The 144179-nt window shown below is 37.5% G+C and overlaps 3 protein-coding genes across 6 annotated transcripts; 1 reads left to right on the top strand and 2 right to left on the bottom strand.

Moving 5' to 3' along the window:
• Nucleotides 1–53064: 53064 nt before the first annotated feature.
• LOC149947864 (fibroblast growth factor receptor-like 1) lies at nucleotides 53065–140290 on the top strand. 4 transcript variants are annotated; one of them, XM_090171874.1, is made up of 11 exons: nucleotides 53065–53268; nucleotides 77440–77549; nucleotides 129759–130046; nucleotides 130858–130977; nucleotides 131039–131362; nucleotides 131427–131539; nucleotides 131613–131844; nucleotides 131915–132187; nucleotides 132285–132610; nucleotides 132683–133137; nucleotides 140088–140290. In XM_090171874.1, the coding sequence occupies exons 2-10, from the start codon at nucleotides 77462–77464 to the stop codon at nucleotides 132686–132688; spliced, it is 1770 nt and encodes a 589-aa protein (XP_090028000.1). In that variant the 5' UTR covers nucleotides 53065–53268; nucleotides 77440–77461; the 3' UTR covers nucleotides 132689–133137; nucleotides 140088–140290. The 4 variants fall into 4 exon arrangements, with proteins under 4 accessions (XP_090028000.1, XP_090028001.1, XP_090028003.1 ...); XM_090171875.1 differs by having other exon boundaries at nucleotides 132683–133147; XM_090171877.1 differs by lacking the exon at nucleotides 140088–140290 and adding an exon at nucleotides 133660–133732.
• Nucleotides 71611–75528, bottom strand: LOC149947866 (uncharacterized). The gene has a single exon (XM_090170977.1). It carries the CDS (start codon nucleotides 75526–75528, stop codon nucleotides 71611–71613), a length of 3918 nt encoding a protein of 1305 aa, XP_090027103.1.
• Nucleotides 75719–76596, bottom strand: LOC149947865 (uncharacterized). The gene is made up of 2 exons (XM_090170976.1): nucleotides 75903–76596; nucleotides 75719–75855 (listed from the first exon to the last, which is right to left on the bottom strand). The coding sequence occupies exons 1-2, from the start codon at nucleotides 76594–76596 to the stop codon at nucleotides 75719–75721; spliced, it is 831 nt and encodes a 276-aa protein (XP_090027102.1).
• Nucleotides 140291–144179: the final 3889 nt, after the last annotated feature.

The raw sequence follows: 144179 nt of genomic DNA, 5'->3' as shown, positions 1-144179 counted from the left end.
GTATACTTCCCCAACGACCGAGAATGCTTTCTATAACGAAATGAATGAAAATGTATTGACCATTTGAAATACATATCCCTTTCACATCAAGGAAGAAACCAGTGTCTAGTTTCGCGGATACGAACGAAAATTACAACAGCAGTTTAAGGAACCTTTGTAAAATAATATACATCCATAGAACAACGGAAAAAATCCTTTAACAGGGGTAACGTCATTAAAGTCGATTTTTAAATAATCGAAGTAAATTACCAGATGGCGCCTGCAGTCTGAACCGTAGAAATATTAAATTATCTAAAAGCCGAAATCTTATTTAGTTTTCCTTTTTTTTAAAGAGGATTTAATAGTAATTAAATTTTGGTTTTTCGTTTTTATGTAAAACACTTATCACAAAATAGAACACAATTCCAAAGGGATTTGTGTGTACTGGGCCCACGTACAGTGTAGCCGATGCTGTCGTATTCAAAATAACTCTCCAAGAATTAGGCTTAGGAAATACCATGCCTTCGATAGCTCGCTATGAATTTTGGAGCACGATGGCCACAAGTTGGTCATTAGATCATTTTATGCTATATTTAGCGATATTCAACTTTAAATCTACATATTTTTTTAAATTAAGACCGACTTGGTTGAAAATTACATTTTGAGTTAGTACTGATCATTTCTGAACTACGTTTTCGGTTAAATGAGGAAATTTTAAATTTAAGTGAGATTTCTGGCCAATTCGCGTACGCGCTATTGTGATATTTGAATTTCGTACCAATTGATATTTGTTGACGTTCCAAAACCAGGTAACTCTAAAAATTTGGTTTGTCTAAAGCTTAATTTAAATTAACGTATTCGCGTTTCGCTACCTTATTTCCAAAACCAGGTAACTCTAAAAATTTGGTTTGTCTAAAAGTTAAATTAAATTTAAGTGTTCGCGCAACTCAAAATATTCATTTTCGATAAAATTCCTTTTGGGTTTATTAAGTTAATGTTCAAGATGAATGAAATTTTTTTCAAATATAAATTAAAAATTAAAAATTAAGTTAATACATCGGGGAATTGTTTGTATTTAAATGTCCGTGACACCTTGTTTTCCACGTAAGCAATTTGTGAATTTGTCTATCGCGTCATTTGAAACGCCTGTGTATGCCTTTGAAATCTTTGTCATTTAAAATTCTACGTTTCACTTTTAAAACAAATTTAAACTAAAAAACGTTACAAAAGATTTCCTTTTTCTCCACTTGGAAACCATTTAGTGGCACTATAAACTAAGATTGAAGTCGTATCGCTCCAGAACACTCACGGCCTTCCCCCCAACCACCCGCCCATAAAAGGTCAGCTTGCAATTTGGGACGCTAGTGGTGTGTAATTCCGGGATCTGGAAATCCTTTCTTTTACGAAATATATTTTGGGAGAAGAAGGGAGAAACCCTTTATTTTAGCGCTTTATTTTTATGGGTTAAAATTGCTTTCTAGGAGAGCCAGCGGCAAAAGGGCCCACCGTGGCCCGAGGCCCGCCAGAGATCTCGATTAAAGAAGCCCCGATGGCTCTCTGTAAAGGGAGCGCCGGCCGAAAAGAGAGCTTTTAGAAACCAATGATAACTCTGTCCAGGGATTATTTTAGTGGCCGGACCAAAAGAGCCCTTCTTTCTCTTCTGTCATCCCAGATTTAAACCCAGCTGAAACCCAAACGGAAGGACTCACTCGATCGCTATTGCTGTCCGTCAATAAAACTGCTGTGGAACAGGGGTGGGCTCGGCTCAGCACTTTCTGTCATTTTGAGTGGGATTAAGGGGATAAAATATATTTTTAAAAATTAGCTTGAAAAGAGAGTAGCGCCGATTTCGTCCCCCAAATGAAAACGAAAAAAGAGAAGCGCCGATTTCGTCTCCCAAATGAAGACTAAAAGAGAGTAGCGCCGATTTCGTCCCCCAAATGAAGACGAAAAGAGAGAAGCGCCGATTTCGTCTCCCAAATGAAGACGAAAAGAGAGAAGCGCCGATTTCGTCTCCCAAATGAAGGTGAAAAGTGAGAAGCACCCATTTCGTCTCCCAAATGAAGGCGAAAAGTGAGAAGCACCGATTTCGTCTCCCAAATGAAAGCGAGAAGAGAGAAGCGCCGATTTCGTCTCCCAAATGAAGGCGAAAAGTGAGAAGCACCGATTTCGTCTCCCAAATGAAAGCGAGAAGAGAGAAGCGCCGATTTCGTCTCCCAAATGAAGGTGAAAAGTGAGAAGCACCCATTTCGTCTCCCAAATGAAGGCGAAAAGTGAGAAGCACCGATTTCGTCTCCCAAATGAAAGCGAGAAGAGAGAAGCGCCGATTTCGTCTCCCAAATGAAGGTGAAAAGTGAGAAGCACCCATTTCGTCTCCCAAATGAAGGCGAAAAGTGAGTAGCGCCAATTTCGTCTCCCAAATGAAAGCGAGAAGAGAGAAGCGCCGATTTCGTCTCCCAAATGAAGGCGAAAAGTGAGAAGCACCGATTTCGTCTCCCAAATGAAGGCGAAAAGTGAGAAGCGCCGATTTCGTCTCCCAAATGAAGACGAAAAGTGAGTAGCGCGAATTTCGTCTCCCAAATGAAAGCGAGAGGTGAGAAGCGCTGATTTCATCTCCCAAATGAATGCGAAAAGTGAGAAGCGCTGATTTCGTCTCCCAAATGACGACGAAAAGTGAGAAGCGCTGATTTCATATCCTAAATGAAGACGTAAAGTGAGAACCGCTGATTTCATCTCCCAAATGAAGGCGAAAAGTGAGAAGCGCTGATTTCGTCTCCCAAATGACGACGAAAAGTGAGAAGCGCTGATTTCATATCCCAAATGAAGACGTAAAGTGAGAACCGCTGATTTCGTCTCCCAAATGAAGACGAAAAGTGAGAAGCGCCTATTTCGTCTCCCAAATGACGACCAAAATTGAGAAGCGCCTATTTCATCTCCCAAATGAAGGCGAAAAGTGAGAAGCACCGATTTCGTCTCCCAAATGAAAGCGAAAAGTGAGAAGCACCGATTTCGTCTCCCAAATGAAAGCGAGAAGAGAGAAGCGCCGATTTCGTCTCCCAAATGAAGGCGAAAAGTGAGAAGCACCGATTTCGTCTCCCAAATGAAAGCGAGAAGAGAGAAGCGCCGATTTCGTCTCCCAAATGAAGGTGAAAAGTGAGAAGCACCCATTTCGTCTCCCAAATGAAGGCGAAAAGTGAGTAGCGCCAATTTCGTCTCCCAAATGAAAGCGAGAAGAGAGAAGCGCCGATTTCGTCTCCCAAATGAAGGCGAAAAGTGAGAAGCACCGATTTCGTCTCCCAAATGAAGGCGAAAAGTGAGAAGCGCCGATTTCGTCTCCCAAATGAAGACGAAAAGTGAGTAGCGCGAATTTCGTCTCCCAAATGAAAGCGAGAGGTGAGAAGCGCTGATTTCATCTCCCAAATGAAGGCGAAAAGTGAGAAGCGCTGATTTCGTCTCCCAAATGACGACGAAAAGTGAGAAGCGCTGATTTCATATCCTAAATGAAGACGTAAAGTGAGAACCGCTGATTTCATCTCCCAAATGAAGGCGAAAAGTGAGAAGCGCTGATTTCGTCTCCCAAATGACGACGAAAAGTGAGAAGCGCTGATTTCATATCCCAAATGAAGACGTAAAGTGAGAACCGCTGATTTCGTCTCCCAAATGAAGACGAAAAGTGAGAAGCGCCTATTTCGTCTCCCAAATGACGACCAAAATTGAGAAGCGCCTATTTCATCTCCCAAATGAAGGCGAAAAGTGAGAAGCGCCGATTTCGTCTCCCAAATGAAGGCGAAAAGTGAGAAGCACCGATTTCGTCTCCCAAATGAAGATGAAAAGTGAGAACCGCCGATTTCATATCCCAAATGACGACGAAAAGTGAGAAGCGCTGATTTCATATCCCAAATGAAGACGTAAAGTGAGAACCGCTGATTTCGTCTCCCAAATGAAGACGAAAAGTGAGAAGCGCCTATTTCGTCTCCCAAATGACGACCAAAATTGAGAAGCGCCTATTTCATCTCCCAAATGAAGGCGAAAAGTGAGAAGCGCCGATTTCGTCTCCCAAATGAACGCAAAAAGTGAGAAGTGCCGATTCCGTCTCTCAAATGAAGGAGACAAGAGAGTACCGCCAATTTTGCCTTTCAAGTAAACGAGAAAAGAGAGGAGTGGTGAATACTAACAGCAAATGAACGCGAAAAGAGAGTACCGCCGAATTTGCATTTCAAGTGAGCGAGAAAAGAGAGGAGGAGTGAATACTAACCACAAATGAACGCGAAAAGAGAGTATGGCCGATTTTGCTTTCCAGTGATTGAGAAAAGATAGGAGCGTTGATTACTAACAGCAAATGAAAGCAAAAAGAGCCGTGGGTACTAATCACAAGTAAGCGCGAAACTTTTAAATGAGCGAGAAACGAGAGGAGCGATTAATACTTAAATCGCAAATGATCGCGAAAAGAGTGTATCGCTGATTTCTTCTCCCAAATGAACGCGAAAGGATTAGCGCCGATTTCGCCTTTAAAATGAGCTAGTGAGTGCCAGCCGAGTGGAAAAGGTTGAGTTTGCATAACTTGAAAATGAATCATATATGCATCAGGCTATTTTTTTATAGTTTTTTGTAGTTATGTTTTAAATTTTTACTTGTCCCTGTTGTATTAGATGCAATAAAGAACTATGATTTATCTCGTTAAAAGATTTATTGTCTTATTCTAAACTTCGTCACATAATTTACAAATGCACACCCAGTCAGAATGACCGGGGTTATTTATACGGTCGTAAATAGCTTTTTTATCATAATACGCGATAAGGTCAATTTAGACCTTACGTCACTAACACAACAGTCCCCATTTGTTTAAGAACATATAGCCTAAGCTCGCTGAAACTTGGAAATATTAATTATTTATTTAACTCGACAAACTTTGTAAAATTAATCAAATACGAGAATGTATTTTCTTTTAATGTCTTGCTATTAATATATTACTATTTAGTTTTAGTTTTAAGTCCCGCCTTTTCAGTATATATAGTGGTGTAATGTTTAATATATAAACGCTATTCAGATATTATGTCAACTTTTGCAGATATTCCTTTCGTTAGATGACGCTGTGAAATTACATCGTTAACACATTTTTAGATTTTACTGGAGATAAATGTCGTTGGTTATTTATTTGTTTGACTACATTAATTTCTGCTTGGTCTGTAGGTAGTAGTGCTTTTAACACCGATAGGTTTTTTCGTTTTTTTTTCTGTATCCGAATTAGATGAACCCTTTTCCTAATCATCTGCAGATAATAGCTAGCTTGTTCACAATGATCTGAATAAACAGATAAAAATAAAAATGAATCATTTTTATTTAACCGAATCTATAATCTGTTATTATATGAAATCAGAAAGTAAACGTTACAATTACTTTACTTGAGGTAAAGGTCGCTTTATTTTAAAATAAAAATTACTTTTTTAATTATTTTTAAAACCTAATTTATTGATTTTAATTTCAAAAGCAGATCAGTTAAGTAATGCAGATCAGATTTAATGTGATCAGAAAGTGGAGTTAATGTGTTCTATCTGCATTATAAACACGAGTATGATTAAATATTCCTTAAGTGGAGATCAGCATTAAAAATCCAATTTTTCAAGAAAGTTTAACGGAATTTTTATCTTTTTCCTCTTTCAAAAATGAGATACTTTGGGGAGTGGTAGGAAGCGAAACTTGAACGCGAAGTCTTTTGGCCATCAAAGTGGAAAAAAAGTGTGGCAAATCTCCGCGCTCGCTAAAAGAAAACTCCAATTCATCAAAACCGTTATTTTTTTTAAGCTACAGTAGCTAGTTCATAGAAGGCGCTCGCGTTGAGAACTTTTTTCACGCCTTAAGCTACTTGGCTTTCACTCACTTTTTCAGATGGAAGGGCGAAAGATGCCATATTATAAATAGATTAATTTATTCACCTTTATCAATCCTCCGAGGCGGCTTGGAGAATTGTATACCAGGCAATGTCTTTCATCAAATTAAACTTCTATTAATATCGAGGTAAATATAAATGTTTTAACTAGATTAAAATTCATATGAACTTCACGCGGACTAGACTACAGCTTTTGAAATAATATTTGAATGCATTGTAGGATTGGACGTTTAAATGTGTTATAATATTTTCCTTGGTTTAATTAAAGAATTGTGGATTTTTTGTACACATTAAAGTTTGGTTTAATTAACAACTTAGTAATGTAATGCTTAAAATAGTTTTGACAATTATAAATCTAATTAGTTAATGAGTTCAAGCCCCGGCAGCCCCCTTCGGATACGCGCAAAACTATCCATGAGTCATGACAATATACAGTATATCATTAACTATATCCAGTTTTAATCATAGAAAGAGAAATATTCTAATACAATTTGGGCAAAAAAATCAATTCTTATTAATGGAATTTCAAATTGGAATGGTTCAAGTTTCTTTATTTAGGAGCGATTTCTCTTTCTAAGGTTGCAACTGAGTGTAATCAATTAAAAACCAAACCAAGCTGTTAGGTAATAGTTTTGTTTTGTTAATAATAATAATCAGCTAGGCTAATACCCAAGGCACCACCTTAGGCCTAAGTCATCAAGCGACTTTTAAAGCCATTAATTCAGGTGACCGGGTTACAATGCAAGCCACGCGAGCCAACAGCTCCCTACACTTACTATTATCATTAACCTCAACAAGTTTAATGGAAGGGGAAACCGAAGAGCTCGGGCAAAAACCCTTTAAACCAGTGGGGGGAGAACTTGCAAAATCAACGCGGAAGGAGTTGTTCCGAGTTTTTACCCAGTGTCACAACGTGGGATCGAACACGGCTCCTCTTGTTGCCAGGCGAAAGTGCTTTTTTTTTTTTTTGAGATACACACACATCGGTGGCGACCCGAGGCCTTAGACACCAGCACACACACACAATAACTGATTAATCAGGGCGAGATATGTGTAACGGCCACGCCAACGGGGGGATACGTGGGGACAGGGGTGGGGACACCCTTGGCGGAAGTATTCCGACCACCCGTTAGGGGATTGGTGGTCGTCCTCACACGGCCATCCACAAACTCTGCCTCCCGGACGCCTGGGATTACAGGAGTGAGCCACTACTCCCGGCCAGGCGAAAGTGCTAACCACTACGCCACCCCACCTACATACGTAAGAAAAAATATATATTTAGCTGCAAAGTCCTTTTTTAAAGCATTCCCAAATACCAAAAAAAATCATAACAAAAAAATTATAAACCCGGGGCCAAATTCAACATCCAGTTCATCAAAAAAATATATAAATCCAGGGCAAAATTTAATATCAAGGAAAAATATTTTGAAGTTCATAAAAAAAAAATATAAATGAATGTCCAAATTTAATATCAAGAAAAATATTTTGAAGTTCATAAAAAAAATATGAATGAATGGCCAAATTTAATATCAAGGAAAAATATTTTGAAGTTCATAAAAATATATAAATCCATGGTAAAATTTAATATCAACGAAAAACATTAAGAAGTCCCCCGAAAAATCCAGAAATCTAGGGCCAAGTTTAAAAATCAAGGACACATTTTTCCGTTTAAAATTTCGAACCTGAATTGCCACGAGTTAAGAAAGCAAGAGGGTAATTGAAATTCGTGGAATATTTCTCCGAAGGAATTCCAAGTACAGGGTGATTGGGGGTAAGTGTTGGCCACCGGGGCCATATGTTCCCCGAAATAAAAGATGTCGATAGCTATTCTTTCTTAGCCCTGTCGCTGTTGGGGAGCCCCCGGGGCGGTCTAATTTTACGGGCAATTTGGCGGAGACCGTGATGGACGCGTAATTTGTAATTATAGTCTGGGCGGTCTATTTGTAGTCATTTGTAGGATACGGCGTACTGGCGATCGCGGCCCCTAATGGGGCCCGAAGGATCCGACGCGGGGAAGCGCCACTTTCGTTCGCTCTATAAATAGGCCTGGACTTCGCTCTAGTCGCGAGAAATTCGAACATACGCTTCGTCGACCATTGAACAAACATTTATTTCCCAAAATCAATACACCTTCAGCACGGCGCGGGTTACGACTTTAAAAACTTAAATTTGTTTAATCAATGACTTCCCCCAGAACAGATTTGTACGACGTGGTCTCTTGGATGTTTTGGAAAGAGTCCATGGTCGTTGAGGAATTAAGTTAGTTTATAAACAGTGTAGTAGTAGTAGTTTTGATTTTTTAGCTTTTCTCATTTTAGGCTCTTTTCTTTTGCGGTGCTGTCAGAAAACTAAAAAAATTCTGTTCGCGTGAGCAAAGAGTATAAAAACTACGTAACCTAGAGATATAATGACGGTCGAAAGCAGTAAAGGAAGTTGTAGCAACCGGGGGGGAAGTCACTCAGTGAATTTGCACTTCAAATTTCGGTACCGCAGCGCCACTACGGCAGTTTTAAGTGGCAATCATTTTGATTTAGTTCATCATTCTTGAAATTTCCTTAAGGAATTGGTTACCTTTAGGACTTGGCAACGTTAGAGAACAAACGCCTTATTCTTCACTTTTTGAAAATAAACACCGAAACAACGAATCCACAAATTCTAACTAAAAAAATAAAGAAACAGTAACCAATTACTGTCACTTTTTTGAATTGACATATATTAGACAATTAAATATCCAAAATGCCAAATTTAGCACCTCCGCAACACCGTAACTGCCATTTTTCTCCGGTTTTATTATTTATTGTACTAAATACTGCCGTAGTGGCGCTGCGGTACCGAAATTTGAAGTGCAAATTCACTGAGTGCCTTCCCCCCCGGTTGCTACAACTTCCTTTACTGCTTTCGACCGTCATTATATCTCTAGGTTACGTAGTTTTTATACTCTTTGGCGTGAGCATAGCGTATGAAAGAAGTAATGTTGTTGATTTTCCGGAAAAATAAAATGCGGAAAAATTTCCAGAAAATTTTCCGGAAATCGGAAAAATAAAAAATTGAAACATAAATTACTTTTTAACTTTTTATCGATTAAAAAATGTCTAATATCAGTAAACATTCTACAAAACATTAATAGTGTTACATTGTTAATCAGTTTAAACTAGTCTAGAGGTTTAGTTTTACTTTCAGATTCGAAAAAATTAGTCGAAAATGTCGCTTTATTTAAATTTGCAAACAAAATATTAGACTAATCATTGAATGAAAACTTTTTTATATTTTTTTCGGAAAAATACGGAAAACTTTCCGGAAAAAAGGCCTCGGTTATTTGCCGGAAAATTTTCCGAGCGGGAAATTTTCCGACTTACAACACTAGAAAGAAGTAAAAAAAATTATGATTTTTTTTTAAATATTGATTAAGTTTTTATTACACTTAGCAGATTAAAATCAACTAACTTCAGACGCTGGTTATTAAGTGGCTTTCTGCTAACCGAAAAAGCGAATCAAGCCTAACAACGCGTATGAAAATAAAATATAATTTAATATATTTAACACGGAATCATATGTGACACTATCACTCATAAGTATACAAATTTCTTGTTCACGGGATAAATGACATCAACCTTTTAATAGCACAAGCAATAGAATAATTTTTCATTTTAAGTTTAGCGTGAAGCAAGGCCTTATGGCAATTTCTATGTAATTTTTATACAGAGGCATACTTATGAGTCATTATGTTACATAACCAATATAAAGTTCATATGTGTTTCCGAATAGCTAAATTTACAGCATTTAAGAAATTATTCGTTCTAGGGTACGTTTTTAGGAAGACGAATTACATTACATTAGGGTGGATTTGATCAGTAAATTTCGCCCTCCTATTATCGCATGAAGTTGTTTAAAAAATCAAGGCTTTGTATTTAAAATCATACTTTCCAATAGGGAACTAACACTCCGTAGCTTTGACTGTGGCCGCCATGTTGGTTAGAATTTTTTTTCAATAGGAAAAAGCGTGGGTGACGTCGTGAGACTTAGAACTGTTAGCTCCCTATTTGACTTTGGAGCAGAATCCTAAGGCAAAACCCAAATTGCATCGCCCGCTCCTACTGAGAGAAATACGAAATCTTTCCACACTAATCCATGAAGTTTCGACTAATGTTGTTACCATAGTTTGGCACACACCATTCTGTATCTACAACGAGTTATATCTCGCTTTAAAAGAAAAAATTATTTATCAAGTTATTCCATTCCTTAAAATTCGATAATTATTTGCCTTACGAATACAAGGTAATTAAATTCGAGTTCCTAAAGTAATTTGGGATACGAAATACAATAATTGCCAACAATAATCTCTACCTCCAGGTGATGCTAATATGAAAAGGCTTAAATTAACTTTATTTTACATTTTGAAAGGTAGTCTTTGGGCACTCGTAAATGTCTGTTTAATTTTTTCAAATGGCTTTTTAATGTTACTTGTTTTTTACCGTCTATACTACAATAAATATAAATCACCTGTTGTAGATACAGACTGGTGTGTAAAAATCGGTTGATCTATGGTAACATCATTGATTGAAACTTCATAAACGGACCCTAAGAGCGTTTACGGAAAGTAAAAGATTTTTGCGTCAACAACGCAAACCCCCCTATGGCTCCGTTACATATCGCAGCCCTCCAACAACACGATCCGACATTATTCCCAAAATAGCGCGTTTAGTCAGTCATCTACATCGGCGAAGCTAATGGCGTTTCCCTAAAATACGTACAAACGGCACGAGGTTGTATACACCCCAATGTTATAGCGCCGAGTAAACAGTATGTCTCAATTTAGGCAGCCTCACGCTTTCAATGTGCCAACTGCTCCGAGTGAAAGAAACGCGCTGAGCAAGAAAAAATACTTGTTGAAGTGGCCCTGAAATGGAGCCGAGAAGAATCCCCTTTAATCTCCCTTTTCCCCGAAAGCTTTCCATCACTGCTCGCCCGCAAAGCCCCTGTTTGAAAGTTGCCTTTTTTACACTCGTTTTCTCTCCTTTTCCCTCCATTTACTATTCGCCGTGATGCGTATACCTGCAGGAGTGAAACTGACGTGTCTCGCTACAGCTCGTACATCTTCCGGCCACTTCTTTCAAACGATATAGTGCTCAAAAAAAGATAAACTTTGCTGCAAAAATTGTTACAATTTTACCCCAAAAATGTTCCAAACTTAATAAAATTTACCTAAATGTGGTCCAAATTACCCATTTCGTGATTTAAAAAAAATTACAATTTGAAATTTTTTAAACAGAGAAAATCCCATGCTTTTTTAAATGGAGATTTTTTTGGTTTTAAGTGGTCAAAAATATTTTCGGTTGCCATGGCAAATTGAATGGGTAGTGCAACGTCTCCTTTCGGGACATTTTATATATCATATAGGTCTACATAACGCCCGACTTTGAACAAAATCGGCAATAAACACCTCGGGTACCCTCCTTGTTAGTGGGGGATCGCCAGTACTATAGGAAAATATAGTCACCTGTCTTAACGACGAATTAAATGTTTCTAAGCGGAAACTTTCAGATGTTTTACAAAGATAATTTTCAACGAGCTGAGTTTCAAACTAGGTCGCTAGATACATGTGATGAAAATTTAAAGTTTTGAAACTATACGTACGATGACTATATGTCTTGTAAAGATTTAATTTTGGGTCGAGCATGCCATTAGGCAAGCCGTAATTCTTGATTCGTCTTCGTTGAGAATAAGGGGAAGTAGCCTTAACCTCCGTTTTCATGATTTCCCAAAGATATTCTCGTCCTACACGGAGAGAGAGAGAGAGAGCCGGTAAAAACACCATTATCTTATACCCTTACCTTGAGAAAGTGGGAAAGGTTACGCGAGGAAAGGCGAAGGGTCATGGCTTTTCTTCGTGAAATAACGAGGACGAACCGGGTGCTGCCCCTATATTATCGGTTTACTCGAGTACATTTTGATCAGACTGAATGAAATAGAAAATATAAAATTGGTTTGAATATTTAATGTCTACTTCTGTTTCGATAAATAAAATAGCCGATAGGGGATATGCTGTAGAAAGGTTGAAACTTTTCCCTTTATCTGGATTAATATTCAATTAATTTTATCTCTAAGGAAAAAGTTTAAATAAAATTATTCACGGATACATTTTGAATTTTAATTTCGGTTACAATGATTAAAGTAACTCGACTATTCAAATATTATCTAATATCAAATATTAATTTATTTCTACTTAGGTAGAATGAATATCTCATATCGATCTGCACAGAAGACGTCATTTTTAGGGAACCTGGCTGATTTAATTTTTTAGGTGGGCAGAGCTTACTCTTCGAGCGTGAGAGGGATTAGGAGCAACGCTCAAAATCATCTCAACATTGTAATTATCCTTAACTATAAATAAATAATTTTTTGTTATTACAGATAAAAAATATGGTTAATACGAGATAAATAAGTTTTTTTTACATTCTTATAATCAATTTAATTTTTTAGGAAGCTTTTTCTAAGAAACATTTCGGTCCCTTACGAAAATGACTTGATCCAATTTTGGAAATTGGATCCAATTTGTATCAAGCTATATCCTGAAGGGATCAAATAAGGATCAACTATTTCTTGATCAAATAATCTTTATCAAATTTGGATCCAAAAAAATCTTTTAACTAAGAACTGGATCCAAATTTAATCAAAATTGGTTTGATCCAATAGCATTGGATCCAAATTAATGTGATCAAATAAAATTGTATAAAATTTGGATAAAAAATTTTTAAGTAAGAATTGGATCCAAGTTTCATCCAAATATATTTGATCAAATAAAACTATATCAAATTTGGATCAAAAAATCTTTTAACTAAGAATTGGATCCAAGTTTGATCTATATTGTTTTGATCAAATAGCATTGGATAAAATTTGGATCCAAATTAATTTGATTAAATTAATTTATTCAAATAAAATTGTATCAATTTTAGATCCAAAAAATCTTAACTAAGAATTGGATCCAAGTAGGATCCGAATATATTTGATCAAATAAAACTATATCAAATTTGGATAAAAAAAATCTTTTAACTAAGAATTGGATCCAAGTTTGATCTATATTGTTTTGATCAAATAGCATTGGATAAAATTTGGATCCAAATTAATTTGATTAAATTAATTTATTCAAATAAAATTGTATCAATTTTAGATCCAAAAAATCTTAACTAAGAATTGGATCCAAGTAGGATCCGAATATATTTGATCAAATAAAACTATATCAAATTTGGATCAAAAAAATCTTTTAACTAAGAATTGGATCCAAGTTTGATCTATATTGTTTTGATCAAATAGCATTGGATAAAATTTGGATCCAAATTAATTTGATTAAATTAATTTATTCAAATAAAATTGTATCAATTTTAGATCCAAAAAATCTTAACTAAGAATTGGATCCAAGTAGGATCCGAATATATTTGATCAAATAAAACTATATCAAATTTGGATCAAAAAAATCTTTTAACTAAGAATTGGATCCAAGTTTGATCTATATTGTTTTGATCAAATAGCATTGGATAAAATTTGGATCCAAATTAATTTGATTAAATTAATTTGTTCAAATAAAATTGTATCAATTTTAGATCCAAAAAATCTTAACTAAGAATTGGATCCAAGTAGGATCCGAATTAATTTGATCAAATAAAATTGTATCAAATTTGGATCCAATTGATATTTCGCCGGGACACTTTCTTCGAATCGTGTATGGAATCTTGTACGGTGTCGTCATGTACCCGCAGCGGTTAGAAACACTGAGAATAACTTAAGCCGGTGGCTTAAATATATTATTTCTAAAATAGATGACGGCACCGTATAATGATAAATGACAGCCGCCGTAAGTGTTTCTAGAAATTGGTCCCAACCGAGACACCATAGCGGATATCAATTGAGTGTTCAAGAATCTAGACATAAGTATATGTATTTGTACCCCGCTGCTCCGCCTTAAGCACTACAGCGGCCACCAAAACAACCAGCCCCGGACAAAAGTGCGCTTTGCGAAACAACGTTCGGCCAGTGAGACAGCCATTTTGACCGCCTCACATATAGCAAACAAACGCCCTCATCACGGCCCAACAAAAGGCGACACCATGGGCTGCCCGAGACCCACCCTCGCACAGCTGAGGACTAGAGTGGCTTCCTCTTCCACTGCAAACTACCCTCCTTAGTAGGTCACAGAATGACGAGTGTGGAACACCCATGAGGTTCCAGTGACCCAGCGCCCCGATCACATGACCTTGAGAGCCGGGTATGGAGCCCCCCACAGGCTCCAGTGACCCCATCACACCACTAGATAGGGACAGTGGGAAAGATAGGGACAGTCAAGAATCTAGAGTAAATATTCCTAACTCAATGGTATAAACATAATTATAGAAGGCGATAGGAGATTAGATGACTACTTTTTATGTTTGGCGAGACCGCCAGAACAATATAGATCTCAGTAAATATTTTTTCAATAGTTAAATTTATCGAACAACTGGCAACATTTGGATAAAACTCTATGGCATAGAAATCAGAATGCAACAAGAACCATTTTTGCAATGGACCCCGCGCCGATTTGAAACTGGCGGATTAGTCAGTAACGCCCAAGGTTAGTAAGAAATGCTATAAAAGGTAGCCTCGTTTGGGTGGTTTTGGTTTCGCGTCGTCTTATTCTAAGTCTGTTCCCTGCCTTCTACACTCTTGTCGGTTCTCTAATAGTTAGCCTTCCCAAAGTTACAGTGACGTCACTAGGTTCTGGCCAATTACATTTGTTTGTTTTATTTAATCTACCATCTAAGCGGAACCAGGGGTAAAAACAAGGGATTTGGGTGGGGATATAATTCATTGATTTTGTTAATTTTTGTTATATTTACCTCAATTATTTTCGTTTACCGCGTTTTGAGCACTTAGAGCACGTGATGCACGTGCCAATTTTTGGTCAGTTTCTTCATTTTCGGCCAAAGTACACGTCTTTTGGCAGGTTTTGTAGGTTTCCTAGCTTTTTGGCCTAAAGATTAGCTTTTCTTTATAGTTTCTTATCGTTTCTTGGCATGATTTGTTATGTATGTAAAAAAAAATTCCACAAAGTTAGACAGTTCTCTTCCGTTTGGTTATGGTTAATTGTCACATGTGCTATACTGTGAGTGACTCTCACGGCTAAGTAAAAAGTGTAGTATCTGCTGATAAGGTTATTTAATTATAATTCATGCCACCAAAAGTACCTTTCTTTTCAAAGTATGGCTTACCGCCCAGAGTCCGTACTTTTAATGCTGGTCCCAGTCGGAATCCAAAATTCATTGGATATCGACCGGATCCAATTATGATTAGATCCAGTCGGGTTCGAAATCTCATTGGATCCCGATTTGATCCAATTTCATGGGATCCCACTTTGATCCAATCTCATTAGATTCCAATATGTATAAAATTGTGATATATATTGGATCCCAATTTACGAAATTGGATCCAATTGGCATTCAAATTTCATAATATCCATCCTTACTTGATCCAATTTGGATCCCAATTTGATATAAATTGTATCCTAAATTTTATCGAGAGGTCTTAAAGTAAAAACAAAATTGGATCCAACTGTAATTGGATCCCCGTTTGATCTGTCCAATTTTTAATCACATTTGGATCCAATAAATTAAATCAAATTTGGATCAAATTATGATCCTCCATTTTCGTAAGGGGTAACATTAGGATAAAGTTGTAACATTCTTATAATCAATTTAATTTTTTAGTAAGCTTTTTCTAAGAAACATTTCGGTAACATTAGGAGAAAGTTGTAACATTCTTATAATCAATTTAATTTTTTAGGAAGCTTTTTCTATGAAACATTTCGGTAACATTAGGAGAAAGTTGTAACATTCTTATAAGGCTTTGCTTCGTAACCGAGACAATGCCTTGTGGAAGGCAGGACGGATACGAAACGGAGAGCCAGTGGGCGCCTAGCCTAATGAGGACCTGCCTACGTCATCACGTCTTCTGCTCCGTCATCTACTCACATACTCTCCCACATTTAAGGGAAGACCATCGAGCAGACGACATAATGACGTAGGGAAAGTTAGTCTTCACAAGACTAGGGACATGTAATCGTCACCCACTGACTTTCGGAAACAATTTATACTGGAGCTTACCATTATTAGTAATTTGGTTGCTTTTGGGTGTTAGTTTGGAACGATACACGGTTTAGTATAAAAATAATGAAACATTTCCATCCAATGCGGTTCTTTGCGCGGGAAGGTGTCATTTGTAGGAGGAGTCTAATGGAGTAGACTGGGAACAAATTACCTGTCCCGTGGATAAAAGTCATTCATTTTTATACCACGCGTACGCCTGTCCTGATTTGCAAAAGAGAAGTCGACGCGACATGGCGTCGGGGGAACGGCGCGTTGAACCCCGAAGGGAATACGACACAAGCATCTTTCCACCCCAAAAGACGCTCCATCTGACGTATGACACGTTTCTCTGGAAAATTCATATTCCGCTAGTTGCATCGCCAGGACACCAGGGGGAAATCGAGCGAGACGTATCTCTTTCCAAAAATAGAAAGTTTTCAAATATTGGGCGATTGCTTCGAATAGCGGTGTCACACGCTTTAAAGCGTCAAACAATTATTAAAATCGAGCTTGAGTCCGCAATTAATTCGCCAGAGAGCAAATAAGTCCCGATCGGCCGAAGAAGCGGTTGTTTGACGACGGAATAGACTCGTCCAGAAACCGATACAGGCGTTCTTTCCATTTTCACTTCATTTTGACTGTAAGCTAATTTCACCGATAGATGACGTTGATATTTATTACGAGGGACTTCAAACACTCGGCGACGTAAAATTAATTAATACGGCCGAAGTCGAGCTCGCTATTTTCCCAGATATTTTTATCTTTTAGGTTACGAATAATATTGATAATAAGTAGACGAATAAAATAGACAAGATAATATATAGACGGATAATATACAAGTATTTATATAGACGGATAATATACAAGATAATATGTAGACGGATAATATGTAGATGGATAATATACAAGAATTTATATAGACGGATAATATACAAGTATTTATATAGACGGATAATATACAAGTATTTATATAGACGGATAATATACAAGTATTTATATAGACGGATAATATACAAGTATTTATATAGACGGATAATATACAAGTATTTATATAGACGGATAATATACAAGTATTTATATAGACGGATAATATACAAGTATTTATATAGACGGATAATATGTAGACGGATAATATGTAGACAGATAATATGTAGACGGATAATATGTAGACGGATAATATGTAGACGGATAATATGTAGACGGATAATATGTAGACGGAATATAAGTAGACGGATAATATGTAGACGGATAATATGTAGACGGAATATAAGTAGACGGATAATATGTAGACGGAATATAAGTAGACGGATAATATGTAGACGGATAATATGAAGACGGATAATATGTATGAGTTTAGTAATCTTCAAAGTTTAGTAATCTTCAAAATGGTTATATTTCTCCTAGTATTTCTCCTAGATGGACGAACAACACGAGGAATACGTTAAGCCTCCAGTTTCGGCGTACATATTTAGCTGATACGCTCTGTCTGTACAGAATATAAGTCAAGGAAAAGCTAAAGACGCTTGGGTAAACGTCCATTGGCATCAATCAACTGAAAGTGAAGTTGACGCGCTGGCGACATCAACTCGGTGGAGTATCCCGCTGTAAGTGAGACAAACATGGAAAATTTATTTATACTCCGCAGTCTAGTGATTCAATGGGGCCCACACACGCTCCAGATAGGCGTTATTTTACGCAGTTTTTAGTCAGAGGGGACACCCAGCCACGCCAATGTAAAAAGAGAAAAAAAATACTTTCAAAAATCGTTTCGAAGCGATAGCGCGGCGCCGCGGCTTAGATCAGCGAAATATCAAGTCTACCTTTCTGCACGCCCGCCCTTTGGTTGACGGGACACAAAGTTCCCCCAGAGATACTTGTCAAAATACGGGCCGGCCGAAACCGAGACAGCTTTACGTGTTATCGGCTGGAAAGCCAAGATATATTTTTTACGATACGCGACGAATCGGGACCGGTTCGCCCTGGCGGCCTTCCGTGGGCGCTGCGTGGTTAGATTGTCTTCGATTTTGTCGCGGTTAGCGTTTTTCGAATGGCGAAGGTTCTATAAGGTCTCGCTCGAACGTGGGCTTGTGACGCTTGTAGATAACCAGTCACATCTTTCGTCGAAGATACCGACTTACGCCCTTCGTTGATCTCGGACGCTAAACCTTTAAAAAAAATCACGATATCAGATTTCCCAGTTTTATAACGGGCCATTGTACCGTCCCCGCTAAGAATGCCGAGGAAAAAGGGAATTTTGATGCGGTAAAAGCATTTGGTATGTTTATTAACTTTTAATTGATTGTACATCTAGGTCTACTGGAGCTACTAAATCCACAAATGTTGGACGATAAACACTTGTAGGCTTTTAGCGAGGGGCTGGTCACTTAAGAGTTTGCCCATATACTGAGTACCAAGGAGTCAGGCCCGGACTGGCTCGGTCGGTGATTGCCGAGGGCCCCCGGCTCAAGGGAGCCCCAAATTGCTCATAATACACTTTTACTAAAGGTCCCTTAGACGCGTTTGACGTTTCAAATGAATGTGTACGTAGAGTCTAGTACATTTTAAACTTTATTTGTTGTCCTATAAATAAGCATTTAGATTTTTATTCCATACCCCCACACCGCCCGGTAAGGGGGCCGTCTTCAGTCTCTAGCCGAGGGCCCCCAAAGGAACCAGTCCGGACCTGCAGGGAGTACTCATAGATTATGCAAAGACATGCCGAGATTACGTGACGAGTACGCAGCGTACTCAAATATTATGCGAAGAGTACGCAGCGTACTCAAATATTACGCGAAGAGTAAGAAGCGTACTCAAATATTACGCGAAGAGTAAGAAGCGTACTCAAATATTACGCGAAGAGTAAGAAGCATACTCAAATATTACGCGAAGAGTAAGAAGCATACTCAAATATTACGCGAAGAGTAAGAAGCGTACTCAAATATTACGCGAAGAGTAAGAAGCGTACTCAAATATTACGCGAAGAGTAAAAAGCGTACTCAAATATTACGCGAAGAGTAAGAAGTATACTCAAATATTACGCGAAGAGTAAGAAGCGTACTCAAATATTACGCGAAGAGTAAGAAGTATACTCAAATATTACGCGAAGAGTAAGAAGCGTACTCAAATATTACGCGAAGAGTAAGAAGCGTACTCAAATATTACGCGAAGAGTAAGTAGCATACTCAAATATTACGCGAAGAGTAAGAAGCATACTCAAATATTACGCGAAGAGTAAGAAGCATACTCAAATATTACGCGAAGAGTAAGAAGCATACTCAAATATTACGCGAAGAGTAAGAAGCGTACTCAAATATTACGCGAAGAGTAAGAAGCGTACTCAAATATTACGCGAAGAGTAAGAAGCGTACTCAAATATTACGCGAAGAGTAAGAAGCGTACTCAAATATTACGCGAAGAGTAAGAAGCGTACTCAAATATTACGCGAAGAGTAAGAAGCGTACTCAAATATTACGCGAAGAGTAAGAAGCGTACTCAAATATTACGCGAAGAGTAAGAAGCGTACTCAAATATTACGCGAAGAGTAAGAAGCGTACTCAAATATTACGCGAAGAGTAAGAAGCGTACTCAAATATTACGCGAAGAGTAAGAAGCGTACTCAAATATTACGCGAAGAGTATGAAGCGTACTCAAATATTACGCGAAGAGTAAGAAGCATACTCAAATATTACGCGAAGAGTAAGAAGCATACTCAAATATTACGCGAAGAGTAAGAAGCATACTCAAATATTACGCGAAGAGTAAGAAGCATACTCAAATATTACGCGAAGAGTAAGAAGCATACTCAAATTTTACGCGAAGAGTAAGAAGCATACTCAAATATTACGCGAAGAGTAAGAAGCATACTCAAATATTACGCGAAGAGTAAGAAGCGTACTCAAATATTACGCGAAGAGTAAGAAGCGTACTCAAATATTACGCGAAGAGTAAGAAGCGTACTCAAATATTACGCGAAGAGTAAGAAGCGTACTCAAATATTACGCGAAGAGTAAGAAGCGTACTCAAATATTACGCGAAGAGTAAGAAGCGTACTCAAATATTACGCGAAGAGTAAGAAGCGTACTCAAATATTACGCGAAGAGTAAGAAGCGTACTCAAATATTACGCGAAGAGTAAGAAGCGTACTCAAATATTACGCGAAGAGTAAGAAGCATACTCAAATATTACGCGAAGAGTAAGAAGCGTACTCAAATATTACGCGAAGAGTAAGAAGCGTACTCAAATATTACGCGAAGAGTAAGAAGCGTACTCAAATATTACGCGAAGAGTAAGAAGCGTACTCAAATATTACGCGAAGAGTAAGAAGCGTACTCAAATATTACGCGAAGAGTAAGAAGCGTACTCAAATATTACGCGAAGAGTAAGAAGCGTTCTCAAATATTACGCGAAGAGTAAGAAGCGTACTCAAATATTACGCGAAGAGTAACAAGCATACTCAAATATTACGCGAAGAGTAAGAAGCATACTCAAATTTTACGCGAAGAGTAAGAAGCATACTCAAATATTACGCGAAGAGTAAGAAGCATACTCAAATATTACGCGAAGAGTAAGAAGCGTACTCAAATATTACGCGAAGAGTAAGAAGCGTACTCAAATATTACGCGAAGAGTAAGAAGCGTACTCAAATATTACGCGAAGAGTAAGAAGCGTACTCAAATATTACGCGAAGAGTAAGAAGCGTACTCAAATATTACGCGAAGAGTAAGAAGCGTACTCAAATATTACGCGAAGAGTAAGAAGCGTACTCAAATATTACGCGAAGAGTAAGAAGCGTACTCAAATATTACGCGAAGAGTAAGAAGCGTACTCAAATATTACGCGAAGAGTAAGAAGCGTACTCAAATATTACGCGAAGAGTAAGAAGCGTACTCAAATATTACGCGAAGAGTAAGAAGCGTACTCAAATATTACGCGAAGAGTAAGAAGCGTACTCAAATATTACGCGAAGAGTAAGAAGCGTACTCAAATATTACGCGAAGAGTAAGAAGCGTACTCAAATATTACGCGAAGAGTAACAAGCATACTCAAATATTACGCGAAGAGTAACAAGCGTACTCAAATATTACGCGAAGAGTAAGAAGCGTACTCAAATATTACGCGAAGAGTAAGAAGCGTACTCAAATATTACGCGAAGAGTAAGAAGCGTACTCAAATATTACGCGAAGAGTAAGAAGCGTACTCAAATATTACGCGAAGAGTAAGAAGCATACTCAAATATTACGCGAAGAGTAAGAAGCGTACTCAAATATTACGCGAAGAGTAAGAAGCGTACTCAAATATTACGCGAAGAGTAAGAAGCGTACTCAAATATTACGCGAAGAGTAAGAAGCGTACTCAAATATTACGCGAAGAGTAAGAAGCGTACTCAAATATTACGCGAAGAGTAACAAGCATACTCAAATATTACGCGAAGAGTAACAAGCGTACTCAAATATTACGCGAAGAGTAAGAAGCGTACTCAAATATTACGCGAAGAGTAAGAAGCGTTCTCAAATATTACGCGAAGAGTAAGAAGCGTACTCAAATATTACGCGAAGAGTAACAAGCATACTCAAATATTACGCGAAGAGTAAGAAGCATACTCAAATTTTACGCGAAGAGTAAGAAGCATACTCAAATATTACGCGAAGAGTAAGAAGCATACTCAAATATTACGCGAAGAGTAAGAAGCGTACTCAAATATTACGCGAAGAGTAAGAAGCGTACTCAAATATTACGCGAAGAGTAAGAAGCGTACTCAAATATTACGCGAAGAGTAAGAAGCGTACTCAAATATTACGCGAAGAGTAAGAAGCGTACTCAAATATTACGCGAAGAGTAAGAAGCGTACTCAAATATTACGCGAAGAGTAAGAAGCGTACTCAAATATTACGCGAAGAGTAAGAAGCGTACTCAAATATTACGCGAAGAGTAAGAAGCGTACTCAAATATTACGCGAAGAGTAAGAAGCGTACTCAAATATTACGCGAAGAGTAAGAAGCGTACTCAAATATTACGCGAAGAGTAAGAAGCGTACTCAAATATTACGCGAAGAGTAAGAAGCGTACTCAAATATTACGCGAAGAGTAAGAAGCGTACTCAAATATTACGCGAAGAGTAACAAGCATACTCAAATATTACGCGAAGAGTAACAAGCGTACTCAAATATTACGCGAAGAGTAAGAAGCGTACTCAAATATTACGCGAAGAGTAAGAAGCGTACTCAAATATTACGCGAAGAGTAAGAAGCGTACTCAAATATTACGCGAAGAGTAAGAAGCGTACTCAAATATTACGCGAAGAGTAAGAAGCATACTTAAATATTACGCGAAGAGTAAGAAGCATACTCAAATATTACGCGAAGAGTAAGAAGCATACTCAAATATTACGCGAAGAGTAAGAAGCATACTCAAATATTACGCGAAGAGTAAGAAGCATACTCAAATATTACGCGAAGAGTAACAAGCGTACTCAAATATTACGCGAAGAGTAAGAAGCATACTCAAATATTACGCGAAGAGTAACAAGCGTACTCAAATATTACGCGAAGAGTAAGAAGCGTACTCAAATATTACGCGAAGAGTAAGAAGCGTACTCAAATATTACGCGAAGAGTAAGAAGCGTACTCAAATATTACGCGAAGAGTAAGAAGCGTACTCAAATATTACGCGAAGAGTAAGAAGCGTTCTCAAATATTACGCGAAGAGTAAGAAGCGTACTCAAATATTACGCGAAGAGTAACAAGCATACTCAAATATTACGCGAAGAGTAACAAGCGTACTCAAATATTACGCGAAGAGTAAGAAGCGTACTCAAATATTACGCGAAGAGTAAGAAGCGTACTCAAATATTACGCGAAGAGTAACAAGCGTACTCAAATATTACGCGAAGAGTAAGAAGCGTACTCAAATATTACGCGAAGAGTAAGAAGCGTACTCAAATATTACGCGAAGAGTAAGAAGCGTACTCAAATATTACGCGAAAAGTAAGAAGCATACTCAAATATTACGCGAAGAGTAAGAAGCGTACTTAAATATTACGCGAAGAGTAAGAAGCATACTCAAATATTACGCGAAGAGTAAGAAGCATACTCAAATATTACGCGAAGAGTAAGAAGCGTACTCAAATATTACGCGAAGAGTAAGAAGCGTACTCAAATATTACGCGAAGAGTAAGAAGCATACTCAAATATTACGCGAAGAGTAACAAGCGTACTCAAATATTACGCGAAGAGTAAGAAGCATACTCAAATATTACGCGAAGAGTAACAAGCGTACTCAAATATTACGCGAAGAGTAAGAAGCGTACTCAAATATTACGCGAAGAGTAAGAAGCGTACTCAAATATTACGCGAAGAGTAAGAAGCGTACTCAAATATTACGCGAAGAGTAAGAAGCATACTCAAATATTACGCGAAGAGTAAGAAGCGTACTCAAATATTACGCGAAGAGTAAGAAGCGTACTCAAATATTACGCGAAGAGTAAGAAGCATACTCAAATATTACGCGAAGAGTAACAAGCGTACTCAAATATTACGCGAAGAGTAAGAAGCGTACTCAAATATTACGCGAAGAGTAAGAAGCGTACTCAAATATTACGCGAAGAGTAAGAAGCGTACTCAAATATTACGCGAAGAGTAAGAAGCGTACTCAAATATTACGCGAAGAGTAACAAGCGTACTCAAATATTACGCGAAGAGTAAGAAGCGTACTCAAATATTACGCGAAGAGTAAGAAGCGTACTCAAATATTACGCGAAGAGTAAGAAGCGTACTCAAATATTACGCGAAGAGTAAGAAGCGTACTCAAATATTACGCGAAGAGTAAGAAGCGTTCTCAAATATTACGCGAAGAGTAAGAAGCGTACTCAAATATTACGCGAAGAGTAACAAGCATACTCAAATATTACGCGAAGAGTAACAAGCGTACTCAAATATTACGCGAAGAGTAAGAAGCGTACTCAAATATTACGCGAAGAGTAAGAAGCGTACTCAAATATTACGCGAAGAGTAACAAGCGTACTCAAATATTACGCGAAGAGTAAGAAGCGTACTCAAATATTACGCGAAGAGTAAGAAGCGTACTCAAATATTACGCGAAGAGTAAGAAGCGTACTCAAATATTACGCGAAAAGTAAGAAGCATACTCAAATATTACGCGAAGAGTAAGAAGCGTACTTAAATATTACGCGAAGAGTAAGAAGCATACTCAAATATTACGCGAAGAGTAAGAAGCATACTCAAATATTACGCGAAGAGTAAGAAGCGTACTCAAATATTACGCGAAGAGTAAGAAGCGTACTCAAATATTACGCGAAGAGTAAGAAGCATACTCAAATATTACGCGAAGAGTAACAAGCGTACTCAAATATTACGCGAAGAGTAAGAAGCATACTCAAATATTACGCGAAGAGTAACAAGCGTACTCAAATATTACGCGAAGAGTAAGAAGCGTACTCAAATATTACGCGAAGAGTAAGAAGCGTACTCAAATATTACGCGAAGAGTAAGAAGCGTACTCAAATATTACGCGAAGAGTAAGAAGCATACTCAAATATTACGCGAAGAGTAAGAAGCGTACTCAAATATTACGCGAAGAGTAAGAAGCGTACTCAAATATTACGCGAAGAGTAAGAAGCATACTCAAATATTACGCGAAGAGTAACAAGCGTACTCAAATATTACGCGAAGAGTAAGAAGCGTACTCAAATATTACGCGAAGAGTAAGAAGCGTACTCAAATATTACGCGAAGAGTAAGAAGCGTACTCAAATATTACGCGAAGAGTAAGAAGCGTACTCAAATATTACGCGAAGAGTAACAAGCATACTCAAATATTACGCGAAGAGTAACAAGCGTACTCAAATATTACGCGAAGAGTAAGAAGCGTACTCAAATATTACGCGAAGAGTAAGAAGCGTTCTCAAATATTACGCGAAGAGTAAGAAGCGTACTCAAATATTACGCGAAGAGTAACAAGCATACTCAAATATTACGCGAAGAGTAAGAAGCATACTCAAATTTTACGCGAAGAGTAAGAAGCATACTCAAATATTACGCGAAGAGTAAGAAGCATACTCAAATATTACGCGAAGAGTAAGAAGCGTACTCAAATATTACGCGAAGAGTAAGAAGCGTACTCAAATATTACGCGAAGAGTAAGAAGCGTACTCAAATATTACGCGAAGAGTAAGAAGCGTACTCAAATATTACGCGAAGAGTAAGAAGCGTACTCAAATATTACGCGAAGAGTAAGAAGCGTACTCAAATATTACGCGAAGAGTAAGAAGCGTACTCAAATATTACGCGAAGAGTAAGAAGCGTACTCAAATATTACGCGAAGAGTAAGAAGCGTACTCAAATATTACGCGAAGAGTAAGAAGCGTACTCAAATATTACGCGAAGAGTAAGAAGCGTACTCAAATATTACGCGAAGAGTAAGAAGCGTACTCAAATATTACGCGAAGAGTAAGAAGCGTACTCAAATATTACGCGAAGAGTAAGAAGCGTACTCAAATATTACGCGAAGAGTAAGAAGCGTACTCAAATATTACGCGAAGAGTAACAAGCATACTCAAATATTACGCGAAGAGTAACAAGCGTACTCAAATATTACGCGAAGAGTAAGAAGCGTACTCAAATATTACGCGAAGAGTAAGAAGCGTACTCAAATATTACGCGAAGAGTAAGAAGCGTACTCAAATATTACGCGAAGAGTAAGAAGCGTACTCAAATATTACGCGAAGAGTAAGAAGCATACTTAAATATTACGCGAAGAGTAAGAAGCATACTCAAATATTACGCGAAGAGTAAGAAGCATACTCAAATATTACGCGAAGAGTAAGAAGCATACTCAAATATTACGCGAAGAGTAACAAGCGTACTCAAATATTACGCGAAGAGTAAGAAGCATACTCAAATATTACGCGAAGAGTAACAAGCGTACTCAAATATTACGCGAAGAGTAAGAAGCGTACTCAAATATTACGCGAAGAGTAAGAAGCGTACTCAAATATTACGCGAAGAGTAAGAAGCGTACTCAAATATTACGCGAAGAGTAAGAAGCGTACTCAAATATTACGCGAAGAGTAAGAAGCGTTCTCAAATATTACGCGAAGAGTAAGAAGCGTACTCAAATATTACGCGAAGAGTAACAAGCATACTCAAATATTACGCGAAGAGTAACAAGCGTACTCAAATATTACGCGAAGAGTAAGAAGCGTACTCAAATATTACGCGAAGAGTAAGAAGCGTACTCAAATATTACGCGAAGAGTAAGAAGCGTACTCAAATATTACGCGAAAAGTAAGAAGCATACTCAAATATTACGCGAAGAGTAAGAAGCGTACTTAAATATTACGCGAAGAGTAAGAAGCATACTCAAATATTACGCGAAGAGTAAGAAGCATACTCAAATATTACGCGAAGAGTAAGAAGCGTACTCAAATATTACGCGAAGAGTAAGAAGCGTACTCAAATATTACGCGAAGAGTAAGAAGCATACTCAAATATTACGCGAAGAGTAACAAGCGTACTCAAATATTACGCGAAGAGTAAGAAGCATACTCAAATATTACGCGAAGAGTAACAAGCGTACTCAAATATTACGCGAAGAGTAAGAAGCGTACTCAAATATTACGCGAAGAGTAAGAAGCGTACTCAAATATTACGCGAAGAGTAAGAAGCGTACTCAAATATTACGCGAAGAGTAAGAAGCATACTCAAATATTACGCGAAGAGTAAGAAGCGTACTCAAATATTACGCGAAGAGTAAGAAGCGTACTCAAATATTACGCGAAGAGTAAGAAGCGTACTCAAATATTACGCGAAGAGTAAGAAGCGTACTCAAATATTACGCGAAGAGTAAGAAGCGTACTCAAATATTACGCGAAGAGTAAGAAGCATACTCAAATATTACGCGAAGAGTAAGAAGCATACTCAAATATTACGCGAAGAGTATGAAGCGTACTCAAATATTACGCGAAGAGTAAGAAGCATACTCAAATATTACGCGAAGAGTAAGAAGCGTACTCAAATATTACGCGAAGAGTAAGAAGCGTACTCAAATATTACGCGAAGAGTAAGAAGCATACTCAAATATTACGCGAAGAGTAAGAAGCATACTCAAATATTACGCGAAGAGTAAGAAGCATACTCAAATATTACGCGAAGAGTAAGAAGCATACTCAAATATTACGCGAAGAGTAAGAAGCGTACTCAAATATTACGCGAAGAGTAAGAAGCATACTCAAATATTACGCGAAGAGTAAGAAGCGTACTCAAATATTACGCGAAGAGTAAGAAGCGTACTCAAATATTACGCGAAGAGTAAGAAGCATACTCAAATATTACGCGAAGAGTAAGAAGCATACTCAAATATTACGCGAAGAGTAAGAAGCGTACTCAAATATTACGCGAAGAGTAAGAAGCGTACTCAAATATTACGCGAAGAGTAAGAAGCGTACTCAAATATTACGCGAAGAGTAAGTAGCGTACTCAAATATTACGCGAAGAGTAAGAAGCGTACTCAAATATTACGCGAAGAGTAAGTAGCGTACTCAAATATTACGCGAAGAGTAAGTAGCGTACTCAAATATTACGCGAAGAGTAAGAAGCGTACTCAAATATTACGCGAAGAGTAAGAAGCGTGCTCAAATATTACGCGAAGAGTAAGAAGCGTACTCAAATATTACGCGAAGAGTAAGAAGCGTACTCAAATATTACGCGAAGAGTAAGAAGCATACTCAAATATTACGCGAAGAGTAAGAAGCATACTCAAATATTACGCGAAGAGTAAGAAGCGTACTCAAATATTACGCGAAGAGTAAGAAGCATACTCAAATATTACGCGAAGAGTAAGAAGCATACTCAAATATTACGCGAAGAGTAAGAAGCATACTCAAATATTACGCGAAGAGTAAGAAGCGTACTCAAATATTACCAACCCTCTGCTTTTAGGTTTTCAATTCGCTATTAGAATATGAGTGAGCGTTGTAAAATTGTAAAAACCGTGAGATTAATTGCAAAACATTCCCTGTCGCGTTGAAATGGACTTTATACTTATTAGCAAACATACGAGTTCCCATTCCGTGGGTGCTCCTTATACCTTGAAAATATCTGATAAGATTCCAAGCGAACAAACACCAAATATATTCTCTGCGCACCGAACCAAAAATTTAATATCCGTTGAATATTTCCTCCCCAAACAGATATTTAATGTGGTAGAATGTAGATTTATATTTTGGTTAGACATACAGAGTGTAGAAATAATAAAAATACCCGTAGAATTTCCATAATAATAATGAAGTTACGCGCGTATACAATACTCTATACCGCGCATAGAAATCTTATACTCCTACCTAGAATGCTCCAGTCTACGGGAGAACCTGACGCCAAGACATTTTGTAGCAACGACTAGTGATTATATAGTCTTTGCTTAAGCTTCAGCCAATCGTTGACTACGGCAAGCCGCTAGCGCCTTAACATCGCGTTAAAAAAAAGAAGCTCAGACGATTCTTACAGGATAAATCCGATCGAAGCTCGCAGAATTCCCATAGGTTTTTGCTGGAATTTTTTCACATGAACCACAACCACTTCAACGTTTTTGGATTTTTATTTAATAATAGTGGTAAGATTTTTTGAACTTTTAGTTTTGTTTTCATATTTACTTATTATAAAGAATATTTAAATGCCATTGTGAGGAAGATAAATAAGATTTCGTTTAGGTTCGCTTTGAAAATATTTAAGCCTAGGCCTAACATAGGCCCAACTTTTAAAATAGCAGGCAATGTCAATGGCTATTTTAGGAAAAGCAGTGAATGAAGGTCCTTAGCATTATTAAAGATTATTTCACATTTAAAGTAAGTAATATTATATTTATTATTATGTTTGTAGAAACGTAGATAAACAAAAACCTTATGAAAGAGTAATTATATCCCAGAAAAAATACATTACACTAAAGAATTACACTTATACCGAATTGACGACAGTCATTGAATTAAACAGCAACAATCATACTGATAATTAGCTTGTCTTATTTTTCAAAACTTTACCTTCCATTTAATAGTTGCTTTTTCTCTTAGAAGCTTAGCCAAGATAAATGTCTCGCACTCTGCTTAAATTCAACATTCCACTGTTAAACAAGAGATAGTTCTCAACGAAGACCGATATTTACAATGTTAAATAAAGGGTTTTTAAAAAAACGGATATTGCAGTAATTATAGTCCGGAGTTGTTGTTCCACTAGGCTCACTGAACTTCCTGAAGTAACTTTTACCAAATCACCAATTTGAAAGCCCGCCGTTTGTTAACATTTCAAATTACCCCGAGGCTTAAGGAAACCCAAACTTTTACCTGTACAACGACACATTACCGTCCACCGCAAATCGTTTTCTACATGTGAAAATTAAACATCGAGGAGCCATAACAACAAACAACGCAATAGTTATCCAAAACGTTTGCATATAAGAGAAAAATCTTTACGAGTAAAGAAACAGTCTACCATGTTTAAAAACTACATTAAACTCGATTGACGTGGGCCAATCAAATGCTGGTTCTTAAGGTGACGTAATCTAAAATCGAATTATTATTTTCAGTAACTTAAACTAGATGGCAATGAGTCGTTGCCGTAGTCACTCTTTGAATCGTGATTGGCTGATAATGACGAAACCTCCGAAAATGTAATTGCCCATTTTGTATTTATACGGAATCATTCTATGTTATAAGATTTCTGTGATACCGCGCTACAAACAGGACTGCCAGATACCAATAAAACTGGCCAAAATGTACTTTTCAAGTCAGATACAAAACAGGACTGCCAGTTACCAATAAAATTGCCCAAATGTCTCAAGTCAGATACAAAACAGGACTGCCAGTTACCCATAAAACTGCCCAAATTTCTTTCAAGTCGGATACAAAACAGGACTGCCAGTTACCAATAAAATTGCCCAAATGTCTTTTTCAAGTCGGGTACAAAACAGGACTGCCAGTTACCAATAAAATTGCCCAAATGTCTTTTTCAAGTCGGATACAAAACAGGACAGCCAGTTAGAAATTAAATTACCTAAATCCCTTCTTTCCAAACCATTGTTTTGTCGTAGGAATGATATAGGGGATATTTCCCCACGAAATTTCCGAGCAAAAGACGATATCGAAAGACGCAAAAAAAAACCCAGAATAAATTGTAAATTTGTGTAGGCGAGACTCGTGTAGGGCAACCCTGGAATGGAAAACAACAATATGGGCTATATTTCCCGTTTGAAATATTCCAATCACAAAGCCGGCTGTAGAAGCCCTCCAAAAATGGAAAGTTGAATTTCTCCCTACTCGATGGTAGTCGGGGAAATAACGGCACCAAGCCACGTGTTTCGCTACCCTGTAAGCGATCAGACCTTTTCCCCGCGATTACGTATTCATTGAACACTTCCCGGAATAGTTTTCCATTATCGCTTATTTCAAAGCTTTGCCAACAACATTTTTACAACGCGTCCCTACGCCGCTAAGGTTTTAAAAATGTATAAAGCCAATAACGCCCTCTTGGCCATTTTGAATAAAATTTGCGCTGGCATCCGGGGTTGTTTATTTCCGAATAATGTCCCGAGAAAGATGTTAAGAAAAAAAAAAGTCGAAATTGGGTTCGAGACTGCCGCTAGGGCTATATACGAATCCCTGGGTTTCTTTTTCTCTAAATGTCAACTCGGTTATCGGTTCAAATGACTGGTCGCCATGGTGATGGAAGCGAATCTAGGATCACTCCCGCGTTCGTCAACATTTCAAAAGAGCTCGTTGCAATCGCTCAGATCTAATAAATGCCAAATGATAAATTCGTAGTTACCAAATCGCCGTATTTTCCAGAGACTGGAGGCATTTTTTCTTACGCGACTACGGTTCAAAGCTTTAATACAGCACGTAGTGGCTTGTTACCGAATGTAAAACGCGACGAGCCATGTTAGCAGGAGACATGACTCCTGATGTTAGCTATATCTTTTCAAGAACCAAGGGTTTTTGTGACCAAGGCTTAGTTCCAAATATTTAAATCTAATAATTTCCGTACACATCTTTGTTATTATACAAAACTAACAAGGAGACTACCCGAGGTGGTTATCACCGATTTTGTTGAAACTCGGGGTTAGGTAGACCTTATGGTAGTATGAAAATTGCCAAAGGGAAAAGTTGCAATGGGCTTTAGTTTTGCCATGGCAACCGAAAATGTTTTTGATCTCTCAAAACAAAAAATTCTAATTTAAAAAAGCATGGGATTTTCTCGGTTTCACAGGGAAAACTTGAAAAAATTTTAAAAATTAAATTTTCAAAACTTACCCAAAAAGATAAATTTGACCTATTTTGGGTAAAATTGATCAAGGATTTTGGGTAAAATTTATCAATTTCGATTAAATATTAGCAAAATTTGGGTAACCGAGAAAATCCCATGCTTTTTTAAATGGAGAGGTCAAAACATTTTCGGTTGCCATGGGAAAACCACGGTTTATATGTAAATATATAAACCGTGGGAAAACTACAACTTTTCCCTTAGGCAATTTTCATACTACCATAAGGTCTACATAATCCCGGAGTTTCAACAAAATCGGTGATAACCACCTCGGGTAGTCTCCTTGTAAGATATAATATTAATATGAAATATCTTTATTAATATTTTCTTTGTCAGCTAATGAGAAAAACTTAGCGACCTTTTCTTTGGAGTGTGTCAACGAAAACACCGCGTGGTTTACGAACTCAACTCGAAAACTGTCAAAAAGGTTGTAGGAAAATTTTTAACGCGGCTTAAGGGGGAAGACTACTGTGGACATTGTCTACTTTTGCGCTATTTCAAACTGAACTCTTTTAATTTTGTATTTTAACTTATAAAATGATTATTTAAGTGTATAACAGCCTCTTGTTTAGTGCCTAAAATAATTTTGACAATTTTAAATTTAAAAGTAATTAAGTTATTACGTTTTAATTCGGACCCCCGGAGCTAAACAAGTTGGGCAAGTGCCCAAACTACCCTTCAGTTAGAACCTTATATATCGTTAACTATTAATATTAGAATTATCAAAATTATTTTAAGCACTAGAGGAAGGTTCAGCCTAATAAGGAAAATATAATTCAATTATGTAATTTTTAAAACAGAAACGTTCAGCTTGAACGAAAAAGAGACTTTTACTGTATTCTTCCCCCTTAAATGCTTTTACGTGTATTGCAGCTAACTGGGAAATGCCAGGATCGCATTCTGAAGTGGACGTTTTAATTTCTACTGGACTACAGCAACTTTCTATTTTCACTAGTTTCTCGACTCATCTATCACCTGTTACGAAAGGGTAGGAACGACTCGATTTTCTCCAAGATAATTCAATGACCTTTTAACCTTGGTGTTCCTGTGAAACAAACTATAAAGTTTAATTCAAACCAACAATTTTAGCCCAACTCATTAGCATGGAAAACTTACTGCTCTGTTTCGGAACCTTAACTAATTAGGATATATTTTACCCTCCGATAATTTGTCTAATTAGTATATTTCCAAACGCTCTTAATTGCCGCGAGGCGGAGTCGAAAAAGTCGGCTCAAAAACAACCGGTACCGATTCTACGCGTAAACCACCGCTCCGAACTTAGTCTGACGTTACGCTATTACCGGTCCAGTAAATCGGAATTTACAAAAGACAAGCTAACCAGACAGTGAACGCGATTCTCCCAAAACTTTCATCATCACGGTTAAATCAAAATTAAAATTTCCGCAATTTTGTTTTTGGTCGCCAACGGAACTAAGATCATTTAAGATGAGAAAGTTTCGACAACCGCGGTTACAAATGTTAGTGCAAAGTAAAGTTGTCCTGGCGGGGGTCAACTTTCTAGGTAACGCTGGTGAGTCCTTTCGACGAAAAGCGCGGTGGCCCCCCCTGGAGGCGAATCGAGGCATCAGGTGGCTCTGACAGATCGCAGCGTGTCTCCTAATTGAGGCGCCGGGTAAAGAGTGCCGCCAGCGACGCCTACCGTTCTTTCCACGCACCAATACTGCTTAGCTTCACAAATTGCGTCCGACTGACTACGAAATAAATGAAAAAAAAAATTCGCAAAGTACCGTACGAATTTTCCAGATACGGAATTAAATTTAATTCCCCCTTTTCAGTGGTTCTACGACTTTACTCGGATTTCTCAGTTTTTTTTCTTTCAATTCGCTGTTTAGAACTTCCACATTTTTATCCACATTCTTTTTTTAAGTTCCACTTTCTAATACGACTTTTTTTAGGAGACCGACAAATTTTCAATTATGTTTCTTCGAGCTGCATAACGTACTAACAAATATAAAGTGTATACAGGGTGTTTCAAAAGGTTATGCAAAATTTTAAGGAGTTGTAGGGGGTGAGTTGAATTAAAAGAGCGCCAGATAGCTTCAAAGTGTGGCCTATACTAGCCCCTGCAATTAGGCATTGGTAAAAGTCCGTGAGACGGGAATGCGGCAGTTCGGTACCTTTCCTGGTAGAGACGTTGAGCAGCCAAGGGGCTGTTCACAAATTACGTAACGTGGTAGGGGGGGAGGGGGAGTTTTCGTAAGCGTTACGGAATTGTTACGTGGGGGGAGGAAGGGTTCACTAAAATGTTACGTAACACATCTTATTTTTAATATCGTAGAATAAAATTTTCATCACTTTCAGAAACAGTCGCAATTATTAAAAACATAAGCATCTTCATTGGTTTACTCACGATTAAAAGGATTTCATATCCATGGGTATGAAGTGTTGCACAGTGGCGTAGCGTGGGAGGGGCAAAGGGGGCCATGGCCCCGGGCGGCTTAAATGTAGGGGGCGGCCAGTGGCCTGGGAAATTGAAACGAATGCGGCTGGCTGAGATCGTGGACCGAAAAAGTGATAAGAAATTATTTAAGGTCTACAATGTGCACGTCGAGATTAACAAATCTGGGTATCTTGGCAATCGAAATTTAATATTCACCATTACATTAAAGAGTTCGCGTTGCAAAAAACACGCAGAGTAAAATTTAAATTTTTAAACGACTTGAATCAACAGAGCAACAGAGTACCACAGAATTTTCACTGATTTTATGCTTAGTTGCGAAAATAGGGGGCGGCAAATTTAGGGTCTGCCCCGGGCGGAAGAAATACACGCTACGCCACTGGTGTTGCATAAAAATACAGTTGTAATTTCAAATGTAAAGTACAAACAATAAAATTTAGTACCTGCTCTTATTGTACTTTATTACCAGCATATTAGTTGTTACGTACTATAATAATTTAAGGGGGGGGGGTCGATATTTGTTACGTAATTTGAGAAGAGGGGTCTTTCCATTTGTTACTCTTTGTTACGAGGGGGAGGGGGGTAGTCCAAAAAGTGGTTTTTCTGCGTTACGTAATTTGTGAACAGCCCCCAATGCATTGCTATCCGCTAGTCCATACACGAAATGAATATCCGGCAGTTCTTCCGAAGTTAACTCCATTTTTGCAGTTTGAAAGTGATGAGAAATCGCGGTCCCTCACGACTTTCAATACTGTTTAAGTTTACTTTTTTACGCCATGGTTACCTCGGTTTGTTTACAAAGTTCTTTTCACCTATCACACTAACCCAAACCTTAATGTTTGCATTTCCCTGCTGCTTGGTTTTGCGCTCGTTGCAGCCTACTTCCAGGGGCTAGTAGGCCACACTTAGAAGCTCTCTGGCGCTCTTTTAACTCATCGTAGGAAAATGGGTAAAAACAGGCATACTTCTCAACTCACCCCCTACAACTAATTCAAATTTTTGCATAACCTTTTGAAACATCCTGTATATATATATGAAAGAGGGGAATATCTGTAAAATATAATATTATTTCCGAATAGCAAATAAGTTCGCGAAGAAAAAGGTGTTGAAATTGGAACTCTGCAGTAAGAGGACTCTTATTAAAATTTCGAATTTAGGTTTTTTTTTTAAGTTTTTTGGTCGTCGCGGAGATGAGTTGGGAACGTTTGTTTTTTTCTATAGAAGCATTGGCCGCGAATCAATCCTTTGATTTTGATAATCGGTGTAACGCGAACCTTTCGTCCTCTTTGCTTTAGATTAGAAAGCGGATTATTTAACTGCGGGCTCGGGTTCACCTTATTTCGTGTTGTTTGAGGCTCTCGCAACCCCGCAGCTTGGAAATACTCGTAATAATCTAACGAGAGGAACTTTAATTAAGATTTTCATGGTAAACTCCATTTTTTGAATAAATTTGAGTTAGTATCTTATTACCGGTTAAGGGCCGACTACATGAATTTTCGGATTACTCAAACTTTAACTGGGAGTAGGCTGACTGCATAGCACATGTGTCTTGCAGTCAGCCTACTTCCTGTCAAAGACAGAGTTAACCTAAAATTCACGTAGTTGGCCTTTAAAGGGGATTTTCCCCAAGTTCTTCTGTTTCGCCTTTTCACAGGCCCGTAACCAGCCGCCAAAACTCGGGGGTGCTCAAATTTTTATGGGTGGCGCCAATGCCTTGATACTAAAAATCTTAATTTTTAACTCCCACTCGTGAAATTAGTAAATATACCGAAATTGGCTTTATTTTGTTATTTTTAAAGTTATGAACTATGATTTCGTTGAAAACATAATATTTTATTAAAAATACAGCTAACCGATGTGAAATGATATTAGTTGGTAGTTGAGCAATTTAATTTTTTTGGCATGCTCAAGTATTCATTTGGGGGCGCTGAGCATCCCCTTGCGCCCCCCCCCCCATATACTGGCCTGAATTTTCATAAACCGTGAGTTGAACCTACCTGTAATAGCATTTTTTACGAACCTTGCGGTATTTGTAAGAGTAAAGCCCAGTTCACACTATACAATTAATTGGGCCACTTAATTGAAACCAACTAATTGTAAGCAAGAAAATTGTACAGTGTGAACAGAAAAAGTTGGAACAATGGTTACAATTTTTCTGTTCACACTATTCAATTTTCTTGCTTACAATTAGTTGGTTTCAATTAAGTGGCCCAATTAATTGTATAGTGTGAACGGGGCTTAAGTGTTGGCTCGCGTGGCGTAAAAGGCTGGCCACCACCCTCTTTACGAAATTTAACCCGCCCACCTGAATTAAAAACGTTAAAAGGTGCTAGTTGTCTTGTGCCTAAGGTGGTGCCTTGGGTATTACGAACATAATTATAGCACAACTGGTTACACTATATATGGGAACATTGAATTTTTTGGTTTAGCTACTGCACTATTGAATGTTTCGTTTTGGCAAAACACTATAATTCCCAAGGAATAAGTTTTACCAGAAAAATATATGATTTAATTTGTATTTCCCACATCCTGAAGAGCTTTAATTACTTAATTAACATATAAAATTTTTATCAGTGTGATTTTTTTCCGTTTATCAGATAATGGTTTGAAAATACGACAAATTATTTCAAGAAATAAACTAATGAATAAAAACCAAACCTCAAATATCCAAAACTTTAATATTTGGCGTTTGTAAAATCAGCCCGAAAAAAAATTAACAACAAATTAGACCTTCCTGTTGTGTTTCGGACTTTCGGTGATCCTGTTGAAATTCCCCACAGACGAAACTCGGCGAATGGCGCGAGAGCCTATAGATCGATTTACAATTTTTAAGGGGCAGATACAACTTTAAAGGGGTAAAATTCATCCAAGGTAACGTGGTGATGGCGTTATTTGTTAGTAGATGGCGCTCTGATAGCAACATGACGTCATAATTTTGATTTTCAACGATTGGTTGAAAGTTTTCAGTTTTTAGTGGAGAACGGTTTTGTCGAGATTTAAAATACAAAATTATCTTCCCTGATTGAATAGTTTAAAATTGTATTATAGTGCCATCTATGGCGGAGAGTGTTAACTACTGTTAAAATTAGTTGTTAATTTAAATTACAAAAATTATATATTTTTAATAAGAATTTAAAGTATTATAATTTAGTAATTAATAAATAACTTTAAAAAAAAGTGTATTTTTAATAAACTTTATAGTGTCGCCATCTACCTCAAACATTATTAAATAGGAAGGTACCTCGGGTGGATTTCGCCCCTTTTTGCATATTTCCCTGTAGCCAATATGTGAATGCGTCTATTTCAAGGCCGAAACCTCATTTCCAGTCTAATAACACGGAATAAAAGGAGCTTTGATTACTATTTTCTAGACTCCAACCTCTCGTTGTTTCGGGGTTACTTTCAAGGAGAAGACGGATCAAACTCAGCAGACATCGCTCTAAATTACGAAAGTCAAATAAGCTTGATGGCAGCGAATTAATATTAAAAGTCATTAAATTTTGCGGTTACGAATAGAGTGTGTTATTGGCAGCGATACGTATGTACCTAAGGCTAAACCACGTCATTCATTTTGAAAATATACCTCCTCCAAAATCCGCATCAACCAGAATCGAGTTGCCATAGCGACGGTACGTGCCTCAGCGTCCATGTTGTTATCAAGTTGTTGCACCTAAAAAAACATGTATCTTTAATATACTTTAAATATTGACATTCCTTTATCAATGTCAAAGCAGCCGGTTTAAACTATGTCGACCGGTGTTTAAGTATTAAAACAATATTAGCCAGTGGAAACTCAATTTCACTCGTTCTACGAATAAACAGGAAATTCTCATGAATTTCGCATGACTCGAAACTTCTTGAAAAGATAGCGAACCATTAGGGAAAACAACGTCGAGATATTGCATTTTTTTACGCTTTAGGAACGATACTAAATGATTTTTTTAAATATATTTTTTTCAATTCATTCAAATACGCTGAATATTCAGAAGAAAACGCGATGAGGATTCCCGGATTGAAATAAATTATTTATATCTTGGGACCATAGATTCTTTTAAATTTGATAGACGTTGAACGGAAAGGAATTAAAATTATACAAAATCTTCGGTGGCTCCGAAGAAGATTGTACAGAAATAAAAAACACTTTGCATAAGTTAATCAAAGGAGTTTCGTTTTTTGCTTAAGAAATAAAATACTTTCTTAACTCGGATAGAGACTAGAATCAATATTTTAATTTGAAGTTGCTGAACGATACACCCAAATGTTTCTGAGTCTCCATATATGTTGCGCTCTTATTTGAAGGATCAGCCAAGACTGATTGAAAATTGAAACGCTTTCAACAGAAGAAATAACCTTTATATTGATAAAGAAGAATTATTGAATCAGAACGTACAAATTCCATATTTTTTCAGGGCTATTTTGGCTGATAAGAAATGTCGTATACAGGGTGTTTCAAATGGTTGTGCAAAAATTTGAAGGATTTGTAGGGGGTGAGTTGAGAAGTATGCCTGTTTTTTCCCCATTTTCCTACGATGAGTTAAAAGAGAGCCAGAGAGCTTCAAAGTGTGGCCTACTAGCCCCTGGAAGTAGGCTGCAACAAGCGCAAAACCAAGCAGCAGGGAAACGCGAACATAAAGGTTTGGGTTCGTGGGATAAGTAAAAAAGGACTTTGAAACAAATCGAGGTAACTAGCGCAAAAAAGCAAACTTAAACAGTATTTAAAGTCCCTGCTGCTTGGTTTTGCGCTTGTTGCAGCCTACTTCCAGGGGCTAGTAGGCCACACTTTGAAGCTCTCTGGCGCCCTTTTAACTCATCGTAGGAAAATGGGATAAAAACAGTCATACTTCACAACTCACCCCCTACAACCCCTTAAAATTGTTGAATAACCTTTTGAAACGCCCTGTATACCTCGTCTTTTGGCGTTATTAAATGACGTCACGTTGTAATTTATTCCAAACTTTTGGCAGAGAGGGCGCTTTTTAATATCCCGCCAGAGAGGGCACTTCGCGAAAGAGGGCCGCGAAATATTAAAGGTTTTTTTATTCGAGAACGAAAGAATGGAAGGGAAAAAAATCAAATTCAACCAATCCGAAAATAAAACAAGCCCCATTAGGTTTCCGGCGAGGTCTCGAGCAACAATTGAAGGCCCCCCGAAACGGCCGAAAACAAAATTGCAAATGAAGCTCCCACCGCGCCTTCAAACATCCAAAATAAACCTCAACATCGTGTACCCACAATGCACGAAAAAATGTTTTTTTAGGACCCCCAGGGCTTCCAAAGAAATTGACGTATACTCGAATGCGCCATGAAGGATAATATTTACTGACAAAATTTGTATTTCATTTGATTTATAATACACGTATATTCAGTTATTAATATCAGTTTTTATTATATATATATATAGCTCAGCCTTAAAATGTCATACGATATATTTATTTTATATAGGACACTGTCAAGAGAAAATTCATATTATTTTTCGCGTAACAAATCTTAGAAAATTAATTCTTAAATTAAATCTGATTTTTAGGTTTTTCTTAGTTTTAAATTTTTAATGATTTATGCCTCTTTTCTCTCATAATTGATACTTGGCTGTGTTTACCTGAAAGGAACTAAAATTTTAATTTATTCTTAATTTATATTTCTACTTATTATTTAGTTAGCTTGAATTTCCACGAAATTGTTATAGAAACTATTACTAAAAATCAGCGAATTAACCGATGATCGGTTGGTGGTAGAGGTCGGCGGAATGAATAAATTAACCGGCAAAATTTCGATTAACCATAAAAAGTTGGGTTCACTGTTTTTATGAACATTTTATACGAATAAACAACGATTTAACATGTAAAAATAATCAGTTTTTTCGTATATTTTTGGATAATTTGCGGTTATGAATAAAAATAAATAATTGGATAATTTCTTATTCAAACGCCGATCTCTAGTTGGGGGGTTGAAAATTGTTTAAATCTAAGTGTCCGCTATTTCGACTAGTTCACAGTACTCCGAATAAAAATATGAAAATTAAAATTAATCCGTTTTGTAATCGAATTAGCAATGTTTTTAATCAAAGATATCAGATCAGAGTTTTACTTTTACTTTACGTGAGGTAATTCATTTTAAAAGTGGCTTAGACAAAAATATAAAAAACTTTTCTTTAAATATTTATAATATTTTGTAATAGGTCAACATAATATTGTTTTACTATCTCTAATAAATAGACGTTTGATTAACGGATTTTTATATTTAGTTAATATATTCAATATCTTGAGAGATTTCATCTGATCAGATAATATTGAGCGAACGTATTTTCTTTGAGCACTATGGTTATATCTGAGGAGTAGGTCATAGTAAAATGATTAAATCAGGGTAATCGTGATTAAATCAGGGTAATCGTGATTAAATCAGGGTAATCGTGATTAAATCAGGGTAATCGTGATTAAATCAGGGTAATTAAGATTAAAAAATCTAATCACGATTTAAACGAGATTTAATCATTCGAATCATGATCTAATCTTTTTAATCAGGATTTAATCATTCTAATCATGATCTAATCATTCTCATCATGATCTAATATTTCTAATCATGATCTAATCATTCTAATCATGATCTAATCTTTTTAATTAGATTTAATAATTTTAATTAGATTTAATAATTTTAATTAGATTTAATAATTTTAATTAGATTTAATCATTTTAATTAGATTTAATCATTTTAATTAGATTTAATCATTTTAATTAGATTTAATCATTTTAATTAGATTTAATCATTTTAATTAGATTTAAACATTTTAATCAGATTTAATCATTTTAATTAGATTTAATCATTTTAATTAGATTTAATCATTTTAATTAGATTTAAACATTTTAATTAGATTTAATTATTTTATTCACGATTTAATCAATATAATCGGTCGAATGGAGAGTTGATCATTAAAATCAAATCTAAAGTTTGATTTAATCATACTAATCACGATATAATTTTTTAATCAGCATTTAATCATTTTAAACAGAATTAATCATTTTAATCAGATTTAATCATTTAATCATGATTAAATCAGATTTAAACATTCTAATCATGATTAAACGTGATTTAATCAATTTAATCGTGATTAAATGGAATTTAATCAAAATAATCACGATTAAATCGTATTTTTTATTTTGAGGGGTGCGTCGTTAATCAAGGAAGTGACCTGCCCCTCGAATATATCATAAAGTTACGACATAATTATTCATCTAAGCAGTCTCGATGCGGATTCAATTTGGACGCGAATGTATGTGCTAAAAATCTACTTTTAGTAACAATATTAAATGTTATAATTAATGTAATAATAAATAAATAATTTTATATCTGTAATAGTTTTAGAAACTCGCTAAATGAAGAATTTCTTCCAAAAAGCCTTATACCATGGTTTGACCGTTCGAGCGCGTAACATTATCAGAATAGGGAGACTTATACTGCATTGTAAATCATATATCATGTTAACTATATCTTTTCGTGACCAAATATTTAAATCTAATAATTTCCGTACACCTATTTTTTATTATACAAAACTAAGTGATCATATTGGTATCTTCCCATTGCGCCGAATTCCATTCGACCGAATTCCCATTAAACCGAATTCCGCCAATGTTTTTGATGAAATTAGCCCAAAGGCGGGTTTTGTATTTTTCTAATCGACCGACGCAATATTCACAATTGAGCGACCACAAAAAAAAAATTTTCTTTCTACTCCTTTTGATTTTTTATCGAAGCGTTTTAATATATTTTTAAGTCTGTTAGGTTAGGTTAGGTTAGCTAACACTGCATGCTGTTCTGACAGATGCTGAAACGGATACATGTAAAACCGAATCCTAAACCCGGAGAAGTGCGGGTTTTTCGTTCGAATGGGACAATCCCATTAGACCGAATCCTAAATCCGCCAAAGTGCGGCTTTTTCGGTCGAATGGGATTCGGCGCAATGGAACAGATTCATAATATTAATATTAAATATCTGTATTAATGTAATTTGACATATTTTCTTTATAGATAGGTTTTTTTTTAAATAATTACGAGTAATTTTCTTCGTCAGCTAATGAGCAAAACCTAGCGACCTTTTCTTTGGAGTGTGTCAACGAAAACACCGCGTGGTTTACGAACTCAACTCGAAAACTGTCAAAAAAGTTGGAGTAAAATATTTAACGCGGCTTAAATGCTTTTACGTGTATTGCAGCTAACTGGGAAATGCCAGGATCGCATTCTGAAGTGGACGTTATAATTTCTACTGGACCACAGCAACTTTCAATTTTCACTATAGTTTCTCGAATATGATTGGCTGACTCATCTATCACGTGGTATATGTATAAAACAAGGGTTTAAATAATCAGATACAAATATTCTTTAACAGGGAGAAATGGGAACCAAGGTTACGTCGAAATATCCTGGAAATCCTAAGAGTCGTAGAAAGGCGACGCGTAAGAAATTTCATCAGTAGGCCAATCTGAAACAGCTGTAATTTACATTTGAGCCGCGTATATCTATGAGGAAGGGCCTCTTTTGGTAAAAGCGAACGGCTGCGATGTATTAGCCATTCATTTTAGCGGCTCGTGGAAAGAAACGCGTGGGGGGAAAAAACCACGAAACGCTTTTCACAATACTAATGTTCTCGGAGACGCAAATCCCAGAGCGACGTCGGCGACGGAACAGGATCTGATCTATGATTTGCAGATGGAGGCGAGAGATATAACGCCGCGAATGCCAAAAGGCTGTTGGGCCCGCTGTAGGGCCCGCAGCGGGAATCTTTCAAACGTAAACCGGAAAAAGAGGGCCAACAAATAACGGAGATGCAAAAATATATAGATTTCTTTTTTTTGGTCGGTCAACTCGAGTTGCGAATGGCGCGGTCGGGGCCGGGTGGTCTTCGATGGGAGAAAACTTCCCGGCTAAGAATAACAATAGAGCTCTGTTTGGAAAGAAGAACTTTTAGGAGAGCGCAATATGCCGTCTGTGATTTGATTTTTTTTGATTTCTCTCTCTATTGAAAACTTCTTTAGAATGTAGGTGAGGGCCATTTGCAAAGGACTCTGGAATGGCCTTTGACGAAGTTGGAAACACTCATTGTTGAGTGCGTGGATGTCGTATTTTACGGAAAAAGTGTCGGCAGTATTTCGAAAATATTCAACCAGAAAGATATATTTAAAAATTTATGTTCCATACGTACCTAAATTTCATTAATTCAATCGAGATGCTAATTCGTGGAAATTCAAATTAATATAATTGAGCCGCGAAATTAGAAATTATACCTAGCCCTTTTTCTCAAAATCTGCATTTGGTCATATTTCGGGAGAGGGGTCGGTCATTCAAAGAAATCCCGTTCACTTTCCAAGAAATCCGAAATCCATCCTGGATTTCTTCCAAAACCGTAGGTTTTGGAAGAACCTCGAAATTCGACAAGAAATCTCGAAATCCGACAAGACATCCCGAAATCTGACGAATAATCGAGAAATTGCAAAATCGTGAAATCTAGAAATCCGGGACAATTAAAAAATCTGAAATTCAACAAGAAATTTTGAAATCGAGCTAGAAATCGTGAAATTCGACGTGAAATCTCGAATTCCGGCAAAAATTCCCGAAAACCTACGGGAAATCTTGAAATCCAGCAAGAAATCCCGAAGTCCGACGAATAATCGAGAAATTGCAAAATCCGGAAGCAGGACGTGAAATCTTGAAATCCGAAATCCAGAAAGAAATCTTGAAATCCAGCGAGAAATCCCAAAATCCGGGACAAAAATTAAAAAATCCGAAATCCAAAAAGAAATCTTGAAATCCCGAATTTCAAAATCCCGTACACATTATTAGTAAATGTCCGACCCCTCGATTTCGTGCGTTATCTACCTTCATGATCGCAAATGTTGATATTCTTCTTGTTTTTACCAGGAGAAACTTTTTGAATATTACGATAAATATGGTCAAGTTGAAACCACCAACAGTCGAGATTGAATCTGAAAGCAATTGCTTGTTGCGGGTAGGAAAAGCAATATGCAGAAATAAATCTCAGGCTTTAGCCCGGGGGGATTGAGAGTCCGCGGGGGGAGGGGTACTATAAGTTCGGTCTGGCACTAGAGTGGAACATGACGGCATGCCCAACCGTAAATCCCATTCCGATAGGTGTACGCCGACCATCAACCCATTACGAGGCAATTTGGCAAAGTGAATTGTAACTGGCAAAAATCACGTTCTCGGCGCCCCGCCACCAGATGGAGCCGGGCCCCTCGCGCCACGTTCCCGTTCGCCGACGCTCCGACGTCCGAATTAATGCCGCCCGAAACCGCCACCAGGGGGATCAAAAACGACGCGCACGCGCGTACGCGAAAACAAAATTACGCTTTTACAGACTTTCGTTTTTGGGCGTTGGGGTAAATTACGATATCGCGATTGGCGTGTTCGTCGTCGTAGAATTAGGCAGACCACTTATATCCCACGAGACTCCTAATGTTGTAGCATAAGTGTATAACATTCTTTCTAAGTGTGACACTTCCTATTCTTCACATGCAAAAGATTTACTGAGAGCTATTCACAAGACAAACTGCATTACGGGCAGTGTTGCCAGATTGTCTGAAATTTTCCATATTGAGGGAAATTTTGGGGTCCATTTTGGCTCTGTGGGACAAAGGTAATATTTTATCCAAAACGTTGATTTTGTTTGAATTTTCATGTCTTCGGGTATTTATCCTATGCTTTTTTAATTTGACTATCAATAGAAATCTCAAAATTATCTAGAGCAATGTATTTTCGTGAATCTTGTTTTTTATAAATAATATAAAGGAGTAGCCTCCTAGGACTACAATCAAAATATTTAAACATTGTAATTTCAATAAAATATAATTTAAATAGTAAATTTTTAAATTTTTTTGAAAATTATGGCATGTTTTCCGTTGAGTTTTCGTTGGGGGCCGGGGCTAAATAGGGGTGTGGAATTTGTGGGAAATTTACTATCCAGCAATGGGAATTACAACTTTCGAACATTGGCAACACTTCTTACGGGCTTCGTCGCAGTTTCTCGTCCGCTTGCTAAAGCGTCATACGTAGCCTTTGACAGCGCCTCGATAGGGGGAGATTTTCATCTGGTGATGACGTCACTTCGTTACTAGCTCTCAGTAAAATATTCCCCAAAGTGACAAACTTATGTTACAATATTTTAGACTTATGGCTATAGCAGGGTGGCGGAGTGGTTAGCACTTTCACCTCGCAACAAGCCGGGTTCGATCCCAACTTGTGGCACTGGGTGAAAATTTTAAACCGCTCCTTCTGCGTTGAGTTTGCAAGTTCTCTCTCCACTGGTTTAAGGGGCTTTCCCTCGAGCTCTTTGGTTTCCCATTCTATAAAAACAGGTTCGCGTGGCATGAAGGGCTTGCCACCACCCTCCTACGCATTGTAACCCGACCACCTGATATGGCTTTAAAAGTCGCTCGATGACTTAGGCCTAAGGTGTTGCCTTGGTTATTAGCCTAGTTGGTTATTGTTGGTTGATATAGAGCATGGGCTAAGAGCCTAAGAATCTAAGGAGACTCACTGTTCAGGCTTTAAAAAGCACGCTTGAATACTGGGAATAGGAAAATCAAGGGTAATTTTAGTTCAAAGTGGCCAACCTTGTCGTCTCTGAAGTCGATTTCCGACGTAGTTTCGTAGAGAAGCTGCAGCGTTCACGTTCAATTTTGTTGTCGGTTAAATGATGAGGCCTAGAAAGTTTTAGAACTTTTAATTTGGAAATTGTTTCTTTAAAATTTAAGATATGGTAACCATTGTGTTAAGTAAAAATAACTAGTAAGCCGCGTATGGCTGAGGTTTTTTAATTAAATTCCATGGAATCCCTTTCATTTCAAAACTTTAAAAAATTAATGAACTAAGTCTAACCTAATATTATCACACTTGTTATCACATAAGCACCGACTAAGCGTCTCGTAGTGAGAGTTGAACAGAATTCTTGGGGCGCTTTAAAGCGGCTGATGTACCTCAGTTAGTCTTCCGATTTAGGCCACGCCTACCGTTTCAAAATATAAGGAACAATGAGTCCCCTTAGATTCTTGGTCCACGACTCCACGTATAGCGAAATTCTCCTTATAAAAGTCGAGTAACGCGACATCCGGTGCCAGTTTCTATAAGCTTTGCAAAATGCTTCGTTTATTAGTATTTATTTAAATTAGCAAATATTTGACGTTTTATTAAGGCTTTTATAAATGAATATTGAGTTTAAATATTAGATATTGCATCAAGAACTAGCTTATAGCTCCGGTGTTAATAATAATAGTAATAATAATTATAATAATAATAATCAGCTAGGCTAATATCCAAGGCACCACCTTAAGCCCAAGTCATCGAACGACGCTGTAGTACCGAAGGCCGGTCTCATTTCAAGCTCCATCTTAGTTTTAGGTCTATAGCGCCATCTCTTGAAAGGAATACGAAACATTACTAATAAATTATTTTAAATATATTATTTTTTATAAAAACGTAATATTTTATAACATTAATATAAATTTCATTGGTATTATGTTGTGGTTTTTACCTCTCCGAGGGGACTTTGTACCCTATGAGGGGTTATACAACCACCGTGTCTGTCTGTGGGTCTGTCTGTCAGGCCTGCGAACGCGTTCGCATTTTCGGGGCAAAGGGTAATCGCTGCGTACGCAGTTTCTTAGAATTAGGGAAAAGGTTTTTCCAAAAGGTCCCGTTTTTTTGTTGTCATTGGGTGTAGTATAAATATTTTTCAATTTGCGTTAGTACCGGGTGGGATTCGAACCCGTGCCCTCTTGCAAGTCAGGTGAGCATTCTACCACAGAACCACGGATACATTGTACGCTTCCGAGGAGAGGTATATTTTGGCTTGCCAACTTGTTTATTTTATATATAATGTAATTTTAATATTTAGTAATGAAAAGCGTAAAAATTAATTTATTTTAAATTAAACATTATCTAAATTATATTTAAAAAGTATATCTATTATTTTTGAAATTTGACATGATAGATACTTTTGATTAATAATTAATAATTATATTTTAAGGGCACCTTAAATGTTGACGTTAACGGGCATATGATGTCGCCACCGTAATTTATCCACTGTTGGAAGGTGGCGAATATATTTAGTACCGCGTTCCTAGTCCCGTCGGAGATAATTGGTCCGAAGCTCAACGTAAAAATAATTGAAACGTGAATTTCGACCGCGACCAACTTGTCCGTATCGAGAAGACGGTTGATTTTTTTAGCACCAAACTTTTTTATTTCTTTATAGACTAGGGCCTATCTAAAAATAATAAAAACGAGCCGGAAACCAACCCGCGTTTTTATTTCAGCAATAGGCTTTTGTCGTGCTCGAAATGAAGGTTGTAAATATCTTCTGTCACCCGACGAAAAAAATTAGGGTTGCCAAAATGATAGAGAAAACAGGGGGGCCAACTGTCAGTTAATTGACTATAAAAAAGCGCTCTCTCTCTTAATCTTATAATGAGATTAAGCCACGTTCGTGAAAGCGGAGGAAAAACCGTAAATAAACTTTACGCGGTTTCGTCGAATGGAGGCATTTGGTGAGAACGAAATAACAGAGCCCGAACGCGTGGACGCGGCGCCGAAAGACTTTTACTCGATTTTGTAACAATAAAGTGTTTTACTTCTTCGTATATTACTTTCAAAGAAATAATCGAGGTAAAAGTGTAAATCAACGTGAGAACTAATAATAAAAGGTCCGGGTACCTTCTGAAATTTTGGAATGAGAATCTCCAAAATTAGGATTCGTAGGTCATAAAAGCTAAAATTATTATGTATTAAAGTTTTCTTATTGTCTTGTAAGCGGGCGGAATAAACTTTCGTAAATTCTGGAATATTCTGGCGAAATTTTATAGGTCAGGTCTAATGGGACTGTCCCATTCGACCGAAAAACCCGCACTTCTCCGGGTTTAGGATTCGGTTTTATCCGTTTCAGCATCTGTCAGAACAGCATGCAGTGTTACCTAACCACACCTAACCTAACCTAACAGACTTAAAAATATATTAAAACGCGTCGATAAAAAATTAAAAGGAGTAGAAAGAAAAACTATTTTTTTTGCGGTCGCTCAATTGTGAATATTGCGTCGGTCGATTAGAAAAATACAAAACCGCCTTTGGGCTAATTTCATCAAAAACATTGGCGGAATTCGGTCTAATGGGAATTCGGTCGAATGGGATTCGGCGCAATGGGAAGATACCGAGGTGGCCCGCGTAAAAAAGTAAACTTAAACAGTATTTAAAGTTCCTGCTGCTTGGTTTTGCGCTTGTTGCAGCCTACTTCCAGGGGCTAGGTGGCAGTGGCGGCTTAACAAGGCTGGGTCCCCGGGGCGGCGGCAGTGTTTTGTGACACCCTCCAGGACCGTGCAGAAAGTTTTCACGGGTCCGTCTTCTTCAAGTTCAATCGTTCTGATTTGCACCCGCCCTCGAGCTTCTGCCCTGGTACCCGGGGCGGACCGCCCCCCCCCCGCCCCCCTTAGGCCGCCACTGCTAGTAGGCCACACTTTGAAGCTCACATGCCGAGCGAGTGAAGCGCACAATATATGATATTGTAAAAGTGGACAAATATTGGGTAATTTTACTTCAGTTTGACCAAAAATCGAAAGTTGAATTTGATTCGCTCTTACTTTATTGTTAAAAGTTTTGAACGACAAATTATCTTTTTCATTATGTTTGTAAAAACAAATTCACAATATTTCAGAGGGGGGGGGGGGCAAACACAGGTGCTATCCCCTAGTAGAAAATTTAGGAGGGGACATTGTCCCCTTGTCCCCCTGGTTGCTACGCCGCTGGATTTAATTATTCAAATCTAAAGTATCGCAGATCATCAAATTACCGATAATATAAAATCTTCTCGTTATGAGGTTAGCCTTTAACTCTCGCTTCATTAAGCCTTTAATACTTTAAATCGTTAATTTTAAAATTCTATTCGATCAAAACGTGGAAGAAGCAAGTACACGAAATTCCACTCCCAGTAATATATTTCCTCCCCTGCATTCCTCGGTTCCTACCCCCCTGAATTACTCAACACCATTTGGGGTGTTTTCTCCAAATTTTTTACTATACACGAACTTAATCTTAAATGTTATTTCTCGAATTTTTAACTATACACGAACTTACTCTTAAATGTTATTTTTCGAATTTTTTACTATACACGAACTTAATCTTAAATGTTATTTTTCGAATTTTTTACTATACACGAACTTAATCTTAAATGTTATTTCTCGAATTTTTTACTATACACGAACTTAATCTTAAATGTTATTTCTCGAATTTTTTACTATACACGAACTTAATCTTAAATGTTATTTTTCGAATTTTTTACTATACACGAACTTAATCTTAAATGTTATTTTTCGAATTTTTTACTATACACGAACTTAATCTTAAATGTTATTTCTCGAATTTTTTACTATACACGAACTTAATCCTAAATGTTATTTTTCGAATTTTTTACTATACACGAACTTAATCTTAAATGTTATTTCTCGAATTTTTTACTATACACGAACTTAATCTTAAATGGTGTTTCTCGAATTTTTTACTATACACGAACTTAATCTTAAATGTTATTTCTCGAATTTTTTACTATACACGAACTTAATCTTAAATGGTGTTTCTCGAATTTTTTACTATACACGAACTTAATCTTAAATGGTGTTTCTCGAATTTTTTACTATACACGAACTTAATCTTAAATGGTGTTTCTCGAATTTTTTACTATACACGAACTTAATCTTAAATGTTATTTCTCGAATTTTTAACTATACACGAACTTACTCTTAAATGTTATTTTTCGAATTTTTTACTATACACGAACTTAATCTTAAATGTTATTTTTCGAATTTTTTACTATACACGAACTTAATCTTAAATGTTATTTCTCGAATTTTTTACTATACACGAACTTAATCTTAAATGTTATTTTTCGAATTTTTTACTATACACGAACTTAATCTTAAATGTTATTTTTCGAATTTTTTACTATACACGAACTTAATCTTAAATGTTATTTCTCGAATTTTTAACTATACACAAACTTACTCTTAAATGTTATTTTTCGAATTTTTTACTATACACGAACTTAATCCTAAATGTTATTTTTCGAATTTTTTACTATACACGAACTTAATCTTAAATGTTATTTCTCGAATTTTTTACTATACACGAACTTAATCTTAAATGGTGTTTCTCGAATTTTTTACTATACACGAACTTAATCTTAAATGTTATTTCTCGAATTTTTTACTATACACGAACTTAATCTTAAATGGTGTTTCTCGAATTTTTTACTATACACGAACTTAATCTTAAATGGTGTTTCTCGAATTTTTTACTATACACGAACTTAATCTTAAATGGTGTTTCTCGAATTTTTTACTATACACGAACTTAATCTTAAATGGTGTTTCTCGAATTTTTTACTATACACGAACTTAATCTTAAATGTTATTTCTCGAATTTTTTACTATACACGAACTTACTCTTAAATGTTATTTCTTGAATTTTTTTACTTATACTTTATAATTTTTCGATATTATAAATGGTTTTATTTTTATAATGATAAAATACGCGAAAAAGTAGATAAGTCCATAATTAAAATCCTAAACAAATTTGAAGAAATTTAAAAACTTACTAATAACTCGTACCGATAGGTCTTCGAGCAACGCGAAACTCGGATCAAATAGATCTTTTTTTTATTTTATTTATTTTTAATTTAGTTCATTACTCGAAGATCTATTTGATCCGAATTTCGCGTTGCTCGAAGACCTATCGGTACGAGTTATTAGTAAGTTTTTAAATTTCTTCAAATATGTTTAGGATTTAGCTATATTATCCCTTTTAATTATGGACTTATCTACTTTTTCGCGTATTTTATCATCCTTCTCACAGTCCATAGGTGGTTTCTTCTAACTTAACTTATTTTTATAATGTTGTCGTGAAATATTTATCAAACAAATCGTTCTTTTTCCTTATTCCAATTTAAATACACATTTAATGTAATTTTTCATAGAATGTTTTGAAATAAAACAAGTAGGAAAACTAAAATAGTGCAATTCCTCGTAAGAATACGATAAATATGTACAACCAAAGCCGGTTATTTTAATAAATGTGCATAAGGAGGTGGTTTTTAATAAATTAATAAAACTAGACCTAACAGTTCACTCGGAGAGGTAAAACCCTTGAACCGAATAGAAGTTTTTTTACAAACTGATAATGATAAATTTAATTATGTGGCGTGTATTTATTAAGTTTCGATTAATAAATTAGTGATAAAAGTTTTCATATTCCGCAAGAGATGACAATTTGTCTTAAGATCGACGAGTGATTTTGGTTCCGTGCAGAGGGGGGAGCAATGGGGGTCAAATTCCCAGGGCCCGGCGAAATTGGACTCCTATTTGATAGGGACCCATCGCCTGGCCCTTCTCCAGCAATTGAAATTTCCAGTTAGAAGGGCCCAAGCTGACGTAATTTGCGTGGCCCTGCTTAAACCATAAGTAACATAAGAAGGATAAGTATGTCCTAATATATTTTTTCGTGGTTGTCCCATTGTTGCGACCCTAAATGGTTTAGAGTGTGCAATAACTGGTGGCTTTACCGGGGAGTCGGGGTCCGGCTCTTGTAACCCATAAGGTCGGTGGTGCACTGTTAGATGTTAGCTCTGATCAAATGGTCCTATCTCAACCTCCGACTTCGGTCAGGTTTGGGTTGGATACTGAGCTTCGGCTCAGGCTAACGGAGAGGGTCCGTGCAAACTGGCCGCCTCGGTGGATTGGGTAGCCTGCTGTGAGGTGGCGGGCCTCCGTATGAGGGCACGGTGGTCCTGTTTCCCGGCCTTTTGGAGCCCCACTGGGATCTCCGGTGCCAGCTGTGCCGGGTTACTTGGACTGCTGTGTGCTCGTCGTTCCCCTTTAAGAGCTCTCTCCAAAGGGTTTGACTCTTTACCTACGTAGGTAGGGTGTCGGCTGGAGTTGCTATAGCATCCACTCTTAATCCCACTGCTGTGTGTGAAGTGGGGATTGGTCCACCCATTGCTGCACCTTTTGCCGGGTTGAGTATCTTGCGTCAAAGGTGCGACCATCAGTAGTAGGGTACTACTACCCATGCTGGATTTGTCACCTGTCCGGGCTAGGTGGATGCTAGCGTAGGGCACTATGATGATAGGCCTCCGTTGGTATGGTCTCTGTTACTAGGTACACCGGGCTATAAACTCTGACACACTGTCCCATTGTTGCACCTTCAGCTAGGTTGAGCGGCTCGCGTCGAAGGTGCGACCGTCAGCGGTAGAGTTCTCTCGCTGCCTTGGCTGTTCTGTCACCTGTCCGGGCTGTGGACGCTGGCGTAGGGCTTATAATGAGGACCTCCGGTGGTGTGCACACTGTTTGCGGTACATCGGGCTACAAATCTGATACACATGACCTCATGTACCCTAAAATAGATATAATTGTTTTATTCAAACATTTATTTTTCTCTTGGTTTTCGTGTTTCCTACTTTAGCAAAATGTTTCTATAATTGGAATGTATTTACAAAAAAAAAGACCGATATGTGATTTACGCAACTTTAAGGAGGGTACAATATACCCCTAATTCCGCCGTCTTTGACCTAACCGTGCATTTATGGGCATCACACGAACGTAATGTTACCAACTATAAGAGTATCACGTGCCGAGTCCCCTCTTCCGATCCGATTATCATTAAACGAAATCGTTCAGTGCCGTACTTAAGTTTATATACGTTACTTATGGCTTCAAACTAAATTGAAAAGGACGCGTATAGAGTCTACACTAAAAAAGCGAGCGTCTAAAAGCCCAGCGAAAACGTTTTTAACAAAGTGTGGGGGGAAAAGCATCAAACTGGGGAAAGATATCCAGAATCCCCTTCACCCTATAAACCAATAGAAAGTCTTCAAAACAAACATTTTAAAAGAAGCCCGGCAGAACAGGCTAAAGCACTCGGAACAATCATAAAACAAGAGAAACGGAGCACAAATACCATTCTTGAGGCGAAATAAAAGTGGACCTAAAAGCGCCGGCTGTACCAAAAAGAGACGGAGAGTGGAGAAACATTTTCTTTTCTACTCGATTTTACTACGGAAGCGAAACCCCCACCATACCGACTTTTTTTTCAAAAAACAAACAATGAAAAATTGCGGAATTTTCTTTGGCGATCTTCCGCTTTACTTTTTTTAAACGACTGTAAACAGAAGGCGTTGTTCAGTGTCCGAGAGTGGCGAACCTGGCTATCCCAGTTCTCTCTCTTTGTTCCCCCTAGCTGCCCTCCCCCAACCAGCGAGGGGTAGTAAGACCGGAGAGCCGCGATTAAGGGGGAGAGTCGGGAAATCGACCAGAGTTTCTGGTTGGAGCCGTCGAGATCAGCGCCAGCATTCGCGAAGTAGAATTCGCGAGAACAAGCGCGCGCGGTCCTCCGTCTCTCTGGTCCCGACTGAGGCTGATGCCAGCGGCAGATTCTCAGGTCACTCTGTCTCCGCGAGCACCATGCTCAACATCCGAAAATTCGCGAAGGATAATTTTCTTTTAACTTGGGTAAGTGTTTCCGAACGCTTTGTAATCTCGAAACTCGTTTCAAACCGTTAACTGCTTATAAGATCGACTTTAATCATTGTTCAGAATGTCCGCCAAAACACGAAGAAACGTTAAAAATTAAGATTTATGGGGTCCAACTTGAGATTTATGAAAGTTAAGTTTTCTAAAGGGGTTCGACATTCGTAAAATTCCCATACACTCTAGAGATAAAATAATTTTAAAAATATCAAAATCAACTTGAAAATACTAAAAATATGCGCGAAAAGTTCTAAAATCTCGAAATGAGCCTAAGAAAAACGAGAAATCAACACAAAATCGTGCTGTGAAATATTCTAATCTGTTTCTGATTTCTGAAATAACTTTTGAGACTCAAAATTTGCAAATGATGGACCACTGAAGTTTTCTTCACTAACTGATGGTCTCAATTAAACTTCTTAACGTCTTATAATCGCGAGAGTTCATCGAGATCGGAGTATTGAACTTTTGACGCTTTTGAAATTTTAAATTGGGCTCCCGAAATTCAACCTTGGGGATCCAAAAGCATTGAAAATAAGTGAAAACCTTCGTAACTTTTAAATTCCTTAAAATTCTATAGAAATTATTTACAGGGAGGGATAAATTGAATCATCATATTTAGGAAATAAAATCATATGGAGCACCAAATATAAAAATTGGAGCCCCTATTACACTTGACCTATCGACAAAATTAGCGACACTTGTTTCGGTTTGGTCCCGTTGGTTGGCGGGTAAACTTTAAAAGTCACTGATCAAATGTTTAGCTGCCCCACATTTTAATTAATTAATTAATTTATTAACTGGAAATCGAAGAAGTGGAGCTTCGTCAATTTAATTTCTGCTCTGATTTCACGAACATTATCAAGTTAAGTTTGGCAGTTTATTAGAAAAATAATAACTAATATTTTTCGCAAACCATGCAACAGGGATACCTACATTTACAATTTTGAAGGTTGAAATCGCCCTGATTATTGAAATTATTAGTATCATATTTTTTGTATATTTTAGAGATAAATATTTTGAAGTTCGATATTGTTATTTGGCACCCCTGCCATACAAAGTTCGTTAAGAAAATCAATAAATTTATTATTACCGTAAATCTTCTAAAGTTAATAATTTATGGCTAAAATTTAAACTTTGGTATGTCTTTCCGAATGACGGTCCGCCACGCGATATTTGCGAAGAATTTCGCAATAATTTGCGTTGGACAGCTCACACATAAGGCAACTCATTCGTATATTTGTTCATAAACGTAATAATAACAATTATGAACTTGGCATACCCTTGGCACCACCTTAGGCCTAAGTCACGCGACTTTTAAATCCATTAATTCAGTGGCCGGGTTACAACGCGTAGGAGGGTGGTGGCAAGCCCTTCATGCCACGCGAGCCAACAGCTCCATACACTAACTATTACCGTTAACGTCAACAAGTTTTTATGGAAGGGGAAACTAAACTGCAACGAGAGATTGTTGATTGAAATGCAGCCGCCGTGAATAACCTAAACTCGAGCGGACAGACCATCGTGAAGAGTCCCTTTACGATTGTAAATGAAGAGAAAACCTGACTATAATTATCCGAAGTAATCATTCAATTAAATCTAAGTATATGAAACATACGCTAAAGAAAGTCGTTTATTTTTATCTATTCGCGTTGCTCTCGGCGCCGACGTCGGCCAGTGAAGGAGAGCCGTATATCCAACACGGTGTTAATTAGAAAGTGGACTTTCATAGAGAGGGTCCTATAGAGAGAGACGCAAAACTTGTCCATTGTCGCGGCCTCCGTTTGATTGCGCCAGTCATTGGCTATTAAGGGGAGAAATCTCGCGAACAACGAGATTAGGCGAGATTTTCTTTAGTGAAAGGAAAGTCTCCTTCTTTGAGTCCGTCCAAGATCATTTGGTAGCGCCGGATCCGAGGCTGCTGGCTCGTTAGGTAATTGCAACCCGCCTGAGAATCTTATCCGCTTTCTTCGCCTTTCTCGGCCCGCCTCTCTTTCGGGAAGCTATTCTAGTCTCATTAAGAGGGACAAGCATTAACTCTATCACACACTCTGCTTTCCCATCGGGAGTTGACTATTTTTGGACCGATCCTCATACGACACTCTTGTACTTCTTACTCGAGTTTCGTTTCAAAGTCGTTTGACCAAAGTCTCTTTTGTCACGTCGGCCACCTTTTAATTGGAGGCGGAAATACGACACTCTGCGAACTCGGTGTACACTGTCGTACCTTTGACAGTGCTAAATGGAACTCGCGAACTCTTGAAAATATGTACCTTTAACAGTGCTAAATGCACGAACTCGGTGTACAGATTATCTGAGACTGTCTTACCCCTCGGTGTGCCGCTACATTTTGAAGAGATTCACTTCAACATGTTTGCCATTTTCGACACTGAACCGCTGTAAATTTATTTGATCAAATTAATGATTTTATAACACTTCATTCTAGAGTTGGTAATTTTCCGTAAAAAGAAAATGCGAACCAATTTCCAGAAAATCGGAAAAATAAAATATTAAAACATAATTTACTTTTTAAGGGTTTTTAAAGGGGAACGGCCAAGCTTTTCCAAATATGGCCTTATTTCCGTATTAAAAGATTAACAAGACGTTCAATATACTAACACGTACCTTTTTTTGTCTTGAAAAAATAGCTTTTGGCCCTCAAAGTTGAAACGAAAAATGACGCCAGGTGTTTGGGTTTGAATTTTCGCCGCCATCTTAGGGGCTGCCGCCAGCGCCCCTAACCCCATATGAGCGATTTGCGAACTATCCTAACTTTTAAAATCGCGCAATTTAGGCTTAAGACTTTTATAACTGGAACGCACCGCGCGTGCAAAAGAAATTTTTGGCGTCTTCAGCAGCGCGCGCTTTTACGTTATAGTTCTGTCTCACCGACTTCTCACCAGGTGTCGCGGCGGACGCGCGCCTTTCGATTTCCCGAAATTTCTTTATTTTATTAAAAATTAACCACTCAATATTTTTTGATGCGGTTTTCGCCTTAAATTTTAGTTTTTAATGGGCTATAGGGCTATCTAACTGGTTAAAGCTTGACCATTCCCCTTTAATGTTTTTAACTTTTTATCGATATAAAATGTCAAATAACAGTAAACATACTACATAACATTAATAGTGTTACATTGTTAATCAGTTTAAACTAGTCTAGAGGTTTAGTTTTACTTTTAGATTCGAAAAAATGAGGTGAAAATTCCGCTTTATATAAATTTGCAAACAATATATTAGACTAATCATGGAATGAAAACTTTTTTTATTATTCTCGGAAAAATACGGAAAATTTTCCGACTTAAAACACTATTTCATTATGTACGTTGTTTCGACAGATAGGGTTATCTGAAATTTCTACCGATTTGACGCGAAAGATTCAGAAATCTTACGTATTGATATCTACCATTAAAATTCCAAATTTAGTTTATGTTTAATCCAATTATGTATTCTTAGTAGTTATTTTATTACCTTATAACGGTTCATTTTCCGTTATCGTAAAAAATCCACAGTTAGGCTACACTGCCTTATGAACTACAGTTTCTCAAATTTATTATTTGCCTTTAAAGCTGTCGGCTCGACGTGTACTAGCTCGTTTTTCAACAGATGACACTAGCGTCGACATAAAAACAAGATGCTTAAGCTACATTTTGACCCAAAAGGCGGGACATAAATGTACCCCTCACGTTGATTGGTTCTTTTGTAAATTTTTCAATAAATTAAATTAAAGTAATTTTTAACAATATATTTTATATGGGATATATAATTTAGGTATAAGTTTGCTAATTATAATACTTAACAATGCTTATTGTTATCGTTTCGCTATTTTGAGTTTTAGCTTCCTGTGCCATAGATGGCCCCACACTCTCCAGTAGAGTCGTTTTCTCGAAGAATCGGCTTTATTAATTGCCATCTCTAATAACAATTGCCTTATCATAATACAGGTGGCAATGCTAGAGCCGACAGTGGCTTTAAATTACTACATTGAAAACGAATTTTCAAGAACGGATTTAGGCCTAAACCTCTTTTTGATTATTTATGGAAGTGGAAAATGTATTACCACTTGTAATATCATTATATAAGATCGAGTGAAACTGAATAGACGCAACCGGTCATTTCCTATTCGCGAGAAATATTTGAGAAAAATCCACTCAATTTAAACGAATACTTGAAAAAAATTGGAAGAGATACATTACAATTTCAATTACATTGAAAGAGCGAACGTTTAAGGTTTCCATTGAAAACCCGTACAAATTTCAGAAAACTAGCCCAAAAAAAATATAAAAAAGGAAAACGCAATTTCCTCGAGATAATTTAAGTTAACATCTTCGCATTTCAAATTAAATAAATATCGTTGCCCAATATTTGTTTCAAAGTCCCAAATCCCCTTTTAAAGATAGCGCGCGTATTCAATAGGTAAACTACAAGATGTTTCGAAGTAAATCCAACTGATTAGACGAAGGAAGAACGGAGAAAGAAAAACAATAAAAATAAGAAACCCTTCCTCCCAATCTCAAAAGTTTTAAACGTTCGAAGATAAATTAAATTTGAAAGTTATTTACCTTAAAAAATAAGCGGGTAGAAAGAGATCAGATTTAAAAGTCTGATAGAGATTGCATTTCTTCCAAGGAATATCTAAGCCTTTTTACGAACTTCAGGGATTGTCCATAACATTGCGTTTCATTGCTTATTCTACTAACAGAACTTGCAATTTAATCGATATAATTTGACCACTTTTATCGAGAACCTACAATTTCGTTTTCATTTGCTATGACTCTACGAATTAGATCTTGGACAAATAAAATGCTGAACGCGAATTTAGATACCGCGCTTGTTTTCTTTATAGGAGCGCCGCTAGCAGCGCCACGGTGTCCGATATTGGAAAGCTTTCCCCCCAAATATTAATCACGTGCGCGATAAAATAAGCAAACAAAGTTAGGCCTAATATCTTTAGTTCGTTGTCTAACTTTGTATTACGTGCTTTCTATGTGAGTGGAAACGTTTCAAGATTCTCTCGGTAGGAGTGCTGGCGGGCCAGGCAATTTGAAGAATGGATTTTTTGTGGTTACGATCCTGGTTAAGCGGAACTTTATTTGTCCAAGATAAACGTTCGCCATAAAACAAGCTTTTATCCTTTCCTCATTTGCCGTTTGCTCAACACCTTCCTTGGGCGCCACTTATAATTTACGCATTAAGTAAAAATTAAAAAATATTCCACGAGTCTTAAGAATACCGTGCGCCGAATATAATCATATCAGACCAAGTACACTCCTTAATGCAGTTTTGGTTTAAATACGGAGGTGGATGTAGGATTCGGTACGAGCAAAGATTGTGAAAAATATTTTTTTCGGAGGACGAATTTCTTCAGCCCGTATAATTTCGCCATTAAATGTAGAATATGAATATGTTCCGGAAAAAAATTTCCGAATATTTGCCTGAAATTTAATTTGCCGAGAACCGAAAAAGGGAGTGCACCCAATTATTAATATCAAAAAAGGCGGAAATATGAAAGGAAGACGAAATCAGAAACATTGCCCATTTCTGGAGTTTTTTAATTCGAAAATACGCGTGACTTTATTCACACGATGAATTTGCTTGTCTGGAATAGTGCTGTATTTAAGTGGCTACTACGAGTCATAGTGCGTAGATTTGGACAGTTCTCTACTATTCTGTTAAACAGGTTTTTCTTCGAATACTTCGGTTTCATCATTCCAGAATAAAGAAATAATTAATATATATATAAAATATAATTATCACTTTTGCCTCGCAGCAAGAGGAGCCGGGTTCGATCCCAGCTTGTGGCACTGGGTGAAAACTCGGAACAACTCCTTCCGCGTTGAGTTTGCAAGTTCTCTCCCCACTGGCTTAACGGGTTTTCCCCCGAGTTCTTCGGTTTCCCCTTCCATAAAAACTTGTCGAGGCTAAACGATAATAGTAAGTGTAGGGAGCTGTTGGCTCGCGTGCCATGAAGGGCTTGCCACCACCTTCCTACGCATCGTAACCCGGCCACATGAATTAATGGCTTTAAAAGTCGCATGATGACTTAGGCCTAAGGTGGTGCCTTGGGTATTAACCTAGCTTTTTATTATCTTATTATTATTATTATTAATTATTATTATTATAATATTAATAACGCTCATCAAAACATCGATGAGTAATCGATGCCAATATTTAGTTACTGTACGATTTTTCGCGTTTCCGATTTAACCATCTCTGTGATGATTTTTTGATGTCTTGACGTCAAACGCGTCGGTGTTTGCACTTTAGCTGGCGGAGGAGTTAAAATTATATAGCTGTAGTTTTAATCAACAATTCTACTGGTTTGGTCAAAGGCGTATCATTTAATGGGAATGCCTAAGATACTGCAATGACCGTTTTCGGTTTTTTAATAAATGACTGATCGTTGCAACAATGAAGAATATTGTCGTCAACAATTTCGTCATTTACCAACTCATTAATTATGGAAAATAATATTTTTCACTTCTTCTGATTTTTGGGCCCCGTAACATTTATTGCCGCCATCTTTAAAAACAGCGCTCACTAGAAATAACACCGTTCAGTAACTTCCTACATCACTATGACGACAAGCTCACCAAGCAAACATCAAGTAAACACCGATTTTTCGCAGATTTGCGTCTTTCGAATTTAAGGTATCTCAAATATTTTCAACTATAAAATATATATCACGATTTAAGCATTTAGACTTTTGCAATAGCATTATTATTATTATTTTATTTATTTATTTATTTATTATAAATATTTTCCAAGTAAAAAAGATCAATGACTATTTTATTTTTTCGATTTGGCCAGCTTATTTCCATATTATTAGCCAGAGCAATATCAAAGACTTTATTATTGAAATTTATTTTATTATTCTAATACGAGATATTACTCAACGAAAAAGTATAAAATATTTATACTCGTTTCTAGGAATGGGATGGCTTTTTTTACGAGTATATCTCTCTCATGTATAATAGAGAGGTACAGCAAAACCTGTAACGTCGAGAAGGAATATTATACTGTCTGTACTAGCAATTTGTATTTTAAAATGCATATTCCAAATTTCTTTTAAATTTGGAATGAATTTACCGCACACAACGACGGATGTGCTTGATCGGTTAACCACAAATTTCACTTTTTTAGATAAATTATCTAAAAATAAATAACAAAATTAGTATTAATTTTTGTTTTTGAAGAAAAACCTTTCCCATTTACATAAAAGTGGAGATAAATATAACGCCGAAAAAATAAAGCAGTTGCATTTCATTTACAAGTCACTCTGTTGACTTAGCCCAACAACCAATAATGTATACCATATAGCTTTAAAACAACGAATAAAAATGATTTTTTTTAACATCTACACATCGGTGTCGACCCAAGGCCTTAGACACCAGCACACAATAACTGATTAAACAGGGTGAGATATGTGTAACGGCCACGCCAACGGGGGGATAAATGGGGACAGGGGTGGGGACACCCGTTGGGGGATTGGTGGTCGTCCTCACACGGCCATCCACAAACTCTGCCTCCCAGACGCTTGGGATTACAGGAGTACGCCACTACTCCCGTCGAATAAAAATGATTTGATTTGTAAATGAGCGGCGCCATTTTGTTTAATATTTTGTCAAAGCTACGGCCAACTTCAAATATATTTTTACCCTTGTCAGTGTTAAGAAAGTAGACCAACGTAACAAATAGCGTAAGATCCGCATCACCTCCGTTACACCTGATAAAACACTAATTCGAGCCATTCCTGAGCGTGGCGGATGTAGCGGTAAATCTCGCGCCTAAAAAACGAAAAAGCAAGAAAAAGCTAATAAACCCTTCCGCGCAGATCCGGAGAGCACTCATTTTCTATTCTCAAATTGGGCAATAAAAGACTCCCTTTTTAAAAAAAAAAAATATATATATATAAGAGGGGAAATTCGAAAAGAATTTCGCGATTGGAGTCCATAAAATTCGGAAATGGAAGAAAGTGGGTGCCCTGACAAGGGAAAAACTCGCCTCCGCCGGCGATTCTTACGCTCGGAACTTGGGTAAACATCGTCGTAACTGAAACTACTTTCCTATTTCATTTACCTCCCCCCGCAACGGTTTCCCGGACTCGAAACGCATCCGACTATATTTAGAGTTCAATCGGCCTGCTCTTAAAACCGGGGAGGATTCGAAGATCAAAGCAGAAACGCGATCCCCGGCCGAGTTTCACAAACCGACGTATTTGGTATCAAAAAGGAAGCGCGACCAATTGGGAAAAGGTACGAAGGAATATTTTATGAGCGCTTTTACGCCCTGTTTGATCCTCCGGCTCCGCGTTCCCACTCGACCTTCTTTGTTTCAAGTGCCACCGCAAACTTCCATTCGCGCTTTACGCGGAGGAGAATGGAGTGACGCTCGCTAGACAACTAAAAGGCCATGCTCGACTGTTTTCTTACCTGTCTTTGGATTTAATTTGGTGGAATTCAATTTAATTCTTCGTTTTTGCCAGTTTATGCTGATCTGTTAATTAAAACAAGCCGCTAGACGTATAGAAATATATCTCTGGTAAAACACTAATATCCATTAAAACTGTTAATTTTTTTATTTTAAACATCTTTCATTTTCTATTTAAGTAAAGTTTTGCGTAAAATTTAAAAGCTTATTTTAATTTATCATTTTGTAATTGAGATTTTCCAACTTTCTTAAGCCATAAATCCAAAAATAAATTAATCAACACCACCTTAGGCCCAAGTCATCGAGCGACTTTTAATGCCTTTAAACAGGTGGCCGAGGATGGTGATAAACCCTTCATGCCAACAGCTCCCTACACTAACTATTACCATTAACCTCTTCAAGTTTTTCTGGGAAGGGGAAACCGAAGATCTCGGGGGAAAAACCCTTAAACCAGTGGGGAGAGGACTTGCAAACTCAACGCGGAAGGAGTATTTCCGAGATTTCACCCAGTGCCACAAGCTGGGATCGCACCTCGCTAAGTGCCAGGGTTAGCAAAATCCTTGTTTTATTCAAAAAGAACAAAAGCAATGTTTTTTATTGTTTTAAACAGATTCATTGTTTTTAACTGTTTTTAAATCAAACAATAAAAAATACATAATAAACAATAAAAAACTATGTTTAAAACACGTTTTAAACTATTCATTATACTTATAAATGGAATCAGACTCACGAGTAAACTCATTTAAAGAAATATTACGTATCATTAAACGTATTATCATAAGTGGAATAATTACCCTAAGTGTGTCAATAAGATGCATTTTTCACTGATACCTTGTTTAACAAAATAATGATCGCATTTTTTCCAGTGACGAAATTTACGTAATTGAAGCGTTTGCGAAGCGAAGCGGCATCTGCGGCGCGAGCATTAAAAATACCATATAGGCTACTTGAACGGAATTCGCCAGTCCTACGTTTCTTTGGTCTGTTTAGAACAAGCTCTAATTGAAGATTTTCTGTGGGAAAGGCTCCTATTGGCACACTTAAGGGTTATTATGCCACTTATGGTATAATAAATAAACTCACAGTGAGAAGAACCAAAGAGAACACGCTTATTTAAACCAGCCAAGAATTTCGCTAATCGTTGTTGACCAACCATTGACGGCCTTAGGTCTAGGGTTTTTAATATAGCTATCATCCTGGAATTTTCGGTCACATAGTACTAAGAAAAGGGAAAATAGCTAGTTATCCACACATTGTTTTTAGTTTTGGTTTATTGAAATGTGCACGTCTGCAGTCATAAATTATCACAAATAAACTATGTTATAAAAAATAAGAACTTAGATACCTCTATAATCTTAAAACTTCCATCACATCATACAATTTCTAAAAAATCGAGAAAGGGGACCGAAATCCCTTGATTTTTATCTAGGAGTGCCGCCTAGTCGGTTTTAACCCGATCTGTCCAGACCGGCCGTGTTTCTTGTTACTTAAAACCCGGCACAACCCGACTAAACAGCAACCCTACTTTTATCTCGTGCATAGGTAGTGTCCCAAATAGATGTATATTGCAAGCTATATACATTCTATTTAAACAAAAAGACAAAATTCAATGCGTTCGTAGGATTTTTGCACTGGTAGGAAGTTTATGAAATCATATCGAGCCCTTTCAGTCGCTCTTTTCAGATAATCTTAAAATCAAACCCGTTATCAATACAATTTACCTTTCTTAGAGCCTTGGAATGGTTTTTTTCTACCTTTTCCCTCATATTGAATAACCAAAATCTTACAAAAAAAAACAATGCAAATTTACCTTATAAAAAACATGTTTAAAACAGATAGTTTAAAATGTTTAAAACAGATAGTTTAAAATGTTTAAAACAGATAGTTTAAAATGTTTAAAACAGATAGTTTAAAATGTTTAAAACAGATAGTTTAAAATGTTTAAAACAGATAGTTTAAAATGTTTAAAACAGATAGTTTAAAATGTTTAAAACAGATAGTTTAAAATGTTTAAAACAGATAGTTTAAAATGTTTAAAACAGATAGTTTAAAATGTTTAAAACAGATAGTTTAAAATGTTTAAAACAGATAGTTTAAAATGTTTAAAACAGATAGTTTAAAATGTTTAAAACAGATAGTTTAAAATGTTTAAAACAGATAGTTTAAAATGTTTAAAACAGATAGTTTAAAATGTTTAAAACAGATAGTTTGAAATGTTTAAAACAGATAGTTTAAAATGTTTAAAACAGATAGTTTAAAATGTTTAAAACAGATAGTTTAAAATGTTTAAAACAGATAGTTTAAAATGTTTAAAACAGATAGTTTAAAATGTTTAAAACAGATAGTTTAAAATGTTTAAAACAGATAGTTTAAAATGTTTAAAACAGATAGTTTAAAATGTTTAAAACAGATAGTTTAAAATGTTTAAAACAGATAGTTTAAAATGTTTAAAACAGATAGTTTAAAATGTTTAAAACAGATAGTTTAAAATGTTTAAAACAGATAGTTTAAAATGTTTAAAACAGATAGTTTAAAATGTTTAAAACAGATAGTTTAAAATGTTTAAAACAGATAGTTTAAAATGTTTAAAACAGATAGTTTAAAATGTTTAAAACAGATAGTTTAAAATGTTTAAAACAGATAGTTTAAAATGTTTAAAACAGATAGTTTAAAATGTTTAAAACAGATAGTTTAAAATGTTTAAAACAGATAGTTTAAAATGTTTAAAACAGATAGTTTAAAATGTTTAAAACAGATAGTTTAAAATGTTTAAAACAGATAGTTTAAAATGTTTAAAACAGATAGTTTAAAATGTTTAAAACAGATAGTTTAAAATGTTTAAAACAGATAGTGTAAAATGTTTAAAACAGATAGTTTAAAATGTTTAAAACAGATAGTTTAAAATGTTTAAAACAGATAGTTTAAAATGTTTAAAACAGATAGTTTAAAATGTTTAAAACAGATAGTTTAAAATGTTTAAAACAGATAGTTTAAAATGTTTAAAACAGATAGTGTAAAATGTTTAAAACAGATAGTTTAAAATGTTTAAAACAGATAGTTTAAAATGTTTAAAACAGATGGTTTAAAATGTTTAAAACAGATAGTTTAAAATGTTTAAAACAGATAGTTTAAAATGTTTAAAACAGATAGTGTAAAATGTTTAAAACAGATAGTTTAAAATGTTTAAAACAGATAGTTTAAAATGTTTAAAACAGATAGTTTAAAATGTTTAAAACAGATAGTTTAAAATGTTTAAAACAGATAGTTTAAAATGTTTAAAACAGATAGTTTAAAATGTTTAAAACAGATAGTTTAAAATGTTTAAAACAGATAGTTTAAAATGTTTAAAACAGATAGTTTAAAATGTTTAAAACAGATAGTGTAAAATGTTTAAAACAGATAGTTTAAAATGTTTAAAACAGATAGTTTAAAATGTTTAAAACAGATAGTTTAAAATGTTTAAAACAGATAGTTTAAAATGTTTAAAACAGATAGTTTAAAATGTTTAAAACAGATAGTTTAAAATGTTTAAAACAGATAGTTTAAAATGTTTAAAACAGATAGTTTAAAATGTTTAAAACAGATAGTTTAAAATGTTTAAAACAGATAGTTTAAAATGTTTAAAACAGATAGTGTAAAATGTTTAAAACAGATAGTTTAAAATGTTTAAAACAGATAGTTTAAAATGTTTAAAACAGATAGTTTAAAATGTTTAAAACAGATAGTTTAAAATGTTTAAAACAGATAGTTTAAAATGTTTAAAACAGATAGTTTAAAATGTTTAAAACAGATAGTGTAAAATGTTTAAAACAGATAGTTTAAAATGTTTAAAACAGATAGTTTAAAATGTTTAAAACAGATGGTTTAAAATGTTTAAAACAGATAGTTTAAAATGTTTAAAACAGATAGTTTAAAATGTTTAAAACAGATAGTGTAAAATGTTTAAAACAGATAGTTTAAAATGTTTAAAACAGATAGTTTAAAATGTTTAAAACAGATAGTTTAAAATGTTTAAAACAGATAGTTTAAAATGTTTAAAACAGATAGTTTAAAATGTTTAAAACAGATAGTTTAAAATGTTTAAAACAGATAGTTTAAAATGTTTAAAACAGATAGTTTAAAATGTTTAAAACAGATAGTTTAAAATGTTTAAAACAGATAGTGTAAAATGTTTAAAACAGATAGTTTAAAATGTTTAAAACAGATAGTTTAAAATGTTTAAAACAGATAGTTTAAAATGTTTAAAACAGATAGTTTAAAATGTTTAAAACAGATAGTTTAAAATGTTTAAAACAGATAGTTTAAAATGTTTAAAACAGATAGTTTAAAATGTTTAAAACAGATAGTTTAAAATGTTTAAAACAGATAGTGTAAAATGTTTAAAACAGATAGTTTAAAATGTTTAAAACAGATAGTTTAAAATGTTTAAAACAGATAGTTTAAAATGTTTAAAACAGATAGTTTAAAATGTTTAAAACAGATAGTTTAAAATGTTTAAAACAGATAGTTTAAAATGTTTAAAACAGATAGTTTAAAATGTTTAAAACAGATAGTTTAAAATGTTTAAAACAGATAGTTTAAAATGTTTAAAACAGATAGTTTAAAATGTTTAAAACAGATAGTGTAAAATGTTTAAAACAGATAGTTTAAAATGTTTAAAACAGATAGTTTAAAATGTTTAAAACAGATAGTTTAAAATGTTTAAAACAGATAGTTTAAAATGTTTAAAACAGATAGTTTAAAATGTTTAAAACAGATAGTTTAAAATGTTTAAAACAGATAGTTTAAAATGTTTAAAACAGATAGTGTAAAATGTTTAAAACAGATAGTTTAAAATGTTTAAAACAGATAGTTTAAAATGTTTAAAACAGATAGTTTAAAATGTTTAAAACAGATAGTTTAAAATGTTTAAAACAGATAGTTTAAAATGTTTAAAACAGATAGTGTAAAATGTTTAAAACAGATAGTGTAAAATGTTTAAAACAGATAGTTTAAAATGTTTAAAACAGATAGTTTAAAATGTTTAAAACAGATAGTTTAAAATGTTTAAAACAGATAGTTTAAAATGTTTAAAACAGATAGTTTAAAATGTTTAAAACAGATAGTTTAAAATGTTTAAAACAGATAGTTTAAAATGTTTAAAACAGATAGTTTAAAATGTTTAAAACAGATAGTTTAAAATGTTTAAAACAGATAGTGTAAAATGTTTAAAACAGATAGTTTAAAATGTTTAAAACAGATAGTTTAAAATGTTTAAAACAGATAGTTTAAAATGTTTAAAACAGATAGTTTAAAATGTTTAAAACAGATAGTTTAAAATGTTTAAAACAGATAGTTTAAAATGTTTAAAACAGATAGTTTAAAATGTTTAAAACAGATAGTTTAAAATGTTTAAAACAGATAGTTTAAAATGTTTAAAACAGATAGTTTAAAATGTTTAAAACAGATAGTGTAAAATGTTTAAAACAGATAGTTTAAAATGTTTAAAACAGATAGTTTAAAATGTTTAAAACAGATAGTTTAAAATGTTTAAAACAGATAGTTTAAAATGTTTAAAACAGATAGTTTAAAATGTTTAAAACAAATTGGTGTTTGTTTAAAATATTTGTTTTAAACGTGTTTTAAACATTTTGTTTAAAACTTGCCAACCCTGCTAATAAGTGAGAACCACTTCGACACCCCACTCAATGTGTATAAATTCCTTAACGAGTATATTCCAGGTTTTTACACACAATCCTTAGGGATTTGCGTGTATTACGATCACCTACTGTGTAGCCGCCGCCGCCGCCGTACACACGATTGCTCGCGTAGTGGTACAAAGGCGATTGATATCTCAATCGGTAGGCACTATTATAGCCTCGACGGGCTTTTCATAATTTTTGGGATTGGGGCCCCGGAAGTGGGGTATTTGCCCATTTTAGTGATTTTTGGCGATTTTCATCTTAAAATGTACGAACTTTTTAAAATGAAGAGTGAATTGTTTGAATATTATATTTTTAGTTGGTACTGATCATTTCTGAAGTACGATTTCGGTTGCATTAAGAATTTTTAATTTTAAGTGAGATTTTTGGCCAATTCGCGGGACCCCACAACCCGCGTACGCACTATTGTCATATTTGAATTTCGTGCCAATTAATTGATACAGGCTCGTCGTTTGGATAAGAAATATCCGTTTTATTTGATTTTATCCATAGCCGAAAATTATCCGAATAAAAACTTATTTTTGGCATATTGGTTTTATAACCGCGAATAATATTAATAAATAAAGAGTTAATCGAAAATATTATGAATAATTTAAATTTTGTCGATTAATTTATCTGTTCCGCCGAGCTCTATATAATTAATTTAAATTAACGTGATCACGTTTCGCTACCTTATTTCGTAACCAGGTTACTCGAAAAACTCGATTTGTCTTAAAATTAATTTAAATTAAAGTGTTTACATTTCGCTCCAAAACCAGGTAACTCGAAAAATTAATTTTGCCTAAAAATTAATTTAAATTAAAGTGTTCACGTTTCGCTACCTTATTTCCCAAAACCAGGTAACTCGAAAAATTCGTTTTGCCTAAAAATTAATTTAAATTAAAGTGTTTACGTTTCGCTACCTTATTTCCAAAACTAGGTAACTCGAAAAATTCATTTTGCCTAAAAATTAATTTAAATTAAAGTGTTCACGTTTCGCTACCTTATTTCCAAAACCAGGTAACTCGAAAAATTCGGTTTGTCTAAAAATTAATTTAAATTAATGTGTTCACGTTTCGCTACCTTATTTCCAAAACCAGGTAACTCGAAACATTCGTTTTACATAAAATTCCTCTTACGTTTAAAATGATTTGAAACTTGTTCAAATATAAATTTAATATTTGAAATATAGTTAATACATCGGGGGGGATTGTGTGTACTTAATGTCCGGGACATCTTGTTTTGACACTTAATAATCCCCTTAAAAGGTAACGTAATAACAATTTTTATTTAATGTTTAGCAACCGATAAATTGAATATGAAAATGTTACGATTTAAAGCCAATGTCGTAAAAAAAAACCAGCTAATTTATGAAAAATTTCCGAGGCTCAACAACTTGTTGGAATTTCCGGTCTATTCACGTTGGCCGGCTAGAACGTGAAGGGTTTAAGATTCGTGATACGAAAATGGAAATTGAAAAAGGAGTTTTCGATTTTTTTGTCAGATAGCGGAGGATTCGGAAGGCAAATGTATTTTCGGGCGATATGCTTTTACCGCTAAAACTTTGAAATCAACCTGTTAGACGATATTTCATACGGTAGTATCAAAATGCGAAACGTCTAAAGCTGTTTCATAGGACAAGCCATATTTCATTCGACAAAAGAATCAAGAAAAATTGGTCCGAACTTTCTTTTAAACAAAAATAAACGAAATTGAAAAGTACCTACGGTACGAAATAAAGAAAGAAAATATTCGGGGGGGGGGGGGAGGGGGTTCTTTATATTCCGAAGGGGACATAACCCCCCCCCCCCCGCTCCCAACGCGCCACGTTCCAAAATAGAAAAGGAGTAGAAGATTGAGATTTCGCGCAAGAAAAAGTGCAAACTTCAGAAATGAAATTTCGACGTTTTCACCCGCACCCCGAATTACAATTCGGAGAAGCTACTGAAATCGTGATAGAAGCGTGTTTTGTAGTCGTACGATACACGTTAGTTTCAATCAATGAGGTAGAATAAATAGAGATCCAAACAAACCTGGGATTCGCGGGACACGTTTCATTTGAGTCGGAGAATTAGGCTTAAATTTCAACTTTATCCAATCGTGTTGGCGCCATCTGTTTCTATAAGGAGACACTTTTGCAAAATATATTAAGGTTTAGTTTTCCAATAACACGATAAATGGTGCCAACACGATTTGATTAAGTTAATTTACTAGGCCTAACTCTCCAACTCAACAAATGCTGTCCCGACAAACGGTAGGTCCTGGAAGGCGGATTTGGATCTCTATTTATTCTACCTCATTGCTTTCCCTATGGTTTTCCGTTAGACCTTAAAAACTGGGCGTTTGGCTCTACGTTGTCGGTCATTTCACGTCTTTTTACCAAAGATATTACTCGAGTGACGTCAAACGGTCCGTCATCGATAATGTTATAGAGGCAATTGTTCGAGTGATTTATGAGGAAGTAACCTTTGTCCGCTTGGATAGTGATTATTTTCTTTTTCAATTCCCGCAAAAGTAGCGGAAAGGGTCGTAACGGTTCGCGTCCATCTTGTTTTCGAAGAAGATAAGGGCTATTGGATTTTCTTGGAGGTTCGCGTCTAGTCAGTGTCTATTGGCAGTAATGGAAGTTAACTGGGATAGAAGTGGCACGGATGGGTAACCCTGTAGGCTACGGTTGACTCGAATGTCCAGTCTTTTCACCTCCAGCATCCCCCCTCCTCCGATATTTTATTTTCTTTAAGCAAAAAAATTCCCCACAGCGACGTTGTAAAGTAGGTCCCGTGTCTGGCGTTTTTCAAACACGCCGGCAGACATGGCGAAAATTTCCAACTTTGTCAACGCTATCTTCAATGGCGCCGCGCAATCTTTAGAAGCCGCGTTTATTTCAACGTGTTCCACTTTTGTCACTCAATTTTCGCGAAATGAAAAATAGGTTCGCCCCCCCCCGAAACTCCACCCCTGGGGGCGCGAGGAGGACCTCCATTGATTTCCAGGGTCGTCTGGAATTTTTTTAACCCTCCGAGGTCCGTTTTTCTGATATTTGAAGTTTAATCAAAGATCCATCATTCGATTTTGCACGCCTAAGAAGCGCCAAAGGTTTTCTTCCGATGAAAAAAAATATCGGTCTTTGTATATCTGACCTTTGGCGCGAAACCAGTCGTGGCTCCGTCAAATCTGGCGGTTTTATCCGATATTTTTTACTATAAATTTTTCCGAGCGGTTTCCATTCGCCCTCTGGGCAACCTCATTCTCCCCCGGTGGCTAAAATTTAACCACGCGCAAATATAAGAAATTACCAAATCAGATTTGTCATCGTGATGTTGGAGTTTCCGAAAATTATCGTAAAAATGATATTTAAGCTGGGAAGGGCCGGATTAACCAATAGGGCGAATAGGCCTGGGCCTAGGGCACCAAGCCTACAAGGGGCACCAAGAGGGTTCGAAAGAAATAAAAGTACAAAACTTTAATCATTTGCTTTTCACAAAATATTTTCCGGAGTAATTTTAGTAAATGCGTCCACCCCTATGAACCAAAAACGTTTGATTGACACATTCTCTGACGGACTGCCGTCTAGCCTCTGACGACATACTAAATCTGGCAGCAAAATTAATTTTCCTTCCATTTCTCAATTATAAATTGAAAGGGGGCACCAAAATTAACTTGGGCCTAGGGCCCCCATAAAGTCTTAATCCGGCCCTGAAGCTGGGTTTACCAATTTGCCGCGTGGAAGAGCTAGACGAGCCAGTTTATTTCCAATCGGATTTCAAGATTTTTAGCCCACATATTCGGAATTTAAATCTGTATTTGATTTTGAAAATATGATTTGGTCAGAGGCGTATGAAATTTGTCGATAAAGTTTCGCATAATAAAATTTTCCAGGATTTTAGTGGTTTGTAGAGTAAAATAATAAACATTGAATGCTAATTTGACAAGCAAGGACATATTTAAGGGCTGTTCGTGATAGATGTCAACAGAAAAAACGACGGTTCATGATATGCAAACTTTTAATTTAAAATCATATTTACAGGAGACGAACAGGAATCAAACTGACGCCTTTTTGAGATTTACAACGGTTTTTATACAGAATTTAAAAAATGTAATATTGATTAAGAAATGCTAATATCTGGTTGATAAGCGTTAAAAACAATTATGATATAAGACAAACAAGAAGTCGCGTACGCCCAAACATCCCGCCCACCTTAAAATGTGAATTTTAAAGTTAAGGCTCCAACGGAAGTTGACACAGTTTGGTGACTGGTCGTTGCAATTCCCTGTCCGTAGTCTTGACCGTGACGACGCGAACAAGTTGATCGGCCCCTGGATGGATTTTAATGATTCCGGCCATCTTCCATTTGGTTGGCGGTAACTCCTCCTTAAGTAGTACCAAATCTCCGATTTCTAGATTGCGAGTACTCTTCGTCCATTTTGGACGTTGTTGGAGTCGTGACAGGTACTCGGCTTGCCAACGTCGCCAAAAGTGTTGTAATATCTGTTGTCCGAGCTGCCATCGGGAGAGACGGTTGATGTTGGTTGAAGTGAAATCGGGTTCTGGTATGGACGTCAAGGAGTCCCCAATCAGAAAATATCCTGGTGTCAAGACTGCTAAGTCGGCTGGATCTGATGTCATTGGAGTCAGGGGACGGGAGTTTAGACATGCTTCTACTTGACATAGTAGTGTCTGCATCTCTTCGAACGTCAGTCGTGTCTCCCCGATGACTCTCTTCAGGTGATATTTCACTGATTTCACGCCCGCTTCCCAGAGGCCACCAAAATGCGGAGCTGCCGGGGGGTTGAAATGCCAGATGGTTCCTTCGTCGCTCATCCATTGCGCTATGGTCTGGTCTTTGGTGTTAGTTGAGACATTTCGGGTGAATTCCTTAAGTTCCTTGTTGGCTCCAACGAAGTTCATCCCGCAATCGCTATAGACGTCGGTGCATTTGCCTCGACGGGAGACGAAGCGTTTGAAGGCTGCCAAGAACGCGGCAGTAGTCATGTCGCTGACCAGTTCGAGGTGCAGTGCACGGGTCGAGAAACAGGCGAATATGGCGATATAGCCTTTGAATGATCGGCATCCTCGTCCCTTCATGACTTTCAGATTGAACGGACCGGCGTAGTCGACTCCACTTTTGAGGAACGCTCGTCCGGGGTTGACTCTAGGAGCTGGTAGATTGCCCATAAGTTGAGTGATGTTTTTTGCCTGTTGTCGGACACATCTCAAACACCTTCGGACATGAAAGCGAACAGCATCACGAAGCCCTATGATCCAGAACTTTGATTGTAAGGACGCCATCATTAGTTGCGGCCCTCCATGTAGTGTTTTGGCATGTTCGTTGTTGATGATGAGATCAGTGAATGTACTTTTTCGAGGCAGGATGACTGGGTGAATTTGATCGATTGAGATTTTCGCATGTCGGATTCGTCCGCCAACTCTAAGGACACTGGCTGCGTCCAAGAATGGTGTCAGCCCCAGAATTTTGCTTTTTGTTGGTAGAGGTTTTTTATCTTCCAGTTGTCGGATTTCTGCTCCGAAGTGAGCCGATTGAGTGACTTTTATCCAATGATTGAATGCGCGATCTTTCTCTTCCTTCGTTAACGGGCCCAGTTCTCTTGATTCCGGCAAGGTTCGGCTGTTGCGAAGATAACGTTGAATGTACCCGGTAACGTGAAGGAGCTTCGTTAATGATGAATATCGTTCTAAGAGACTGGTATCGCTCTTGGAATGCACAGCGATGACTGGTTTGATTCGCTCCTCAATTCTGCATTCGGGATACTCTTTAATGGGTGATTCATCGGTGTTGATTGGTTCAGTTTGTAGCCAGTTTGGACCATGCCACCATAGAGGGTGCGTTAGGAGTTCCTTGGCGTCAATGCCACGTGAGGCACAATCCGCGGGGTTGAGTTTACCCGAAACGTGATGCCACTGGATAACGGGTCGTATGTTTTGAACTTCTGACACCCGGTTTGCGATGAATGTCTTCCATCGTTGAGGATATGAGGCCAGCCAGGACAGTACGATGCGACTGTCGCTCCATCCATGAACTTCTGATATGGTGCTTCGTAAAGACTGTTGTACGAGCGTGATAAGTCGTGCGAGAAGGACTGTAGCGCATAGTTCTAGTCTAGGTAACGTAATTTGTCGAAGAGGAGCAATTCTGGTCTTGGCGACGATCAATTGAACCGAGACTAGTCCGGCTTCATCAATAGTTTTCAAATAAACCGCCGCCGCATACGCCTTTTCCGACGCATCGCAGAAGCCATGTAAGCTCAAGTTTGAGGCTTGAGGTTGACTGATGAAGCGCTGGATTCGGATATCTTCAATGCCGGTTAGATCTTTTCGGAAGGTATGCCATTTGTGAACGATCGTCGATGGTAACTCTTCATCCCAGGTAACCTTGATTTGCCACATCTCTTGCATCAGGATTGGAGACAAGAGACCTAAGGGATCGAAAACCTTGGCGGTATCAGACAGGATGGTGCGTTTAGTAACGACTTCTCTGGAATTCGGTGATGTAAGAACAAATGAGAGGACGTCTACTGCCGGTGTCCATTGTAGGCCCAAGGTTGGGATTGATTCGGCGTTGTTGATATTTAAGGGAACCAAGATTTCCCTCTGCTCCGAAGGTATTATTTCCATGACGCCTGGATCGTTTGACGCCCATTTCCGCAATGGAAGTCCTGCTTCGCTCGTGGCTTGACTGAGCTGTTGTTGTAGTTTTATGGCGCTGATTGTATTGGTTGCGCCTGAAAGGAGATCGTCCATGTAGAAATCGTCCTTGAGGACTTGAGAAGCCAACGGGTACTTGGACTCTACGTCTTTAGATAACTGTTGTAAGACCTTAGTAGCCAAATAGGGTGCTGACGCTGTCCCGTATGTCACCGTACGTAGTTGATAATCTTCGATCGGATCTTCCTTTCGATGTCTCCATAGTATTCGTTGGTAGCGGAGGTCTTCGTTGTGAATTAAGATTTGGCGATACATTTTCTCGATATCGGCCATTAGTGCGACTGCGTGGCTTCGAAATCTGATGAGTAGGTTTACGACATCTAACTGTAGTTTTGGACCTACGAGGAGGATGTTGTTCAAAGAGACTCCGTTGGAGGTTTTAGAGGACCCGTCAAATACGACTCTTAGTTTTGTTGTCGAACTTGATTCCTTGAAGACTGCATGGTGCGGTAAATAGTAGGTGTTATCTGCGAGTCTGCTTTCAGTGGAAACGAGCTCCATGTGACGCAACTGGATATATTCTTCCATGAATCTTCGGTATTTCTCGTAGTTCAACGGATTAGCTTCTAAACGGCGTTCGACGTATTTGAATCTTCGTAATGCTATACTCCTAGATTCACCGAGCGGCTCGGGACCCTCCTTGATTGGAAGTCTGACAACGAACCGTCCACTAGCGTTTCGGCTGAATGTGTCTTCAAACTTCTGTTCGCACTGGATCTCGGTAGATGTGAAATTGGACTGATCTGCTAGTTCTTCGATTTCCCAGAACCTGGCGAGTTGGGTTTCCAGCTGGCAATGATGAACTTTAATTGACGATGTGGTACTGTTCCGGTCTTGGGTTCCGGTGGTACCCGCTACCACCCAACCAAAGACGGTCTTGAACGCTCCAGGTACTCCAGATCTTCCCATTAGTTTACCATCTCGAATGAGGTCTAGGAAAACGTTTGCTCCAAGCAGTATATCTACTGAGCCTGGAATGTTGAACGTTGGATCTGCAAGTTGTAGTTGCTTGATGCGCGACCAGTTACGAGTATTGACGGCGAAATTCGGAAGCCTTTCCGTGACGTCTTTAAGGATCAGGACTTCAATTGTTGCCTTGAAGGTGGGATCGCTACTGGAACTGATGGACAGCGTTGCGCCTCCTCTAGATTGGCTGAGACTGGTCGCACCAATTCCACCTATCGTCAGGGTCTGGTGAGTTCGTCTGACTTTTAACTTTTGCATGAACTGTTCGGAAATAAAACTCGCTTGCGAGCCAGAGTCGATCAGCGCTCTACTTGGCCAGATGGAACCGTTACCACCCCGGACCTGAATGATCGCTGTCGGCAGTAGAACTTGAGAAGGCTCGATATGCTGGCGGGATACATGTGCAAGGACTTCGCTTCTCGAGTTTTCACGGGACGTGGAGTTCATCTCTTGCGAATCTTGATGCAAAAGAGTGTTATGCCTCGCCTTGCATTTTCGACAATAACCGGATTTGCAGTCGTGGCTGACGTGGTCGTTTCTTAGGCAGTTGAAGCAAAGTGAGTGCGATTTGACTAAATTCCATCGAGCTTCACGCGTAGCCTTCAGCAAGGATGGGCATTTGAATGTGGGGTGCGAGTCAGTGCAGATCGAGCATGCGTTGTCTCGTATGGAACCGTGATGTGATACCGGATATTTCCTGGGAAATGGCGTTGATGCTTGCTTGCTTCTGGTTTCTCTCGATGAGGATTGGGAAGCGGCCAAGGCTCAAGCTCTCTGTTCGAGAAACGTGGTTAATTCCTCATACGTAGGTCTCGTAGTACCTGTCAGCGATAGCTCCCATTGTCTTCTAGACTCGTTATCGAGTTTTTCTCCAATTACATAAATGAGTATGGCATTCCAGTGTTGGACGGGCTCTTGCAGAACTTTCAGAGAGCGAATACACTCTGCCGTCGTGTCAATCAAGCGTCTTAGCGAAGCTGCTGATTCGTCTCTGACAGAAGCTTGATTAAGTAGCCGTTTGATGTGAGCGTTAACGATCTCTCGAGTGTTGTTGAACCGATTGAGAAGAATATCCCATGCCTCGCCGTAGTTTCCATCCGTGACTGGGATCGCGTGGATAAGCATAGCTGCCTCACCGCGTAGAGATGTTTTGAGGTACTGAAACTTCTGGGCACTTGATAGAGTTCCATTGTTATGAACCGTGGCTGTAAAGAGGTCATGGAACGGGAACCAGTCTATGTAGTTTCCTCCGAAGACTGGAAGCTCTAGTTTCGGTAGCTTAATATCAGCTGTCGGTAGACTACTTGGTACGGTTGGCACTTGAATATTGAGCGTGTCGAAGAATATAACTATGTTTTCCATACGGGTGACGAGAGCATTGTACTCTGCTTCGTGCGCATTGAAGTCATCTACTGGGCAGTTGGTACTGATGTACTGTTGAACTGTTTCCAAATCGGCGGCTAATGCATCGGCTTTCTTTTTGTCCGTTGCCACTGCGACTGGTGTGATGGGCATGGTGGCATGATTCGTGATGACCGCCTCGAACCTGGTAATCTGACCCTTGATCGATCGTCTGCGAGCTGTATGATGATCCATACCGATTGATAATGGAAGTTACGCACTTGAATCGGACTCTGAATGGTGACACTACTTCCCACGAAGACTGGATACTGGTAACGGCAAGGAATTGGAAACCTCAACTAATTACCGCGACTGTATCCGGCTCGACGGACCAAAAATATGTTCGTGATAGATGTCAACAGAATAAACGACGGTTCATGATATGCAAACTTTTAATTTAAAATCATATTTACAGGAGACGAACAGGAATCAAACTGACGCCTTTTTGAGATTTACAACGGTTTTTATACAGAATTTAAAAAATGTAATATTGATTAAGAAATGCTAATATCTGATTGATAAGCGTTAAAAACAATTATGATATAAGACAAACAAGAAGTCGCGTACGCCCAAACAAGGGCGGTTTTGGGAGTTTAACCCCGCGATATAACACTAATTCTTCCAAGCGTCAATGGAAGAAGGTGCAACACGTAAGTGTATTTTAGATCAAAAAGGTCGTGCACTGTTTGAACCCTACCCGAAATGAAATCACTTGTTGACAAGGCGTGAGGATAGTTCGAAAGTTTAGTTGATCTCAAAGGGCAAACTAATTTTCAAGTGAAAAAAAATGAAATTGAATAAATAGAAGAGAGTTCCGTGTTGAATAATAAACATTCGATAGTTTGTTCAGTACCTTAACGAAGTTTCTGATTAAATGTGTTTCCAATGTTTAACTCTCTGGAAGTATTCAAGTAGGTATATAATGTGGAACTCATTTGTTTGCGTTTATATTTACAGTTCCGGAACGTATTCTGATTAAATGGGAGAAAGAGCGGCGGCATTGCATATCTTTGGAGTTTATCAACTGTCGGCCATTCTGTCACTGCTGCACACGACCCTATCCACAGGTAAGAAGAGGAAATGCCAATAGAATAGAAAATCAAATCAAAACACGGGTAACTGCGGATGACGTTCAAATCAAAACATCGATGTTAGCGTGATATTCCAAAATAACAGAAAATGTTAAAAGCGAAAAATCACGCGGAATTTTGAATTAAAATCGCTTTTTTCTCGCAAGAATGAATTCAGATTTTGAAAGAATAATCAGCTAAGCTGATACTCAAGGCAGCACCTGAGCAGGCCCGTCTTAAGACCTTTTGGGGCCCTGAGCTAAATTATTTCTTAAGAACTTTGCGATCCCCAACGGTCAGCCTTTGTATGTCCGTTGTCTAAATTACACACAATAATCAAACTAAAACTTTTAAATTTCCAAAGTATAACATAAGCCTACTAGATTTTTACTGACAGTGAATCACTGTTAGGTTTTAGAAATTGTTGGTACCGTAGGATACGCGATGTGGCGATGAGTCAAATTACTTAAGACGTAACTAAACGATACACAATATTAAATGAACATAAATAATATTTAACCAACTAAACCCGTTTACCTAGAGTAGAGGCTGTATGGCTGGCCTTTCCAGGGCCCCAAAACTGGTTGGGGCCCTGGGCTGTAGCCCATTTAGCCCATGCTTTAAGACGGCCCCTGCCCTTGCGAAGTTTACGAGGAAGGTTTTCAAGGTAAAATGTAGTCGTACTATACGAGTGTAGTATGTTTCCTTCGCTTTGCTGATTGTCGGAATCACGCTGAGTTCGTACCTGAGTATCTTCGCCCCTTACCGCGAGAAAGAGGATAAGGACCAGGGTTGGATAAAAGCCGGCCTTTATTGAAAAAATCCAGACCAGTGGTTTTAATTGGCTAAATCCGGTTTTTTTCGGTTATAACCGGCTAAAATATAAACAGTACCTTTTACTTATGTAAGTAGAAATTGTCTGCAGTTATTGTCGTAAATGAGAAACTAAACAAATAAAGCGAAATAACTATATAAAATAACTGAATTCTTTTGATTTCCTCGGGAAATTCCCCCTAGTTTTTGTGTATGACAGAAGCGAGGCAGCGAACTTGGGAACTTTAAACCTACCGAAAAACTGGTAAAAGTAAACCGGTTTCTAAATATGAAACAAAAAATAAACTAAATTTCTAAATAAAAACTATTAATTTACTAAAATATTCATATTGTAATTTTTTTTTAAAAAGCCACAAAAATCCGGATTTAACCAGGTGGCTATAACCGGTATGGCTGGTTCTATGCCAACGCTGATAAGGACTACCCCTTTGAAAGGGCGTAGTTTCTTTCGGAGGTATCAGGAGGCGAACGTCCTGGTCGCCCATATTACGGTTGTTAATTCTCAGTCCATTGTGGCATTTGGTTATTGAAATGTTTAACATTTTCCAGAAACATATTTATATCTTAAGCTTCCTCGTAAAACCACCGTTAATATAGGATTCGTGTAACTTCTAGGATATTTGATTATCTCGACTGTAATTTAAGGCAACCACCGAATCTTTGATAAATGCCGTCATCCTTTAAAGAGCAGAATTTTTTTCAGGCGAAATGTAGCTCGGTAATGATATAACTAGATCGGCCTTAATAGATAATTAAATTTACCGTTTCCAAAGAGATGTCTCGATTATTATTGCACCGTAAAAGGTGAAGGCGATAAATCAATAATGATATAACCATCACGACGGATAAATCAATTAACAAAGTATACGCGTTGTTTAAAGGGGAACGGCCAAGCTTTTCCAAATATGGCCTTATTTCCGTATCAAAAGATTAACAAGGCATTCAATATACTAACACGTACCTTTTTTGTCTTGAAAAAATAGCTTTTGGCCCAAAAAGTTGAAACGAAAAATAACGCCAGGTGTTTGGGTTTGAATTTTCGCCGCCATCTTAGGGGCTGCCGCCAGCGCCCCTAACCCCGTATGGGCGATTTGCGAACTATCCTAACTTTTAAAATCGCGCAATTTAGGCTTAGGTCTCTTATAACTGGAACGCGCCGCGCGTGCAAAACAAATTTTTTGCGTTTTCAGCAGCGCGTGCTTTTACGTTGTTTTTCTGTCTCACCGACTTCTCACCAGGTGTCGCGGCGGACGCGCGCTTTTCAATTTCCCGAAATTTCTTAATTTTATTAAAAATTAACCACTTAATATTTTTTATGCGGTTTTCGGCATAAATTTTAGTTTTTAATGGGCTATTGGGCTATCTAACTAGTTAAAGCTTGACCGTTCCCATTTAACAATATCAGATGAACATTTCTCCGCTCTTTGCTCGCATTTACATTGACCTCAAATACTAAATTATCGTTGAATTAAAATGGTTCTCTCACTTTATGCCAAACATTAGTTTAAATGACTGCGGCTATTTCGCCATACTATGGCTCCAAGCAAAATAATGGTACTGTTTGCCATTTTGGAGGAGCCGAAATAGCTAGAGGAAACAACAGAATGGAAATTCCCTTCCAAACTCATAAATGGTAGGGCCATCGCCCTCTCGCCGAAATAGAAAACTAAAAAAAAACTTCGCTTCAAAATACGGATTGAATTTTCCGGTTCAAACGTCAAATAAGATTAATAAAAAAAAGAGCTTCTATAAAAAAAAAAAATTTAAACCAAAGATTTTAAACTTTGAATTGTGTGACGCCATTAACTACAATTCCTACAGAAAATATTCAAATTAATGTTGAAATATACAGCAAGTATAAACTACCTTTCATTAATTTCACCAATCATTTTATTAATTTCACGAAACATTTCATTACATTAAAAATCAATCCGTTAATATCACCAATTAATTCATTAACATTAACAATAAATCCGTTAATACCACCAATTAATTCATTAACATTAAAAATCAATCTGTTAATATCGCCAATTAATTCATTAACATTAACAATAAAACCGTTAATATCACCAATTAATTCACTATCATTAAAAATCAATCCGTTAATATCACAAATTAATTAACTATCATTAAGAATCAACCCGTTAATATCACGAATCAATTCATTGAAATTAAGAACCATTTAATTAATATCATGAATCATATAATTAATATCACGAATCACTTAATTAATATCACCAATCACTTAATTAATATCACGAATCAATTCATTAAAATTAAGAACCATTTAATTAATATAACGAATCACTTAATTAATATTACGAATCATTTAATTAGAATTAAGAATTAACCCGTTAATATCACGAATCAATTCATTAATATCACGAATCATTTAATTAATATCATGAATCACTTAATTAATATCACGAATCACTTAATTAATATCGCAAATAATTTCATTAATATCGCAAATCATTTAACTAATATGGTGAATCACTTCATTAATATGGGAATCACTTCATTAATATCGAGAATCATTTAATTAATAAAGCAAATCATTTAATTAAAAAAGCAAATCATTTAATTAATAAGGCGAATCATTTAATTAATAAAGCGAATCATTTAATTAATATCACGAATCATTTAATTAATATCACAAATCATTTAATTAATATCTCGAATCATTTCATTACTGTCGAGAACCATTTCATCAACATTAAGAAAAAATCCGTTAATCTCTGAAGGAATTGCGAGTAATATATTTTGCCGCAGAAGCTCAATTGAGCGGTACTATAGCGTACAAGTATCCGCTAAATAGGACGTTAAAATTAAGTAGCCGAGTCCCAACAACGGGTAGCTAAAGGCCAATTACCAGCGGCATTACTATAAGAGGTCTACGTTCGTAGCGCGGAAGGTCCAACATCCTTTTAGTAGTCTCGGAATGAGGTGCGAAACTCAATTACCGCAACATTCCCTTCTTCTCTCTGGGCGCGCAACTTTCTTTTCAAAGGATGACGAAGAGATATAAAAAGAAAGAAGCGCTCGAAAGTTCTTCTTTCGAGATCGCGCGTCCGCCGAGAACGTAATAAGGGAGAGTGGCGAAGAACAACTTTGTAATGCAAAAGACGGCGCGGGAAGAGACGCTGAGCGAAGAGAAATGCGGGATCTCGAGCTGGAAATTGAGAAAGTCTCCATTTCCAGCTGAGTGATGAAAACGGCATTAGCCGTTTGTTTTGCCAGTCGCGTATGTTGCCAAACTCTTCTACTTCCGCCAACGGCTCTTGTTCTTCTTCTTAAAACTTGAACGGTTTGGTGGGCGCGAATAACGCGTCTCCCGCCAAGGATGACCGAAAATGAGAAACCGACCCGCGACAAAACGACGTATCCGCCATTTTCCCCTTCGCTTTTATTTTGATTTCAATTCTGGATGTATCTTAGTCATCATTTCGGAGAACTCCAAAATAGTTGAAAAAACTTGGTTCTTAAAAAACCAAAAATTATTAATTACAATTTACCTTAAAATTAATATCACCATGGTAATTTATCAATTTAAGTTATGGTTATCAATTTTTAAGAAATTTGTTTGTCTTTTCTATAGCCTCCTTTTTACCTAATAATCTTAAATTATAATTTTTGAAGTTAAATTTTCTTCCGCCTGTCCACCTTTAAATTTACTTTCCTTCCAAACAAATACCCTGGTGGTAGGCCAACGTGTTCCGCTGTTGGCCTACCACCAGGGTATTTGTTTGGAAGGTAAGTAAATTTAAAGGGTCACAGGCGGAAGAAAACCTAGGCCTTTAAGGTATACATGTATAAATAAAACTTTTGAGATCGGTAAATGACCGCTCTCTACAGCTCATCCTAGAAGAAACGTGTTCCCTTAATCTATCCACCAAGTTAATGAACAAAGTTTAGGATGTATTTAACGAAGGTAGCAACATCGTCCAGAGTAAATATTTTTACTCCTTCTCAAACACGAAACTTTTCCAATTAAGCTCAAACACGTGAAATATAACCTTCCAGCAATGAACGTGAAACACGAAGACCTTTTCGATCTCTCCATTTAAAAAATCATGGGATTTTCTCGGTTACCCAAATTTTGTTAAAATTTAACCAAAATTGATAAATTTTACCCAAAATCCTTCATCAATTTTACTCAAAATAAGTCAAATTCATCTTTTTGGGTAATTTTGGAATTTTTTAAGTAACCGAGAAAATCCCATGTTTTTAAATGGAGATTTTTTGTTTTGAGAGATCAAAAACATTTTCGGTTGCCATGGGAAAACGAAAGCTTATTGCAACTTTTCCCTTTGGCAATTTTCATATTACCATAAGGTTTACCTAACCTCCGAGTTTCAACAAAATCGGTGATAACCATCTCGAATAGTCTCCTTGTTAGTTAGACCGAGATTAGCATTAAATTGCGGCATTAATTCCCCAAATATGTCGACTTTCGGATATAGAATTAAGAGAGCTAACGAAAATTTAATATACATTCGTCTAATTTAATTGAAACGTTGGATTTAAACATTTAAGATTTAAATTCAATTATAATGAATTTCATGAAATCAGTTAGAAGTCAAGACTGGAATCTTCCTTGCCAAAAGCGGAGATAGTTCGTTTTGCGTCCCAAACGCGCGAATAGAAAATGCGAGGGAGCGTCTTTCGTCCATTTCTCATTTCGCGGATGAAGTTTCATTGCCAACGACACAAAAGTTCTCTCTCTGGCTCTCGGTCGCGGCAAGCTTGACCCTCGCGTAACGAATTACTATAACCCAACGCCCCCTGGGGGATATCTTCCCCGTATTGCGTTTCGCGGGAAACCCTAGAATAATCGCGTAAGGTACCGCTTTCACTCCGAGCCGTTCCAACATTTTATAAAGGCGTACGGGACAAAGCGTATTGCCAAACCCCGTAAATTAACTTCTCCCTGGACACCGACGTATCGCGTTCGGAACACTTCTACAGGCGCTGACCAACCATTGGCCTATTTTCTCTAACCACACGGCATATACTAACAAGGAGACTACCAGAGGTGGTTATCACCGATTTTATTGAAAGTCGGGGGTTAGGGAGACCTTATGTTAGTTTGAAAATTGCCAAAGGGAAAAGTTGCAATGCGCTTTAGTTTTGCCATGGCAACCGAAAATGTTTTTGATCTCTCAGAACAAAAAAATCTTCATTTAAAAAAGCATGGGATTTTCTCGGTTTCACAGGGTACTTACTTAAAAAATTTGAAAAAATTAAATTTGACCTATTTTGTGTAAATTTGATAAAGAATTTTCTGTAAAATTGATCAAGGATTTTGTGTAAATTTGATCAAGGATTTTGTGTAAAATTGATCAAGGATTTTGGGTAAAATTTCTCAATTTTGGTTAAATTTTAACAAAATTTGGGTAACTGACAAAATCCCATGCTTTTTTAAATGAAGAGGTCAAAAACATTTTTGGTTGCCATGGCAAGACTAAAGCCCATTGCAACTTTTCCCTTTGACAATTTTTATACTACCATAAGGTCTACCTAACCCCCGACTTTCAACAAAATCGGTGATAACCACCTTGGGTAGTCTCCTGTAAGAAAAGTTGGTCTATATTCTTACACCACGTAGCCAAGGCACGAAATTATATTCAAAAAATTCAATAAAAAGGGACGAAGGAAACAAAATAGCGTAACGATTTTATATCCGCATAAATTGGTTAAAATCATAGGGCTGTCAAAACATTGTATACATATTCGTAAATAAGAGCAGTGATTTTCAACCTTAAACAAACATTAAGGCGAAAAAACACACACACCGGAGGAAAGAGTAAAAAAAAATGAAAGAATTTACATAAAACCATCCACAACTACTATAATAGCAACAAAAATATCGTCCCACCAAAACACTACCCTTTAGGTCCCTTCATTTCTCAACATCTTCATAAAATGACAAGATAAAGAAGAGGTTGTAAAAAAGCAAAAACGAGATCTCCCGGGCAACGAGAAATCGAGGGGGGCGCATCGAAGGAGGGGCGGAAAACGTTAAAATTATACAGCCTCGGTGAAAAATGCGGCGGATTATTCTTGGAGAGAAATGGTGGAGGAAGAAAAAAAGTATCATTTTTGGTATACTTTTGAAGGAAGAGGTATAGTTTTTGTCTACTCGGTAGCGTCGTCGCTTCGCCATTAAAATATACGCGGGATGCGTGTTCGAATCCATTACCATTTGAAATCTACGGTCTCTTACAACGTCGGTCAAAACCATTACTATAAATTCTGAGCGTATAAAACTAGGAGGAATGAAAAAGGAACTCGCAAAAAAGCTTATCGAAAACTCTTAGGACTCTTTTTTCTAATATTGGTCGTACATCAAATGACTTGATACGTTCAATAAATATCGATTTCGAAGCTCCCTTCTTCCGACTAAAGATATAATTCTTTGGCCATAAAAAAACGAAAGCTTTCATCTTGGCTTTCGGCGGCTCGCGGCGTCCGACGAATGTAATGAGACTGTTTGTATTCAGAACGTTCGGATGATCGCCGAAAATGGGCGCGCCGATTTCGTTTTATTGTTTTTAAAGGGCATTTTGAAAGGTCGCGTGTTTTATGGAAATAAAAAGATTCTCCACCGGGAGAAATTACGAAATTGTTGTTTGTTTAGTATGCCCGTATTGTCAGAAATACGCGTTTTCCGTATCATATTTTACTACCGCCTCCTAACATTATCGAGAATGTATTTATACTAAGAGAGAATTACGCCGGTATCATGCCAAAGTATAAAATATGTTCTTGGTATTATTCGAAGAAGTATTGATATTCGGTAATTTTATGACTGACGATTAAGTAAATACAGAACTACACGGTATTATATTTGGGAATGGTTGAAAAAAACGCCGTTAACGTGGGGTGGCGGAGTGGTTAGCGCTTTCGCCTGGCAGCTAGAGGGGCCGGGTTCGATCCTAACTTGTGGCACTGGGTGTATACTCGGAAATACTCCTTCCACGTTGAGTTTGAAAGTTCTATCCCCACTGGTTATAAGGGTTTTCCACCAAGTTAAAAATACTTGTTGAGGTTAACGGTAATAGTTAGTGTAGGGAGATGCTGGTTAGCGTGCGGCTCGCCACCAACCTCCTACGCATTGTAACCTGAATTAATGGCTTCAAAAGTCGCTTGATGACTTGGGCCTAAGGTGGTGCCTCGGGTATTAGCCTAGCCTAATTTAAGAACTGAATATTAAGTCGTTGGCGTCACCACCTGGTTTTTACTTTTCAATTGAAACTTTGATGAATACCTAATAGTTTGGTGAGGACGAACGGCTGGTTGGTTCGAATTTCGTCTACATTTTCCTCGTATCAATTTGGGAGTGCCAATTTGCTTGAAATTGGGTTTCAATGCGATTTAAATAAAAACATCATTTCGATTCTGATGGGTTTTAAACAACGAATTAAATCATTAATTTAAGAAAATTGACCAACTCTACTAGTTACTGTACAGGGATTAATATCGATAATTTACCTCTTCCCCTTCGAAATATCCCATCGCAAATTTCAATATTTGAAAAAACGTTTTAAAATAAATTTCTTATCTTGGAGTAGAAAATTGGATGGAGAATGTGCAAAGCAAAACGTTACCCAGAATCCCTCGCGGTTTTGTAGGGTCATTGCCAGCTAAAGCGTATGACGAGACCAAACCGCTAGGTGCTATGTAATTTATGCCAGATATTATGAAATTTTCTCGTCCATCCATCGGTGTAGTATAAATGTGTAAAGAATTTAGTTGGGGATTTGATGGCTTACTTTGGGAACTATAGTTACCCACTGATAAATGACCGGGGTCAACTTTCTAAATGTTAAATTAAACTACGTTATCTTCTACTGAAACGCGAATTTGGGTATTTGATCATTTGACCCCGCTAACGAAAAGCTTTAGTCCCTGAGAAATTCTGAATTAAATCAGCCCCAAAAAACTATTGTTAAGAATGGTGAAATCCGATTTTTTTAAATTTCAAAGTGTCATATGACTGGACTGTCTTGTTTGGCTACTCTATCCGCGAGTACTTTAAGCGCGATCATTAAAATGAGAATTTGAGTTCAGTAGCCTCAATTTTTTTACGGATGGTTCGGACGAAACTCCTCGGGCTATAATTGCAAATATAAAATAACTTAATTTGGAAATGTATAAGGAACTCTTCAAAAGAATCGGAGCTTCATTATATAGATATATATACAGGGTAAACGCATTCGTAAGACTTCAGTTACGAACCCAATGAAACCCTGCTCATTTTTTCTGTCTTTTTCAAAGGGAAAAAACGGGATGAAAAAATAACCCGAAAGACGCATTCTCGCGGGAGAACAGTATCGCGGCAGTGGCGCTATATCAGATAATAATGACCCAAGCAGGAATAAAGAAACAAGGAAGCCACACGAACAACATTCACCCGTTTCGCAATAACCGGATTGTTTTGGTGTTAACTGAGAACATGTGACCAAAAGTGACATAAGACCCAAAAGTGTGTCAACTCTACCTTTGCGCCCGTTAAAATATTTACTGAGAGCTAGTCTCACAATAGACTACATAACCTACTAGTTGGAATAGTACTAGCAACTTTATATTTAGTCTATAGTCTGGCGCGATTTTATCTCTTCGATTTATGCTCCCGTAGACATACGTTCTAAAACGGCTCACTTGGCGGCGCTGAAGTGGAGGAAATTTCAAATTTTGATGACGTATTTTCAACCCCCTCTCCCACTCCCTCTTTTTACTTCGCGACAAGCTCTCATTAAACATAATACCGTATTGACACACTTTTGGGTCTTATGTCGCTTTTGATGTGACCGATAGATATTTTCCGCCTACGCGAAGAGAAAGCAAATGGGCTAAGAGAAAAAGGTGAAAGGGCGTGGTTTTTCTTCCGGGAATCAGCGGGTGCACCGGATGCTGCCCAAATATTCTCTGTTCTTGCCAATATGTATCGAATAATATTTTAATGACGCTTCAATTTTGAATTATATATACTGCAGTGGTAAGCCTCGGTATAACATTGGCATAGAAAAAGTTTCAATGAGACCTTGTTTCACACGGAACAGGGCTTGCCACCACCCTCCAACGCATTGTAACCCGGTTACCTGAATTAATGGCTTTAAAAGTCGCTTGATGACTTAGGCCTGAGGTGGTGCTTTGGGTATTAGCCTAGCTGATTATTATTATTATTTTTTTTACATACAATAAGCGGACTCAAAAATGCCAAAATTGTTAAAGTCCTGGTGCTGTTGAAAAGGTTACCATGAAAACGAAATCACGTGATCGTGAAACGCGAGCTAAACCTTAGACTAACTTAAATTTCCCATCAGTAAAGTTGATGACGAGTATTAAATAATCTTTCTTTGTGGCATACTTATGATTGAGTATGGTTATCCTCTATAGTTTCATGTAATCAAAACACAATAACTAAGTAACCGCGTGTAAGATCAATATATTATAGAATACAGCGTTTCAATTTTCTCGATATAGAATTTTTTATAATACATAATTCTGGATAGATGATTTAAATTTTTAAGGGTTTTATATTATGCCTAATAGAAGTTTTAATAATATACTGGATGTAACGTGTAAATATTTTTATGACTATCAGCAATGAAACACTTAATATAATAATATAATAATATAATAATATAATAATATAATAATATAATAATATAATAATATAATAATATAATAATATAATAATATAATAATATAATAATATAATAATATAATAATATAATAATATAATAATATAATAATATAATAATATAATAATATAATAATATAATAATATAATAATATAATAATATAATAATTGTGGGTTCAGAAGACCTCTAGAGTGGCGGCCGGTTCAACATACCCCCTGCCCCCTATTGGTACTCCTCTGGAACTTTGTACCGAAAACAATTTATAGAACTGTAACTCACGACAACCAATTGTTGTACTACGACGACACGATAAATGATCAATACCAAAATTCCCTGATACAAAAATTCATTAATAGTCCCTAATGACACCAACAATCACAATTACAGCAACTAGACAATATTTTATCAAGATCCTACATTACCGTCTAGGGAGATGTTGTCAATTTATAACCGAAAAGTGACCAAACGAGAGAAGCCTATGCTTTGAGTACGTCCAAAGTAACAAACCATTGACGACTATACGTCACCATAATGGTTGAGACAATAACTGATCACCGGGGGGGCACAAAAGCGCAGTATCCTTATAGAAATACCCATCGTTATCTTTTTGATCAGGACTCAGGATTTCGAGATTCCCTATAGCACAACATATTTGAATTACCAACACAGTTACAATTACAACCTCACAACAATATTTCATGAAGACCATACATCAATTTACGCTCTAGGAAGATACCATCAGTATATAAGAATAAATTTATCAAAGGTGATGTCTGTAATAAATAATTGGGGACTCTACGTCACGCATAAAGATGAACTAAAATCGAGATTCCGTGAAACGCAACATAAAACGTATAGGAATTTGTTTAAGTCGGACACTTCTTCATCGGTCTGCAGATTTGCGTGTTTTTCCTCCACCGTTCACTCTAACCACGTGATTCGAACATCCTGGTCCCCAATCCATTTGAAACTTATTGGATCCTGACAGTTTAGAAGGACCAATCAACAATCTTCCGTCAGCGCGGTCACTGTAAAAACTGTGACCAGTCAGCCTTCGACTATCTAAAATATAACATCGCAACACTTTACGGCATTTTTGGCAAAGTTGGGAAACCCGTATCAACTACGAACGCGTGTGTTTCGAAAAGTAAAGTTTTCAGAAAGGCTTGTGCAAATTCAAACTATTTTTAACTATATTTTGCAATATAATATAATATTTAAATTATTATAAAAAATTTACATATTTTGCATTATATTTATATGAAATCTATTGTCCCATAATTATGAACAGAATTTATTTTCAATCTCACGAGGTACGGATAAAAAATATACATTTTTTATTATTAATTTTTTCCGCTAGATTAAAAGTGTAAATCCAAAATCCTCATTGAAAAAAAAACAAAAACAAAACCAGGTTGTTCCATTGAAAAAGATTCAATTTTGACCGAAATACGAGACTAGGAATTAATTAATTCTCTCAAATAGATTCTCAAATTGAAATTTGGTGAGTAGCAGCTAACAAATAATTTTCAAAAAAATTTAATTAAAAATCTTTTATTGTTTTCAATTAGCTTCAATTTAATTTTTTTCATTAATTATTCGAATAAATTTTTATTAATTCCAATAATATATTCGTGGTATATTTAATTGGGTCACTTAAGCTCTACACGATATGTATCTTAATATTATTTAAAAAAATTAGTAAAATGAATTATTTTTTAAATTAAAACCAAAATGTTTTATTTTGTAAAAATGTCTTCTAACGAAAACGGAGCGGCTTCGTACGACGGTGTCCACGGATGAGTCAATTTCGTGGATTCGGGTCCACAGAGGAGAAAGTGAGGTTTCTAGGAAGCGGAAAATGGAAGAAAAGCCAGAACATATCTCAACCTTAATCACCGGTTCCGTCGAGTTCCAAAATCAATTTGGTGCGAAATATAATATCGGCCATATTCCCAATGAAACATTAGAGCGCCGCCTTTCTTCTATTATTGAAGAGGAGAGGAAGGAACCAAACAAACCACGCCACCATCCAGCGGCTCGACTGTCCACAGAGACGGCCCTGCCCACCCCGGGGCCCTCCGTTAGAACAAAAAACTCAAATATTGACCACAAAAAGCAGCCATTATAGCCTTTAGGGGTCATTCATTTCGTAATCAATACTGGCTGCCCCCAATCTATGACCTTTAAACCTCCCCCCAACGCTAATACCAGCTACCTTTTTCTTCTTTAGAGAGGTCAACAATACCTATATCCACTCGTTTTCTTGGCGTAACTCGAAGGGATTGGGACCCTCTTGGTATTTGAGCTGGGTACTGGTACCACTTTCTCTGTCTGTCACATCCGCATGTTTTGCTGTCCCGGTACGGGGGTATACAAATCCATTAGTCTATGTCCCAAACTTTTACAAACTGCCTCTAATAATAATAATAATATTAAAAATAATCAGCTAGGCTAATACCCAAGGCACCAACTTAGGCTTAAGTCATCGAGCGACTTTTAAAGCCTTTAATTCAGGTAATGTAAAGTTAAAAGGAACCACCTATTGTAAAGGATGATAAAATTGGCGAATAAGTAGATAAGTCCACAATGAAAAGGGATAATAAAGCTAAACCCTAAATAAATTTGAACAAATTTAAAAACTTACTAATAGCAAGAATGTATTTATTTATACTCAGGGAGAATGAATATGTCGAGATTATTTTTAGCGTTTCTCCAATTCCACCTGTTGGGCCCACCGGTATGCTCCTCCGCTTTAATAAAATCAAATAATACTGCAATCTCATTGGTTCTTAAAAATGTTTTTCGACGCGATTAACGCTGCTGCGAGGACGCAAAAAATAAGACCGCCTCCTTTTTTTCTCCCCCCCCCCTTAGCGTGACGGGGTTAGGGGCTCAACGTGTCCGTCGATAGTCTCGACATATTCATTCTCCCTGAGTATAAATAAATACATTCTTGCTAATAGCTCGTACCGATAGGTCTTCGAGCAAACAAAAAACGCGAAACTCGGACCAAATAGATCTTAGAGTGAATAATTAATTTAATTTAATTATTCACTCGAAGATCTATTTTATCATTATGATTTTATATAAAACTAGGATTATCAATAGCTTTTCTATAGAAACTATATTGCTTTTCTACAGAAAATCTTGGTATTTTTAATAGAAAATTATTTTTTCTATAGAAGGAATATGGATTTTCTAAAAAATAACAGGATTCTTTCTATAGGAAAAAATAACTGTTAATAAAATAATACCAAATGTTTCTTCTATAGAACTATTGGTGTTTTCTACATAATTTATATAGAAGAATATATGTATTAATAATTTCTTAAGTTACTTTTATTCTATAGAAAGTTAATATATAATATATATAATTTATGTAGAAAATCTGTAGAAATTCCATAGAAACAATTCTATAAAATTTGTATAGAAATTAAATTTAAAAATATTTTATTTTCTATATAATATTTATAGAAAAGTCTATAGTGTATAGAAAAACCTAGACCTTACATAAGGCTCTATAAGAATATTTATAGAAAAGTTTTGAAAGGCTTATTAGTTTCAAATATTAAACTGCGTATTTTTTATACTCATTAAAATTGAACAAAATTAAAATTAAAATATGAATATTACACTAGTAATTAAATTAATCTACGATGACAGTGCGTATCCAATACGGTTTGTCTATTTCCCTCGAGGTTCGATGCATTAAAATAACGTTTTTGTTTAAATTTAAAAATAATTAAGCCCAAATAAACATTCAGCTATTCCTATAAAATGTCATTTTGGTAGCCAAGCACTGGTGTTTGAATTTAACTAGATCTTTGGCTGTATAAATGGCAAGATGTGAGTGGTCGGATCTGCTATCACAATGTATAGAAGTGGAGGAAGCTTTTCAATTTTCAGGCGATATTTTCAACCCCGGTGTGGCCCTTAAAGTTACACCGGAATGGCTAGTGTTCGGGGTTTGGGTGACGGTGAATAAACTGAACGCAGCTGTTTCCAAATAGGTCCCCAACGAACTGATTATGTCTCCTCAACGGTACTTGATAGATACGATACCAGTTTCTTCTATCTATCCACGAAAGTGCCGAGTCACTCTTATTAATCAAAAGGTGGATTTTCATCTAATGAATTTAAATATTAGAAATAAGGAGAGTATGGTTTCACACGAAGTAACGGAATTTAATTAGTGGTTAGGGACATCGCTACCTGAGAGCAAAAGTCAAGTAAGTCGAGATACGTGACTATTGAAAGAAATTCAAAATAAGAATGCTTGAGTGTTTTTAAACTAAGGTGACACGGTACAAAATTTTCAATATATATTTTCACTCTATTTATATCAACTTTCATTATTAGATTTTCATTATTATTATGCTAGATTTCGAACTTAAAACTGGTTTTTCTCAAATAGAGGTTTTCAGACTTGCTTGACTCTTGCTCTAAGGTAGCGACATACTGCCGGTTTTTCTGACGTCGAGAAACAGTAAACACATAAAAAGGGAAAAGAGAAAAAAGTGTTCGTAGGCGGGGATTACGAGAAAAGGAGACTTTATAACTTAGGCATCGTTCGATTGGTGTTAGCATATGTAACATAATTACTCATAAGTATGCCACTGTACCTTTATTCCATTAAAAAATCTTCACTGACGGTTGGTTTCACCACGAACCTGTACGTTAGATTTTAACCTTTTTATTCATCCTAGTAATTTTGGGAGTCACACTATTGGCTACTAACATATTTATTTAAGCCAATGTAAAACCTCTAAATTGATAAGCAATTTTTTGCGTCGAAATTTTAGTCAGCCCAATGTAGCTATATTGAAATTCATAAACTCACTCGGCTTGTGCGGATGAAGTTAAATAATGAGTAATTTAGAAAAATAAAAAGTTGGAGAAAATGACCCACACGGTTCGGTTCAGAGATCACTTTCCGAAAATGGAACAAGTCGTCGAAGTGGGTTATTCCACCAGCGTTTTTAAAACCCATACCAAGCCTAGAAGAGTTAGGCCTAGGCTCAAAAGAATCTGCAAAGACTCCAACCTTGTAGATGCCCCAGAAAAGCTCAACCTGAATTTCAACTATTTTTTTCAATAAACCTGCTTCTTTTATTTGACAATGCAAATTTATTTTAGAACGTGAGTCTCCGAAAACTTCATTAATTGCATTAACAGCACTTGACAGTATATTGTAATAATGGCCGTCGGATTATCAGAAGTAGAGCTAATTGAGCAACGGCATAATCAGCATTTGAGATTCGATGACGTCAAATATTACATCAAATATGACGTCAAATTTTACGTAGGGTACGGATGACGCAATATCTGTGAAACAAACCGTTAGTGAAGAAATAGAGCTAGTGGCATACTTATGACTAATTATGTTACATATGGTGTTAGTTATCTTTGGACATTAGGGAAAATTCCAAATCTATAGTGTCCAAACGAAGTTGGGTAAAAATATTGACTCGTATGAATTGGCACAGTTGAAATTTCTTAATATTTAATAATATTTGTTATTTACTTAACGCCCTTAAAACATTTACCAGAGCTAATTTTCCCTGAGAAGGCATGTCAAGTTTCATTACCCGGGAGATGTTTCTAAAAAATAGTTAGATAGCGAAGTATTGGATTGAAAATTGCAAATAAACAAACAAGTTACATAAAAACTTGTCGAGGTTAACGGTAATAGTTAGTGTAGGGAGCTGTTGGCTCATTCTCGTGGCATGCAGGGCTTTCCACCACCCTCCTACGCATTGTAACCCGGCCACCTGAATTAATGGCTTCAAAAGTCGCTCGATGACTTAGGCCTAAGGTGGTGCCTTGTGTATTAGCCTAGCTGATTATTATTATTTATAATTATTATTGTAAGAGGATTAAATATTGAAACAAACACAGTTTCTAGAATAAAAATAATTCTAGAAACACAGTCAGCGTAAAAATAGCGCTTAATGAAGGAAAAAGTTTCCTCCAGCGCCAGAAATACCTGGCAGTTATAAGACATCGATGGTGAATTATGAGAGCTTCGAGAAATAAAAGACTGCCTACTATGACTCCTGTTTTATAATTCTCCGTCGGTACGTTGTTCCTAGATACTCGGGGAACCTTTGAAGAGGCAACCGATCTAGAAAGGGAACCGCGAGCGGAAAGAGAGCAAAACCCAATTAGAGACGGGCGCCACGGGCGAAAGTGGAGAGCTCCAAATTGCGCTGCCCAACCAAAAAATAACGCAAAGTTGCTTTTCACGTTTCTTTTGTTCTACAGGTTTCCCAGAAGTGTGTTTATAAGCTGCCATGTTAATGTAGGTGGAAAATCCTTTGATTTTTAGTATTTCTTGAAAGTGGGTTTCCATTTCGCTAATTTTGAAAGTATCCCGTCTCTAATGCTTCCGTTTTGGCGCGTAGAGGAATTTATTATTAATAAATGAAAGGTTTCTTCAGACGAAAATGTACTCTAGTCTTTTGAAATTCTCTACGTGACTCAGTCTATAGCTCATCCATTATGGTTTTTTTGTGGTCCTAATGGAAAACTACTTGTTCCAAGAAATCTATAAGCATAAGCGTCATATAAGCGTCTTAAATTCAATGGTTTATATTAAGTTTTCACCAAAACCTCTATTCCATTAAGCGCTGTTTTGCTGTGGTGCCTTGGGTATTAGCCTAGCTGTTAAATATTGTTATTTTCCGAATCATCCGAGTGGATGTTTAATATTAATTTTTTTTCGGATTTTTTATCAACAGCAATATTACCAAGAATTTATTTATTCATACCATAATTGGATAATAAACATAAGTATAACACTTCCTATTCACCCAATGAATTTTTTTAATGATAGTCTGTTTCGCCAATGACAACGTAAACAAATACGTACCGACGGACTGACAACTCTTCGCGTATTGCTCCTAGTATTTGGAGGAAGCGCGGAAAATCACCGCCTGTCCGCCGGCAGCCTTTTCGATGGACCCGCCAAGGCCTATTGAAAATTGAAATGCTTTCAAAAGTGTAAATAACGCTTACTTTTGGAAAATAATGATGAACTATTAAATCGGAAGATAAAAATAACTATTATAAACACTGGCTCCATTTCAGAAATTAGTTATTTTCGAATCTCAAACCTAAACACGTGTACGCTCGTATTTCTCGCCATCAAACTAACCAACTATTTTGACAACGGAAACAGTAGGAAGGGACGAGTTTCCTGTTCGGAAACTTCCTATTTCGCAATAACTCCACGACGGACTATCATTAACCGAATTCGTTCTGTGTCATACTTATATTTATTATCCACTTATGTTCATAAGTATAAAGACTATATTGTTTGACTTATCTCACGTGTTCCTTTGAATCCTTTCCCCCTCTCGCGTCGACGGGGGAGAGGAAACTATCTCAACATTATCTCTAAATATAAATATAATCTTGGTTTTCTCAACAGTAATATTCTGTTTCTAAAATTCGAAAAAAGCGTGAGGTTCACGCTGGGGAAATGGCGCCAATTGCGGGTGTAGGGTGGTACCATATACTCCCTGCAAAGGATCCGTAAAGGTATAGTGTAATCGCGAACCAATTTCGGATAATCCCGAATAATGCTAGCGAGTCGGAGTGGGAAGGATAAGAGGATACTACGCGCAGTAGCGACGAGGGAGGGAAAAAATCTGTCTTTTCCTCTTTGGCTAATTTTGCCAGGAAAAACCTTTTAGGAGATAAACCAGCACGCGCTTCTGTCATCCCCCTCTCTCTTTTCCGCCCAAATCTTTTCGGACAGAAGCTATAATTCAGGGCTGCCAATCGGCGACGACTTCCGGTCGCACGCGCGACCCGAAAAGACGCCCAAAAAGAGAAGATATCGACGAACTCACCAGTAGAGGTCGGGGACGGTTAATCATTATCCATGTTTAAATTGATTTTTTTCGGGAAAAAAATGTAAACAAAGAAATTTACCGGTTAATATTTCGGAAAATGATTAAAAAACATGTATTATTCGTAAAATTTGAGGTTTTTATCGAAAAAAACGTCGTTTTTCCGATTAATTTTACAAATTTATCAAAAAATCAATCAGATTATACAGAAATATAAATTACTTGATCAAAACATTTTTCGAATAATTTTGAGAGCTTTATCTATTGAATAAAAGTTAACCATCCCCGACCTCTACTCACCAGCTCCGCTCTCGAAACAACGTGTAAAATGTTAGTAGAGTTCATGTTAGAGATGGCTAGTTAAATTCGAGGATCACGTACGAAATTTCTCCATCTACAGGCATTATTCGTAACTATTGGCATATATTCGAAACTTTCTGCGCGTGTCCGAAAATTAAGATATAATTTCGAAGCCACGCGAAATGTAGTGAAGTTATATCAGCTACGAAACGAGGATTGTTGGTAAGAATGAATGTAAATTTTATGGACTAAAACTAACTAACTTAACGTTGACCATTGCTAGAAACAGGAATCCATATCTCTAGTTGGAATGCTTATCGCGGCAGATTTTCGTCTCGATGTGGCTGACGGTTTTTTTTTGACGTCCCTATGTTAACTTAACAAACAACAACGTGAGAGGGGAGCGGGCGCAGAGGGGATTTTTTATCTCGTAGGCGGGGCCAAAGCCGTCAGAGTTATCTTACCATACGCGATACGGCAGGATAAGCATTCCAAGTAGAGGTATGGATTCCTGCTAGAAAAAAAGGTTTGTTTTTCAATCTATCTCTGACCAATCATTCTGATTTGAAAAATCGTCCGCCTTAAATATGGTAGCTGAAATGCGAAATTAGGTTCTTTAGCACGGTTTATCCGTTCAGCAAAGCTCTAGGTTTTCGGAGTGAGTCAACTAAGCAGCATTACCACGTAAACGCCAAAAGAAGAAATGGCAACTTGTTAGGAAACAAAACCGCGTCATTGGGCGGTTTTTTTCCCGATCCGGCAACAAGGGCGCTGAAACGAACTCGGCTAATCCCGGGGACTCAAGCCTCCCCTCCATTCCCAGTTCATTATCGGGTTGTTACGGTAAACTGGCTCCGACCTCTCCATCGCGGCTCCCCGTCTCGCCCCTTACGAGCGAGGGCGGAATGCCAGGGACAATTCAGACAGCCCTTCTGCCCTTTCATCGACGCTCTCTTCTTCCGCTTCCTCTGGCCCCGATTTCCCCCATTTCCGACAAAGGGCGAGAAGGGCGCGCGGGGAAAAGCCCTCTTCTTCGGCCCTTCTAAGCCCCGCCAGGACGCCAGGGACCCATACGCGAGGGTTTATTTTTTGTTCGGCTGGCTTTGTAGTTATAAGTAGCGAGAGGGGGGCGACAAAGCCGGGGCCCTGTTTCGACAAATCCAATTTTTCGAGCTAATATTGTACGAGTGAGGACGCCCGAAATTCTCACCCGTGTTATTTTTACTATTGGAAACCGTACTCGTACCTTGTTTTAAAATTGAAAATTTTATAACGGAGGAGATTACGGAGCGCGTATAGCATTATATGGAAGAATATATTCGTTTTGGTTTCACGCGTCTAGGCTTCGTCTCTTTCGTATTCCTAATTCCCAATTATCAATCCGAGACCTCGTCTTAAGCGAAATTCGATCAGAAAAATCAAACATTAGATAATTGTTATATCGGGAATTTCAAAAGGCTATGCAAAAATTTGAAGGAGTTGTAGGGGGTGAGTTGAGAAGTATGCCTGTTTTTTTCCTACGATGAGTTAAAAGAGCGCCAGAGAGCTTCAAAGTGTGGCCTACTAGCCCCTGGAAGTAGGCTGCAACAAGCGAAAAACCAAGCGGCAGGGACTTTAAATACTGTGTATGTTTACTTTTTTACGCTGGTTTCCTCGATTTGCTTACAAAGTCCTTTTTTACCTATCCCACGAACCCAAACCTTAATGTTCGCGTTTCCCTGCTGCTTGATTTTGCGCTGGTTGCAGCCTACTTCCAGGGGCTAGTAGGCCACACTTTGAAGCTCTCTAGCGCTCGTTTAACTCATCGTAGGCAAATGGGGGAAAAACAGGCATACTTCTCAACTTATCCCCTACAACTCCTTCAAATTTTTGCATAAACTTTTCAAACACCCTGTATAAAACATTAGGTCGAAACTGTCTGCTACATAATTGTTATTTCATTTTGCGAAAACCTGAGCGACATAATTTCGTTTCGTTGAAAATGTCTGATAGTCATTTACTTAGAAAGAATACCTTTATGTACAGTAATAGTGAGTGTAGGGAACTGTTGACTGGCGTGGCATAAAGAGTGTGCCACCACTATTCTACGCAATATAGCCCTGAATTAATGGCATTAAAAGTGGCTAACTGGCTTGGGTGGAGCTTTAGGTATGAAGGTTAACATAATGGAAATTTAATTCCCTTACGAAAATGTCGGATCAAATTTGAATCACAAAACAGTATATCTAAATTTAGTACAAATTCGAGTTGTGATTCTTTATGAACCAAATGATGAAAATTTTAGCTTCAGAACTCGACTTGGATCTTCAGAATGGCAAGCAAGCACTCGATAACCGAGTTATTTTGAATTATCATACTCTATGTTTTTACTAAAATATATTACGCGAATTCATATAAAAATTACAAATCAAAAACCTTAATATTGAAATTTTTTATTTCGTTTCGAATTAAATCAAATAATTTATAACGAAATTGGGTCCAAATTTGAAACAGACTGACTTGGATCAAATTATGTTTTATCCAACTTGAAAATTTTTATTTATTTTTGTAAATTTGGAACTAACAAAAGGAGTTGTATCAAATATTTTTAATCCGGTTAGACTCAAATAGATACAGATCAATTTTTCTTTAGCATAAAATTTGAAATAAAACTCAACGACGTCTAATTCTTAATGAAAATGTATTGAAACGCGTAGCAATACTTATTTGTTTGATATTCTCAAAAAAAATTAAAGCCATAAGTAGGTTACGACATTCAAAATGGGCGAGATAGCAATCAAGCGCGCGCCATGAATCAAGCTATTTCCAGCATCCTTTCCAACGCAAAGCGCCGCGGGTTTGACAGTTACGCTAATTGAGAAACTCTCCGCCTCTATAACAACTAACCGATGTAGTTCCCTTCGCCATTTCGAGGCGAACAATTGCGGAATGACCAAGGTTCGTTATACCCGTTGTTCGCCGAAGTCGGGCCATTCGCTAAATCAAAATATTCGACTACCCCCCAGTAAAATACAAGTAATAGCATCGGGCAGCAACTCATTTCCCAATCGAAAGGAGGCCTGGGTTGGCCGTACCTACTGAATAATTGCTATAATCGCGTGTTTCGACGGGCTTTGTTAGCGTCGCACTCTGCCAAAGCGCGTCGCTTTTAGAGCAAGCGAAACCACCGAGACCTCCGCTCGCTTTACGCAATCGTCATCTTCCCCCAACCCCGCCTGTATTTCCGGCCAATTTAAATATCCAATATATCAGCGAGGTTTACAATTTGCCTCGGATACTCGTAGGACAGTACTCTTGGTTCAGTGCTAAGCAATAAAGCTAATGTTTCTGTCTCGAACGGATTCTAAAGACCTTTTCACACGAGCCAACTTTTCAAATCAAAATGCTGAGTCAGCAAAAATGGATCAGTGATCCATTTTTTCTCGCGTACTTTTTTGGTGGATCAACTCATCGAACTTGTATTCACATGAACCAACTAGTTTACTCAACTCAAAGTTGACTCATCTAGTTGGATCAAAAAGTTGGCTCGTGTGAATAGACCTTAAGAAGGCGGTACGAAATTTTACACGTGTAGGTATTGCAAATGTCATTCTTATGGAACGTAAGGAATTGATTTATGATAATACCTGAGATCAGGAAACTATAGAGGTATACACTTGGAATGTCTAAGGTTCCATTGGGACGGTGATACGAAAGCGCGTCGAGAAAAAGGCGGGGCTTAACTACGTCAAGTGTAAGACGTAACACGACATTTCAAATTCATTGGCTCGAGGTTTGACGTGAAAATAATGCGTCGTCATGGTAACAAATAGGTGATCTTCCCGCGCAAAAAAGGCTTATAAAACATTGGATTTAAAAACCTCAATTTGTTATCGTACTTAATATTTGGAAGTAATTATAATGTTCTTCACGAAAGAAGTGTAGTGATACCTAATTTCAGGTATTTGTATGGTTATAAAAGATATAATCAGGTAAACTAATAATATAATAACCATGACTAGGCTAAATGACGAGTTTTCGTCGAATTAGGGTAGTGAGGCGCGCGAGTTTTTCTGGTGAGTTTTCCCGCTTTAAGACACGCCCGATTCTACGAGCTTCATCACGGCCGTAAAAATCTTCCTTAGACAATCCAAGTGTATACCTTTATAGTTTCCTGCTGAGATTCTACAGGAATCCATACCTCTACTGGGAATGCTTATCCTGCCGTATCGCGTATGGTAAAATCATTCTGACGGCTTTGGCCCCGCCTACGAGAGAGAAAATCCCCTTTGCGCGCGATTCCCTCTCACGCTGTTGTTTGTTAAGTTAACATAGTGACGTCAAAAAAAACCGGCAGCCACATCGAGACGAAAATCTGCCGCGATAAGCATTCCAAGTAGAAGTATGGATTCCTGAATTCTATCATCGGATTGAAAGAAAAACCGGTATGCAAATTTTATGATGTTTAGTGAGAGTTCATTGTTTTCTCCCAGCGTTCCCTCATTGAGATGGCGCTAATAGTTGGAACCGTGTAAATTAACTTATTTCTGAGTACCCACGTAGTGCGTGTAGAACACTTTTACAGGCGTTTTGACCTATTTTTTGTCTAATATTTTTTTCGTTTCAAAAAGTGGTTTCTTGTCACTTGTTCCGGGATTTTGGAGTAGGGTAAGATGTGTAAGGCTATAACGTCCTTTTACTCAGATTCTGTGGTAGCGAATAGTTTGTGTCGGAGTAAAAAATGTTCTTCCAAAATGGCTGCCTGTGGCCTTTTCAGCAGATAAATTCTGGCTAGCAGATGACGAAATCCGATTAAAGCCCCATTTTCATGCTCGCTGGTGGCGGGTAAAAATCGACTAAATCCGCTTCAGCTATACACTTTTTCACTTTCCGCGTCGATCTGTTTCAAACAGATATTTTAGCTTTATTTTCACGCTTGCGAGTGGCGGAAGCGAATTTTGACGATTTTTATCCGCTACCAGCGAGCATGAAAATGGGGCTTTACTCCTTTACACCTCCTTTTCAGAAGGAGTAAAAAGAGTAGCCCTAATACTCCGGAACAAGGTAATAGATTATGGGCCGGAGTAATTCTCATCCCTGGAACAGGCGAATAAAACGTTTTAGTGTAAAAAGAGTACACTTTTAGTCCGAGAACAGGATAAAAGAAACCACCTAAAGATACCTGTTAAAGCTAGGGAAATTTTCAATGAAATGTTTAACCGACATTATAAAAGCAAGTTTTTGTGCCACTGTCTAAACTTTCGAAAGTGGTGTTTCGCGGTAGCTTGTACGTGAAAAGCTTTTCTCGGCCGTTCTCTTGTCCTAGCTTGAGCGAGCCGAAGCGATTCGCGAAACTAGCGCGGATAGGAACGGAGGTCGAAAAGCCAGAAACGCGATCTAGAGAAAATCAAAGAACGGATCTAATTGCGCTCCGGTAGTTAGACGTAAACAGATTGAAACGACGGAAGGACGATGACATCGGAGATCCGAATCCGGAAGCGAAAACATGAGATGGACCTCCGTAACTCTATCTTCCAATTTGCCGCCCTGGCGCCCTAACCATTCTAAAGGAATCGCGTTGAAGTCACGTTCTCTGCCGGCGACCATCTCTCGATGTCACTCTCTTCAATAGCGGCTCCAGCTCTTTATCGATTTGAACCCTAGCTTCAACGTTTAATTAAAAAATAAAACCACTTTCACTCAAGTGGTAAACTCCTTTTGAAATTTTAATGGGTGGGAGTGAAAAGTAATTACTCTCGTCATTATTTAGGATTCGCGTCAATTCATCTGGAACGGTGCCATTGAAATGAATGGCATTAACTTTAAACGCTAGCTTCGGAAAGGTTTCACCGCAATTGATAGTCTCAACTAGTTTAATTTTTAACCTTCACCTAAAAGCGGCGGAATGGTATTTTATATAGTCCCGCGTTGAGTTAGAAATTTAACCTAAGTAATAGGCGCTTAAATAAAACTTCTTCCCAGAAATTGCCAAGAAGTAATATTTCCGACAGCCAGGACTCATAAGTTACTATTTATATAGTGCTTGTTGAAATATTAGAAAGTTGGAAACTTTTCTCGAACATAACATCGGTTTTTTGCTAAGCCTTAACACGCCAAAAAAGTTACCTGGTTAAAAGGAAACACTTGTTGCATACCGTACTGCAAAAGTAATACGTTTAGTTCTAAAGGAATTAGTTTTCATCTTTTTCCGAAAGATAATTTTATACGAAGTGAATTAACTCTGCCTCCATGAGAAGCCTTAAAATTGCCCGGTATAATTTTAATTATTTATACCATAAGAGGATGATAATAATAATAATATTATCCTCTTATACTTTTTTTAGTAACATTATATATTTTACCTTAAAATATATTATCGAAAATTAACATTAGTATGTTCCTTATACACGTGAGCCGACGCGTTTCTTATCTGACGCAAAATTCTCATGAGGGCAAAAACGCGTCTTCAATTGGCTTAAATGTGACTTTTTGGCTAGCCATTCTAACCGTTTAACCGACCGACCGGAAATAGTTCCTTCCCAGATGAATTTGGAGAGGGGAGTAAAAACGGAGTATCTTTTATTGAAGCGTCCATTATGACCCGCCTGGTGTGCAATTATGGATAGAATAGACGGTCAAATTTTGTGTGGCCCGTTCCGTTACTTCAGATCCGCGTATTATAATTACTAATACACTAACTACATTTTTATGTAAAAACTAGAGCGTATAATTTACGGTAAAACAATAATTTCGAGTCCAATGACTGTCGTTAAAAAACTGCGAGATTAGTTCAAACCCCGAAAATGTGTTCCCACTCTCTTCTCGAGAATTACAACCCTTAAATAAAATATAATTTATTTGGTGCAGATTGAATAAAAAATTGGACGATCAAAAGGGAATCAAAAAATTATTAATCCATTAATGGCCTAAGATTAAAATTGCTTTATTTATATTAATAAATGAAATATTGAGCTACCTTAGGTTTGATACGAAAGCGATTTAAATTTAGGTATTAATTAAGATTTAATTGAGGTAAAATAGTCAAATACTAATTAATTTTAGTTTATTTATATTTGTGAATAAACAATAGGATCAAAATTTTTAAATATTTTTCTTTCATAATATTTTTAGTAAATCTTGATCACGATTTATTTGATCCATTCGGGTTATGACTTGATTCAATCTTGATCTAGATTAATATACATCCAGGGTGCCCTATATGTGAGCAGTCCATTGAAATTTGTAGTGTAATACTTCACCAATTATTACATGGCGGTCTCTATACAGCAGGCATCTTTTACGCTAGATTATTTGATCCCAGCATATTTGATATTTACCCAGAGTGGCCTAAGATTACAATTGTTTTATTTATAGTAATAAATGAAATATTGAGCTACCTTAGGTTTTATACAAAAAGGATTTAAATTTGACAAATCATTCTAGATTAAGACTGTGCAGGACTATTTCGTTGTTTAACCCCACGAATTTGGCATGAAAAACGTATATTTCATTTTGCTACCACTAGTGGAGCTGAGGTATACCGTTAGGATAATTGTAAAAATGGCTCTCTTGACTATAGAATTACGGAAAAAAATAAACTTTGTGGTATTCGAGGGGTTAACCACTTCCTTAAATTCTGTACACCGATTACAGTGAGTACAACCTTTGGTAGTGCTAAATCTGCAGTCAATTACGTCATCACTTTATTACAGTCGAAGCTACGGGGTTGTACACCGATTACGGATAGTTTCCTGCCCCTCGGTGGTATTGTGGGATACCCGACAATCACAAAAGTAGCTATAGACTTAAACAAATTATTCATTTTAAAGTTCGATAATTTTAAGTCTACTAAACACATTTCCAAACTTGAACTAGAAACACCGAATGAAACTAAAATTAACGTCAATAGACGCTTCAATAAATTATCCAGGAAATCGCCAAGAAGTTATATTTCTGAGAGCCAGAACATGAAAGTCACTGTTTATATAGTGCTTGTTAAAATAATGGCAGCAACAAGCGTTCCCTTTTAACCAGGTAGCTTTTTTGACATATTAAGGTTGGCAAAAACACGACGTTCTGTTTACAGGTGAAAAGGTTCTATTATTTCAACAAGCACTATATAAGCAGTAACTTGCAGCTAGGAGCAACAAACACAAGGAGAACGCAGCTAGCCTTTAAACACGCTAACGAAGGGTTGTGTACGAATTTCATTGGACGAGTGTCACGAGCCTTTACGCTGAACGTTTTACGGGCGGGGGGAAGACAATTTCCGAATTTTCCCCTTCCGACGGCAGCAGGCGTTAGCCAATGAAAAACGTACACAAAAAATCCACGACTTTTGACGGGTTGCGTTCTCCTTGTGCGGGGTGCTGTGTTTGTTGCTCCTATAGCTTGCAGGTCCTGGCTCTTGGAAATATTACTTCTTGGAGACTTCCTGGTAGGATGATTTATTTAACGTTATTTTTCTTTAAACTAGTGGTACCAAAATTTCCAATTTAAAAAAAAATCTTTAGATATCAGTGGCGAAACCAGAGCTTCGTCAAGGGCATCGAACTAAGTAAACTGTAACAAGGAGTCGAGAAAGGGTGAAAATGAGTGCGAGGGGACACGGAAACCAGCCCACTGGTTACGCCACGCTTATAAATGACCCGCCGAAGCGCAACTCGCTAAATACGGACGCGTACATCGCGTGGAAAACAACTCCGTCTTTATAAGCAATTTCGTATTAAAAGGAAACTACTCCGGGATCCGAGTGAATCGAGCTGGGCCGAGTTGTCCGCTATCTCGGGGAACGTAGCAAAAACGAAATCGTCTTCTCCATAATTCATGCATTTCCGGATCGCACCTAGCTCGAGGAAGAGCCGGTCCGAATCCCCCCGGGGTGAAATGGGGGCTCGATCCCCGTCCCCCTCCCCCGCGGATCAATACGCATTTTGGGGGCAGAACGGAGGCCAATGTTTTCTCCTTCGAGGCGTACGAGATAAAAGTCCGTCCCGGAGTCCCTCCGAGGAGGATTTTCCGAAAGGAGCGAGCCACGCCAGCGAATATCTACGCGAAGAGAGCGGATTGTATACTAAACAGTTGAATGAAATGAACTCTAGTCCACAACATCTGGGCCACTTCCTCCGCTACTTTTTTTTATCCCGCCGCTTTTTTTTCGGTTTTTCTTTCCGAAGGCTCGAAGCTCGCAACAGGCTCTCTTGTCAGAAGAACACTTTGAAGAACTCCCAAAAACTAACGATTGTTCGCGTCGAGGAGAGATGGAATGCTTTCTATTTGTGACGGAGATTCTTATTCTATATATATATATATATATATATATATATATATATATATATATATATATATATATATATATATATATATATATATATATATATACGATGCCCGAGTGCTTTTCAGTTTCATCCCGTGCAATGGCGTCCTAATCTAATAAAACTTCTGAGATAGCCGTTCTCGTGGAGGTTTTTGTAGGCTTCTTCAATAGGGACGGCTAGAAGCTTCTTGTGGAATGTCCTCAATCGTGTTGGATAAATTTACCCAGCCTAACGCTCCAGACTCCGATATCGAAAATGGCTCTAAAATGTTTCCGTGTCAAATTTTAGGCCCGGGTTCCGTAACCTTCAACGAAATATCTGAAAAATTATTTTCGTTGAGACCGTTCCTAAACGTGACGTAGGATCTTGTTGAACGCTTTTTACGCTTGTTGTTAATTTTGTAAGATATCGTCTGTCACGGCGTCTGCAGCTAGCCTTACTCCGTGCTGCGACGTCACGTGACCGTTGAGCGTCGACAAAACCTGCTCTTACAGCCGATGACTTCGTCGCTCAACGGATGGGCAACGTGACGTCAAAACCGGAAACATAGAAAAGCGTACGGTACGAATCCGACTCAACGATGAGTCCATTGAGCGTTACTGAACGCAGCCACAGTCTCTTTGAGATTGATCTGGATCCACATTTTCAGAAAAAACATGATCGCGAGGCACGGGCTAAGCTATAGATTGATAAAGCTAGAATCGCGCGAATAATTGCGCTCGTTTTAAAAATACACTTCACTAACTTCCGTTTAACTTCTAGAAATTTGATGACGCATTTTTAGTAACGGAGTTGGAAGTGACGTAATTTACGTCATATCCCGTGAAAAGGTTTCATAGTGGTGAATGCGTTTTTGGCATATTATGATACATATGTTACTATATGGGAAATATACTAAATTTATCTTTCAAAACACGTACGTGGAATGTCAATGCGATTAAATGATATATTTTGGTAAACAAAAACAAATATTTGATAAATTATAAAATCAGGGTAAAATAGGACTCACGAATGGTAGGAAATATAGTCACTGAGAATGATGTAATAACGTGAAGCAGTTGAATTGCTTTAGTCCCATTCGACCGAAATCCCATTCGACCGAAATCCCATTCGACCGAAGGCGGTTTTTGAGGTGTCCCATTCGACCGAACGCTTTTATGTGTCCCATTCGACCGAACGCTGCTATATAAATTGGCTTTTGCTATGTTTTCAAATTAGTTACTGAAGTCGTTTGCAATGGAGCGGATAGCTAATAAAGGAGGGTATTTATACATCAATAATAATTTTCTTCACCTAGTCAAGAAAAGTAACTGAACCAAAACTGAAATAGTAAACTTAACTAACTCTAACCTAACCTAACCTAACCTAACCTAACCTAACCTAAACATGGATCTTCGATAGTACATACCTTATAAATAAAATACCAAATCACCCCGCCAATTGGACTACATTTTAAAATTCTTTCGGTCGAATGGGATTCGGTCGAATGAGATTTCGGTCGAATGAGAATAAACGGTTGAATTTCCCCAAATACGTATTAATGTCTTTTTGCAAACTATATTAGAACTTAACACGCTTCTAAGGAACCAATATTATTAAAGACAATTTGAAACTTCAACTGTCAACTCTGGCTAAACTTGAACCAGATTTAAAGTTCGATCGCAAAATTTATTTTGATTTGAAGCATTTTGGTGCTCAAACCTAACTGTAACGTCAAAATAGTAGGGCGGGGCGAGTACTCGATCATCATCGGGTAACCGATTTATTTTTAGGTCGGGTACTCGAACTCGTAACTCGATTAAGAAAAATGCAATACTCGTCGATTATCGAGTATCGAAAAGTTACATATTCGGGTACTGAATACTCGAATAAGCCGCCTTGCTGAATTCGTCGGGTTATTATTTTTCCCATCATGTTCGGGTACTCGACTATTCGACGAGTATTTTACAAAATTTTGCGTTTCCGCCGCAATTATTTCAACGCTCTGATATTACTATATGTCCTTTCTTCTCCTTGAGTTCGGAGGGCGCTTTGGAAAAAATCGACAAAAATACTAACCGACTCGATACTCGACGAAAAAATTTAAGATACTCTGTATCCGATTCGATTGTCTAAAACTTTTGTTTGTCTCTCTTTTGAACGCACTCCGTTACCTTGATTATATTCGCGGCAATATTAAAATGGTTACGTTTTAAAGGTAATTTCGTCATCAGGTTAATGGCTCTATTTTAATTGGCAACGGAAGATTTTATTATGATAATAAATTTGGGTGGGGAGGGGGAAAGTCGCGTGTCGTAAGATGGTGTTTATGGTTTTTAATATCATAATGCGCGCTGAACGTGAGCAAAGAAAAAAAAGCGAATGCTTTTAAGTATTACGTACTCGTGGCTCGCTTGTTTCCGTTTTTTAAGGTTTTTGAAATGATCCCACTGCTGAAAAATAAAATTTTAGAGTGCAGCTTTATTTTTCCTTCCGCGGTCGAGTGTTCGAACGTGTCATTTTCGCTAATAGGCTTCGCGGGAGCGTCTCTGGCCCGGGGTAATGATGCTTTTCGTTTGTGTTGACTCCCCGCGCCGTATTAATATTTGAACAAGAAAACTAGCGCTCGGAAAGAACTTTTTTACGCATCTTGACCCGCTTTCGGGGGATCGAGGAATTATTTGATTTATATTTCATTCCTTTTCTTTTAGTGGGGACGTTTTGTCCCCCTTCCGTATTGAACTTAACTCGGAAGTCGTTTTACATAGTATGTTTGATCAAATTGAAAATAGTTAGGGGTAAAACATAAAATACGTGTGATAAAATACATGTAGATTGTGCTGACGACTAAAAAATGTCGATTTAACTAATCTTATGGCATTAGACTAATAATAATAATAATTAATAATAATAATCAGCTTGGCTAATACCCAAGGTACCACCTTAGGCCTAAGTCATCGAGCGTCTTTAATTCAGGTGGCCGGGTTACAATGCGTAGGAGGGTGATGGCAAGCCCTGCAAGCCACACGAGCCAACAGCTTCCTACACTAACTATTACCGTTAACGTCAACAAGTTTTTATGGAAGGGGAAACCGAAGAGCTCGGGGGAAAAGAAACCACCAAGTGAAACCTAGATAGGTAGCGGCTAAAGCATAAGCAATTATAGTTTTACCTTATCGTTGTTTGTTAATTTGACTTTATAAATAATGATACTTACATTTTAATATAATTTTTACACCGTTTATTTAAGAAAAAACCGTTCTTATGATTTTTAGTTCCACATCTATATGTATATTTAGAGTGGGACTATTGTTTTCGTTAGAATGTTGTGTCGTCGTCGTCGTCGTCGTCGTCGTCGTCCACATTTGCAACATCTTCCATATCTTTTGAACGGGGTGACATAACCCCACCGTTTTTTCTAAGAATACTTAATATGGTTGCCTCTATCTGCACAACCAAGTTTCACGGGTTAAATTTAGTTAGCGGCGGTTTGCCAGCCTCTTCTATCCGACCCCCCTTAGACACTTTTAAAAAAATACGCAGTCTTACAGTTTTGGATACGATTTACTTTTAAATTCCGTTTAAGTTTTAATCTATATAACCGCTGTACCTCTACAATGTGCGCTCGTTTCAGCTCTGTCGTGGAAACAGGGGGCGCAAAAGCCCCCCTTTTCCGATTGTGAGCGTTGATTATTACCCAACTGAGTGACTTAAAAATTTAATTTCTTTTTTAAATTACGTATTTATTTTAGCTCTAACGGTTTGCCAGGTTTCGGTGCCCTAGGAAAATTAGGGGCCCTTGGGCGCCGCATAAACCACATTCCCGCTGACGTTCGTTTTTGCCTTACGCAGAGTGCGTGATTTACGTCTCGAAGCCGCGTATGGCCAGAAGAAATAAATAAGTGTGACACTTAGAGTGCGTAATTTACGTCTCGAAGCCGCGTATGGCCAGAAGTAACAAATAAGTGTGACACTTGCTTATCATAGCCGTGGATGGCCAGAAGTAACAAATAAGTGTGACACTACTTATCGAAGCCATGTATGACCAGAAGTAACAAATAAGTGTGACACTCACTTATCGAAGCCGTGTATTGCCAACGCTATTCGCGTGCGATTTTAGGTAGAAATTTGAAACTTGATGAAGTTATTAGGATGGGTATTGCGGATATTTTACCAGAATTAATTTTAATTTAACCAAGGCTTAGCATGCTTTGGCCTAATTTTAACGCTATTCACGTGCGGTTTGAAACTTGATTTAGTTATTAGGATGGTCATTGCTGATATTTTACCAGACTTAATTTTAATTTAACCAAGGCTTAGCTTGTTTTGGCCTAATTTTAACGCTATTCGCGTGCGATTTAAGGTATAACTTTGAAACTGGATGTAGTTATTAGGATGGTCATTGCTGATATTTTACCAGACTTAATTGTAATTTAACCAAGGCTTAGCTTGTTTTGGCCTAATTTTAACGCTATTCGCGTGCGATTTGAAACTTGATGTAGGTATTAGGATAGGTATTGCGGATATTTTACCAGACTTAATTTTAAATTAACGAAGGCTTAGCATTTTTACATTTAAGAAGCTGAAGTCTGACCCTATGTTTAACTCTTTTAACGCGCGCCAAGGGTTAGTGAGCGTATGCGAATTTTCTTCGTAGTTCCTAGTGGATTTGAGATCCGGAGCTCAAACTTACAATACAGATAAAGAAGCTTACGTCTGACGTAATGCCTAACCTTTTGACACGCGCCAAGGCTTAGAGAATAATTAATTAATTCATCCATGTGGAACTAATATTACGGCCTTGGCCGACTTGTTTTAATTTGTCTGTAGCAGATGCTATGTCATAGGCGCCACCTCGCAGAAACTAGCGGCGTTACGCCACCTTGACTCTTTCGGTCGCGAAATTAATTGAAAGTGACGTACACAATTTCTTTTAATAATGAATACCACTAATAGTTTTTTATCTCGAAATTATTCCACTTAATTATTTAATAAATTATAGAGAGCGTAACCTTTATTGCGGTGATTTAATTTCTGCGAAAAATATTAAAAGTAACCACATTTAGATGTAAACGAAAGCTAACAATACATATTGTTTACCTTTTGCGGTTCGGAAATTCTGCAGACTATTAGATTAAATAGGTTAAAACTTCAACCCAAATTCGACGCGTTTACATAATCGAATTAAAAGCGATCGTTTTGTGTTCCAGAAACGTCTCGGATTAAGAGGGAAGAATACAGTAAAAGCCTCTTTTTCGTTCAAGCTGGACGTTTCTGTTTCAACAATTACATAATTGAATTATATATTTCCTATTAAGCTGAACCTTCCCCTAATGCTTAAAATAATTTTTATATTATAATATCAAAAGTGACATAATTACCAAAAGTGTGACAATCCCTTTCGTATGCTAAAGGTTTAATGAATTCTCGACTCGAGATCGACCACATAAAACACTATTTATTGTTGCCTTTCTGGATCTTTTTTTAGTCTATGGTATTATATCGTAGGTAGATGACGATAGCATCTCCGCAGAACAACGAAAAATAAAAAAATACACTAACTTTGACCAGTGCTACTTAGTTCCTCCGTTCTTCACCACGAGGCGTTATTTGTTGGTTTTAGCTTCCTTCCCTCCCCAAGGCATACTTTCCTTTCTCCCCTCCCAACTTGTATTTCGCTCGTAACATTCATTAAGAAATAGGTCCGATTGACACACTTTTGGTAATTATGTCACTTTTGCTAATATTAATAGGGTAGTTTGGGCACTTGCCCAACTTGTTTAGCTCCGGGGGTCCGAATTAAAACGTAATAACTTCATTACTTTTAAATTTAAAATTGTTAAAATTATTTTAGTCACTAAACAAGAGGCTGTTCTACACTTAAATATTAATTTTATAAGTTAAAATACAAAATTAAAAGCGTTCAGCTTGAAATAGCGCGAAAGTAGACAATGACTACCGTAGTCTTCCCCCCTTAAATTATTTCCTCTTTACAAGTATAAAGACAGCGCGTAGTGTAAACTTGTCAAAAACACAAAATTTGTTCCAATAAGTTCGAGTAACTGTAACGCTAGCAGAAACCAACACACTTTCGACAAAGCGGTACAAATGAAATGAAATAGTAAATCTGCCAAACAATAACTGAAAAATCGAGGAAAGAAAGTAGCCGGTTAGTGAAAGCTAGGAGCAACAAACACAAGGAGAACGCAGCTAGCCTTTAAACACGCTAACGAAGGGTTGTGTACGAATTTCATTGCACGAGTGTCACGAGCCTTTACGCTGAACGTTTTACGGGCGGGGGGGAAGACAATTTCCGAATTTTCCCCTTCCGACGGCAGCAGGCGCTAAAGCGTCTAGCCAATGAAAAACGTACGCAAGAAAATCCACGACTTTTGACGGGTTGCGTACTCCTTGTGTGGGGTGTTGTGTTTGTTGCTCCTAGGTGAAAGCCACATTGCCAACAAAAGAAGCCCGTTACGCAATTAAACACGTATCGCTACATAAACAAAACGTGGTGGCACACGACGAGGCAAAGAATCACTGATTATATAACCAATGTTCCCAAAACCGCTCTCTCAATCAGTCGCTCCCAGGAGGCGCCGACCACGCCACCAAATAACGATACGCCGATAGAGGGCCAGAGAGAGAGATTGGGAGAGGCCGGGAGAAACGCGAAACAAAAGCAGCGACCGCCCATTTAATTAAAAGTGAAATTTCGTCAAAACTAGACGGTTGCTAGCGCCAATGTTATGGGTCGCGTCGCGGGCCTACTGTAGAATGGGATTGCAAAATGGGAGGGGGGCATTGCGCAATGGGGAGGGGGAGATCCCCAAATTATTCCGAGCGGCTTTGGCATCGTTCGAAGAATGGCAAAGAGGATTAGAGGCCCTGGGTAATCCTTTCTCTCACACCATTCTAAAAGAGGGGCTCGTTCATTTTCGACGAGATTGAACCCGTTTTTTTCCCGTCTCTCGCTCTCTTTTCTGGATCCAACAGATCCAATCGAGCGTAAAAGTCTTTATTTCGACGCCTCGAATTTGTTCCGAAAAGATTAAGAGAGAGTTTCTACGCGCGTCGCTAAATTTTAGGAGTGTGGCCGAGAGGCGGAAATTAATAGGATTAACGAAGCCAGAATTAAAAAAAAAGCGTGGAATATTTCGTACGAGGAAACCGATGCTAGAATAGATATCAGCTTTTGGAAGTGATTTCTTTTAATTAGCGATAATTAATTAAGGTTTTCAACTTAAAAAGTGTTTCCGAAGCACTGGTTAGAAGGACATTGTCCTCTCGTAGTGGTTTAATTAAGCTACGGAATGCCGTCACGAAATCTACTTACGTAGCTACTTCCTGATTTGTATAAGTTTTTTTTCTAATTACTTTTTCTCTCGGAATTATTCAGTAGATTCTCCATAGATTTTTCACAAATGTATAGAGATAAATGTTGAAACAAACATATCTACAAAACAATACTGGACAAAAACATATCTAGAGAACAAGGCTTGACACAAACATACCAACAAGAAAACTAGACACAAACTTGGATACAAAACAATACTTGACACAAAAATATCTAAAGAACAAGACTTGACGTAAGCATACCAACAAGAAAACTAGACACAAACAATACAAGGCTTGACGCACACAAACATATCTACAATACAAGGCTTGACACACACAAACATATCTAGAGAACAAGGCTTGACACAAACATTTCTAGGGAACAAGGCTTGACACAAACATTTCTAGAGAACAAGGCTTGACACAAACATTTCTAGAGAACAAGGCTTGACACAAACATTTCTAGAGAACAATACTTGACACAAACATTTCTAGAGAACAATACGTGACACAAACATGAATACAAAACAATAATTGACACAAAAATGAATACAAAACAATATTTGACACACAAATTTCTAGAGAACAAGGCTTGACACAAACATATCTATAGAACAAGGCTTGACACTAACATATCTACAAAACTTTACTTGACACTAACATATCTACAAAACTTTACTTGACACTAACATATCTACAAAACAATACTTGACACAAACATATCTACGAAACAATACTTGACACAAACATATCTAGAGAACAAGGTTTGACACAATTATATCTAGAGAACAAGGTTTGACACAATTATATCTAGAGAACAAGATTTGACACTAAAATATCTGCAAAACAATACTTGACACAAATTTGAATGAAAACCATACAAACATGAATTCAAGACAATACATGACACAAATTAGCAGTATCACAGGGAGTGCGGGGGTACGTTCCACACCTGGTGTCACCGTCAGAAAGCCTCAGAGGGGGTGAAATACTCTTAGGGTACATCCTATGAAAGAAGGTATTACATTCATATCCACATTGCAGTTTCGCATTTACATTACTATCGTCCAAAAGCAACTTCCATGATTGAATTTACACCGCAGCCAACTAAATATACAGATATCTATATCTATTTTCTTAAAACCAGGAAAGAAAAAATCAATTTATTAATATTGTCCCTCCTACAAACATTTCTCGTCGATAGTTTTTGAATATTTGTTTTTTAGATGAAAGGCGTGACAGTGGAAAAATCCAATTATAGAATCTAAAAACGACTCCTTTGGTCGTTAATTCGTCTTCTTCGCGAGGCCAAAATTAATATCCATACTAATATAGTTAATTTCTTTCTCGCAATCCCTTTGATTTCTTCTTCCCAAACGCGCTAAAAAGAGCGCTTGAAATGGGATTAGCTTCTAGTGGAAAACCAATAAGTTCTCTATTTCTGCCGAGAGGTTTCGCAAACTTCCTTGAGAAAGAGACGCATCTTCCCCCTTACAAAATAACGGCCGCTAAAAGAGCCCTAAAATTTCAACAAACGCGTTGCGAATAGTAAAATCCATAAAATAGTAGACATTTTTCGTAAGAGCAATTTTGAATAGGGGCTCTTTCTAGAAGACGACACACGAGGACAACACGCGATGTTGACGGAGACCCCGAAAGCGCGAGTTGTTAGCGGAACAATAGAAGACAAAGAAAATATAAAGGAAAAGAAGGACCCTATATGAGCTCGAGGAAAATAAGAAAAAGCTGGCGCAAAAATTCGGCTTGTTTGAGCGTAATTTTGTCCCCTTCTCGTAATCTTGGATTGTTGAGATTCTTCGCCATTTCTAGCTGGCAATCATGGCCCGCCCTCCTACCGCATTCCCGAGCCCTTCGCGACGCTGTCCACTACGGTTGTCAATAGCTCGTCTTTTCTATATATACTAAATATAGAGAGTCGAAGAATTTATCGTGAAAAAGAAAAATAAAGTTGTCCAATTTTTCTTTTCCTTCCAATATATTTCGATAAAGAAATATTCAACGAAATAGAAGAGAATCCGTATAGTTTGAAAAACTCTCTCTAAATAAAGGGATTGATTGATTTTGTTTATCCGTCTGCGCGAGTAATTTCGTAAAATATGGATATTTTTTCGGTTCCTTTTTTTCGCGTGCCAACCCGTTTAATAGGTTTTGACGGCTTAAGCCCCATCGATTCAAATTGGGTTGGCAAATTGACTTAACGCTAAAGTGGTTTTCACTGAGAGGCCAATTATTTTGTTTTCACTTTGAACGGAGTTGGCCCGTTTGGGGGCTAAATCTAATAGAATTTAATAATATCTAATAAATATAGAGTAGTGTATAGATTATAGTTTCGTGAGGTATATTGAAGCGTACGTCGCCGTTGAAACAAAACCACGTATCTTTTCGGTTTAATTTAAAAATATTTTGCTAAAGGGGAATTTTTAGAGATAAGTGGTTTTGCGTCATGAAGTGAGATAAGAGCTGAAAATAAGCAAGATACGTGCTTTTGCGCGAAATAAGTTGTGAATATCAAAGATACGTTTAAATGATTTCTCGATTTAAAAAAATAAATTCAATTGCAACCTATTAATGTTTTTAATGTTATATACGTAAATTGGGGTGTAGAATCTAAATATGTCAATTTTGACAAAACCACGTATCTCAAGTTACGTGGTTTTGTTTTAACGGTGACGCGTAATATTATTTGTTCCGTTTTCAATTTAAATGTCAAAGTTTGTATACACCCCGAAATAAAGGTTGAATGTCTTCCTTCAATAAATTATCGGCAAACAAATAGGTCAACGCGACTAAGCGAATGCCCGTAATGAATGGGAACTGCCACGAAAACTTGAACCACCGCTTCGGGTAACAGGAAAAATTCATTAAATTATTTATTTTCTTTGAAACTCGGTAATCGAAAAGTTTCGACTTTTCAAACAGGTTCACTTTCTGAATTAGTTTCATCGTCGTTTAAACAATAGCTTCTTGGTTCCATCCTTTGAAGTCTCGCGACGAAAGAGTTCGTCGATCCTTCTCTGTAGGGAAATAATTTTTCCCTCAGTCGCGAGTATCACTTCCTTTCGGGTTCGCTTCAGACGTTGCGCTAAGAGTGGTAACAAGGCGGCCAGGCCTTATTGTAAGTTTCACGTCGATTGTGTTTAGCTATTCTATCAGGTTCGTCGATAACCGAATCAAAAAAAGTGCCCCTACTTATCATGCTATCGATTGATGTATATCATTTGGATTTATCGCCTTAATGGTTTCAGATATATCTAATGCCAATTGTCTGGGACCCCAATTGCCCATATTGGTCTAGCGATCGCTAGGGCTTTTAATTTCCAATTCATCGATGCCAGTGGCGTAGCTGAGATCTCAGAGGCCCCCCCGCAAAAATCTCTATGAGGCACCCCTTTTTAATTTTTTTATGGTTAGCGGGGCCCCCCCCTCCGAAGTTCGAGACCCCTTCCGAAGCTCGAGGCCCCCCCCCGCACCGCGGGTCCTGCGGACCATCAGCTACGCCACTGATCGATGCATCATTTACATTTCTCGCTTTAACGGGCTCAGAGATATCTAATGCCCAATTGTCTGGGCCCTCAATTTCCCATATTATTCTAGTGATTGCTAAGGATTTTAATTTCCAATTTGTCGATGTATCATTTACATTTTTCGCTTTAATGGTTTCAGAGATATCTAATGCCCAATTGTCTGGGACCTCAATTGCCCATATTATTCTAGTGATTGCTAAGGATTTTAATTTCCAATTTGTCGATGTATCATTTACATTTCTCGCTTTAACGGGCTCAGAGATATCTAATGCCCAATTGTCTGGGCCCTCAATTTCCCATATTGGTCTAGCGATCGCTAGCGCTTTTAATTTCCAATTCATTTACATTTCTCGCCTTAAAGTAGGCTGACTGCATGGCACACGTGTATTGCAGTAAGCCTACCTCCAGTGAAAGACAGAGTAAACCGAAGATTTATGTAGTCGGCCTTTAACGGGCTCAGAGATATCTAATGCCCAATTGTCTGAGCCCCCAATTGCCATTAGGGCTTTTCGTTTCCTATCTATCGACGTATCATTTAAAGTTGTCCCTTTAACGGTTTCACAATAGAATCGCCGGTGAACGAAACCATTTATTAAATTTGGTTCATTTAAAATTGATTTACTAGTGTATAAAAACTTTTAAGGAATCAAATGAATTCACAACCTGAAAGAGTCAAGGTGTCGTAACGGAATCAAATGAATTCACAACCTGAAAGAGTCAAGGTGTCGTAACGGAATCAAATGAATTCACAACCTGAAAGAGTCAAGGTGTCGTAACGGAATCAAATGAATTCACAACCTGAAAGAGTCAAGGTGTCGTAACGGCGCTAGCTTCTCCGAGGTAGCGCCTATGTTCTAGCGTCTGCTACAGACAAATTAAAAAGTCATAAGAACGTTTTTTCTTAAATAAACCTTTCGTAATATAAGCAAACGATGCAAAAAATATATGAAAATACTGCTTTTATAAAATGAAAAGACCCACGCATGGATTTAAAGATTTTAATTAGGTTGTAAAGGGATCTAATAACTGAGCTTTCAGCCCGTAGGCTCAGTTATTAGGTCCCTTTACAACATAATTAAAATCTTTAAATCCATGCGTGTCTCTTCATTTTATAAAAGAATTATTTAAATCTTTCCATGGATAAATTTAAAAGAAATTTTAATATTTAAAAATTATATTAAAATGCAAGCATCATTATTTATAAAGTGAAATTTACGAATAACTCTGAGGAAAAACTAATAGCGTCTGCTCTAGCCGTTACCTATCTAGGTTTCAATGGCGAACCAAATGGGGCATAGCTATAGTTTTCGGTCACGAATAGGGACTAAAAATAACACGAAAAATATAATGCGTTGTTATTATGAGAGTAGATGTAGATGGTGTTGATATGGTGTTGGAAAATACGACAACGACGACAACGACGACAACGACTAACAACATATCGGTGATAGTAATAGTTTCACTCGATTTATTACGATGTGCAACTAAAACGTATCCTCGCGTTAGAGAATGGAAAGATGAAGTAGAAGAGAAATAATGCATTTCCGGTTAAAATAGAAAGTAAAATGAAGTTCATAACGTCGCGCATTAAGAATCCTTTAGTGTACAAGAAACATTTTTCAAATTGTGACTGATTTCGGACGTAATAAGTTTACAATAGAGGAGAAAACTCTTCCAATATAAAAGTTGTCATTAAAGAAAGTTAATTAAAAATGCATTTCTTTTATCGCTCGATAACGGATTGCGCGAATCCAAATTAATACAATGAAAAAGAATTATGGGCTTCTTTTGTTTGCGGAATTCGGCAGCGCGGTGAATGTACGGTTTGGCCTTTGTTTATCGGGAAGGAAGACTACACGCGCTAATGGCTTTTTTCGATGGAGCGCCAATGAACAAATACCTGGCCAGTTCATTGGCAACCAGAGAAAGATTGGCTTGTGGCAACAAAACTAAACCGATAAACGTTTTTTCCCCTCTAAATTTGTTTTCTTTGTCCATATCATGATACCGTTCCATTGACGTCAGAGTGGACAATGCCGTCGCGAAGCCAAACCTGAAACGTAAATAAAACGCTACAGTTTACGCTAGGCCTACTGCTACCTAGGAGCAACAAACACAAGGAGAACGTAACCCGTCAAGAACGTCGACTCGTTTCTCTATTGGAGATCCGTACACCTGCTTATATCATAAGTAACGCAAAAATAATAAGCATTACGATATTTCGATTATGATATCCGTAATCAGAAGTTTCCGAAGAAGGTAATACGGAACCCCGTAAGTAACAGAAATGTAAATACCAGTGGCGTAACTAGGAAATCCGCCCCCCCCCCGCGAAAAACGACTCGGGGCCCTTTCAAATAGAACAGATTTTAATAATAAACGTTTGGGGCCCCCTAGTTCTCGGGGGCCCCAAACTATTTACGCCACTGGTAAATACTCTGACCGAAACCTTTTTCAACACTGACACTCTTGCCCAGCTCGACCTTGGACTTGCATCCGAACTGAATAGTATGTTATCGTCTTTAGTAGTAGTATTTAGTCACTAGGGGGCTCTGTGCTTGGGACTAAATAGCTCTGAAAATCAGTTCCGTGATAATTTTTACTAATTGACATACTTATTGTTCTTATGTTACTTATGGTCACACCCTACTCAGTTTGTCGCTAAAATTACTGCCAGTTAAGAGCAACAAACACAGCACCCCACACAAGGAGAACGTAACCCGTCGAGAACGTGCATTTTCTGGCGTACAGTTTTCATTGGTTAGACGCATTATCGCCTGCTGACGTCGGAAGGGGAAAATTCGGAAATTGTCTTCCCCCCACCCGTAAAACGTTCAGCGTAAAGGTTCGTCCAATGAAATTTGTACGCAACACTGCCTTAGCGTGTTTAAAGGCTAGCTGCGTTCTCCTTGCGTTTGTTGCTGCTAGCTGATACGTAACGTTCTTTGTAGAGCATTGAAAATAGCTTGTAGAAAACGGAAATGCGGCGTTTTCAATTGAAGTGGGTTATTGAATGCGACTAAGTAAACGAAGCGAAGAAGTCCTATCCAAATTGGGGTATACAGAGAAAAAGCCTTACCTAAATGAATAAAGATCTTTGAAGTTTAGAGGGAATAAAACCAAACAAACACCGAAATAGGGAAATCTTGTACTAGTAGAAAGCCGGTTTTTGGCTAGGAAATACTTTTTACATCTTGCCCTAAAATGTATTTGAGTCTACAAAACACGTTTTAGTACAGAAAATTGCGGACTGACCATATCGCTACCTAAGAGCAAAAGTAGCATAAGACCCAAAAGTCTGTCAGAACGGTATATAAGTTAATGAGAGTTTGTCGCAAAGTAAAACAGGGAAACGAAGGGGGATCGGAAAATGCGTCATCAAAATCGAGGTACTCCAGCGCCGCCGAGTGAGGCGTTTTAGAACGTATGTTTACGGGCGAGTAAATCGAAGAGATAAAATCGCGCTAGACTATAGACTAAATATAATGTTGCTAGTACTATTCCAACTAGTAGGTTATGTAGTCTATAGTGTGACTATATAGGTCTCACTAGAAATTTTAATAGGCGCGAAGGTACAGCTGACACACTTTTGGGTCTTACGCTACTTTTGCCAAGAGGAAAAGACAAAAAAGTTTGAAAAATGGGCCCTACTACTATTTTATTTTTCCCTTAAATAGCTGTATTATAAGGAAACCTACCTTTATAATCAGGGCCCTTCGAAAGTGCGGACCCTAGGCAATTTCCTATATTTCCTAGTCAGTAACGCGTCCCTTATTGTAGATTTGAAATAAAAACCTGTTTTTCTCAAAAAGGGGTTTTTCAAAATTGCTTGATTTCTGCTCTGAAGTAGCGAATCATTATCGTTACAACGCGGCGCTACGGCAGCAGTACAACCATGTCGATCTTCGAACTACATCTACTGTGTTAAGGGAATTAAATATTATGGTAACAAATTATTCTAGATTAAAAGCGGGTCAATATTAAAAGCGTAATAAAATAATCTTCATTATGGAAGCCATAAATTAATTTCTACAAAGCGTCATTCTCAAATAAGCTTCAAACGGAACCGGCGAACTGTACTTTCAATGTCTATCCAGCCTTTTACTCCATTAATTATAACAGAAATCCTTAATGGGGATCTTAGTGGCAGTCTCGAAGAAGGCCGGGGGAAAAAGAGGAAATATAATCAATATAAAAAATACTAATTGCGAAAACAATTAGCGTTCCTCGCGAAGGGCCAAATTATCACGTTTAACCACCGTCGCGACCGGGACAATTATGACGGAAGAAAAGGACCATTGTGACAAATCTAATTTCCAGGCCTAATCGGGGGGGACCCCGAAATTGTCGTTAAAAGGAAAATCATTTGTCCGTCGTTCGCTTCCGTGCCACCACGGGCGCTACAATCGAAGGCCTAGTTAGATTGGAACCAAAGACGAATTTATCTCTTTGAGCCAGAAATTCGGTGATAGTTTGCGTCGCATTATAATCGTCCTTTTCGATTGAGCCACGTGAGTATCAGTAAACATCAGCGAATCAATAGTAGATCAAGTAGATTCATGCCGAACACAATATGACGCTATTAAATAGATTTATTCGAAATATATGATGCCCGGCGCGTATATTTGTGTACAAACACATTTTTGGTAATTACCATTTAAATGCGCGAAAACTACCTTATTACTAGCGCCACTAGCGAGCTGTTTCGAAGTTTATAACGAAAAGCCGAACGCTATTAGTTTCGTACGCCCACGACGCCTTATTTGCGAAGCCTAGATTATATGTTGACAGTCCTCTTTTCGCGCAATCTTTGTCAAAGGGCTGTCTAGTCACTCAATCTCAATTTGTAATCGTTGAAATTTGGTGTCTAAGGCTCTAGCCGACACCATATCGTGGGACTCTAAAAAAATCGTTGAAATTACGCAGTTTGACTTTGAACTGTTAAATTCCAATTCATCAGCGTGTTACGTAAAGTAGGTCTAAGTTTAGATATCTTTAATAATAATTTGAACCAAGGACGAGCTCAAACATCGCGCTTGAAAAAAGTTATTCAAATTAATTCAACCTTCATATGAAACATTATCAATATTAATGTAACGGAAAGTTCTATACAGACTAGGCTAATTTTGCAACGTGATAAATATTTAGCTCAACATTCTACCGCTAAAGGTCAGGGGTAAATTCAACTTCGAGACGTAATAGCAACAAATTTGGTTGAAACTTCGCTTAAAAATGAAAACATTGACACGGAATAGCCGAGCCCCACAAATTGCGTCTCTAATAGCGGATAAACGTGAGCCGAGAAAGTCATTATGCCTACGCTTTTATCGCCCACCAGTGACAAAATAAACTATTCTTGGCCTGGAACAATGGACATTTCGCTGGAAGGCAAACAAAATAATGAAAAATAAGCCGTCAAAAGCTTTGTTTCCTCTCAGGAAGGCTTTACCTTAAACCCGAAGAGAAACCAGCCCGAGGCCAAAGTCGGCTCGCTTTAAAATATTGGCCGTTCCAAAGATTAACATTGGCGCGAGCGTTCGAAGCCGGAGGGGCCGAGTTCTTAATAGAAATAGCGGATTAAGAGGACCCAAAGAGTTACTGATTAAAAGAGTCGTTAGAAAGGACCATTATTGAAGTCTATTGACACCGGGGAGCGCCACCGGCGCGCCGGGATACTGCGGAATCAATTAAGACACTCGCTCTAGCCTCTCTAAATGTCTTTGGCAGATTCCAATATAAGCTAGGCACCCATCCTTCCCTTCGCTCGGATCTCGCCGCAGCCAGGACCATCTAAGACGCCGTTCGTCCGCGCAGCGACTGAACTTCACCCTGTCGCGACACGTTCGAGTCGCTGTCACGTGACTAGGCGTCGGAATGAGCTTATTGGCGAGATGAGAAAGGGACGTTTCAGACTCGGGAATTCGGGGCACCCAGCAGCGCGTCATACTAATTCTATTAAATCTATTGATTCCCTTTGAAATGAGCGAAATGGAAAGACAGACGAGAGCCAGAAATCCCGACAGAATACATTGTCAGAAGATAGATCAAAGTTATTAAGTAGCGAATGCCACTCCCTGAGGGAAGATCCTCGCTGCCCAAATGGACATCTCGCGTCTTTTTTTCCCAGCTCAATCGAGGCACTCGCGACTGTTAATTCAAAGTCCGTTTCAAATATGAATCGCAGACCATCGACACCCGTCTCAGTCATTACTTAGTATAAAATAATGAGGCTGATCGTGAAATTGGTACGTTCATCCTCTCAAGATACATACCCGGCTTAAGGCTGGCCGTTGATCAAACCAAAATAATTATAGCTTTGGCCAATTTATATCGAACCCAATGACTACATAGGCAGAACACGACATTTGGTAAAAGGTAAGAAGATATATTGTAAAACATTTCTAATAGGCGAAACTATGAAGTAAATTTGGTCTTAACCAGCTTGTTAAAATGGGGAAACAATATCGCGTGACTACCATATCGCAGCCAACTTCGATTCGGTAACTCCTGTTCATAGTTGGCCGTGCGAATTTAAAGAAAAAATGTTCCTTTTATACAAGATGTTTTAAATTATAATAATAATTAAATAATTTAGATGAATCGTTCTAAAATAATTAGCAAAATAAAATGAATAATAGTTCGTATTTCTTATGATAGATGGCGCTGCAGTTCTCCACAATGTCACGGGACTGCCATCTTTTCAGCCCCCCTGGACTTTATAGTTTTGAAAGCGGTTTTTTTTCGCGCGTTAAGCGATGCTCTCACTGACGTCATCACGTTACTTGAAGCGTGAAATAAAGCCCCGGTGTTTACCCCCTTTTGGTTAGCCCCAATTATTTCTCTGACATTTCGGATAACTGTTAAAAAGGATTTACAATACGACTCCTGGAAGGCCATTCTGTAAAAATCCAAAGTGACCAATTGTGGAGAAGGGGCGGATATCGAAATATCAAAATATCGATTGATATCGAAACATCAAACTATCGATTGATATCGAAATATCAAACTATCGATTGATATCGAAACATCAAACTATCGATTGATATCGAAATATCAAACTCTCGATTGATATCGAAATATCAAACTATCGATTGATATCGAAACATCAAACTATCGATTGATATCGAAATATCAAACTATCGATTGATATCGAAATATCAAACTATCGATTGATATCGAAATATCAAACTATCGATTGTGTAAGTTCAATTTTAAGTAGTGGCCGTATGTTACGCTATATGCGGTATTTCAGTAAAATCATAAAATAATTGTTTAAGAGGACGTAAAATACCTGTTTATTTTTGGTGCCCAAGACTTAAATTGGTGCCATCAACCGTATGCCGAAGTATTTAATTAAAATCATTTACGTCGGCATTACAGACCGCCAACATTTTGAATTTGACCATGGATAGTAGATTTTAGAGGATCGGTAAAAGCCTGGTTTTTAGCCCCCGTAAACCAATCACACTAAGGGAGTCGTCCAAGGTTATTTGAGAAAAACAAGTATCGCTAAGAGTGGACGAAAAAATAAAAAGATAAACTCGAAGTACATTTTTACGCCAAAAGGTATTTTTTCACGTTTTCATAGATTAAATATGATATACTAAATATCAGTTGATAGTTTATTGAATTAAAAAACCAAAATTAAAAATTACTAAAAAATAAAGCGCAAAAAATTACGTAACAATATCAATCGCATTAGATTGCCATTTTGAAATTTTAAGATCACGTGGTACAAACAACCTTGCAAGACTCCCTCGGAGTCAGGGGCGTAGGAACGTTCTGGAAGTTGGAGGGGGCAAAGAGAAACCAAAAGGGGTCTGGAGAATGGTTTTGAATTTTTAATGGAGTGTAGCTTCTCCGAATGCCCGTGTACATTTTACTACTATGTAAATTGGTGGGAAAAAACTGAAATTTAAACACAGTTGAGGTTCTATAAGTTTTTTATGCTTTTAAAATGATAATTTGAGCCTTTTGAAGATTTCAACTGACCAAAAAGTTGGAGGGGGCAATAACATTAGTTGCCCCTCCCAGCAAAATTCTAGGTAGGGGCATTGCCCCCTTGCCCCCCCCCCCTGGTTCCTACGCGGGGAGAAATGAAATGCACTGTGGAAGGGTATCGAAAACCTGTCCTCTTTATTTACTGTCCATGATTTGACCAATACTATCGATAGTTTTAGGTTTCCATAGTAGCTTCTTCTGCATACTCGTATTGTCATTTTTGACGGAGCACGATTTTTTTGTAATTTTCGATTTTTACCGAATAGCCTCCCAGATTCTTTTCCTTTAAACATGAATTTACCGACGTTGATCACGTTCAGGTTTTCGATTGTTTGAGAAAATTACTTTCATGTTTAGATTGTTTTCAACATTTTGCTAATCATGTACATAATTATTTTATCCGTATCATTAAAAAACTCATTATAATAATTAACTTTTTTTATACCTTGAATAATGGTGCTATTTTCGGTGCTATTGATCAACGATCCAAGAAAACAATATTTATAAGATAACACGGGGGAAAAATCGTTTTAAGGGAAAATAGCCCAAAGCGGCTCTCGAAGTTAATTATAGCATCAAAGCACTTCCAATTAAAATAAATCAATTTATAAACCCATTAATATTAAAGCCGTTTTCTTTCGAAATAGACGGAACAATGGAAAAAATAAACCAAGTATAATTATTTAGGGTAAGGTGGCAATTAGTAACTTAGGAGGCGCTATATAAAATACAGTGGAAAAAATTGTTCCAAGACTCGAGTTTAAAAAGAGCGAGGCAATCTTCGCAAGATAATTACTCGACTTTAATCATTTTGCGCCTTAGCCTGAGCGTGCCTAGGCTTGTCTGGGGCTGCCTCGGCCTGCACGGAAAAATGAAGAAATTTTTTTAAAGCTCTCTTTACTTCTATCACACAAAATACCGCTTTCCCGGGGGGGGGGGGGGGATGAAAAATTCATGACGCGAGAGCGCCATCTAGCAAAACATTTTTATAATTATATAGATTAAAAAAAGAAAAAATTTTTTGCCTCATCTTCTGATATACAAATGAAGAGGGGCGTAGGGGGGATTATTACTTTCGCTCGAAACGTAGTCGCGGACATTAAAATGACTAGATGGCTAATTCTTTGAACTACTCTTTTCGGTCCGCGTTGGTAATGAGTGTCGGACGCGGCTCGTTAAGCCTTGGCTACCCAGATTTTTGCTAACCACTTTTACGTTAATTAAAGAATTTTTCCGCGAAATTATACCTTTAATGACTCTGTGTAAACATTTCGAGTATCATTATCCTCGCTTAACCTTTTTACCGCAACTGATATTACGATGTAATTATGAACATTCTCCCTCCCTCGCAACTGGCACGTTTTTTCCCCTCTCCGTTGTACAATGGACAGCACTGATGGGACACAATTAAAAGCCTTCCACAAGACATACACCGTTAGCCACTGTTTCCATTAGCGATGGCTTATAGTTACGAGACAGCCCATCGTGGTTAAAGGGGCTTAAATATTTAATCCATTCTTTTGTTGTTGTTCTGTCTCCGAGAAAAAAATTGTCTAATTTTGGCTATATAAAGGTCAGGAAAAATCTCGGAAAAAGTTTGGGAAAATCTCTAAAAGAGTAAGGGAAAATCTCTAAAAGAGTAAGGGAAAATCTCTAAAAGAGTAAGGGAAAATCTCTAAAAGAGTAAGGGAAAATCTCTAAAAGAGTAAGGGAAAATCTCTGAAAGAGTAAGGGAAAATCTCGGGAAAAGTTAGGGAAAATCTCTAAAAGAGTAAGGGAAAATCTCTAAAAGAGTAAGGGAAAATCTCTAAAAGAGTAAGGGAAAATCTCTAAAAGAGTAAGGGAAAATCTCTAAAAGAGTAAGGGAAAATCTCTAAAAGAGTAAGGGAAAATCTCTAAAAGAGTAAGGGAAAATCTCTGAAAGAGTAAGGGAAAATCTCGGGAAAAGTTAGGGAAAATCTCTAAAAGAGTAAGGGAAAATCTCGGAAAAAGTTAGGGAAAATCTGTAAAAGAGTTAGGGAAAATCTGTAAAAGAGTAAGGGAAAATCTCTAAAAGAGTAAGGGAAAATCTCTAAAAGAGTAAGGGAAAATCTCTAAAAGAGTAAGGGAAAATCTCTAAAAGAGTAAGGGAAAATCTCTAAAAGAGTAAGGGAAAATCTCTAAAAGAGTAAGGGAAAATCTCTAAAAGAGTAAGGGAAAATCTCTAAAAGAGTAAGGGAAAATCTCTAAAAGAGTAAGGGAAAATCTCTAAAAGAGTAAGGGAAAATCTCTGAAAGAGTAAGGGAAAATCTCTGAAAGAGTAAGGGAAAATCTCTGAAAGAGTAAGGGAAAATCTCGGGAAAAGTTAAGGAAAATCTCTAAAAGAGTAAGGGAAAATCTGTAAAAGAGTTAGGGAAAATCTGTAAAAGAGTTAGGGAAAATCTGTAAAAGAGTAAGGGAAAATCTCGGAAAAAGTTAGGGAAAATCTCTAAAAGAGTAAGGGAAAATCTTGGAAAAGTTAGGGAAAATCTCTAAAAGTGTAAGGGAAAATATCGGAAAAAGTTAGGGAAAATCTATAGAAGAGTAAAGGAAAATCTCGGAAAAAGTTAGGGAAAATCTCTAAAAGAGTAAGGGAAAATCTCGGAAAAAGTTAGGGAAAATCTGTAAAAGAGTAAGGGAAAATCTCGGAAAAAGTTAGGGAAAATCTCTAAAAGAGTAAGGGAAAATCTTGGAAAAAGTTAGGGAAAATCTCTAAAAGTGTAAGGGAAAATATCGGAAAAAGTTAGGGAAAATCTATAGAAGAGTAAAGGAAAATCTCGGAAAAAGTTAGGGAAAATCTCTAAAAGAGTAAAGGAAAATCTCGGAAAAAGTTAGGGAAAATCTCTAAAAGAGTAAGGGAAAATCTTGGAAAAAGTTAGGGAAAATCTCTAAAAGTGTAAGGGAAAATATCGGAAAAAGTTAGGGAAAATCTATAGAAGAGTAAAGGAAAATCTCGGAAAAATTTAGGGAAAATCTCTAAAAGAGTAAAGGAAAATCTCGGAAAAAGTTAGGGAAAATCTCTAAAAGAGTAAAGGAAAATCTCGGAAAAAGTTAGGGAAAATCTCTAAAAGAGTAAGGGAAAATCTTGGAAAAAGGTAGGGAAAATCTCTAAAAGTGTAAGGGAAAATATCGGAAAAAGTTAGGGAAAATCTGTAGAAGAGTAAAGGAAAATCTCGGAAAAAGTTAGGGAAAATCTCTAAAAGAGTAAAGGAAAATCTCGGAAAAAGTTAGGGAAAATCTCTAAAAGAGTAAGGGAAAATCTTGGATAAAGTTAGGGAAAATCTCTAAAAGTGTAAGGGAAAATATCGGAAAAAAGTTAGGGAAAATTTATAGAAGAGTAAAGGAAAATCTCGGAAAAAGTTAAGGAAAATCTCTAAAAAATTAAGGGAAAATCTCTAAAAACGTTATTGAAAATCTCTGAATAGTAAGGGAAAATCTTTATACATTTAAGGTAAAATCTCTAAGAAAGTAAGTGAAAATATCTAAAAATGGTCACATAAAACGGGGGGGAAATCAGGAAATTTTAAACTATCAATATTGTGGCAACCCTTAAAGGGCCACTGGCATTTCAATATTACCAGATTCCAGCGCGAGCTACGGAAACAGGACTAAAAAAATCTCAGTATATGATTGGCTAGAAGAAAAGGGGCGAATAGAGTTTCACCCAGATTTTTTAAACGCCGGTGTGCCCTAGCAGGGAAGGTCAAGCTTCTATAAATACTCACTCTTGGCTCGACCGTATAGAACGTAGGGTCAGAAATTGAAATTTTCTTCTACTTTCTAGAGTGTCTAGCCACGAGTAAGTAATTACCTGCTAAGGTAAAGTGAGTTCGGCATACCTAGGAATAAATATTTTCCCTCACTATAAGCTTTGTGCGTAGTTTAAACTTTGGTCAAACGTATCGCCGCCTACCGACTGAGTTTTAAATCGAATGTGTGAAAGCTGTCTGCTCATTCAAAATTATCTCGATATAAAGGCTTAATATTTAAGTTAAAGAACATTAATATTCAAAAGTCGTTTTCTATTTCTTCACACATTTAGTTGACAGGTATTAAAGTAGATGGCGCTAACTTTTCTAAGCTCGAAGCCTATTCGCGTTAGCGTCACGTATTCGATCACAATACCGAATTCGTCTAAAACGCGATACACCCCAATGTTCAAAAGAACATTTGAAAAGATCTCGAGATTCTTTCAAGTTAACGAGAGAATGGTTCCACTTGGTATTAGCGACAATGAAGACTCTCTTTTCTTTGTCCCAATGGGTGCTTAAATAAACATCTCCAAGGAAATTGCCAAGAAAAACAGAGAGCCCAGGACCTGCAAGTTACTGTTTATTTAGTGCTTAGGAAAAACACTTAAACTTTTCACCTGTAAACAGAACGTCGTGTTTTTTGCTAAGCTTTAACACATCAAAAAAATCTACCTGGTTAAAATTAGACGCTTGTAACATAAGGTACAGGCGAAAAGTTTCAATTATTTCAACAAGCACTATATAAACAGTAACTTGCAGGTCCTGGCTCTCGGAAATATTAATTTTCGGCGATTTCCTTGAAGATGTTTTATTGAAGCGTCTATTTCATTGATCCAAGCGTAACCTCGTTTCCCCGAAATTCATAAACGGAATAAGTCATAAAGAGAAAACAATCGTGACCGCGAGTGAGGGAAAGAGAGGATTCTGGGGGGAAAATAAATAAATCTTAATTAAAAGTCGAATGCGGCTCTCTTTTATCGCTTCCGTCGGCGATTTCTGGTCGCGAAAGCGAATATCCCTCACTCTCTTACAACTTCATTTCGGGAGTGTAGTGGCCCCCTTTTTTTTAACATCACCGGCTAATAGATGGCGCCTATAGTGTAGGTGGCGGGGAACCGTCTTCTTACATTTCACGCTCAATTGGCCAATAAGAATCGTTCCCGAGGGAATGAAACGCGGGGAAAACTGGCGGGAAGGGTCGAGACAGAGAAGCGCGGGGGTTCTTAACAAATGGTCAGGGAACGAACGGGCCGACGATACTATGACGTCATTTCACTAACGGGCTCCTTCTGCCGTGAAATGAAACTGAAAGAGGGGCGTTGTTACGATTCATTACCCAGCGCAACGCCCTAGCGGAGGAACGCCGAGTTAAAGGTAAAAGGGACTAAAATTCTATTCCGCGAGAAGAGAGGGGTTGTAATCTTCTCCCTTCCGGCGGGCTTCCCATCGCGGGAACACGCGCCCTTTTAAAAAATGAGCTCAACTATTTCCAGGCCTAAATTAAAGAGGACAATTTTTAAACAAAGTTTCCGTCTACAAAGAGCTTACCTCAGGGAATAACTCGAAACGCGTTTGAAATTCTTGGAGGCCATTTAAAGCGAATTTGAAGAAGTATTTTGTTTCTCCCGCTTTAGGTCCTCCGCGCCTTCTACCGACCAGTTACGACATTAAGAAAGTCATACCTGAAGGGACGACGGCCATTTTGCCGTGCACCATTCAAGCCAGCGATCCCGACTCGCTATTTTTCGAATGGCGCAAAGAGAAGGAGCCCGTGGACAGCGTGGCCGGTGACCGAACCAGGGTGACCAACAGCGGCTCGCTCAGGATTAAAAACTCGATTACGACGGATAGTGGCTACTACACGTGCAAAGCGGTCAACGGTTTCGGCAGTGTTCTGGTCAATGTCACCTTGATCGTTTATGGTAAGCGGATTCTGTACGATCCCCAATGTGGATATTCGGCTACCTTCTACTTGCCTACTATGATTTCAATTTCATTTAAGTTGTTTTTAACGGTTCCCCATTTTTAGTCGCTCAGGGCCTAAAATAGTGGGCAGTTCTGGCAGTTTTAGGCAGTTCTAAAAATCGGATTTTCAGTTCTATTTATCGGGAATGTATCGCAAAAAAGTATGAAAAATTTAAAATTTCTTATTACCCCATGGGAGATGTCGATGTTTACTGGTCTTCCAGTAGATATCGACCAACGCAACCAATCTTGCTGAAATAAGTTACTTATTTACAGCCCTTTTTTCTCTCATAATTTTGTTGAAATATTAGTCTGCTACAAATTCTGAATTCGGTGCTTTTATAGCTCATTGAAATTATCTTTTGGCGGCTTATTTGTGGAAGACCACCAATCCCCCAACGGGTGGTCGGAATACTTCCGCCATGGGTGTCTCCGCCTCTGCCCCCACGTATCCCCCCGTTGGCGTGGCCGTTACACACATCTCGCCCTGATTAATCAGATGGACGAGAGGACTGAATAGTCCCACACGTCACAATCGAATAAAAAAAAATCTTTTGGCCGCTTAATTTGTAAGCTTTGTATATAGTGGCTCGCTTGATCAACCTTTTTTGGTCAGTTCTAAAAAATCCTTATTTTAGCCCCTGAAGTCGCAATATTTAACTTTGGAGACTTTTCAAATGAAAAAAAAAATCCTTATTGATGGACCCGTCCAAAAGACCAACGTACTCATCTTCGTGTAAACATTTTAAAATTAATGTAAACTTTCAGGTCCCGGTGTAAATCCCGAAGATGTAACTTTAGCACCCAGAGTTCAAAGTACCACGGTCACCGCGCCGTCTTTAGATTTCTACGACGATTATTCCGAAGAAGACCCTTCTCTGCCTTACGGTAAATTTTCTGTTCGAAAAATAAAATATTTATTAAAAACTAAAGCTCTCGGGTGTTACAGAGAAGCCTAGCATAATTCATTCGACGAAGCAGGCCTTGGGTCAAGATTTCATCCAGCGAGCGGTCGGTTCCAGTCTCAAGCTCAAATGTGTGGGGGAAGGAAATCCTAGACCGAAAATCACGTGGCTCAAAAACGGCCTCGAACTAACTCAACCTAACAAGCTGCTCCACGGAATCGCCGAATCGTTCGAAAGCGACCAGACTAAAAAGGGCAGATGGTCGCTCGGTCTCAATAGCTTACAAAATTTAGACAGCGGCAACTACACCTGTTTATTAAGAAACAGAATCGGATCGGTTTCAATGACTTTCGTCGTTGACGTCTTAGGTACTAGTATAGTCTAGTTACGTTATTCAACTTATACCGTAAATTAAACCTTTTTCAACTAAAGATAGAGGAATGCCAGAAATATCTGGTGGTCATCCCATAAACACGACAGTCTATCCGGGCGATACCGCCAATTTTCAATGCAGAATTAAGAGTCACGTGCCACCTCATATACAGGTAAATAGCTACAACATTCAATGCCATAAGGTAATCAAAATATGGTAGCGTGACTATCTCGAGTTTGGCACAGTGGTTGAAGAAAGTGGAAGGCAGTCCCGATCCGGATGAAGAGACGGTTGAAGTCCAAGGCGACCATTGGATGGTCTTGAAGAGTACCGTGGTGACTGAGAGGGCCGATGGTACTTATATAAACAAGCTGTCCATTCCCGAGGTCAGGATGTCCGATTCGGGAAAGTACATTTGCATGGGGACCAATACTCTCGGACATACCATTCGAAGCGCGTATCTCGTCGTCACTCCGAGTAAGTCTCGAATCCGAAGAGTTCAAACGGATCCACGTTTCTAACGCGCAAACTTGATATTGATTAACAGAGCACAAACAACCGATAGAAGCCGTAGACTGGGGTCAACATATATTTAATGGCTCAGAACGGTCAAGTTCAATTATCATCGCTGTGCCAATCCTCCTGGGGATGTTAATCGGGGTATTGATCGCGTTGGTCGTTCACTGCCACCGAAGGAAAGCCGTCGTTCAACAAGCGAACGGACGTGGCAACAGCAACGCTTCTAGTTCAATGCCTGCTTCCACGGAATACGTGGCGCAAGTACCGCCTATGACTCAACAACCGTTCGTCAAAAGAACGGGTAAGATGAAATATTCTCGTACCGCAATGACCTATTTGTCGAAACTTTGAATTTATAATAAGGTACATCGCGTTATTTGTTTTGAAAATCCTTATAGCAGTCAATAGTTTCAACCCGGATCATTACCACAAAGAGGTGACCAACCAGGAACTAGTGCCGGCTTACCGGGACCACAGAGATCGTACCAACAGCGCCGACACTAAAACGACGTGGGCCTCCGCCAGAGGACAAAACACTTGGTCGAGTGGAAGCAGCTCAATGTTTACCGACGGCATTCACTACCACAACGGCTCCGAACACGGATCCTATCTGCTTCTAAGATCCAACTCTCCTATGACACCTTCCATGTGTTCCGAGGCGATCATACAAGGCTCGAACGTCGTTTCGAGGCTCTACGCTCCCAACATGGGACAACATCAAATTGTCAGTATTTCTTAAATAGTGTCGTAATTTGTTTTTTCTTTATTCACTGTGTTGTTTTGTTTCCTCGCGTAGGTGTAAATAAGGAGTTGCGAAGAAGAACTTTTGATAGGACATATTTCGCGGAGTGCTACAACCGACGTACTGTCATCGGGAATTTAATTGTAGATAATTTTTAAAACAAACGACAGAGTAGTAGACGCGCAACAGTCCTCGAGGAGGCCAATCCTGTGATCGCGGTATTCTTTATATCTCCTAGTCCTTCAACTACAATTCCAAAAATATAAATGTGCCAGTTTAATTAATACGCGCGCGCCGGTTGTCCAAATATATAACGCAGTCTTTTAACAATCCGAATAATATCGAAGTTACTAAACCCTGTTAAGAAAAACAAAATTATTTTACTACCGCGCGAAACGAAAGATCGTATCGCCAAACGTATTTGAAAGAACGATTCTGTAAATCCATATTAGCATAAACTCAGCCACGGACGGACCATCTAGAAAAGCGACCGACTGTTCGACTAAAAGGTAACATTTCGTACGTAAAATTTCTCTACGGGGGGGGGGGGGATATTATCTCGCTAGGCGGAGCTAGTTGGAATTTTAATGAGTCCTTAGAAGTTTGGAAAGTGTTCACAAATTGAAAGTCTCCTTAAATGTTAATTTCCTCCAAGATCAAAAACGCTTTTAAAACTCAGTTAGCTTCGGAGACATTTGAAATCCGCTTCTAAAGAGAAGCTGTTTGTTTCCAGCGCGTGAGGACGAATTTCAATTCAGTTTATACAACCTAAAATAAGTTTTGTTGGGGAGATCTTAAATATCGGGTAATTTCATTCGAGGGCGTTAAAAATTAGTAATAAGGAAGACGAATCAAATTTACCTTTATATTGCGACATCAAAGTAAAGACACATATGGCGTGTTTTCCTCGTTCTAATTGATTAACAAAACAGCTTAATATTCGAAATAAGACATCTTAGGCTTCATCATTTTTAATAGCTTAAATAAAAGTTTTATCTAATAGCTTTTTCCTTTTGACTACTCGAGATAAGCTCTGAATCTGTCGCTGACGTAATTTATTGCACTCCGATCGGTAGAGAAAAGAACATGTTTCGAAGATTCTAGCACTAAAAGGAGCACGCAAAAAACTTGCTCCAAGCGCACTGAGAGCTTTGGAACAAGCAAAATACTTTCTCCGAGCGCACTGAGTGCTTTGGAACCAGCAATAAACTTGCTCCGAGCGCACTGAGTGCTTTGGAACAAACAAAAAACTTGCTCCAAGTGCACTGAGAACTTACGAAAAAAACTTGCTCCGAGAACTATCTTGATCCGTTGATCCGTCGAAATCAAGGGATCAGTTACCAGCGATCTCAGAACGCTGGAGAGCCATAAATGGAACACGCGAAAATTGAACTAGCAGATCGGAGCAAATGGAACATGGTAAGTTGATTGAGGTGAGATCTCGAGCGCTCGAAAGCAGTCAAAGGGAAAATGCCGAGCTTGAGATGTTGCTCGCGCGTTTGATCAACGGTCTGTGATGTCAACAATAATTTATTTAAATTATTATCAATAGCGACTTCCTTATTTGTCCAAAACATTAGTGCTAGTTGTGTGCAAAAACCATATTTTGTTGATCAAATCGAATAGCAAATATTTTTTTCTAGGCATGTCAAGTACCAAATTAAATATCTCAAATGTCGAATAATTTGATCGAATATTTTAGGGGGGAATCTAAGTCGGTTAACTGTTCAAATTCAAAATAGTAATAGAATATCAAATAGTTCGGATTATTTTTAATAACAACTTAAAAATATTTTAAAACCAAAACGTAATTTGCAATGATTTTAGTTACTTAGTGTTAAATATGAATTATTATTTTAGTTTTCAAATAATTTATTAACTTCAAACTGCATACAGACTATTACCAGTATTCCCAGTTTTACGTATAGCTTTAAGATAAAAAGACGTTAATATAACAATCTGGTTCAGTAATATTAATAACATAAATAATCAGGGGGTGTCAAGGAGAACGCAGCTAGCCTTTAAACACGCTTAGGCCATGGGCAAGTGTTGTGTACAAATTTCATTGGACGAACCTTTACGCTGAACGTTTTACGGGAAGGGGAGGGAAAGACAATTTCCGAATTTCCCCCTTCCGATGGCATGAAAAATGTACTTAAGAAAATGCACGACTTTTAACGGGTTGCTTTCTCCTTGTGTGGGGTGCTGTGTTTGTTGCTCCTAGGTGTCACAAACTATACGAATAACCTTTCTTCCAAGCGTTATTAGATTTACATCTTACTTCGCTACATGCCACTATTAAAACCAAGAGCATAAGTGAATAATATTGTTACGGAAGTGTGACACTTCCTTTTCTTCACATGCAAAGTTTAACTGAGAGATATTCACAAGACAGTCTGTATTACGGGCTTCGTTGCCGTTTTGCGTCTGCTTGCTACCGCGTCACACGTAGCCTTTGACAGCTCCTCGCTAGGGGGAGATTTTCTTGTGATGACGTCACTCTGTTACTAGCTCTCAGTAAAATATTCAAAGTGACAAACTTATAGAATTATCTTTTAGACTTATGCCAAGAGCAAAGTGAAGCAAATTAATTTTTAAGAACTAACTTCTGAAAATACATGGTATTCTCCTTAAATGACCTTGAAATTCAAAAATCAAAAGTGAGCCCGCGAATATTTGACCAATTTTCAAACTACTTAAAATATCTAACATCAAAAGTGACATAATTAACAAAAGTGTGACAATTCCTATGCTAAAGGTTTAAAGAATGCTCGACTCGAGATCGACAACATAAAAGACTATTTATTGTCGACTTTCTGGATCTTTATTTAGTCTATGGTATTATATCGTAGGTAGATGGCGATGGCATCTCCGCAGAACGACGAAAAATCAAAAACTACACTTTGACCAGTGCTAATTAGTTCCTCCGTTCCTCACCACGAGGCGTTATTTGTTGGTTTTAACTTCCTTTCATCCCCAAGGCATACTTTCCCTTCTCCCCTCTCAACGTGTATTTCGCTCGTAACATTCATTATGAAATAGGTCCGATTGACACACTTTTGGTAATTATGTCACTTTTGCTAATATTCGACTATTTGATCTGAAACACTAAATATTCGCAAAACTTTCTTAACCGCCATTAGATTCGACGAATTTAATATTCGATTTGGTACTAGATCGCGTTATTTGGGGGCTACGTAATATTGGGTACCCCCCTAGCTAGATAATTTAAAATCCGGATTAAGTAGACTGAACTTTGTTCGTGTTGGTACTGTAGTTGAACGAAGGGCCAGTTTGGGAGATTGATGAATTTGTAGAACTTAAACTACGAGGATGATTGGAAATAGGTAAGAACTATACAAATAATGGTCTCGGAATATTTAGCGACCGGCTCAGGGATGGGGCGGCCCTAAAATAAGGGATAAATCTCACTTTGGCTCATCATTTACAACCGTCACGCCCAAGCTAAAGAGAAAACTAACATTTACTCGAGCGCAGTCTGAGAAGAAAAACGGTTTTCGCTATGATTTATCTCGCTACGTTCGTCCATGGTCGGAGCGGGCCTCTTCCAGGCCCCATCCAGGCCCTATCCCGGCCCTATCCAGGCCTCTGTTTCCTCGCGCGTCAACTTCGCAAAGATCCCAAAGCCTATAAGCCAATTCTTTCTCAATGTTTTCTCGACAGAAACGCCCGAAATAGTTAATCTTTCGCTAAAGAGCTAACCGAAAAAATCGTCCAGAAAATGCTACGCAAAAAAGTTTTTTTCTATCTCCCCACGACCCCGTAGATCGATATGTTAATTTTGAAATCTGGCTACCCTAGAAGGATAAGGGTCATTCTAGAAAAATAAAATAAAGAGGATTTTTTTAATACGAGGTTAAAAGATAGGTTGTAATAACATCAAAGAAATACCGTAAAAAATGTTACACCGAAGGAATTAGTTACGGATTGAAATTTGTCAGACTACTTCGGAGCTCCTTTGTTCGAATAATAATGAAGCCCGGAGACGTGAGACGTTTAGAAATGTGAAAATGCCACTCTTTACTCTGGTGAATTTGCAATTTTCAGAAGAGCTAGATTTTCATCTTCACGAATAAATAAAGGTTTTATTTAATGGCAGTTTCGTTAAAGGCTTACTTCGAAGGGTATTTTAATTAAGTTTGAATAATTGTGATTTTCCCCTCGTACCAAAATTCATACGGTAATTACTAATATTAAGAGCGTCGCCAACGGAAATTGTTCCAGCACGAATCCGTTAAAAGGCGCTTTTCTCCCTTCTACGGCAATGTTTTCTTCTCCGCTAGAGGCCCTCCTAAATGAAAATATCTGAACTCAAAGGGCTTTTTAGAGATAACATAAAACATCCGTTTCTTCGTTTCTCGAAAATAAAAGCGATGAAGATGTTTGAGAGGCACTTTAATATTCCAGTACTTAACTACAAAAAGCACTTTCATATATGGGATTAAAGAGTTAGGAACTTTTCGAGGGGGGGGGGGGGCAAGCCAGAGGTCATTCACTACGAAAAACTCCCTACAGTTTAAATGTAGTCCATGATATATTTCTAAATAGCCGGTAATGCCATTTTATTCGAAGAAGACGTCTCTAGATCGAAATGCCAACCGACGCCATGGCTATACTGGGTGTTTGAATTTGATCGGCACAGGCACACCCAAAATCACTTTCTTAAATTTAATCAGGAGTGCCAAAATTATGGAATAGAATCCCCCGGACAAAATCCCCCCGATTTTTCAGTACGATATATAAAAATTATCGATTAAGCGATATTTCTAACCTAACCTACCCAACCTAACCTAACCTACCCAATCTAACCTAACCTAACCAACCCTAATCTAACGCACCCAACCCAACCTGAGCTAAGCTAACCTAACCTAACCTTACCCAACCGACAGCGGGGGGATTTTGTCCGATAGTCGGGGGATTTTGTCCGACAGCGGGGGGATTTTGTCCGATAGCGGGGGGATTTTGTCCGAGAGCGGGGGGATTTTGTCCGACAGCGGGGGGATTTTGTCCGAGAGCGGGGGGATTTTGTCCGATAGCGGGGGGATTTTGTCCGATAGCGGGGGGATTTTGTCCGGGGGTATTTTGTCCAGGGGGATTTGGTCTCATTACCCCAATTTGTCCTTTTGAAGGTCGCTATTTTCCAGTTCGAAATCACCTCCGTTTAAGTTAGTAACAACTTTAAAAATACACCAATTTCAACAATAGCAACTTGATTAGTAATTTTCAATTAAACTTGTTTTCCATTTACTGGTTTATCTGAAATTTACAAATTAAAGAGCTAATAAACAAAGAATTATATACTAAATAGTTTATAACAAAAATGTAAACGTCAATGTTAGCATTTTAGATGTTAGCTTAATTAATTATTACAGGAATCCATACCTCTACTTGGAATGCTTATCGGGACAGATTTTCGTCTCGATGTGGCTGACGGTTTTTTTGACGTCACTATGTTAACTTAACAAACAACAACGTGAGAGGGGAGCGTGCGCAAAGGGGATTTTTTCTCTCGTAGGCGGGGCCAAAGCCGTCAGAGTGATCTTACCATACGCGATACGCCAGGATAAGTATTCCAAGTAAAGCTATGGATTCCTGATTATTATTAATTAGCGCCTATCTTTAAGATTCAAGATTTCCCACGACTTTCCATACGAGCTGTATTAATTTACCTTATTAATTAAATTAATTAATTCGCTATAGGATGTACTCGAGTGATAGATTTCGATATTGAGTTTGCATTGGTTATTTGTTCCCAGCAATTTCCATCCATCCCCACGGTAACGCCGAACCATGGGCCAAATAATGATAAATCCAGGACATTACTCTATGCGAAAAACACGTCCAACAGCGCTAACACCCGACCACTATTGCCCCCTATTAGGAAAATTGCGCGATCGCGGACCTACGTCATTTTGGGGGCATATTTTTTAGGGGCAGTTTTCAAAAATAATACTCGTGGTCGTCATAGTAAATAACCTGGAATATTTATTCACAGTTATCATACATGCTGTGGTAAGTAAGTACTTATTTTATACGTACTAAGTTCATAATTAGTATACTATATATAATTACATAATATTAAACATATACTTTCCTAGAATCGTTAAATTTAGAGGTCGGGAATGGTTAACTTTTATTCAATAGATAAAGCCCCCAAAATTATTCGTAAAACGTTTTGATCAAGTAATTTATATTTCTGTATTATCCGATGAATTTTTTGATAAATTTGTAAAATTAATCGGAAAAAACGTCGTTTTTTTCGATAAAAAGCTCAAATTTTACGAATAATACATGTTTTTTAATCATTTTCCGAAATATTAACCGGTAACTTTCTTTGTTTACATTTTTCCCCGAAAAAAATCAATTTAAACATGGATAATGATTAACCGTTACCGACCTCTAGTTAAATTTAATCTAAAAATAAAGGGGCCAAATATGGCACGATTTTCGAATATCAACTGCCACTTATTTCCGAATTCCGACTTCTGCTTGATTTTGCTCCCAATTTTTTTATTTGTTACTTTTACCCCCCCCCCCCCCTACTAAAATGGCCGCCTGTATCTTTTGGTGGATGACCGATTTAGTACGTGTGATGGTACCAGAGTCATGTCCTTGATTTATCATTATTTGGCCCATGGCCGAACCAAGCGGAGGTGGATTTCGAGCGAGAGCTCTTTTCCGCTAGGTGGCGTTTCAATCGCGTCTCTACATTTTTTAATTAATTAATTCGCGCAACGAGGGTTTAAAATTTTTCACAATCTAACCAACGCTCGCTATTAATTAAATCTACACAACGCTCGCTAAAATCCACGTTGAAGTTAGACCTCAAAACGTCATAAATTTAGCCTTAACAAAAATTCGCTGTAGACTATTTAGTCTAAAACAACGTCACGTCCAACTAAGCTTCGTCTATTATTTATAAAAATAGGAGTAGGCATTGGAAGAGAATACATTAGCTTCGGTATTTTATCCGGGAAAGTAGCGACTTTTTCGCAAATTGAGTTAGCAAAGAGCGACCCTCAGCGGGAACTGGAGAAAGCAAAAGTTGAAGCTTGTTATTATTTAGGGGGACGCGAGAAAAAACTTTCTCTACGGTAAAAAAAATCCGCTCGTCGAGGCTTAGTTCCCCAAATAAGGCAAAGTGGCCAGCGGGGGAAACATACTTAGTGCTTAGGACTGACGGAAGGGGGCGCTGGCTACCAATGAAAGGCTCCGATGGAATTTTATCGAATAACAGAGTTGATTGATGACGCTTGGCCTTTCTGATTGTTGTTCCAGTAGACATATTGCGCGCACCCTTTTCTGTTACGAGAGATCTTTCGTTCGGCAAATAGCCACTGGGCGGCGCGCAAGCTGTTGCTAATTTTGTTCGGACAAATGTAGAGCAGTTTTTCGACGATACTAAATCGCTACTTTGTTTTTCTCTTCATTGTTGCAGGCGTTTTAGTATCTGGTGGATTTTCCAAACTGATCTCTCCGTCGGGGAGCAGCGGGCTGGAAAAACCTCATCAACAACCGACTAAACCCTGTTTTTAATCATTTTAAACAATATTAGAAAATTAAAGGAATTAAAAAAATATATATATATATATATATTATTATTATCATCCAAACTACCTACATCCACGAGCTTAAATACCATAGAGTGAAGAAAAACAAAATGTTGTATAAAAATTGTCTATATATAATAAACGGTTTTTTGGAATATAAATTTGTATTTTTCTTACTAAATCAGTGTGTCAGAATTTATAGCCCGGTGTACCTAGTAACAGAGACCATACCACCGGAGGTCTATCACCATAGTGCCCTACGCCAGCGTCCACCGAGCCCGGACAGGTGACAAATACTAATGATGGTCGCACCTTTGACGCAAGCCACTCAACCCCGCAGAAGGTGATGAATAAAGTTAATATTTTTAATTTTTTTACTCTCAGAAACCTTTGCCGCTAGTGGCGTGACCGAGCTAGAGATCGTCAACATTACGAATAGAATAAATACTCGTCAAGACTACAGACGCCGCGTCTGCTTAGAGGACTTTTCTCTCGGTCGCGCCACTAGCGGCGAAAGTTTCTTCGTAGATTGCCCATTCACTTTGACCAGAGAAAAGATAAATTTGTTACAAGTTGATTTTCAGTTACGGGTATTAAGAGAGACTTCGACCAGTTTGTCTTCGTGAAATTTCGTTGTTAATATCCGAGGCTATTTTTGAGATAGAAATCGATAAAAGCCTAGCGATATTTTCATTTTCTTTCGTCAGCGTATTTTTGTATTTTTACTCGTCAAGAACGCTTAGTTCTTGGAAGGGGGTGGCGGAGGGGGAGGGGAATGAGAAGCGAATGAGAGAGTACGTCGAGTAACAAATGGACGGAGAAAACCAATAAACGTTTGACACGCTTTGATAAAAACCAGAATCCGGGAGAATGATGGCCAACTCCGAAACGCGTCTCGAAATGGCGCGCGAGCCGAGCGTACACGCGGCAAGGCGGTCGAGTCGACAGCTCAGGGGCAACAACCAGCCCATTCAAGTACAACGACGCTGCCGTGAGATGGAAAATGTCCGGCCATTTGTCAACTAAACCCCCCGCGACGTTTGCGGAGAAAGCGAGCGTGGATTTTGGAAAAGGAGCGAAGGCGCGGGGTAACCAAATCACGAAGAACATTGGGGGGATGGCACCCCAGACCGTACCTAAGGAAAAGCCTCCCTGTCTCTTGAGAACTGAAATGGATGCCATTAAGACTTCGAACTTTCCTCGCGACGGTTTTGTAATATCCGAAGATTCGGTAGCACCTTTCTAAAGGGAAACTGAAATTTTCAGCGATAAGATTACCTTAAAAAATTTTAAATGCAAAACAGATATTTTCACTTAATTTGGCGTGGGTTAGTAATGAACGTGGAAATTTGCTTTAATGGCAGTAAATAATGAATGCGTAGCGTTAGATCACTTTCTGGTTAAAGCTCTTTGGATGTTCGAGCTGAATTCAAACGGGCAGCTTCCTTCACACTCTCTCCCACTCTCGCGGCAATAAACTCTTTAATGATCAAACGATTAATAGGATAATATTTCCTAGTAATGGATGAATGCCACATAAGAGACCTATCGCAAACTTAGATAGAATCAGAGTTATTTCGTTAAAGTGGATAACTAACTTTATATTTTATTAAAGAAAGCTGCGATTCAATGTCAATATGTTTAGTCTATTCGCAACCGAAAACTATCGCTACGCCCCCTTTGGTTCGCCATAGAGACCTATATAGGTAGTGGCTAAAGCAAACGCTATTTCCTCATCATATTTCGTAAATTTGACTTCATAAATAATTATACTTGCATTTTAAGGGGGAAGAATACTGCAGTCAGTTGTGATTTTGAAACACTAGATGGCGCGGTAGTCGACTCATTCTTAGGGTGTGGAAATAGGGTTTTTCTACCAAGCATTTTACCCGGAACGCTTGAATATAACTTTTGCATCGTTTGCTTATATTTTGATAGGTTCATTTAAGAAAAAACATTCTTATGATTTTTTAATTTGTCTGTAGCAGACGCTAGATCATAGTGGCTACCTCGGAGAAGCTAGCGCCGTTACGCCACCTAGACTCGTTTCGGTCGCTAATATAAGGTTCACTTTTGAAAGTTTTTAAAAGATCCTATTTAAATTGAGAATTTGGCAAATCAAGCAGCGTGAAGTACCGCTTGTAAAATTTGTTTGAGATGTCCAACTATTCGCGATTCAACCAACGAAATTAAATTATTCTGTCACTTCACTGACGCGGGAGCTTTGAGACCTTTGACCAGTCATACTTTCACTATCGAAATAGTTTTGACCAGCTAAACCTAATTTCTAAATTTCATACAGAAAACAGTATAGCAGTATAGAGTAACGTAAAACGTTTGCCCTCGTGTGGACAATTCTTGTACTATAGTGACCCAAAAAAAATTCAATGTACTCGCATTTTTTTGTGGAAAGGTGTGATCAGTGTAGAGTGACCAATTAATTAAATGAAATACGAACAGAAAATTGAGCACCAACCAAATCGCTTAGTCTGGACGGTAAATCTAGTAACCAAAAAATATTTAACAAGGTCAATTAAGCTGCTTTTCTATAAATATATATCGTCCCTTTCAGCGAATTCCCATTCGACCGAATAATTAAATTTTTTCCGCCCAATGGGCTGGATAATTGAAAGGTACCATTCAATCGAAAAATAGTCTTCCCATTCGGTCGAATATTTTCGAGCCCAAAGGGTTAGAAAATTCAAAAGTCCGATTCAATTTAGGTTACGTTAGGTTGGATTAGGTCAGGTTAGGTACCTTAATTTCGGTCAAATGGGACCAAAAAGTATGTTTAATTAAAACTCGCACTTTTTGGGCTACTTTCGGTTGAACGGGACACCAAAAAAAAAACCACATTCTGTCGAATGGGACCAAAGCTTTTTCTAGAACTCACTCGCATTTTATCAATAATTTAGCTTTTGCAAATCGCTCTCCGGATGGAATGATTCAGGTGCAATATAGATTTCGAACCGTAAGGAGAGAGGAGCGTTTGTCTTACTCGGCACTCGTTCTCCATCGCACTTCTGGTGGGTGCAACTATAACGCGCCCGTATAGAAAAACTGCCGGATTATTGGGGAAATTGGCCCAAAAGCTGTAATATATGATAGGTCTAAAAGTCGAGAGAAATCGTATCGATTGGCGGTCGCGGGAAGCGTGATTTGCAGGCTGCACCTTTGATTTCGGAAGAGGCAATCGGCGAATGTGGAAGGGAGGCAACGGCCGTAGCGGAACCTCATAAATCTGCCTGTAATTTCGTAACGCTACCCGACCATTACCCGTAGATGGTAATGGTACCCGAATAAATATTACATTCATTTTCGTGGCGAGGATGGATTCCCAACGCTCTCGCCTTATCCGTCTGTCTGACTCTGACTGACTCTTTCACGGTCTTCAAAATCTCCTTGTGTTGGTAGCATCCGCGTACCAACATCACGCGGATGCTACCACCGAGCTGGTCGTAAAAACAATTTAAAATGTAGTTTCAAGAATTTCAGACACCACGCCGTTAAAATTTTAATTTACTATACCATTAAGGTTAATTTTCACATACATAATAGTGCACCTATCGGGTTTTCAGGGGGGAAATTTGACATCAAATACGAAATATTTTATAAAAATGATTAGTACATATATAAAATACGCGAAAAAGTAGATTAGTCCATAATTAAAAGGGATAATATAGCTAAATCCTAAACAAATTTGAAGAAATTAAAAAAACTTACTAATAACTCGTACCAATAGGTCATCGAGCAAAAAACGCGAAACTCGGATCAAATAGATCTTCGAGTAATAAACTAAATTAAAAATAAATAAATAGCCAGATTTCCCGCACGGTACTGATGAGTTCCAAATAGAACGAAACCGGTCTACCGTTGGAATTTCTGGCTATTTTATTTATTTTTAATTTAGTTTATTACTCGAAGATCTATTTGATCCGAGTTTCGCGTTTTTTGCTCGAAGACCTATTGGTACGAGTTAT

The sequence above is a fragment of the Leiobunum rupestre genome, chromosome 4 (genome assembly GCF_980474605.1).
Source record: "Leiobunum rupestre chromosome 4, qqLeiRupe1.1.hap1, whole genome shotgun sequence".
Lineage (NCBI taxonomy): Eukaryota > Metazoa > Arthropoda > Arachnida > Opiliones > Sclerosomatidae > Leiobunum > Leiobunum rupestre.
This window is presented reverse-complemented; position numbering and strand designations above follow the sequence as displayed.

Excerpts from the sequence above, each read along its gene's own strand:
- LOC149947864 (XM_090171874.1), top strand. The coding sequence starts at position 77,462 with ATGGGAGAAAGAGCGGCGGCATTGCATATCTTTGGAGTTTATCAACTG. Across the intron at positions 77,550-129,758 it reads GCACACGACCCTATCCACAG|GTCCTCCGCGCCTTCTACCG; the intron begins GTAAGAAGAGGA and ends CTCCCGCTTTAG. Across the intron at positions 130,978-131,038 it reads AGACCCTTCTCTGCCTTACG|AGAAGCCTAGCATAATTCAT; the intron begins GTAAATTTTCTG and ends CGGGTGTTACAG.
- LOC149947866 (XM_090170977.1), bottom strand. The coding sequence starts at position 75,528 with ATGAACTCCACGTCCCGTGAAAACTCGAGAAGCGAAGTCCTTGCACAT.
- LOC149947865 (XM_090170976.1), bottom strand. The coding sequence starts at position 76,596 with ATGCCCATCACACCAGTCGCAGTGGCAACGGACAAAAAGAAAGCCGAT. Across the intron at positions 75,856-75,902 it reads ATGGGAGCTATCGCTGACAG|AGAGCTTGAGCCTTGGCCGC; the intron begins GTACTACGAGAC and ends TTTCTCGAACAG.